This window comes from Salmo salar, chromosome ssa01 (assembly GCF_905237065.1).
Source record: "Salmo salar chromosome ssa01, Ssal_v3.1, whole genome shotgun sequence".
In the NCBI taxonomy this organism is placed as follows: domain Eukaryota; kingdom Metazoa; phylum Chordata; class Actinopteri; order Salmoniformes; family Salmonidae; genus Salmo; species Salmo salar.
The window spans coordinates 5,894,054-6,038,232 of NC_059442.1; the positions used below are offsets into that span (position 1 = coordinate 5,894,054).

At 43.1% G+C, this 144,179-nt stretch overlaps 7 protein-coding genes and 1 long non-coding RNA gene across 18 annotated transcripts in view; 4 read left to right on the plus strand and 4 right to left on the minus strand.

Annotated features, from left to right (window-relative positions):
* Positions 1–10,102, minus strand: part of synj2bp (synaptojanin 2 binding protein) — an 11,350-nt gene extending 1,248 nt beyond the window's left edge. The window contains exons 1-4 of one of the 2 annotated variants that reach the window (XM_014195782.2): positions 9,898–10,102; positions 3,665–3,801; positions 3,075–3,170; positions 1–2,810 (exon numbers count right to left, since the gene is read on the minus strand). The exon at positions 1–2,810 is cut by the window's left edge and continues 1,248 nt beyond it. In XM_014195782.2, the coding sequence (XP_014051257.1) occupies positions 2,658–2,810; positions 3,075–3,170; positions 3,665–3,801; positions 9,898–9,964 (453 nt within the window). In that variant the 5' untranslated portion in view covers positions 9,965–10,102 and the 3' untranslated portion in view covers positions 1–2,657. Of the gene's footprint in view, positions 2,811–3,059; positions 3,171–3,664; positions 3,802–9,897 lie in introns of both variants that reach the window. The other variant, XM_014195700.2, reaches the window with a different exon arrangement.
* A 17,877-nt stretch (positions 10,103–27,979) lies between these two features.
* LOC106602745 (uncharacterized) lies at positions 27,980–30,377 on the minus strand. The gene is made up of 4 exons (XM_014195617.2): positions 30,183–30,377; positions 29,845–29,859; positions 28,865–29,731; positions 27,980–28,414 (listed from the first exon to the last, which is right to left on the minus strand). The coding sequence occupies exons 3-4, from the start codon at positions 29,707–29,709 to the stop codon at positions 28,345–28,347; spliced, it is 915 nt and encodes a 304-aa protein (XP_014051092.2). The 5' UTR covers positions 29,710–29,731; positions 29,845–29,859; positions 30,183–30,377; the 3' UTR covers positions 27,980–28,344.
* Positions 30,378–30,680: 303 nt separating this feature from the next.
* gmfb (glia maturation factor, beta) lies at positions 30,681–36,580 on the plus strand. Its single transcript, NM_001146556.1, is given in 7 exon segments — positions 30,681–30,707; positions 31,817–31,913; positions 33,309–33,358; positions 34,015–34,064; positions 34,843–34,925; positions 35,466–35,539; positions 35,749–36,580. Coding segments are annotated over 7 exon segments (429 nt in total). The 5' UTR covers positions 30,681–30,704; the 3' UTR covers positions 35,821–36,580.
* Positions 36,581–39,516: 2,936 nt separating this feature from the next.
* On the plus strand, positions 39,517–57,133 carry cnih1 (cornichon family member 1). 2 transcript variants are annotated; one of them, XM_014193511.2, is made up of 6 exons: positions 39,517–39,805; positions 42,661–42,729; positions 44,998–45,045; positions 50,501–50,613; positions 52,944–53,087; positions 55,883–57,133. In XM_014193511.2, the coding sequence occupies exons 1-6, from the start codon at positions 39,725–39,727 to the stop codon at positions 55,908–55,910; spliced, it is 483 nt and encodes a 160-aa protein (XP_014048986.1). In that variant the 5' UTR covers positions 39,517–39,724; the 3' UTR covers positions 55,911–57,133.
* LOC123730795 (uncharacterized) lies at positions 42,741–43,160 on the plus strand. Its single transcript, XR_006762225.1, has 3 exons — positions 42,741–43,000; positions 43,033–43,102; positions 43,151–43,160. It is a non-coding gene; the product is annotated as an uncharacterized lncRNA (long non-coding RNA).
* A 556-nt stretch (positions 57,134–57,689) lies between the features above and the next one.
* On the minus strand, positions 57,690–59,931 carry cdkn3 (cyclin dependent kinase inhibitor 3). Of its 4 annotated transcripts, none has more exon segments than NM_001141141.1 (7): positions 57,690–57,897; positions 58,107–58,210; positions 58,306–58,337; positions 58,526–58,748; positions 59,057–59,157; positions 59,298–59,386; positions 59,825–59,898. In NM_001141141.1, coding segments are annotated over 6 exon segments (627 nt in total). In that variant the 5' UTR covers positions 59,378–59,386; positions 59,825–59,898; the 3' UTR covers positions 57,690–57,810.
* A 119-nt stretch (positions 59,932–60,050) lies between these two features.
* Positions 60,051–95,350, plus strand: si:ch211-67f24.7 (uncharacterized). Of its 2 annotated transcripts, XM_014195354.2 has the most exons (15): positions 60,051–60,273; positions 63,631–63,677; positions 64,009–64,059; positions 66,629–66,793; positions 67,469–67,587; positions 70,821–70,960; positions 83,500–83,620; positions 84,571–84,709; positions 85,279–85,383; positions 85,499–85,588; positions 86,250–86,398; positions 87,634–87,747; positions 88,560–89,304; positions 94,585–94,679; positions 94,753–95,350. In XM_014195354.2, exons 1-15 carry the CDS (start codon positions 60,255–60,257, stop codon positions 94,859–94,861), a joined length of 2,208 nt encoding a protein of 735 aa, XP_014050829.1. In that variant the 5' UTR covers positions 60,051–60,254; the 3' UTR covers positions 94,862–95,350. The 2 variants fall into 2 exon arrangements, with proteins under 2 accessions (XP_014050829.1, XP_014050892.1); XM_014195417.2 differs by lacking the exon at positions 64,009–64,059 and having other exon boundaries at positions 60,052–60,273.
* Positions 95,351–100,057: 4,707 nt separating this feature from the next.
* Positions 100,058–144,179, minus strand: part of sos2 (son of sevenless homolog 2 (Drosophila)) — a 97,709-nt gene continuing 53,587 nt past the window's right edge. For all 5 annotated transcript variants that reach the window (XM_045708881.1, XM_045708836.1, XM_045708977.1 and 2 more), the window contains 19 exons: positions 143,421–143,627; positions 138,352–138,495; positions 136,635–136,745; positions 122,341–122,439; positions 120,948–121,075; positions 120,013–120,668; positions 117,415–117,496; positions 115,662–115,784; positions 114,769–114,881; positions 112,074–112,296; positions 111,309–111,428; positions 110,278–110,440; positions 109,419–109,536; positions 108,979–109,151; positions 107,814–107,930; positions 107,285–107,546; positions 106,983–107,024; positions 106,065–106,168; positions 100,058–103,888 (listed from right to left, as the gene is read on the minus strand). In XM_045708881.1, the coding sequence (XP_045564837.1) occupies positions 103,379–103,888; positions 106,065–106,168; positions 106,983–107,024; positions 107,285–107,546; positions 107,814–107,930; positions 108,979–109,151; positions 109,419–109,536; positions 110,278–110,440; positions 111,309–111,428; positions 112,074–112,296; positions 114,769–114,881; positions 115,662–115,784; positions 117,415–117,496; positions 120,013–120,668; positions 120,948–121,075; positions 122,341–122,439; positions 136,635–136,745; positions 138,352–138,495; positions 143,421–143,627 (3,495 nt within the window). In that variant the 3' untranslated portion in view covers positions 100,058–103,378. The remainder of the gene's footprint in view (positions 103,889–106,064; positions 106,169–106,982; positions 107,025–107,284; positions 107,547–107,813; positions 107,931–108,978; positions 109,152–109,418; positions 109,537–110,277; positions 110,441–111,308; positions 111,429–112,073; positions 112,297–114,768; positions 114,882–115,661; positions 115,785–117,414; positions 117,497–120,012; positions 120,669–120,947; positions 121,076–122,340; positions 122,440–136,634; positions 136,746–138,351; positions 138,496–143,420; positions 143,628–144,179) is intronic.

The following is a 144,179-nucleotide window of genomic DNA, read 5'->3' on the forward strand; positions in this document are numbered from 1 at the left end:
TCATGCTGGTGCACGCAAATTCAACATGAATTTAATAGGTGCCCTAACGTCATAAAAAAAAAAAAACACACACACACAGCATTGGCATTGCAGTTATTATCATCGCTGTCCAAGTGACGCAGGCCTACCAGACTACTGTCCTGATCTGGTTCTTCCGTGGCATGTACTTATTGAACTCATTAACTTCCTATAAGTCAGCAGGGTCACACACCTACATACAGGTAAAACCCAATACCACAGGCATTTAGAGCTTCAGGAATTACTGTTTTCGTGAGCGAATTACAACAGACGGTTTCAAAGTAATCGTCTTTCGTGTGTTTTGTTTTCGATCATAGAAAGCTTAGGCTATATCCTGCCTAGTGCAACACGCTGTTGAGTTTTGACCGCACGAGGGAAAGAAATGTGACTGCTCAGCTTCAATGTGGATCCTAAAAAGCTTAAAGAAGTGTTTTTTTTCCCCTTCTAGTGTTACAGTAATTTAGGCCTACTTCTATGCTATAGCCAACGCTATTATATTCGCTTCTTTTACGTTAAATCATTAGGCCTATGTGATATTTCAAGACATAGGCTACACTCAAACAAGGTGAGTCCATTACAAGGGTTTTTAAGGACAGATGTTTTAATAACCCACTAGTTTTCTATCTGTTTTTGTTGGATCTGGCCCGCTCAGCGTTGGACCAGGAATGAACACGCCACCTAACCCGTTCTCAATACACGTCCTATTTTTGCCACTTGTTGCCGCAGTTCGGCAGCACACTAAGCGAGTTGTTTACCTTTAGGCTGGTATACATATTTATTTGGTTTTTCATGAAATTTCAGTGGTAAATAAATATGAAATATTTAGTATGTATCAGATGTAATTTAACAGAAATATTAATTTTTTTACCAGCTACGTGTATTCTCAAATTGAAAAGAGCACTACCTATTGGGTCCTGGTCAAAAGTAATGCACTAGATAGGGAATATGGCGCCATTTAGGACATTACACCCCTTACGACACCTAGTTAGTCCACCGTCTATTACAGTGATTGGATGAGCTGCAGGAATGCTGAACGTTCACTAGGTGGCAGCATCGGGCCTTTATCAGAGAACTGGATCAACAGAATGACTCCCCATGGAGTTCTTTGACCTTTCGTCATTCCTTTGAAAGTCACAATATTTAGTTTTCCTTTGCAAACAAACGAAAGCAATAGATTAAGCGACATATATTTCCCCTTTCCATAAAACATGTAGTCTACGGCCGTTACTGTTTACGTGATGCACACATCTGGATTAGATTAATAGAAAATACTTTAACAATAACCCAAGCCTCAATGTGAACCTGGAAGCATTTAAAATACCATCTCTCTTTCAGAGACATAACACGTGGGAGGTGACATACTCTACAACGTGGCATACACTAAAGAGATGCCTGGTTTCCATCAACCCCAGTCCATTTGTGCCATCATGCTAACTCCTTGTCACGCCAAACTGTTTGGCTACAAGAGGAGACGACAGATCTGGGACCAGGCTACAAGAGGAGACACCAGATCTGGGACCAGGCTACAAGAGGAGACACCAGGTCTGGGACCAGGCTACAAGAGGAGACACCAGGTCTGGGACCAGGCTACAAGAGGAGACACCAGGTCTGGGACCAGGCTACAAGAGGAGACACCAGGTCTGGGACCAGGCTACAAGAGGAGACACCAGGTCTGGGACCAGGCTACAAGAGGAGACACCAGGTCTGGGACCAGGCTACAAGAGGAGACACCAGGTCTGGGACCAGGCTACAAGAGGAGACACCAGGTCTGGGACCAGGCTACAAGAGGAGACACCAGATCTGGGACCAGGCTACAAGAGGAGACACCAGGTCTGGGACCAGGCTACAAGAGGAGACACCAGATCTGGGACCAGGCTACAGGAGGAGACACATTATAAAGACGGTTTTAAGACGGGGGGGGGACACAAAACATTAACAAAAGAAAGATTGAAAACAAAAACACATAGCTAATATGCATCTGTATAAACAGACTAGCTAAATCAAAATACAGTGAGTGAGTTCTCATAGCCAGGCTCCCCCAAAACAGATCAGCCATTCAGTTACAAAGGTCCTCTGAGTGACTGAACACAACATGGCCTTTCCAAAAACCTCCCTGTGAGAACACAAAACTAATGAGCCAGCAGCGTGAGTTAGGGCTCAACCTCTGCCTTGAAACTCCACAAATAAATCTCTCCCCTTCCCGACGGATATAAAACTATATATTTGGAATAAACAACGCTTTTTAACCACCAAGTCCTTCTGTCTGAGGAGCACAGCTCCGCTCAGCAGCAGTAGGAATGCCATGTTTATTATGAAGCCTACATCTCTCTTTGTTATACATCGACAAAGTTAGCCCGTCATGTCATGGGTGTTATCCCTGTGGCAAGAGAACAAAGTACTTTTAGCATTTGGGTTAAGCAACTATGGAAAAAAAAAAATATATAAAAAAATTTCACAAAATACACAGGAGAAAAAAATTAAACTAAATGCATAATTATAATTCTAACCATATAAACAACTATAAACGTGGCTTACTTTTTTTACTAGTTCGTTTCTTCCTCGGTTTTTTTTTTTTGGCCTTCAGCAAAGTCCAGTCCCAGCTTTTGCTCTTAAAAATGCATTGAGGAGAAAGTAGTGTGTTAAAAGTGCCTCCTCAGTTGTGGCTGGAAGCGCATGTAGAGGAAAGTAATGGCTGCAGCAGCTCCCAGGACAGCCACCAGTATTCCCAAGGAGGAAACAGAAGAGTCACCGTCAGGTCTGGAACTGGTAGGAACATTCATGGCCATGGTGGGCTGTGGGGAACAGAGAGAGATCTTCAGGGGTAACAAAATAACACATCTTATACACCATATCTGAGTTGTGTTCAGTGGGCCCCGAACACTACTAAGCTATATCCCTCAGTATATATCTGAATGTGTCCAATAAGAAATTATTTTTGTTATCAGTTGCAAAACACTTTGCTACAATGTGCCCTAATGAACATGACCAGCCCTGCCCAAGACAGTTGATTGAGAAGTCCCAGATGAGTGAAAAGAGCCTACGGTTGTCCCACACACCCTCTGCTGCACGCGTAGCTGCACGTCCTCTCCTGCTGACGTGAACAGCTCCACCGCTGCACTGTGTGACAGGTCCTCCAGCTTGTGGCCATTAATCTACATAACACAGAGGAAATTAACATCATTTACATTTTAGTCATTTAGCAGATGCTCTTATCCAGAGCGACTTACAGTAGTGAATGCATACATTTCATACATTTTTATTTATTTCTCCGTACTGGTCCCCCGTGGGAATTGAACCCACAACCCTGGCGTTGCAAACACCGTGCTCTACTAACTAAGCCACACAGGATCATGGAGCTTGATACATTATGGAGGACTATAATTGACAGTACCATGATCATTTAGGATATCCCTTGCAGTGAAAAGGCTCATGTAATTAAAGCCACAAATCTACAGTAGATAAGCTGGAGTCTCAAGCCTAATACAACATTTCCCAGATAGACGATTGATTGAAACATCCCATTACATTCCCCCTTCTTATCCTCTGCTCCCTAATCTAGTCCACCAGTCGGCTCTCTAGTAATTGAGCCAGTGGGGACTAGGTTATCTTCTCCAAACCTAAAAAAAAAGTGAAAGTCAATGTTTACCACCAATATCTTGTCTCCCTCTTGTAATCTTCCATCCAGCGCTGCAGCGCCATTCTCTTTGATTTTGGCCACATAGATCCCACTGTCATTCAGGACATACTGCTGGTCCAGACCCCCCACGATGTTAAACCCCAGACCTGGAGGGAGGGAGAAAGAGAACAGGAAATGAAAGTGAAAGGTGAGATACTTAGTATTGAGTTCTCATTACATGGACATTTGCTGACTGATAGCCTAGCATCACTACTCTGGACAGTTCTGACTTAAAGTATGCGGACAACTACAAATACACCTAGGTGTTGTTGTAAATAAGAAAGTGTTCTATCTCTATGGGGAAGGCTATGTAACTATGGTAGTGCAGAAAGTATTAGTTGGAGAAAGGTCAGGAGAGGTGTGGACTGAAGGAGAAGTCTGCTGATTAGAATGTTATCCATGTGGGACAAAGTACAAGCAGAACCATTCCAGAAGTTGCCTATAAATTCCCTTCTATGTGGTCAGTCTTGTCATAACATAATATTGCACATGCGGTAGAGCGGTTAACGGAACTCCAAAAATAAAAAAATTATAAAAATGGAAATGCTAGTTCAACTCAACTCGTCCAGCCCCAGATGTCTTGCTCCCAGACAAACTAAACGACTTCTTCGCTCGCTCTGAGGACAATACAGTGCCACTGACACGGCCCACTACCAAAGCCTGCGGGCTCTCCTTCACCATGGCCAACGTGAGTAAAACATTTAAACGTGTTAACCCTCGCAAGGCTGCCGGTCCAGTCCGCATCCTCAGAGCATGCGCAGACCAGCTGGCTGGTGTGTTTACGGACATATTCAATCAATCCCTATCCAAGTCTGCTGTTCCCACATGCTTCAAGAGGGCCACCATTGTTCGTGTTCCCAAGAAAGCTAAAGGTAACTGAACTAGATGACTATCGCCCCGTAGCACTCACTTCTGTCATCATGAAGTGCTTTGAGAGACTAGTCAAGGATCATATCACCTCCACCCTACCTGACACCCTATACCCACTCCAATTTGCTTACCACCCCAATAGGTCCACAGACAACGCAATCACACTGCACACTGCCCTAACCCATCTGGACAAGGAGAATACCTATGTAAGAATGCTCTTCATCGACTACAGCTCCGCATTTAACACCATAGTACCCTCCAAAACCGTCATTAAGCGAGACCCTGGGTCTCGACCCCGCCCTGTGAAACTGGGTACTGGACTTTGACGGGACACCCCCAGGTGGTGAGGGTAGGTAACATCTCTACCCCGCTGATCCTCAACACTGGGGCCCCACAAGGGTGCGTTCTCAGCCCTCTCCTGTACTCCCTGTTCACCCATGACTGCGTGGCCATGCACGCTTCCAACTCAAATCATCAAGTTTGCAGACGACACTACAGTGGTAGGCTTGATTACCAGCAACGACGAGACGGCCTACAGGGAGGAGGTGAGGGCCCTCGGAGTGTGGTGTCAGGAAAATAACCTCTCACGCAATGTCAACAAAACAAAGGAGCTGATCGTGGACTTCAGGAAAGCAGAGGGAACACCCCCCTATACACAGACGCGACAGTAGTGGAGAAGGTGGAAAGTTTTAAGTTCCTCGGGGTACACATCACAGACAAACTGAAATAGTCCACCCACACAGACAGCGTGGTGAAGGCGCAGCAGCGCCTCTTCAACCTCAGGAGGCTGAAGAAATTTGGCTTGTCACCAAAAACACTCAAACCTTTTACAGATGCACAATCGAGAGCATCCTGTCAGGCTGTATCACCGCCTGGTACGGCAACTGCTCCGCCCACAACCGCAGGGCTCTCCAGAGGGTAGTGCGGTCTGCACAACACATCACCAGGGGAAAACTACCTGCCCTCCAGAACACCTACACCACCCGATGTCACAGGAAGGCCAAAAAGATGAAGGACAACAACCACCCGAGCCACTGCCTGTTCACCCCGCTATCATCCAGAAGGCGAGGTCAGTACAGGTGAATCAAAGCTGGGACCGAGAGACTGAAAAACAGCTTCTATCTCAAGGCCATCAGACTGTTAAACAGCCATCACTAACATTGAGTGGCTGCTGCCAACATACAGACTCAAATCTCTAGCCACTTTAATAATAAAAAATTGGATGTAATAAATGTATCAGTCACATTAAACAATGCCACTTTATATAATATTCACATACCCTACACTACTCATCTCATATGTACAGTGCCTTGCGAAAGTATTCGGCCCCCTTGAACTTTGACCTTTTGCCACATTTCAGGCTTCAAACATAAAGATATAAAACTGTAATTTTTTGTGAAGAATCAACAACAAGTGGGACACAATCATGAAGTGGAACGAAATTTATTGGATATTTCAAACTTTTTTAACAAATAAAAAACAGAAAAATTGGCCGTGCAAAATTATTCAGCCCCTTTACTTTCAGTGCAGCAAACTCTCTCCAGAAGTTCAGTGAGGATCTCTGAATGATCCAATGTTGACCTAAATGACTAATGATGATAAATAGAATCCACCTGTGTGTAATCAAGTCTCCGTATAAATGCACCTGCTCTGTGATAGTCTCAGAGGTCCGTTTAAAGCGCAGAGAGCATCATGAAGAACAAGAAACGCACCAGGCAGGTCCGAGATACTGTTGTGGAGAAGTTTAAAGCCGGATTTGGATACAAAAAGATTTCCCAAGTTTAAACATCCCAAGGAGCACTGTGCAAGCGATAATATTGAAATGGAAGGAGTATCAGACCACTGCAAATCTACGAAGACCCGGCCGTCCCTCTAAACTTTCAGCTCATACAAGGAGAAGACTGATCAGAGATGCAGCCAAGAGGCCCATGATCACTCTGGATGAACTGCAGAGATCTACAGCTGAGGTGGGAGACTCTGTCCATAGGACAACAATCAGTCGTATACTGCACAAATCTGGCCTTTATGGAAGAGTGGCAAGAAGAAAGCCATTTCTTAAAGATATCCACAAAAAGTGTCGTTTAAAGTTTGCCACTAGCAACCTGGGAGACACACCAAACATGTGGAAGAAGGTGCTCTGGTCAGATGAAACCAAAATCAAACTTTTTGGCAACAATGCAAAACGTTATGTTTGGCGTAAAAGCAACACAGATCATCACCCTGAACACACCATCCCCACTGTCAAACATGGTGGTGGCAGCATCATGGTTTGGGCCTGCTTTTCTTCAGCAGGGGCAGGGAAGATGGTTAAAATTGATGGGAAGATGGATGGAGCCAAATACAGGACCATTCTGGAAGAAAACCTGATGGAGTCTGCAAAAGACCTGAGACTGGGATGGAGATCTGTCTTCCAACAAGACAATGATCCAAAACATAAAGCAAAATCTACAATGGAATGGTTCACAAATAAACATATCCAGGTGTTAGAATGGCCAAGTCAAAGTCCAGACCTAAATCCAATCGAGAATCTGTGGAAAGAACTGAAAACTGCTGTTCACAAACGCTCTCCATCCAACCTCACTGAGCTCGAGCTGTTTTGCAAGGAGGAATGGGCAAAAATTTCAGTCTCTCGATGTGCAAAACTGATAGAGACATACCCCAAGCGACTTACAGCTGTAATCGCAGCAAAAGGTGGCACTACAAAGTATTAACTTAAGGGGGCTGAATAATTTTGCACGGCCAATTTCAGTTTTTTATTTGTTAAAAAAGTTTGAAATATCCAATAAATTTCGTTCCACTTCATGATTGTGTCCCACTTGTTGTTGATTCTTCACAAAAAAATACAGTTTTATATCTTTATGTTTTTGAAGCCTGAAATGTGGCAAAAGGTCAAAGTTCAAGGGGGCCGAATACTTTCGCAAGGCACTGTATATACTGTACTCTATACCATCTACTGCATCCTGCCTATGCCGTTCAGCCATCGCTCATCCATATATTTATATGTACATATTATTCATTCCTTTACACTTGTGTGTATAAGGTAGATGTTGTGAAATTGTTAGTTTACTTGTTAGATATTACTGCATGGTCGGAACTAGAAGCACAAGCTTTTCGCTACACTCGCATTAACATCTGCATGTGACAAATAACATTTGATTTGATTGAGGCGAGCTAGCTAGCTAGCTACATAAAAGGTATTCTCACTGGAGGTGACTGGCTCGAAAAACCTAATTTGTATTCATCCCATGCTTTGTAAACAACAAGTGTATACTAACCGGCCCTTCCCAACAACGCAGAGAGAAAGAAAATACACAAATAATAGCAAAGTAAAACACGTAACAAATACACAATGAGAAACGATAACTTGGCTATATGCATGGGGTACCGAGCCGATGTGTAGGGGTACGATTTAATTGAGGTAGATATGTACAGTACCAGTCAAAAGTTTGGATACACCTACTCATTCAAGGGTTTTTCTTTATTTCTGCAATTTTCTACATTGTAGAATAATAGTGAAGACATTAAAACTATTAAATAACACATATGGAATCATGTAGTAACCAACAACAACAAAAAGGTAAATCAAAATATATTTTAGATTCTTTAAAGTAGCCACCTTTTGCCTTGACAGCTTTACACACTCTCTCAACCAGCTTCACCTGGAATGCTTTTCCAACAGTCTTGAAGGAATGCCCACATATGCTGAGCACTTGTTGGCTGCTTTTCCTCCACTCTGCGGTCCAACTCATCCTAAACCATCTCAATTGGGTTGAGGTCAGGTGATTGTGGAGGCCAGGTCATCTGATGCAGCACTCAATCACTCTCCTTCTTGGTCAAATAGCCCTTACACAGCCTGGAGGTGTGTTGGGTCATTGTCCAGTTGAAAAACAAATGATAGTGGGACAGGATATCGCTGCAGAATGCTGTGGTAGCCATGCTGGTTAAGTGTGCCTTGAATTCTAAATAAATCACTGACAGTGTCACCAGCAAAGCACCCCAACGCCATCACACCTCTACGCTTTACGGTGGGAACCACACATGCAGAGATCATCCGTTCACCACCTCTGCATCTCGTAAAGACATGGCAGTTGGAACCAAAAATCAAAAATTTGTACTCATCAGACAGATTTCCACCGGTCTAATGTCCATTGCTCATGTTTCTTGGCCCAAGCAAGTCTCTTCTTCTTATTGGAGTCCTTTAGTAGTGGTTTCTTTGCAGCAATTTGACCATGAAGGCCTGATTCACGTAGTCTCCTCTGAACAGTTGATGTTGAGATGTGTCTGTTACTTGAACTCTGAAGCATTTATTTGGGATGCAATTTCTGAGGCTGGAAACTAACGATCTTATCCTTTGCAGCAATGGTAACCCTGGGTTTTCCTTTCCTGTGGCGGTCCTCATGTGAGCCAGTTTCATCATAGGGCTTAATGGTTTTGGTGACTGCACTTGAAGAAACTTTCAAAGTTCTTGAAATGTTCCAGACTGACTGACCATGTCTTAAAGTAAAGATGGACTGTCGTTTCTCTTTGCTTATTTGAGCTGTTCTTGCCATAATATGGACTTGGTCTTTTACCAAATAGGGCTATCTATCTTCTGTATACTACCCCTACCATGTCACAACACAACTGATTGGCTGAAACGCATTAAGAAGGGAAGAAATTCCACAAATTAACAAGGCACACCTGTTAATTGAAATACATTCCAGGTGACTCCCTCATGAAGCTGGTTGAGAGAATGCCAAGCATGTGCAAAGCTATCATCAAGGCAAAGGGTGGCTACTTTGAAAAGTTTCTAATATAAAATATATTTTGATTTGTTTAACACTTTTTTGGGTTACTACATGATTTCATGTCTTATTTCATAGTTTTGATGTCTTCATTATTAGTCTACAATGTAGAAAATACCAAAAAGAAAAGAAAAACCCTGGAATGAGGTGTCCAAACTTTTGACGGGTACTGTGTTCCCAGTCGTGAAATCCATAGATTTGGGTCTAATGAATTTATTTCAATTGACTGGTTTCCTTATATGAACTGTAACTCAGTAAAATCTTCGAAATTGTTTCATGTTGCGTTTATATTTTAGTTCAGTGTAGTTAGCATTGCTAGCTAGATCCTCATTTGGCTCAGTAACAAAAGGTGGAAAACCCGATCTCGTGGCGTTCAAATTGAAGCCTATTTCCAATATCCAGATGAGCTACCAAATTGGCATAAATGAAATAGACAGCCAGCTCGCTAACAACAGTTAACTAGTTAGTTAGCTATCCAGGCCATCCGTTTGCAAGCTTGCCAACTAACAGTAGATTTGTCGGAGTTGCGACTGAAAGCTATTTTCTTACCTTGTGGTCCTCTTTTCAACTTTATATCCAGCACGATAGGCCCAGTATACATTGCTGACCCGTTCATGATGTAAGGAATCCGGAGGACAAGCTAAATAGCTGTTTTTGAGGGTAGTTATAAATGTGAAGGTGAACTCATGCAGGAGTACCGTCTCTATTGCCTGCAGTTTCCTGCTATCCGATGGACTAGAACTCCACTTCCCAGAATGCTCTTCAATCTACCGCTCTACTCGTGACCTTTGATTGAACCACCTGTAACTGTTATTATCGTTCAAGAGAAACAGATGGTTCCTCAATGTGGGGGTACTAGCTGGGTAGTAGTACCCCTAGGGGTGCCTGGCTGTTGTAGCTGTAGAAACCCTATTGATAACCAGTCATAATATATCAGCTCTCTTTATTCTTAGACAACCCTTATTATTAAAACAATACCTTTGTCTTAGACAACCCTTATTATTAAAACAATACCTTTGTCTTAGACAACCCTTATTATTAAAACAATACCTTTGTCTTCAATCCTAGAGGGAGATGCCATCTCCCATGGTGCCGTCCTTCAGGGAGATGGCATCACCTTCTCTTTACACAACCCAATTATCTTCAATGCTTTTCAATAAGTTACATGCGGAATTGGGTTTATTTTCTGAATTGACTAGAATTGAAATGGAATTGACCCCTAACCCCAATCACACCTGTACCTCAAAACATTGTCCTTGAATGAAGGGGAAGCCTCCATCTCTCTCCTCTGGACCCCAACCCCCATCTATGTTGGAGTTACGGACAACCTGCTGCTCATAGAAACGAGGGCTGAGGTGGAACACAACCTCTTCATCGTCCTCCTCGTCCTCCTCTTTTATAAAATCAACATGAAACCTGAAATAAAAAGTTTGTTTCACTCATCACCAGTCTACAGTGCTTTGGACCATAGATAAACATATGGGCTGTGGCTTAGTTTGAATGACTACATACATTTACATTTACGTCATTTAGCAGACGCTCTTATCCAGAGCGACTTACAAATTGGTGCATTCACCTTATGATATCCAGTGGAACAACCACTTTACAATAGTACATCTATATCTTTTTTTGGGGGGGTTAGAAGGATTACTTAATCCTATCCCAGGTATTCCTTAAAGAGGTGGGGTTTCAGGTGTCTCCGGAAGGTGGTGATTGACTCCGCTGTCCTGGCGTCGTGAGGGAGCTTGTTCAACCATTGGGGTGCCAGAGCAGCAAACAGTTTTGACTGGGCTGAGCAGGAACTGTGCTTCCGCAGAGGTAGGGGGGCCAGCAGGCCAGAGGTGGATGAACGCAGTGCCCTTGTTTGGGTGTAGGGCCTGATCAGAGCCTGAATTACATTTACATTTTAGTCATTTAGCAGACGCTCTTATCCAGAGCGACTTACGAATCCATAGCGAATGCATACATACATACATACATTTCATTTCATGCATTTTCTTTTTTTTTTTTGTACTCATCATACTGGTGATGCTTTGTGATGTCCTAGACTAACGGTGTTTTCACACTTGGTCCCTTTCAGACGATTTTTGTGAACTCAGTGCGGTTCGCTTCATTTTTTTTGTGTGTGCAGTATGAACACTCCAAAAGGATCTGAGATCCCTCAAAAGAGGCCACCGAAGCAAAGCAAACTGAAACCATCTTGAGAGGTGATCTGAGTTCGGTTTGCTTGAATTCCAGGGGTCTGATTCCCTGTGAACACAACACCCCCCCCCAAAAAATGTTCGCTTGTCGTTATTCACGCACCAAACACTAGACTACTGCAACACCATTTCCCCTGTCATATCTCCTCACATTGGTGCCACACAAAAGAGATGATATGCAGGTTGGCCGAAAATAAACGCGTGTCGTTTTTTGGGGATATTGATTAGCGATGATCAAGAATGCACAGAAATACCGAAATAAATACCAGAATTTTTAGTTGAGTCTATTTGTTTGCAATAAGAGAACTTCAAATTGTGGGGTTTAAACAGTATGAGAAGGCAACAGCATATTTGATGAGAACCACAACATAGGGTACAAAATCATTTCTAACTCTTAAAGGGCCAGTAGCCTATTCTAGCTCTTAAACGGCCAGTAGCCTATTCTAGCTCTTAAAGGGCCAGTAGCCTATTCTAGCTCTTAAACGGCCAGTAGCCTATTCTAGCTCTTAAAGGGCCAGTAGCCTATTCTAGCTCTTAAAGGGCCAATAGCCTATTCTAGCTCTTAAAGGGCCAGTAGCCTATTCTAGCTCTTAAAGGGCCAGTAGCCTATTCTAGCTCTTAAACGGCCAGTAGCCTATTCTAGCTCTAAAGGGCCAATAGCCTATTCTAGCTCTTAAAGGGCCAATAGTCTATTCTAGCTCTTAAAGGGCCAGTAGCCTATTCTAGCTCTTAAAGGGCCAATAGCCTATTCTAGCTCTTAAAGGGCCAGTAGCCTATTCTAGCTCTTAAAGGGCCAGTAGCCTACATTGGGTGTACAATTTTCAATTAAAGCATAATTTAATCTCCAGTTATTCTTCTGCTATTTATTCTGTCCAACTTTGTGGCAACAGTTTGGGAAAGGCCATTTCCTGTTTCAGCATGACAATGGCCCCTGTGCAGATAGCGAGGCCAATACAGAAATGGTTTGTCCAAATCGGTGCGGAAGAACTTGATTGGCCTGCAGAGCCCTGACTTCAACCCCATCGAATTGGAACACCGACTGCGAGCCAGGCCGAATCACCCAACATCAGTGCCCCGACCTCACTAATGCTCGTGGCTGAATGGAAGCAAGTCCCCCGCAGCAATGCTCCAACATCTAGTGGAAAGCCTTCCCAGAAGAGTGGAGGCTGTTATAGCAGCAAAGGGGGAACCAACTCTATATTAATGACCATGATTTTGGAATGAGATGTTCAACGAGCAGGTGTCCACATACCTTTGGTCATGTAGTGCATGTCTAGCTGTCCGATAACACGTTCTGATGAAATGACTTGTCCTGCACTTTGTAAAAACCCAGAGAGTGCATTGAGTGAATGTTATAAAAAGATGTTGGTTCCTTTCTAAACACACCAATGTGAATGCAAAGAGGCCTCGAACCCACAAAGTAGGTGAAGTGAACTGGCAAAGAGAGTTGAGTCCTCATCCAAAGGGAAGAGCAGTGTGAACACAAAAAACACGGTTATTTCACTCCTTTTAAAAAATATATACACTGCTCAAAAAAATAAAGGGAACACTTAAACAACACAACGTAACTCCAAGTCAATCACACTTCTATGAATTCAAACTGTGCACTTAGGAAGCAACACTGATTGACAATAAATGTCACATGCTGTTGTGCAAATGGAATAGACAACAGGTGGAAATTATAGGCAGTTAGCAAGACACCCCCAATAAAGGAGTGGTTCTGCAGGTGGGGACCACAGACCACTTCTCAGTTCCTATGCTTCCTGGCTGATGTTTTGGTCACTTTTGAATGCTGGCGGTGCTTTCACTCTAGTGGTAGCATGAGACGGAGTCTACAACCCACACAAGTGGCTCAGGTAGTGCAGCTCATCCAGGATGGCACATCAATGCGAGCTGTGGCAAGAAGGTTTGCTGTGTCTGTCAGCGTAGTGTCCAGAGCATGGAGGCGCTACCAGGAGACAGGCCAGTACATCAGGAGACGTGGAGGAGGCCGTGGGAGGGCAACAACCCAGCAGCAGGACCGCTACCTCCACCTTTGTGCAAGGAGGAGCAGGAGAAGCACTGCCAGAGCCCTGCAAAATGACCTCCTGCAGGCCACAAATGTGCATGTGTCTGCTCAAACGGTCAGAAACAGACTCCATGAGGGTGGTATGAGGGCCCGACGTCCACAGGTGGGGGTTGTGCTTACAGCCCAACACCGTGCAGGACGTTTGGCATTTGCCAGAGAACACCAAGATTGGCAAATTCGCCACTGGCGCCCTGTGCTCTTCACAGATGAAAGCAGGTTCACACTGAGCACGTGACAGACGTGACAGAGTCTGGAGACGCCGTGGAGAACGTTCTGCTGCCTGCAACATCCTCCAGCATGACCAGTTTGGCGGTGGGTCAGTCATGGTGTGGGGTGGCATTTCTTTGGGGGGCCGCACAGCCCTCCATGTGCTCGCCAGAGGTAGCCTGACTGCCATTAGGTACCGAGATGAGATCCTCAGACCCGTTATGAGACCATATGCTGGTGCGGTTGGCCCTGGGTTCCTCCTAATGCATGACAATGCTAGACCTCATGTGGCTGGAGTGTGTCAGCAGTTCCTGCAAGAGGAAGGCATTGATGCTATGGACTGGCCCGCCCGTTCCCCAGACCTGAATCCAATTGAGCACATCTGGGACATCATGTCTCGCTCCATCCACCAACGCCACGTTGCACCACAGACTGTCCAGGAGTTGGCGGATGCTTTAGTCCAGGTCTGGGAGGAGATCCCTCAGGAGACCATCCGCCACCTCATCAGGAGCATGCCCAGGCGTTGTAGGGAGGTCATACAGGCACGTGGAGGCCACACACACTACTGAGCCTCATTTTGACTTGTTTTAAGGACATTACGTCAATGTTGGATCAGCCTGTAGTGTTGTTTTCCACTTTAATTTTGAGTGTGACTCCAAATCCAGACCTCCATGGGTTGATAAATTGGATTTCCATTGATTATTTTTGTGTGATTTTGTTGTCAGCACATTCAACTATGTAAAGAAAAAAGTATTTAATAAGATTATTTCTTTCATTCAGATCTAGGATGTGTTGTTTAAGTGTTCCCTTTATTCCCTTTTTTATATATATACTGCTCAAAAAAATAAAGGGAACACTTAAACAACACATCCTAGATCTGAATGAAAGAAATAATCTTATTAACCTGTTGGGGATAGGGAGCAGTATTGACACGGCCGGATAAAAACGTACCCGATTTAATCTGGTTACTACTCATGCCCAGTAACTAGAATATGCATATAATTATTGGCTTTGGATAGAAAACACCCTAAAGTTTCTAAAACTGTTTAAATGGTGAGTATAACAGAACTCATATGGCAGGCAAAAACCTGAGAAGATTCCAAACAGGAAGCGCCCTGTCTGACAAGATCTTGTTCTTCTTGTCTCTGTTTATTGAACTCTGAGGATCTTTGCTGTAACGTGACACTTCCTACGGCTCCCATAGGCTCTCAGAGCCCGGGAAAAAGCTGAATGATATCGAGGCAGCCCCAGGCTGAAACACATTTGCGCGTTTGGCAAGTGGCCGATCAGAGGACAATGGGCTTAGGCGCGTGCCCCAGTCGACCCCATGCTTTATTTTCTTTCGTCTTTTTACCTAAACGCAGATTCCCGGTCGGAATATTATCGCTTTTTTACGAGAAAAATTGCATAAAAATTGATTTTAAACAGCGGTTGACATGCTTCGAAGTACGGTAATGGAATATTTTGAATTTTTTTGTCAAGAAATGCGCCGTGCTCGTCACCCTTCTTTACCATTCGGATAGTGTCTTGAACGCACGAACAAAACGCTGCTATTTGGATATAACTATGGATTACTTGGGACCAAACCAACATTTGTTATTGAAGTAGAAGTCCTGGGAGTGCATTCTGACGAAGAACCCCAAAGGTAATAACATTTTTCTTATAGTAAATCTGATTTTGGTGAGTGCTAAACTTGCTGGGTGTCTAAATAGCTAGCCCTGTGATGCCGGGCTATCTACTGAGAATATTGCAAAATGTGCTTTCACCGAAAAGCTATTTTAAAATCAGACATATCGAGTGCATAGAGGAGTTCTGTATCTATAATTCTTAAAATAATTGTTATGCTTTTTGTGAACGTTTATCGTGAGTAATTTAGTACATTTTTAGTAAATTCACCGGAAGTTTGCGGGGGGTATGCTAGTTCTGAACGTCACATGCTAATGTAAAAAGCTGTTTTTTGATATAAATATGAACTTGATTGAACAAAACATGCATGTATTGTATAACATAATGTCCTAGGTGTGTCATCTGATGAAGATCATCAAAGGTTAGTGCTGCATTTAGCTGTCTTCTGGGTTTTTGTGACATTATATGCTAGCTTGAAAAATGGGTGTCTGATTATTTCTGGCTGGGTACTCTGCTGACATAATCTAATGTTTTGCTTTCGTTGTAAAGCCTTTTTGAAATTGGACAGTGTGGTTAGATTAACGAGAGTCTTGTCTTTAACATGGTGTAAAATAGTCATATGTTTGAGAAATTGAAGTAATAGCATTTCTAAGGTATTTGAATAACGCGCCACGGGATTACACTGGCTGTTACGTAGGTGGGACGATTTCGTCCCGCCGATCCTAGAGAGGCTAAATACTTTCTTCTTTACATAGTTGAATGTACTGACAACAAAATCACACAAAAATAATCAATGGAAATCCAATTTATCAACCCATGAAGGTCTGGATTTGGAGTCACACTCAAAATTAAAGTGGAAAACCACACTAAAGGCTGATCCAACTTTGATGTAATGTCCTTAAAACAAGTCAAAATGAGGCTCAGTAGTGTGTGTGGCCTCCACGTGCCTGTATGACCTCCCTACAACACCTGGGCATGCTCCTGATGAGGTGGCGGATGGTCTCCTGAGGGATCTCCTCCCAGACCTGGACTAAAGCATCCGCCAACTCCTGGACAGTCTGTGGTGCAACGTGGCGTTGGTGGATGGAGCGAGAGATGATGTCCCAGATGTGCTCAATTGGATTCAGGTCTGGGGAACGGGCGGGCCAGTCCATAGCATCAATGCCTTCCTCTTGCAGGAACTGCTGACACACTCCAGCCACATGAGGTCTAGCATTGTCATGCATTAGGAGGAACCCAGGGCCAACCGCACCAGCATATGGTCTCATAACGGGTCTGAGGATCTCATCTCGGTACCTAATGGCAGTCAGGCTACCTCTGGCGAGCACATGGAGGGCTGTGCGGCCCCCCCAAAGAAATGCCACCCCACACCATGACTGACCCACCGCCAAACTGGTCATGCTGGAGGATGTTGCAGGCAGCAGAACGTTCTCCACGGCGTCTCCAGACTCTGTCACGTCTGTCACGTGCTCAGTGTGAACCTGCTTTCATCTGTGAAGAGCACAGGGCGCCAGTGGCGAATTTGCCAATCTTGGTGTTCTCTGGCAAATGCCAAACGTCCTGCACGGTGTTGGGCTGTAAGCACAACCCCCACCTGTGGACGTCGGGCCCTCATACCACCCTCATGGAGTCTGTTTCTGACCGTTTGAGCAGACACATGCACATTTGTGGCCTGCAGGAGGTCATTTTGCAGGGCTCTGGCAGTGCTTCTCCTGCTCCTCCTTGCACAAAGGCGGAGGTAGCGGTCCTGCTGCTGGGTTGTTGCCCTCCTACGGCCTCCTCCACGTCTCCTGATGTACTGGCCTGTCTCCTGGTAGCGCCTCCATGCTCTGGACACTACGCTGACAGACACAGCAAACCTTCTTGCCACAGCTCGCATTGATGTGCCATCCTGGATGAGCTGCACTACCTGAGCCACTTGTGTGGGTTGTAGACTCCGTCTCATGCTACCACTAGAGTGAAAGCACCGCCAGCATTCAAAAGTGACCAAAACATCAGCCAGGAAGCATAGGAACTGAGAAGTGGTCTGTGGACTGTCAGCTGTTTTCGACCTCCTAACTTAGTCAACACTGCTAGCTAGCCAACTAGCCAACACTGCTAGCTAGCCAACTGCTAGCTAGCCAACTAGGCAACTAGCCAACTTCTACCGACTGGCAGCACTGTAGAAACTATTACATTACAACGGAACGACTTGATTAGTGTAGTGCTAGCTAGCTACATAGTTGTTGTCTTTGCTGTCTTTGTATCTAAGATAATTGTGTAGTTTAGAGTAATTATCGAGGTTAGCTAGCCAGCCGCGACGCGATGCCGTTGTCCAGACTCCAGACTTAGTCAACACACCTAGTCATCATCAAACCCACTGCTAGCTAGCCAACCTTTACTGACTAGCAGCACTGTAGAAACTAATACATTAAATCAAATCAAATCAAATTTATTTTTATATAGCCCTTCGTACATCAGCTGATATTCTCAAAGTGCTGTACAGAAACCCAGCCTAAAACCCCAAACAGCAAGCAAAGCATGTGAAAGAAGCACGGTGGCTAGGAAAAACTCCCTAGGAAAAACTCCCTAGAAAGGCCAAAAACCTAGGAAGAAACCTAGAGAGGAACCAGGCTATGAGGGGTGGCCAGTCCTCTTCTGGCTGTGCAGGGTGGATATTAAAACAGAACATGGTCAAAATGTTAAAATGTTAAAATGTTCATAAATGACCAGCATGGTCAAATAATAATAATCATAGTAGTTGTCGAGGGTGCAACAAGCACGTCCGGTGAACAGGTCAGGGTTCCATAGCCGCAGGCAGAACAGTTGAAACTGGAGCAGCAGCACGGCCAGGTGGACTGGGGACAGCAAGGAGTCATCATACCAGGTAGTCCTGAGGCATGGTCCTAGGGCTCAGGTCCTCCGAGAGAAAGACAGAAAGAGAGAAAGAGAGAATTAGAGAGAGCATATTTAAATACACACAGGACACCGGATAAGACAAGAGAAATACTCCAGATGTAACAGACTGACCCTAGCCCCCCGACACATAAACTACTGCAGCATAAATACTGGAGGCTGAGACAGGAGGGATCAGAAGACACTGTGGCCCCATCCGATGATACCCCGGACAGGGCCAAACAGGCAGGATATAACCCCACCCACTTTGCCAAAGCACAGCCCCCACACCACTAGAGGGATGTCTCCAACCACCAACTTACCGTCCTAAGACAAGGCCGAGTATAGCCCACAACGATCTCCGCCATGGCACAACCCAAGGGGGGCGCCAACCCAGACAGGAAGACCACGTCAGTGACTCAACCCACTCAAGTGACGCACCCCTCCCATGGACGGCATGGAAGAACACCAGTAGGCCAGTGACTCAGCCTCTGTAAAAGGGTTAGAGGCAGAGAATCCCAGTGGAAAGAGGGGAACCGGCAAGGCAGAGACAGCAAGGGCGGTTCGTTGCTCCAGCCTTTCCGTTCACCTTCACACTCCTGGGCCAGACTATACTTAATCATAGGACCTACTGAAGAGATAAGTCTTCAGTAAAGACTTAAAGGTTGAGACTGAGTCTGCGTCTCTCACATTGGTAGGCAGACCATTCCATAAAAATGGAGCTCTATAGGAGAAAGCCCTACCTCCAGCCGTTTGCTTAGAAATTCTAGGGACAATTAGGAGGCCTCGTCTTGTGACCGTAGCGTACGTGTAGGTATGTACGGCAGGACCAAATCGGAAAGATAGGTAGGAGCAAGCCCATGTAATGCTTTGTAGGTTAGCAGTAAAACCTTGAAATCAGCCCTTGCCTTAACAGGAAGCCAGTGTAGGGAGGCTAACACTGGAGTAATATGATCAAATTTTTTGGTTCTAGTCAGGATTCTAGCAGCCGTATTTAGCACTAACTGAAGTTTATTTAGTGCTTTATCCGGGTAGCCGGAAAGTAGAGCATTGCAGTAGTCCAGCCTAGAAGTAACAAAAGCATGGATTAATTTTTCTGCGTCATTTTTGGACAGAAAATTTCTGATTTTTGCAATGTTACGTAGATGGAAAAAAGCTGTCCTTGAAACAGTCTTGATATGTTCTTCAAAAGAGAGATCAGGGTCCAGAGTAACGCCGAGGTCCTTCACAGTTTTATTTGAGACGACTGTACAACCATCCAGATTAATTGTCAGATTCAACAGAAGATCTCTTTGTTTCTTGGGACCTAGAACAAGCATCTCTGTTTTGTCCGAGTTTAAAAGTAGAAAGTTTGCAGCCATCCACTTCTTTATGTCTGAAACACAGGCTTCTAGCGAGGGCAATTTTGGGGCTTCACCATGTTTCATTGAAATGTACAGCTGTGTGTCGTCTGCATAGCAGTGAAATTTAACATTATGTTTTCGAATGACATCCCCAAGAGGTAAAATATATAGTGAAAACAATAGTGGTCCTAAAACGGAACCTTGAGGAACACCGAAATTTACAATTGATTTGTCAGAGGACAAACCATTCACAGAGACAAACTGATATCTTTCCGACAGATAAGATCTAAACCAGGCCAGAACTTGTCCATGTAGACCAATTTGGGTTTCCAATCTCTCCAAAAGAATGTGGTGATCGATGGTATCAAAAGCGGCACTAAGATCTAGGAGCACGAGGACAGATGCAGAGCCTCGGTCTGACGTCATTAAAAGGTCATTTACCACCTTCACAAGTGCAGTCTCAGTGCTATGATGGGGTCTAAAACCAGACTGAAGCGTTTCGTATACATTGTTTGTCTTCAGGAAGGCAGTCAGTTGCTGTGCAACAGCTTTTTCTACAATTTTGGAGAGGAATGGAAGATTCGATATAGGCCGATAGTTTTTTATAATTTCTGGATCAAGATTCGGCTTTTTCAAGAGAGGCTTTATTACTGCCACTTTTAGTGAGCTTGGTACACATCCGGTGGATAGAGAGCCGTTTATTATGTTCAACATAGGAGGGCCAAGCACAGGAAGCAGCTCTTTCAGTAGTTTAGTTGGAATAGGGTCCAGTATGCAGCTTGAGGGTTTGGAGGCCATGATTATTTTCATCATTGCGTCAAGAGATATAGTACTAAAACACTTTAGTATCTCCCTTGATCCTAGGTCCTGGCAGAGTTGTGCAGACTCAGGACAATGGAGCTTTGGAGGAATACCCAGATTTAAAGAGGAGTCTGTAATTTGCTTTCTAATGATCATGATCTTTTCCTCAAAGAAGTTCATAAATTTATTACTGCTGAAGTGAAAGCCATCCTCCATTTGCGAAGGCTGCTTTTTAGTTAGCTTTGCGACAGTATCAAAAAGAAATTTCGGATTGTTCTTATTTTCCTCAATTAAGTTGGAAAAATAGGATGATCGAGCAGCAGTAAGGGCTCTTCGATACTGCACGGTACTGTCTTTCCAAGCTAGTCGGAAGACTTCCAGTTTGGTGTGGCGCCATTTCCGTTCCAATTTTCTGGAAGCTTGCTTCAGAGCTCGTGTATTTTCTGTATACCAGGGAGCTAGTTTCTTATGACAGATGTTTTTAGTTTTTAGGGGTGCAACTGCATCTAGGGTATTGCGCAAGGTTAAATTGAGTTCCTCGGTTAGGTGGTTAACTGATTTTTGTCCTCTGACGTCCTTGGGTAGGCAGAGGCAGTCTGGAAGGGCATCAAGGAATCTTTGGGTTGTCTGAGAATTTATAGCACGACTTTTAATGCTCCTTGGTTGGGGTCTGAGCAGATTATTTGTTGCAATTGCAAACGTAATAAAATGGTGGTCCGATAGTCCAGGATTATGAGGAAAAACATTTAGATCCACAACATTTATTCCATGGGACAAAACTAGGTCCAGAGTATGACTGTGGCAGTGAGTAGGTCCAGAGACATGTTGGACAAAACCCACTGAGTCGATGATGGCTCCGAAAGCCTTTTGGAGTGGGTCTGTGGACTTTTCCATGTGAATGTTAAAGTCACCAAAAATTAGAATATTATCTGCTATGACTACAAGATCCGATAGGAATTCAGGGAACTCAGTGAGGAACACTGCATATGGCCCAGGAGGCCTATAAACAGTAGCTATAAAAAGTGAGTGAGTAGGCTGCATAGATTTCATGACTAGAAGCTCAAAAGACGAAAACGTCATTGTTGTTTTTTTTTGTAAATTGAAATTTGCTATCGTAAATGTTAGCAACACCTCCGCCTTTGCCGGATGCACGGGGGGTATGGTCACTAATGTAACCTGGGGTGAGGCCTCATTTAACACAGTAAATTCATCAGGCTTAAGCCATGTTTCAGTCAGGCCAATCACATCAAGATTATTATCAGTGATTAGTTCATTGACTATAACTGCCTTGGAAGTGAGGGATCTAACATTAAGTAACCCAATTTTGAGATGTGAGGTATCACAATCTCTTTCAATAATGGCAGGAATGGAGGAGGTCTTTATACTAGTGAGATTGCTAAAGCGAACACCGCCATTTTTAATTTTGCCCAACCTAGATCGAGGCACAGACACGGTCTCAATGGGGGAAGCTGAGCTGACTACACTGACTGTGCTAGTGGCAGACTCCACTAAGCTGGCAGGCTGGCTAACAGCCTGCTGCCTGGCCTGCACCCTATTTCATTGTGGAGCTAGAGGAGTTAGAGCCCTGTCTATGTTCGTAGATAAGATGAGAGCACCCCTCCAGCTAGGATGGAGTCCGTCACTCCTCAACAGGCCAGGCTTGGTCCTGTTTGTGGGTGAGTCCCAGAAAGAGGGCCAATTATCTACAAATTCTATCTTTTGGGAGGGGCAGAAAACAGTTTTCAACCAGCGATTGAGTTGTGAGACTCTGCTGTAGAGCTCATCACTCCCCCTAACTGGGAGGGGGCCAGAGACAATTAATCGATGCCGACACATCTTTCTAGCTGATTTACACGCTGAAGCTATGTTGCGCTTGGTGACCTCTGACTGTTTCATCCTAACATCGTTGGTGCCGACGTGGATAACAATATCTCTATACTCTCTACACTCGCCAGTTTTAGCTTTAGCCAGCACCGTCTTTAGATTAGCCTTAACGTCGGTAGCCCTGCCCCCTGGTAAACAGTGTATGATCGCTGGATGATTAGTTTTAAGTCTAATACTGCGGGTAATGGAGTCGCCAATGACTAGGGTTTTCAATTTGTCAGAGCTAATGGTGGGAGCCGTCGGCGTCTCAGACCCCACAACGGGAGGAGTAGAGACCAGAGAAGTCTCGGCCTCCGACTCCGACTCGCTTAATGGGGAGAACCGGTTGAAAGTTTCTGTCGGCTGAATAAGCGACACCGGTTGAGCATTCCTACAGCGTTTCCCTCCAGAAGCCATGAGAAAGATGTCCGGCTGCGGGGACCGTGCGAGGGGGTTTATACTAACGTTACTATCTGTACTTACTGGTGGCACAGACGCTGTTTCATCCTTTCCTACACTGAAATTACCCTTGCCTAACGATCGCGTCTGAAGCTGGGCTTGCAGCACAGCTATCCTTGCCGTAAGGCGATCGTTCTCCTGTATATTATAAATACAACGACTGCAATTAGAAGGCATCATGTTAATGTTACTTAGCTTCGGCTGTTTGAAGTCCTGACGAACCATGTCCAGATAAAACCTCCGGGGATGAATGAAAAAAGTTGAGTGAGGAAAAAAGTTGAGTGAGGGAAAAAGTAAAAATATACGGTAATGAAAAAGTAAAAAACCGTCAGGTATCAAAGTAAGATCGGCAACAAAAACGCACAGCAGCGTAAACAAGTCTGCAAGTTGTGACCGGAAACAGGAAGTGTTTGGGTGTTACATTACAACTGAACGATTTGACTAGTGCAGTGTTAGTTGTCTTTGTCATAGTTTGATAATTGTGTAGTTTAGAGTAATTATCAAGGTTAGCTAGCCAGATATTTTCTTCCCCCGCGACGCCATTTTTCCAAACCTAGCCAACTATTACCGACGAGCAGCATTGTAGAAACTAAATACATTACAAAGGAACGTCTTGATTAGTGCTATGTTAGCTAGCTACATAGTTGCTTTTGTATCATGATAAGGTGTAGTACTGAAACTATCGAGGTTACCTAGCCAGCTACACGTTCAAACAAAGTCAACAACGCAGCCACTGCTAGCTAGCCTACTTCACCAGCCAGCTGTACTGTATCATCTTCGTCATTTTAGTCAATACAATTTTTGCAACGTAAGCTTAACTTTCTGAACATTCGAGAAGTGTAGTCCACTTGTCATTCCAATCTCCTTTGCATTAGCGTAGCCTCTTCTGTAGCCTGTCAACTATGTGTCTGTCTATCCCTGTTCTCTCCCCTCTGCACAGACCACACAAACGCTTCACACCGCGTGGCCGCTGCCACTCTAACCTAGTGGTCCCAGCGCGCACGACCCACTTGGAGTTCCAGGTCTCCGGCAGCCTCTGGAACTGCCGGTCTGCGGCCAACAAGGCAGAGTTCATCTCAGCCTATGCTACCCTCCAGCACCTCGACTTCTTGGCACTGACGGAAACATGGATTACCACAGATAACACTGCTACTCCTACTGCTCTCTCCTCGTCTGCCCACGTGTTCTCGCATACCCCGAGAGCATCCGGCCAGCGGGGTGGTGGCACTGGAATCCTCATCTCTCCCAAGTGGACATTCTCTCTTTCTCCCCTGACCCATCTGTCTATCTCCTCATTTGAATTCCATGCTGTCACAGTTACCAGCCCTTTCAAGCTTAACATCCTTATCATTTATTGCCCTCCAGGTTCCCTTGGAGAGTTCATCTTGATAAGTTCCTTTCCTGAGGATGGCTCACCTCTCACAGTTCTGGGTGACTTTAACCTCCCCACGTCTACCTTTGACTCATTCCTCTCTGCCTCCTTCTTTCCACTCCTCTCCTCTTTTGACCTCACCCTCTCACCTTCCCCCCCTACTCACAAGGCAGGCAATACGCTTGACCTCATCTTTACTAGATGCTGTTCTTCCACTAATCTCATTGCAACTCCCCTCCAAGTCTCCGACCACTACCTTGAATCCTTTTCCCTCTCGCTCTCATCCAACACTTCTCACTCTGCCCCTACTCAGATGGTATTGCGCCGTCCCAACCTTCGCTCTCTCTCTCCCGCTACTCTCTCCTCTTCCATCCTATCATCTCTTCCCTCTGCTCAAACCTTCTCCAACCTATCCCCTGATTCTGCCTCCTCAACCCTCCTCTCCTCCCTTTCTGCATCCTTTGATTCTCTATGTCCCCTATCCTCCAGGCCGGCTCGGTCCTCCCCTCCTGCTCCGTGGCTCGACGACTCATTGCGAGCTCACAGAACAGGGCTCCGGGCAGCCGAGCGGAAATGGAGGAAAACTCGCCTCCCTGCGGACCTGGCATCCTTTCACTCCCTCCTCTCTACATTTTCCTCTTCTGTCTCTGCTGCTAAAGCCACTGTCTACCACTCTAAATTCCAAGCATCTGCCTCTAACCCTAGGAAGCTCTTTGCCACCTTCTCCTCCCTCCTGAATCCTCCTCCCTCTCTGCGGATGACTTCGTCAACCATTTTGAAAAGAAGGTCGACGACATCCGATCCTCGTTTGCTAAGTCAAACGACACCGCTGGTCCTGCTCACACCGCCCTACCCTGTGCTTTGACCTCTTTCTCCCCTCTCTCTCCAGATGAAATCTCGCGTCTTGTGACGGCCGGCCGCCCAACAACCTGCCCGCTTGACCCTATCCCCTCCTCTCTTCTCCAGACCATTTCCGGAGACCTTCTCCCTTACCTCACCTCGCTCATCAACTCATCCTTGACCGCTGGCTACGTCCCTTCCGTCTTCAAGAGAGCGAGAGTTGCACCCCTTCTGAAAAAACCTACACTCGATCCCTCCGAAGTCAACAACTACAGACCAGTATCCCTTCTTTCTTTTCTCTCCAAAACTCTTGAACGTGCCGTCCTTGGCCAGCTCTCCTGCTATCTCTCTCAGAATGACCTTCTTGATCCAAATCAGTCAGGTTTCAAGACTGGTCATTCAACTGAGACTGCTCTTCTCTGTGTCACGGAGGCTCTCCGCACTGCTAAAGCTAACTCTCTCTCCTCTGCTCTCATCCTCCTAGACCTATCTGCTGCCTTTGATACGGTGAACCATCAGATCCTCCTCTCCACCCTCTCCGAGTTGGGCATCTCCGGCGCGGCCCACGCTTGGATTGCGTCCTACCTGACAGGTCGCTCCTACCAGGTGGCGTGGCGAGAATCTGTCTCCGCACCACGTGCTCTCACCACTAGTGTCCCCCAGGGCTCAGTTCTAGGCACTCTCCTATTCTCGCTATACACCAAGTCACTTGGCTCTGTCATATCCTCACATGGTCTCTCCTATCATTGCTATGCAGACGACACACAATTAATCTTCTCCTTTCCCCCTTCTGATAACCAGGTGGCGAATCGCATCACTGCATGTCTGGCAGACATATCAGTGTGGATGACGGATCACCACCTCAAGCTGAACCTCGGCAAGACGGAGCTGCTCTTCCTCCCGGGGAAGGACTGCCCGTTCCATGATGTCGCCATCACGGTTGACAACTCCATTGTGTCCTCCTCCCAGAGTGCTAAGAACCTTGGCGTGACCCTGGACAACACCCTGTCGTTCTCTACTAACATCAAGGCGGTGACCCGATCCTGTAGGTTCATGCTCTACAACATTCGTAGAGTACGACCCTGCCTCACACAGGAAGCGGCGCAGGTCCTAATCCAGGCACTTGTCATCTCCCGTCTGGATTACTGCAACTCGCTGTTGGCTGGGCTCCCTGCCTGTGCCATTAAACCCCTACAACTCATCCAGAACGCCGCAGCCCGTCTGGTGTTCAACCTTCCCAAGTTCTCTCACGTCACCCCGCTCCTCCGCTCTCTCCACTGGCTTCCAGTTGAAGCTCGCATCCGCTACAAGACCATGGTGCTTGCCTACGGAGCTGTGAGGGGAACGGCACCTCCGTACCTTCAGGCTCTGATCAGGCCCTACACCCAAACTAGGGCACTGCGTTCATCCACCTCTGGCCTGCTCGCCTCCCTACCTCTGAGGAAGGACAGTTCCCGCTCAGCCCAGTCAAAACTGTTCGCTGCTCTGGCACCCCAATGGTGGAACAATCTCCCTCACGACGCCAGGACAGCGGAGTCAATCACCACCTTCCGGAGACACCTGAAACCCCACCTCTTTAAGGAATACCTAGGATAGGATAAAGTAATCCTTCTAACCCCACCCCCCTAAAAGATTTAGATGCACTATTGCAAAGTGGTCTTTTATATGAGGACAGATCGGATCTTTTATAAGAGGACAGATCGGATCTTTAATAAGAGGACAGATCAGATCTTTAATAAGAGGACAGATCGGATCTTTTATAAGAGGACAGATCGGATCTTTTATAAGAGGACAGATCATATCTTTTATAAGAGGACAGATCGGATCTTTTATAAGAGGACAGATCAGATCTTTTATAAGAGGACAGATCGGATCTTTTATAAGATGACAGATCAAATCTTTTATAAGAGGACAGATCGGATCTTTTATAAGAGGACAGATCGGATCTTTTATAAGAGGACAGATTGGATCTTTTATAAGAGGACAGATCAGATCTTTAATAAGAAGACAGATCAGATATTTTATAAGAGGACAATATGTGAAAACACCCCGTGCCCACATTACTGGAACATATGTATTGAATGGATAAATGAAGGAGCAAATTAACGGATTAATTAATCCTGTAGCCTAGTTTAGTAGTGTGAGTACCTACCGGTCTCCTCCAGGGATGGGTTCCCCTACTATGGTGATCAGTAGCCTGGGCATTATGCCAGTAGGGAGAGGCAGTTCGTAGGGCACTGGCTCAAACAGATGGTACATGAACATTACAGGTCATCAGTCTTAGTGTTTCGTTAAAAAGATGAAACTAATATAAATGACCTTTATCAACAACAGACCCAATAGAAGTACACATTTCAATAAAACATAAGTACACATTTCAATATTAATAAAAGAGGATTGGATAAAGAATTGGTAAGAATATTGAATATATGAGCTTTATTAAGTGACATTGTATCAGGTGTCAAGAGAAAATGACCACTATCCAGTGGTGCCACTAAAACGGTCACTTAGTTGTAATTAAGACATAGTAGATGCATCCTTATTACATCAAGGAAGAAATACAAATCAAACTTCCTGACAAATTCAAAACATTCCCTTATTGATTTTAAAAAAAAATAATCTCTCATGGTAAGTAATGAAATGACTTTGTTGGCTAACTCTGGAGCCTCGCCCTACATTCCAAACGCCACTGGAAAAATGAGTCACCCTCCCCTTAAGAAGAGTCTCCACTACGCCCTACACCAAACAAACCAGATCCTCACACTCTACATGAGCCTAATAGTGCTGAGTCACAACAGGAATAACTGGATGAGTTGAAACGTCATTTCCTTCAACCAGTGGTACCACCTGTATATATATATATATATATATATATATATATCACCTCTTGATTAATTTAATTTAACAGGGCATACATCCCAAACTACTTCTTTAAACACTGCAATGCAAAAAAATAACAATCAGAACACAAGCAAAACACAAGTGATAGTATTCTTTATTTCAAATATTTAACACAATTGGACATTTTATCAACGCTGGCAAACACACGAGTACAGGAGGATTACTACCCAAATGATGTTTGGCTTTTCTAGAAAGTAGCATATAAAATGTTATTATAAAAGATAAGTGTGACTTTAATGAAAGTTTAAGAGTGAAATAATATAAAATGTAAAAATCCGAGGCTATGTATTGCACTTGAATGACAGCAAACATTATTGGGCTCCCTTTCTCCGCCCCCCCAGGTATTAGCTAATAAAAACCTCTTCAACCAAATACAAAATGCTGCTGCTTTCTTGTAGTTCTTAAACCAAACCACAAGGTGACTTTCTGTGGTTGGTGTCCTCATCTGACTGAAAATCTGAAGAGTTCAGTGCTTTCAAAAATGTGGTGGATATGGTATATTATGTCTGGGCTGAAAGACAAGAATACATACGATATTACTGTAAATGATACATTACGATATAACTGTAAATGATACATTACAATATTACTGTAAATGATACAATATGATATTACTGTAAATGTTCTGTTGTTTTGCCTTGCCTTGTCTTTTGCGGTTTGCGCCCTGCAGAAAACACCTCAGACCAGTATAATGTTATTGCAGTGCTGTTTCTTGGAGACAAACACCATTTTTACAGCCCTGCAGCAAATCTCTGATCCACCATCCTGACTGCTGCGCTTAATGTAAGCATGCGAAATCAGGAAGGTAAAACGAGGCAAGGAAACCCCCCCCCCCCAAAAAAAAGAGCCACACCACGTGTACAGAGATCCTCCGGTGAAGACTAGGACAGAAGTGCACCAGGAAGGAAGCAAGCAAGCAAGCAAGCAATGTGTGGTGTTTTAAAAGCATGTGTTTACTCACCAGCATGCCTCCTGGAGCCGCTTGCCCCCCGTATGGTCCCATGGGCCCTGGGTGGCCCGGCTGGGGAGGGAAGCCTCCACCACCTCGAGGACCCCATGATCCAGGGGGGATAGGAGGGAAGCCTCCACCAGAGAAGGTGCCTCCTGCAGGAGAGAAGGCAGCTCCTGGACCTCCAGGCCCATACATCCCACCACCAGGCTGGGCTCCTGGGTAAGGCACGTTAGGGTAGGGTCCTTGGGGTGCTCCGGGGCTAGTTTGGAAGGGTCCAGACGGGTACTGCATGGGGGCTCCAGGGAACTGGCCGGGGGCTCCACCAGCTGGGTACTGTCCTGGTGCTCCAGGTCCAGCTGGGTACTGCCCCGGGGCTCCAGGCCCAGCTGGGTATTGCCCCGGGGCTCCAGGCCCAGCTGGGTACTGTCCCGGTGCTCCAGGCCCAGCTGGGTACTGTCCCGGTGCTCCAGGCCCAGCTGGGTACTGTCCCGGTGCTCCAGGCCCAGCTGGGCACTGACCCGGAGCTCCAGGCCCAGCTGGGTACTGTCCTGGTGCTCCAGGTCCAGCTGGGTACTGTGCCGGTACCCCTGGGCCGGGCGGGAACCCACCAGGGACAGAGGGAGCTCCAGGATACTGCCCTGGTGCTCCGGGACCGGAAGAGAAGGGTCCTTGACTTCCAGGGAACTGCCCTGGGGCCCCTGAACCAGACTGTGGCCCCCCAGGGAATCCCCCAGGAGCAGAGGGCTGTGTGGGGGCTCCGGGGGCCGCACCAGGCCATCCTGGGTTAGTGGGCGGAGGGGCGTTGGAGGCGGCTGGGTTGGGGTTAGCTGCTTTCTCAGCTTGGCCCGGGACATCGTCTGCTATGGCATCTGCCAGCTACATGCAAGAAAAACAGGGAGGTTGCTACCACGATCTTCACCAACACATTTACCATCTTAAAACAGGCATACCTTGATAATAAACGTGATTGATAAAAGTAGCTAACTCACCGAGAAATCCATGTCCTGAAAGGTAATGGGGGGGAATAAATGTGTTAGGTCTGAAGCATAACCTATTATAGCCTATTAGCTACTTTAGTTATAACAGCCGGAAGTAAATAGCAACATAGTTTAGATATCACAAGCTACCTATAAACTTTAAATTAAACTGGATTGCAGGCTGGTTAGTGTTATTCACATGTAGAAAGCTAGCTGGCTCGACGTACAGCTAACGTTATCTAACATTAGCTATCCACCAACTTGATTCTACATATTTATGCTGCTCAACGAAGTACAATACAGAAATGTTTTTTTTTTTTTTTAAAGTATGTTCGGCTTTTCAACATTACCTCGACAAAAGAGGGACGTCTTTAACAAAATTCTAAAGTTAGAAACAACAAGAATTTGCCAGTTGAGAGATAACAACAAAGTAAAAAATCTGACTGTGTAAAAGTCCTGGAATAAAGGAAGTGCAGAGTCTGCCCTCACGCCTAGAATATGACGCGACACTGGGCGGAAGGAAACATGGCTGGAAACTAATGGCTGCGTTCCAGACTCACACACATTTTCTGGGATTGCAGTCGACAAAAAAAATGATTACAACAACAAACAACAACAAACAAAAAAAATCGAAAATGAATAAAAGTATATCTACCCTTTTCTCTTTCAACTTTATATGAGTAAAATTTAACTAGTACAGTACGACATGATACGGAAAAATATTCCCAATAATGATTTTAAATTGGTGTGTGTGGGATGGGGAGCGGATTGGTCATATCAGAGTCATGAGATTATATGTGGGCGAAATAAAAAAATACTGTTCTATACTGCCCTCCTCCGGTCTAGACAGAACAGTCTGCGCTTCAGGGAAAATGGTAAGTTGTTCCAGAGATGGGTTGAAAGAAAACATAAAAAACCTCACTAAATGTATTTTGGCTAGGGATTATTTTCAAGTTTGCAATCCTCTACCTGTATAATCGTCTCTTTAATTCGAGTTTCGCTTGTTTTTTAAATGTTTTTTTTAAATATGCAGTTGTTCCACCCAGCTCAATGTGATCTGCTGCAACATGTCACGATATGGAGCATAGCATAGCATAGCATAGCATAGCAAGCTGGTTAACGGATAAAACCCCCCATGCATTGTCTGAGAAAGTTAGCCACATCAAATTCCCATGTAATTACCCTATAACTACTCGATGGAACTAGCTCATTTCAGATCGTCAAAGTGCCGTGACTATTCTGTCACATTTATATGCGCTTTGTGTATAAAATGCATGTCAGCCAGCCAGCTAGCTAGCTAGATTCGCATTTCCTGTAGTTTGCAAAACCTATCTAGTTAGCTAGCTAGCTAAACTTGGCTTCAAGACAAATTCAACTCGGCATTGTCAGAGATGCGCATCTCTCGTATTTGAGAGGTACTATATATATTTGTATAACCCTGTAGTTGCTAAATCAGTGCACGTCGGTATTTCCTGTTACCTGTCAAATCATATCCAGACTAGGCCATTGAACAAAGGAATTTTAACCCGTCGTGAACAATGATTCTGGGATGTTACATAAACGAAGATCCCTGCTCATTCCAAGACACATCATTTATCAGGTGTGGTCTGTTTATTGATCGCTAAAAATGTCTCACTATTTAATAGAATTTGCAAGTTCAGAGATATATCTATACATATCTCTATCTATCTAAGATATATCTAATGTCCATCTCAATAATTATTCTTTAAGGCTATCATCAAAAGTTCCCAATCGTGTGTTAGAGGGATCTGATCTCCTTTTGAAATGAGACATCATAACAATTCTTATTCCTGGCCCCCATATTCATTAAGCATCTCTGAGTTAGGAGTGCTGACCGAGGATCAGGTCTCCCCTGTCTACATAATGGTATTTTATTATCATCAGCTGTCCGGGTGTCTGGTCCTAGATCAGCACTCCAACTCTGGAGAGGCTTTATGAATCACCTTCTATCTGTTACTTCCAGAGCGAATCACTGGTTGTGTGTGATGTTGACGGAGATCTAGTTAAAAAGCTACGGGAATTCCGCTTCCGGAAGGAGACTAACAATGCTGCTATCATCAGTAAGTATCCTCTTAGTCACAAATCAGGAAGTATCCTCTTAATCACAAATCAGGAAGTATCCTCTTAGTCACAAATCGGTAAGTATCCTCTTAGTCACAAATCGGTAAGTATCCTCTTAGTCACAAATCAGGAAGTATCCTCTAAATCACAAATCGGTAAGTATCCTCTAAATCACAAATCGGTAAGTATCCTCTAAATCACAAATCGGTAAGTATCCTCTAAATCACAAATCGGTAAGTACCCTCTTAGTCACAAATCGGTAAGTATCCTCTTAGTCACAAATCAGTAAGTATCCTCTAAGTCACAAATCGGTAAGTATCCTCTTAGTCACAAATCAGGAAGTATCCTCTTAGTCACAAATCAGGAAGTATCCTCTTAATCACAAATCAGGAAGTATCCTCTTAGTCACAAATCAGGAAGTATCCTCTTAGTCACAAATCGGTAAGTATCCTCTTAGTCACAAATCAGGAAGTATCCTCTAAATCACAAATCGGTAAGTATCCTCTAAATCACAAATCGGTAAGTATCCTCTAAATCACAAATCGGTAAGTATCCTCTAAATCACAAATCGGTAAGTATCCTCTAAATCACAAATCGGTAAGTATCCTCTAAATCACAAATCGGTAAGTATCCTCTTAGTCACAAATCGGTAAGTATCCTCTTAGTCACAAATCGGTAAGTATCCTCTAAATCACAAATCAGGAAGTATCCTCTAAGTCACAAATCAGGAAGTATCCTCTAAATCACAAATCAGGAAGTATCCTCTAAATCGGTAAGTGTCCTTTAATCATAAATCAGTCAGTATCTTTTAATCATAAATCAGTCAGTATCTTTTAATCATAAATCAGTCAGTATCTTTTAATCATAAATCAGTCAGTATCTTTTAATCATAAATCAGTCAGTATCTTTTAATCATAAATCAGTCAGTATCTTTTAATCATAAATCGGATTAATAGTCAGTATCTTTTAATCATAAATCAGTCAGTATCTTTTAATCATAAATCAGTCAGTATCTTTTAATCATAAATCAGTCAGTATCTTTTAATCATAAATCAGTCAGTATCTTTTAATCATAAATCAGTCAGTATCTTTTAATCATAAATCGGTAAGTGTCCTTTAATCATAAATCAGTCAGTATCTTTTAATCATAAATCGGTAAGTGTCCTTTAATCATAAATCAGTCAGTATCTTTTAATCATAAATCAGTCAGTATCTTTTAATCATAAATCAGTCAGTATCCTCCTAATAATAAAGAATCTAAAGTTGACAATGTTATTATTGCTTCTACATACATATTGTGCTTGGGTCAAGTGCTTGGGGAGGACCAACATATTGACTGTTGAGGAATATTTTATCTAAATATTTTTTTTGTGTGTGTGTTTTCTCTTTCTCAGTGAAGATTGACAAGGACAAGCAGCTTGTCATCCTTGATGAAGAACATGAGGTAAGTTGCCAGGTTGGTTATTGTATGATGCCGTCAGTGTTATAAGTGTTTTATCCACACACCCTCTTATATGATGTAGCGTAAACCTACTGTTGTGCAGTACATATTTAACCTTGAATTCTGTCTCTCTCTGTCTCTCTCTGTCTCTCTCTGTGTCTCTCTCTGTGTCTCTCTCTCTGTGTGTCTCTCTCTCTGTGTGTCTCTCTCTCTGTGTGTCTCTCTCTCTGTGTGTCTCTCTCTGTGTCTCTCTCTGTGTGTCTCTCTCTCGTGTGTCTCTCTCTCTGTGTGTCTCTCTCTCGTGTGTCTCTCTCTGTGTGTCTCTCTCTCTGTGTGTCTCTCTCTCTGTGTGTCTCTCTCTCTGTGTGTCTCTCTCTCTCTGTGTGTCTCTCTCCTCGGTCTCTCTCTCTGTGTCTCTCTCTCTCTGTGTCTCTCTCTTCTCTCTCTGTGTGTCTCTGTCTGTGTGTCTCTGTCTGTGTGTCTCTCTCTGTCTCTCTCTGTCTCTCTCTGTCTCTGTGTGTCTCTCTCTCTGTGTGTCTCTCTCTCTGTGTGTCTCTCTCTCTGTGTGTCTCTCTCTCTGTGTGTCTCTCTCTCTGTCTGTCTCTCTCTCTGTCTGTCTCTCTGTCTGTCTCTCTGTCTGTCTCTGTGTCTCATTCTAGGATATTTCTCCTGATGATTTGAAGGATGAGCTGCCTGAAAGACAGCCAAGATATCCTTTCATCTATACTGAACAAAAATATAAAAACAACATTCAACCATTTCAACATTTTTACATGAGTTATAGTTCATATAAGGAAATCAGTCAATTGAAATACATTCATTAGGCCCTAATCTATGGATTAAACATGACTGGGCAGGGGCGTAGCCATGGTTGGACCTAGGAGGGCATTGGCCTACCCACTTGGGATCCAGGCACAGCCAATCAGAATGAGTTTTTCCCCACAAAAGGGCTTCATTACAGACAGAAATACTCGTCAGTTTCATCAGCTGTCCGGGTGTCTGGTCTCAGATTATCCCCCAGGTGAAGAAGCCGGGTGTGGAGGTCCTGGGCTGGCGTGGTTACACGTTGTGAGGCCGGTTGGATGTACTGCCAAATTCTCTAAAACGACGCTGGAGACGGCTTATGGTAGAGAAATGAACATTCAATTCTCTGGCAACAGTTCTGGTGGAAATTCCTGCAATCAGCATGCCAATTGTGCACTCCCTCAAAATGTAGACATCTGTGGCATTGTGTTGTGTGACAACTGCTCATTTAAGAGTGTCCTTTTATTGTCCCCATGTGTAAAAATCATGATTGTTTAAATAGCCTCTTGATATGCTACACCTGTCAGATGGATTGGATTATCTTGGTAAAGGAGAGATGCACACTAACAGGGACGTAAACAAATTCTCCCATTGACATGAATGTGTGATTTTTTTTAAGTGAAAGTGTTGAGCACAGTCAAATCTCTATTTTAATCCTAAAAGTTATCTTTAACCTTCTGCACATTTGTGGTGTATAGCTACAAGTATGAACATGATGACGGGCGAGTTTCTTACCCTCTGTGTTTCATCTTCTCCAGTCCAGTGGGTAAGATAAGATCCGAACCTCAACATCCCTGTAGCTACTATACCTGTAACAACATGTGTTGGCCCATTTTTGTAAAAGAAAGATGAATTCAGTCTGCCATTTTAACCAATGAGGGCATGGTAACTAAGGTTACCTTATTATTATTATTTTTATTATTATTATTATTGGATAGTAAAATATGTTTACTTTAAGTGATTTAATTTTTTTTATTTCACCTTTATTTAACCAGGTAGGCAAGTTGAGAACAAGTTCTCATTTACAATTGCGACCTGGCCAAGATAAAGCAAAGCAGTTTGACACATACAACAACACAGAGTTACACATGGAGTAAAACAAACATACAGTCAATAACACAATAGAAAAAGTCTATATACAGTGTGTACAAATGAGGTAGGATAAGGAAGGTAAAGGCGATTTAAATAGGCCAATACATGCATATAACAGGTTTTAGTTTTACCCGTAGAGAAACATATCATTGAACTTCCTCATTCTATTTCTCTGGTTTTACTACGTCTTTTTATTATTATTATTTTCTCTCAGGATGTAAACCTGAGCAACAGATGATGTACGCCGGAAGCAAAAACAAACTGGTGCAAACTGTCCAGTTGACCAAGGTTAGTGTTTTAACTCTTTTTTTTTTTTTTAAGTTTTTTTTCATCTTTGGAGCTCAATGCTATCTGTATTTAATATATAAACTAGTACTGAAATACAGCTAAATCCATAAATATATTAGTATGTGTTTTACATGAAATTGGCTAAAAGATGTTGACTTATTTCTTGTAAAAAGGGCAATAATCTATCGGCTCTTGCTCATTTCTTCCAGGTGTTTGAGATCAGAAACACGGAGGACCTGACAGAGGAATGGCTTAGAGAGAAGCTGGGCTTCTTCGGTTAAGACGAGGCCATTTTGGGTGATCTAATGGACTGAAGGGTCTACAGGAGGAACAAGACGCTGGGAAGGAAAAGAACACTATTCCGTTACGTTTCCCTCCTCCGATGTACCTATTCCCCATACAATCCCCCCCCCTCAACATGTGCCAGTTTCCTGTGTCCATAATGAAATTAACACTACCACTCCTTCTGAGATGGATAGAGCTCTCCTTGTCCTACACAAGCAAAATTCAAGGGAAATTGAAAGGAATTGTCATGGCGGCAATTTCTTTTGAGTTTTGCTTGTTTAGTAATAATTACATAATTATGACCTGGTAGATTAGATTCTAACCACTTTTTTTTAAATATTTTTTTTATGTAACCAAAAGGATGGTTCTGATATTAAGAGGGGATCTGTGATTTGGGGAGCTGTTTAAAAAAAAAGAAGAAATATGTATCAAGTCATAAATATATGACTTGTGGGAGGATGCTGGCTTGTGAAGATACAGTACTACTTTGATTCTTCTTTATACATTTTCAAGATGGAAGTGCCTCCAGGCTTGAAGCACTTTTGACCTTAAATCACACAAACATAGCCATTCATTTTACATCCAAATTCAATGTATTTTTGACTATGTTGTGTGTGTGTGTGTACTTTCTCCTTGTGCTTGGAAAGGTAGGTCAGTATAAAGTAATACATTCATTTCTTACAACATTCACTCACTGATTTAAGTTTATATGACACCATATGACGACAAAGAATATTAATCCTTATTACAATACTCAAAAAAGACAGCTAAAAATACAATTTACCATCTTGTTTCTAGATCTGTATGTTGTTATTGCAGTTGTTCCCGGGGAAAAGGAAGCATTGCTGCTCTTGGTCGATAAGTAACATTTTAAGAGCCTGCAGCAAACTTCCTTGAGAGTGGCAGACTGTTGGTTATCTCTGTTTCATCTTTGTTTTAGAGTAGAATCATTGTGATTCTTAGTGAGACTTTGCAGTGATGTAATGGTACACTATTCCCTACATAGTGCACTACTTTTGGTCATACGTAGTGCACTATATATGGAATAGGGTGCCATTTGGGACACTATTATTCCATTGAGCTGTGCCCTTCAAAGTGCAGCACCTGTTTTGCTTACAAAGATTTTCATTGATACATTCTTGAAAGAAACCTTGTGTTTGATTTTTTTTTTACCCTGATGAAGACAGCTTGTCTGTCGAAACGTTGGACATAAACATTTTTGCGTCTGAGCTCCTAGAGTGTGTGCAGCTCTCCTTTATATATATTTTTTTAAAGTGTTCCACTCCGCTAGCCAGCACCTCGCCTAAATAGGTGTGCTTTTCTTCTGCGTCTAGAACATTCTTGAAAGAAACCTCGTGTTTGATTTAGGAGCAGTTTGTCAGACATGGATTAAGCCTAGTCCTGAACTAGAAAGCAATTTCAATGGAGACTCAGTTAATGTGTGTCTGGGAAACCTGACTCTTTATATGTATAAACATCAGTCTGAGTCCCAACCTTGGACAGGTGTGAATACACTGGGAGATTAGAGAATCATCTTTTTGCCTTTTAAATCCTTTATTTTAGCAGGCGTTAAAAAAAAAACATGAAGGGCCGGTTTCCTGGGCATAAAGTAAGACTAGTCTTGGACATGAAAAAAGCACTTTCGCCCATTGAACATGCCTGTTAGTCCAGGACTAGTCTTAATATACAGTATGTCTGGGAAACCGACCTAAAAGTATACTGTATTACATTTAGACTGGTAATATTCCTTAAGCCTCTCTCTCTCTTTCCATCAGAGTATTCTTCTGAAGAACAGATTTAAAATGTAAACAAACAATGTGTACATCCCAAGTTACACTCTTTTACCTGTATAGTGCACTATGGGTCCATGGGACTCTGGTCAAAAGAAGTGCATTATAAAAAGGGAATAGGGTGCCATTTGGGATGTACATTATGACATGTCTTCCCATCTGCTGAAACGTGACATTGAAAAGCAAAATAAGACTACAGCTTTAAACATCGCCTCATAGTCCGTATATATGAACTGTACTGGAACATTCCTGTTTTTACTCTGAATTGTGCAATCAGCTGGTGTCAATGTGAACAATGAAAATGCTTAATAATCGGTTCTAAAAAAAAAATTACTTTGATGTGTTAAGCTACTGTGTATATACAAGTGCATGCTTTCGTCAGTGTGTCTTTGTCCGACAGTTTGCATTATAACAACAACAATCCCAAACACAAACCTTCAATAGTGTGTCAGTATGTATTGCATGTTCTTTGTTTTACACAGTGAATGTATCCTCAATAATGAATTTTAAAAAATTGGCATACTTTGGTTGACACAAGCAATAATATAGAGAACATGCATGCAAATGACAATCCAAGGGGGAAGTTGCTGATAGTGTGTTAAGGTTAAACACTACAGTAGTTGGATAATTATCAATTTTTATTTTTTTGAGATAATATGGAATGTATTCCAAATGGCACCCTATTCCCTTTTATAGTGCACTTCTTTTGACCAGAGTCCTATTGGTTTTATAGTGCACTTCTTTTGACCAGAGTCCTATTGGTTTTATAGTGCACTTCTTTTGACCAGAGTCCTATTGGTTTTATAGTGCACTATGAAGGGAATAGGCTGCCATTTGGAACTGATACATGGAGATAATCAGCCTTTGGGATGAATTCTTCAACCTGCATTCATGAATAAGATATAGCTATATCCTTGTGAAAACATGTGGCTTATTAAGTGTCTTGGTCGCTCTGAATTGATGTATTTTTCCTATAATAGTTCTGTACTTTCTCAGATCAACAGCTTTTATTCATTTTTTTCTTAACAAAACAGCATCTCAAACATGTAACATATTCAGCTACCCAGTGGTGTGAGTGAAACATGTAACATATTCAGCTACCCAATGGTGTGAGTGAAACATGTAACATATTCAGCTACCCAATGGTGTGAGTGAAACTTGTGAAATATTAGTATTTTTCCATGCTTTATACACTTGTCCCAATAAAACAAAAATGTTTAATGTTGTTTTATGCATTAATATCCAAAATCACCACGTTGAATCTCTTACGTGTGTCTGTTATAATTTATGTCCGATCATAATATGGAAATTAATTACTTAAAACAATTTTTTTCAAGGTGGGGGGGTCTCAAATGCTTATTTTGTCTTGAAATTCCCGTGTTGCCAAAAATGCGCCTGTCGGGACACTGTTGGAACGCACCCGGAGGAAGGGAAATATGTGTTGATACCCTGTTCCCCTCCCTCCCTCCCTCCCTTCCTACCTCCCTCCCTTCCTCCCTCCCCTACCTCCCTTCCTACCTCCCTCCCTCTGTCCTCCCTTCCTTCCTCCCCCCCTCCCTTCCTCCCCCCTCCCTCCCCTCCCTCCCTCCCTTTCTCCCTCCCACCCTCCCTTCCCTCCCCTCTGTCCTCCCTCCCACCCTCCCTCTGTCCTCCCTCCCTTCCTCCCTTCCCGTCCTCTGTCCCTCCCTTTCTCCCTCCCTCTGTCCTCCCTCCCTCCCTCCCTTCCTTCCTTCCTTCCTCCCCCTCCCTCCCCTTCTCCCTCCCACCCTCCCTTCCCTCCCTCTGTCCTCCCTTCCTTCCTCCCTCCCACCCTCCCTCTGTCCTCCCTCCCTTCCTTCCCCTCCCTTCCTGTCCTCTGTCCCTCCCTTTCTCCCTCCCACCCTCCCTTCCCTCCCTCTGTCCTCCCTTCCTCCCTCCCACCCTCCCTCTGTCCTCCCTACCTCCCTCCCTTCCTCCTCGCCCTCTGTCCTCCCTCCCTCTGTCCTCCCTTCCCTCCCTTCCTCCCTTCCTCCTTCCCTTCCGGTCTGGTTTCTCTGCCATCAATCCATTCTGTAGTTTCTAACCTCTCCTGTGTCTAGCTACATCAGTCAGTAAGCTACACATACAAAAAATGGCGTTCACATTCGCGGCCTTTTGTTACATGCTTGCTCTATTGCTTACGGCTGCTCTTATTTTCTTCGCCATTTGGCATGTGAGTATATTGGTGTCTTAATCAAACAGTACGGTTTGAAAGTAAATGTAGGTATTATTATATAGATTATCCCAATGTTTTTGTTCTAAACTAGTGGCGAAACAGGCTTGTCAACCGTTAGCTAACCAAGAATGAATGGCACACACCAATTCGTGTTGTTGGACCGAAAATACTAAATCGTGTTTATATCCACGACCAGAATATATAGCCTAACTAGTTACCCAGAGACAAATGGGTAGCTATTTATTTTTACTCGAAATTTAAAACATATGATACGTAGCTAGCCACCCGTTAGCATTTAGCTAGCTTTTATACGGTAACGTCAGTTTCTGATTGCTAGTTAACGGTAGCTTCCTAGCTATATGGAGGTATCTAAACGGGTGGACACAGTAACGTCAGTTGGCCAACTAAGATAAGATGGCTAGCTAATATAATAATTAATTAAAGACTGTTGTTGGGATGCTAGTTATTAATCCACATGCCTGCATCATGTTTTAGCCCCTGTGCTGGCTGTACAAGCCGTTGTTGTAGCTAACGTTAGCTAGTACATTGTAAACAAACAGTTGGTTTTCCTCTCACTGAGCGGGCTGCAGGGTAGCCTAGTGGTTAGAGCAGTAACCAGCAGGTAGCCTAGTGGTTAGAGCAGTAACCAGCAGGTAGCCTAGTGGTTAGAGCAGTAACCAGCAGGTAGCCTAGTGGTTAGAGCAGTAACCAGCAGGTAGCCTAGTGGTTAGAGCAGTAACCAGCAGGTAGGCTAGTGGTTAGAGCAGTAACCAGCAGGGTAGCCTAGTGGTTAGAGCAGTAACCAGCAGGGTAGCCTAGTGGTTAGAGCAGTAACCAGCAGGGTAGCCTAGTGGTTAGAGCAGTAACCAGCAGGGTAGCCTAGTGGTTAGAGCAGTAACCAGCAGGGTAGCCTAGTGGTTAGAGCAGTAACCAGCAGGGTAGCCTAGTGGTTAGAGCAGTAACCAGCAGGGTAGCCTAGTGGTTAGAGCAGTAACCAGCAGGGTAGCCTAGTGGTTAGAGCCGTAACCAGCAGGGTAGCCTAGTGGTTAGAGCCGTAACCAGCAGGGTAGCCTAGTGGTTAGAGCAGTAACCAGCAGGGTAGCCTAGTGGTTAGAGCAGTAACCAGCAGGGTAGCCTAGTGGTTAGAGCAGTAACCAGCAGGGTAGCCTAGTGGTTAGAGCAGTAACCAGCAGATAGCCTAGTGGTTAGAGCAGTAACCAGCAGATAGCCTAGTGGTTAGAGCAGTAACCAGCAGATAGCCTAGTGGTTAGAGCAGTAACCAGCAGATAGCCTAGTGGTTAGAGCAGTAACCAGCAGATAGCCTAGTGGTTAGAGCAGCAGTAACCAGCAGGTAGCCTAGTGGTTACAGCAGTAACCAGCAGGTAGCCTAGTGGTTACAGCAGTAACCAGCAGGTAGCCTAGTGGTTAGAGCAGTAACCAGCAGGTAGCCTAGTGGTTAGAGCAGTAACCAGCAGGTAGCCTAGTGGTTAGAGCAGTAACCAGCAGGTAGCCTAGTGGTTAGAGCAGTAACCAGCAGGTAGCCTAGTGGTTAGAGCAGTAACCAGCAGGTAGCCTAGTGGTTAGAGCAGTAACCAGCAGGTAGCCTAGTGGTTAGAGCAGTAACCAGCAGGTAGCCTAGTGGTTAGAGCAGTAACCAGCAGGTAGCCTAGTGGTTAGAGCAGTAACCAGCAGGTAGCCTAGTGGTTAGAGCAGTAACCAGCAGGTAGCCTAGTGGTTAGAGCAGTAACCAGCAGGTAGCCTAGTGGTTAGAGCAGTAACCAGCAGGTAGCCTAGTGGTTAGAGCAGTAACCAGCAGGTAGCCTAGTGGTTAGAGCAGTAACCAGCAGGTAGCCTAGTGGTTAGAGCGTTGGACTAGTAACCGGCAGGTAGCCTAGTGGTTAGAGCGTTGGACTAGTAACCGGCAGGTAGCCTAGTGGTTAGAGCGTTGGACTAGTAACCGGCAGGTAGCCTAGTGGTTAGAGCGTTGGACTAGTAACCGGCAGGTAGCCTAGTGGTTAGTGCGTTGGACTAGTAACCGGCAGGTAGCCTAGTGGTTAGAGCGTTGGACTAGTAACCGGCAGGTAGCCTAGTGGTTAGAGCGTTGGACTAGTAACCGGCAGGTAGCCTAGTGGTTAGAGCGTTGGACTAGTAACCGGCAGGTAGCCTAGTGGTTAGAGCGTTGGACTAGTAACCGGCAGGTAGCCTAGTGGTTAGAGCGTTGGACTAGTAACCGGCAGTTAGCCTAGTGGTTAGTGTGTTGGACTAGTAACCGGCAGGTAGCCTAGTGGTTAGAGCGTTGGACTAGTAACCAGCAGGTAGCCTAGTGGTTAGGGCGTTGGACAAGTAACCTGAAAGGTTGCTGGATCGAATCCCCGAGCTGACAAGGTAAAAATCTGTTGTTCTGCTCCTGAACAAGGCAGTTAACCCACAATAAGAATCTGTTCTTAACTGACTTGCCTCGTTAAATAAAGATAAAATAAAAACTGTTAATGGCCATAGAGCGCCACAGTGGACGTGTCTGAATAACCATAAAACCTAGCGGTCGAACAGGGAAATGATTCCAATCGTTTTTTCCACCATTAATTTTCCCCATAAGGGATTTTAGAAACACTTAAAATAAGGGCTGTGTTTCATGTAGGTTTACCCTGGCGTGACGTTTTGATAACCATGTAAATCTCTCTCGGACAAGGTTGATTTTTTTTTTTACTCTATTAGACTATTTACGCTCAGATTCAAAAATGCCAATCTTGATGATTTGCAATCGTTGTTTTTGATTAATGATGCCGTTGTCTCTGTCATACAAGATGTGGGATGAAGTCATTTACTTAAACATATGTTCTCTTTCTCTACAGATAATTGCATTTGATGAACTGAAGACTGATTACAAGAATCCCATAGATCAATGTAACACATTGAATCCGGTAAGTAAAACATGTATGGTTGCAGGTGATGTCTTACTCCTGGCTTCTTTGACCAAATGCTGATATGCTTTCTATAATGCGTGTAGTAGGATGGATGAGGTTACGGCCTAGTGGTCACACTAAGGAGGGATGAGGTTAAGGATGGATGAGGTTACGGCCTAGTGGTCACACTAAGGATGGATGAGGTTACGGCCTAGTGGTCACACTAAGGAGGGATGAGGTTAAGGATGGATGAGGTTACGGCCTAGTGGTCACACTAAGGAGGGATGAGGTTAAGGATGGATGAGGTTAAGGATGGATGAGGTTACGGCCTAGTGGTCACACTAAGGATGGATGAGGTTACGGCCTAGTGGTCACACTAAGGAGGGATGAGGTTAAGGATGGATGAGGTTAAGGATGGATGAGGTTAAGGATGGATGAGGTTACGGCCTAGTGGTCACACTAAGGAGGGATGAGGTTAAGGATGGATGAGGTTACGGCCTAGTGGTCACACTAAGGAGGGATGAGGTTAAGGATGGATGAGGTTACAGCCTAGTGGTCACACTAAGGATGGATGAGGTTACGGCCTAGTGGTCACACTAAGGATGGATGAGGTTACGGCCTAGTGGTCACACTAAGGAGGGATGAGGTTACGGCCTAGTGGTCACACTAAGGATAGATGAGGTTACGGCCTAGTGGTCACACTAAGGAGGGATGAGGTTACGGCCTAGTGGTCACACTAAGGATGGATGAGGTTACGGCCTAGTGGTCACACTAAGGAGGGATGAGGTTACGGCCTAGTGGTCACACTAAGGAGGGATGAGGTTACGGCCTAGTGGTCACACTAAGGATAGATGAGGTTACGGCCTAGTGGTCACACTAAGGAGGGATGAGGTTACGGCCTAGTGGTCACACTAAGGATGGATGAGGTTACGGCCTAGTGGTCACACTAAGGAGGGATGAGGTTACGGCCTAGTGGTCACACTAAGGAGGGATGAGGTTACGGCCTAGTGGTCACACTAAGGATGGATGAGGTTACGGCCTAGTGGTCACACTAAGGATGGATGAGGTTAAGGATGGATGAGGTTACGGCCTAGTGGTCACACTAAGGAGGGATGAGGTTAAGGATGGATGAGGTTACGGCCTAGTGGTCACACTAAGGATGGATGAGGTTAAGGATGGATGAGGTTACGGCCTAGTGGTCACACTAAGGAGGGATGAGGTTAAGGATGGATGAGGTTACGGCCTAGTGGTCACACTAAGGAGGGATGAGGTTAAGGATGGATGAGGTTACAGCCTAGTGGTCACACTAAGGATGGATGAGGTTACGGCCTAGTGGTCACACTAAGGATGGATGAGGTTACGGCCTAGTGGTCACACTAAGGAGGGATGAGGTTACGGCCTAGTGGTCACACTAAGGATAGATGAGGTTACGGCCTAGTGGTCACACTAAGGAGGGATGAGGTTACGGCCTAGTGGTCACACTAAGGATGGATGAGGTTACGGCCTAGTGGTCACACTAAGGAGGGATGAGGTTACGGCCTAGTGGTCACACTAAGGAGGGATGAGGTTACGGCCTAGTGGTCACACTAAGGATGGATGAGGTTACGGCCTAGTGGTCACACTAAGGAGGGATGAGGTTACGGCCTAGTGGTCACACTAAGGAGGGATGAGGTTACGGCCTAGTGGTCACACTAAGGAGGGATGAGGTTACGGCCTAGTGGTCACACTAAGGAGGGATGAGGTTACGGCCTAGTGGTCACACTAAGGATGGATGAGGTTACGGCCTAGTGGTCACACTAAGGAGGGATGAGGTTACGGCCTAGTGGTCACACTAAGGATGGATGAGGTTACGGCCTAGTGGTCACACTAAGGATGGATGAGGTTACGGCCTAGTGGTCACACTAAGGAGGGATGAGGTTACGGCCTAGTGGTCACACTAAGGATGGATGAGGTTACGGCCTAGTGGTCACACTAAGGAGGGATGAGGTTACGGCCTAGTGGTCACACTAAGGATGGATGAGGTTACGGCCTAGTGGTCACACTAAGGATGGATGAGGTTACGGCCTAGTGGTCACACTAAGGAGGGATGAGGTTACGGCCTAGTGGTCACACTAAGGAGGGATGAGGTTACGGCCTAGTGGTCACACTAAGGATGGATTTCTCTGCTGCACTGTTATGCTTCATTCCAACCTGAGTATTTGACTGTTAATCTACAGTGATCTTGTCAGTTGTCAAACTCCTAACACATTTTTTTTTTTTTTATCTACAATTTTTATCGGCATAAAGACAGTTGAAAAGGTCAAAAAGATTAAAAGAGTCAAAATTGCGTTGAAGGTTTGTACCAATCTTCGATTATAAAATGCCAGTTTCGGTTTCAAGTTCAGTCTCCAGTCTGTCATTCTGCACGGGGGGGAGGAGTGTTTGCAAACGTCTTTTCAGTGAACAATTCTCAGAATAGCTGTCCTCGTTGGACTCATTTACATCAGGGTTATGGATTGAAGTCTCAGCTTTCTGTGCTCATTGATATTACAAAATGTCTTGGCATAGCCAAACCCGGCTCAGTGCCGTTTTATAGGATGTTAGACCTCGACTCGGACTAACAATCCTCAAGAGTTGAGTCCCGTGATGAAGTTTAAACTGTCAGATTTCATTACCACTTCTCCCTTTTTGTTCTTTGTCATGCCTGAGTCAGTAGCATACCAGTCATGTACACATGTTACTACGCTGCATTGCTTCCTGTGTGTGTGTGTGCGCACCTTTTTGTATCACCAAGCCCATTTTCCCCATGAGATATAGATCCTTCACGATTGGAGAGTACAGTAGCTTATAGGATAGACTTACCGTAGTTTCAACCACTTTTACCAGCCTGCTATGTTTCTATGTGTGTAACTGGCTTTTCATTGCTTCAGATTTCATATGTTAAAGCGTAAGGAAAGGGGTGAAAACTGGGATGAAACGTTTTTTGTGTACGCTTTCATTTATAATCATTAAGGAAGTGTATCCCAAACGGCACCCTATTCCCTATTTAGTGCACTACTTTTGACCAAGGCCCCCATAGGGAGCAGGGTGCCATTTGGGACGCACACCAAGAGGGGCCTTGGTCCGTAGGAAGTGTAGTTTATTTGTATTACACTGGAAGAGGGTTCCTCAAAAGCATTGGGATGTGCGGAGACGCATCAATGTAGGTACCAATGTTATTGACTATATAACACTACGTACGTACAGATGTTAACTGAAAAGACTTGCAAATGCTCAGAACATGCATGATTCTATACAACCTACCCTTTTGTTTCCATATAGTGTTGTGATAAGAATACTCTTGTAATATCCCCAATATTAAAATGAACCATTAGACCTATTTATTCACTAGTTGGCCGAGGATTTAATGGGAATACTCTTTATTTCCCAAGGAGAGATTTTAAGTAGGGCCAAGCCTACATTTTAATAGGTTAGGTTATAATTCAATATTTAAAGAAGGAGTACTCTAATTGCCCTGACTGGTCTCCGACAGTTGAACAGGCGTTAGAAAGGATATTTTATGGGATTAAATTAACTGTGGATCTCAGGACTGGTTAATCTGTACTGTATTACTGTGGATCTCAGGACTGGTTAATCTGTACTGTATTACTGTGGATCTCTGGACTGGTTAATCTGTGTTGTATTACTGTGGATCTCAGGACTGGTTAATCTGTGTTGTATTACTGTGGATCTCAGGACTGGTTAATCTGTACTGTATTACTGTGAATCTCAGGACTGGTTAATCTGTACTGTATTACTGTGGATCTCAGGACTGGTTAATCTGTACTGTATTACTGTGGATCTCAGGACTGGTTAATCTGTACTGTATTACTGTGGATCTCAGGACTGGTTAATCTGTGTTGTATTACTGTGGATCTCAGGACTGGTTAATCTGTGTTGTATTACTGTGGATCTCAGGACTGGTTAATCTGTACTGTATTACTGTGGATCTCAGGACTGGTTAATCTGTGTTGTATTACTGTGGATCTCAGGATTGGTTAATCTGTACTGTATTACTGTGGATCTCAGGACTGGTTAATCTGTACTGTATTACTGTGGATCTTAGGACTGGTTAATCTGTACTGTATTACTGTGGATCTCAGGACTGGTTAATCTGTACTGTATTACTGTGGATCTCAGGACTGGTTAATCTGTACTGTATTACTGTGGATCTCAGGACTGGTTAATCTGTACTGTATTACTGTGGATCTCAGGACTGGTTAATCTGTGTTGTATTACTGTGGATCTCAGGATTGGTTAATCTGTACTGTATTACTGTGGATCTCAGGACTGGTTAATCTGTACTGTATTACTGTGGATCTTAGGACTGGTTAATCTGTACTGTATTACTGTGGATCTCAGGACTGGTTAATCTGTACTGTATTACTGTGGATCTCAGGACTGGTTAATCTGTACTGTATTACTGTGGATCTCAGGACTGGTTAATCTGTACTGTATTACTGTGGATCTCAGGACTGGTTAATCTGTACTGTATTACTGTGGATCTCAGGACTGGTTAATCTGTACTGTATTACTGTGGATCTCTGGACTGGTTAATCTGTACTGTATTACTGTGGATCTCTGGACTGGTAAATTTGTACTGTATTACTGTGGATCTCAGGACCGGTTAATCTGTACTGTATTACTGTGGATCTCAGCACTGGTTAATCGGTGCTGTATTATTGTGGATCTCTGGACTGGTTAATCGGTACTGTATTACTGTGGATCTCAGGACTGGTTAATCGGTACTGTATTACTGTGGATCTCTGGACTGGTTAATCTGTACTGTATTACTGTGGATCTCAGGACTGGTTAATCGGTGCTGTATTACTGTGGATCTCAGGACTGGTTAATCTGTGTTGTATTACTGTGGATCTCAGGACTGGTTAATCTGTACTGTATTACTGTGGATCTCAGGACTGGTTAATCTGTGTTGTATTACTGTGGATCTCAGGACTGGTTAATCGGTGCTGTATTACTGTGGATCTCAGGACTGGTTAATCGGTGCTGTATTACTGTGGATCTCTGGACTGGTTAATCGGTGCTGTATTACTGTGGATCTCAGGACTGGTTAATCGGTGCTGTATTACTGTGGATCTCTGGACTGGTTAATCGGTGCTGTATTACTGTGGATCTCAGGACTGGTTAATCGGTGCTGTATTACTGTGGATCTCAGGACTGGTTAATCGGTGCTGTATTACTGTGGATCTCTGGACTGGTTAATCGGTGCTGTATTACTGTGGATCTCTGGACTGGTTAATCGGTGCTGTATTACCCTGGCCTGGATCATTCAGAGTTGTTGTGGTACCACAACACTACTGCCTTTGTATGCCTTAACTAGTCCAAGGTTACCAGTTTTTAAAGCAGCAGCATAAGAATCATTTCTAAGTTGTCAAAATAAAGTAGTCCTGTAAAATGCTGAGAATTTTCATCCCAAATTGCTTGACCGTCATGCTTTCTAGACTAGCGTTTCGGAGTTTAAGAGTTGTTGTGTAAACACAACGACAGTAGATTTGACTAGACTTTGGCTCAAGCCTATATATGGTCACCTCGGGGTTTGGAACAGATGGCTGTAGAATCTTACTTACACCCTCTAGATAAACATTATGTAGGAATCACTGATTGGATAGTAAAGACGGGTAGCGTTACCTTACATAAAACATGAATTCACCTAGGCATAGGGTGAATCTCAAATGGCACCTTACTCCCCATATTAGTGCACCACTTTTGACCATGGCCCTTTAGACCAGAGCCTTATGGGCCCTAGTCAAAAGTAGGGCACTGTGTAGGGAATATAGTGTGAGTTCTAGTTCTGTTCAAGATGGGCGCTGCGTCACAGACCTGCAGATTTGAGTTCACGGGTTTAATCTTGAGTAACCAAATTTGCCCGTAATAGTTCGGTTTTCTCCTATGGGCAACATCGTATAGTCTGTGTCCCAAATGGCACCCTATTCCCTATATAGTGCACTACTTTTGACCATAGTCCCTATAGCAAATAGGGTTCCATTTAGGACGCAGACCCTAAAACCTTCTACTACGTTACGCTCTTGTGTAACATAAAATCTCCTTCCACATGTTTTTTAAATGTAGCAATACAGTGCAGGGATGAAACCCACTGTGTCCTCCATCTCCCCCCCCTCCATCTGTGGGAAGTGGCGGGTCATCCTGAACCACCCCTCATTGGTGAAATGCATGTAGTGATTCCATCTGCCCCTCCTCCTCCTCACAAGCCTGAGCCTACACCAGATGACGTCACAGTAACCCTGTCCTATGGGACAGACAGACGGGAGAGAACTGCGTCCCAAAAGGCACCCTATTCCCTACACGGTGCACTACTTTTGACCAGGCCGGGGCCCATAGAGTAACCATAGGGCTTTGTTCTAAAGTAGTGCACTTTATTTTTTATTTTTATAGGGAATGAGTTGCCATTTGGACGCAGCCTAGCTGTGAGTTGATTCCTCCGGTCTGGTGTCCTCTCTCTGGTCCAAACCTATGATTATGATGCATGTTCCATATCGTATGTCTCTTGGTAGTGCATGAATGGTGAAAGATGCATTCTGTTCTCTGCCCTGCTAACCACCCCCAAGGTCTTGTGCAATGAGCATCTACTGTATGATGTATAGTAATGTAAACGTGTGATCAAATCATTAACAATGTGTGTGTGTGTGCTCGGGGAGGGGGGGGAACTGTCTCTTCAAAATGTTGATAAAATCTGACTGTTAGTTCCAATGTCTACTTAGTTCATGTTCATGGTGTCCTGTGCACTTTATTGCTCTGGTCATATATTTATTAACATCAATTGTAAAGCAATCTGAGAGATTTTGAGATGTCTATTTCCTGATTTATAGGTGTATTCTACAGTCTATTTCAGTTTATAACGAGTCAGTTTAATATCTGAAATCTGTAGACCGGTCTGAGGCAGCCTTCAGAGACTCCTCCTGACTCTAGTCCAATCTGTAGACCGGTCTGAGGCAGCCTACAGAGACTCCTCCTGACTCTAGTCCAATCTGTAGACCGGTCTGAGGCAGCCTACAGAGACTCTTCCTGACTCTAGTCCAATCTGTAGACCGGTCTGAGGCAGCCTTCAGAGACTCCTCCTGACTCTAGTCCAATCTGTAGACCGGTCTGAGGCAGCCTACAGAGACTCCTCCTGACTCTAGTCCAATCTGTAGACCGGTCTGAGGCAGCCTTCAGAGACTCTTCCTGACTCTAGTCCAATCTGTAGACCAGTCTGAGGCAGCCTACAGAGACTCTTCCTGACTCTAGTCCAATCTGTAGACCGGCCTGAGGCAGCCTTCAGAGACTCTTCCTGACTCTAGTCCAATCTGTAGACCAGTCTGAGGCAGCCTACAGAGACTCTTCCTGACTCTAGTCCAATCTGTAGACCGGTCTGAGGCAGCCTTCAGAGACTCCTCCTGACTCTAGTCCAATCTGTAGACCGGTCTGAGGCAGCCTACAGAGACTCCTCCTGACTCTAGTCCAATCTGTAGACCGGTCTGAGGCAGCCTTCAGAGACTCTTCCTGACTCTAGTCCAATCTGTAGACCGGTCTGAGGCAGCCTTCAGAGACTCTTCCTGACTCTAGTCCAATCTGTAGACCGGTCTGAGGCAGCCTACAGAGACTCTTCCTGACTCTAGTCCAATCTGTAGACCGGTCTGAGGCAGCCTACAGAGACTCTTCCTGACTCTAGTCTTGTTCGTATGACTCCCTCAGTATAAGGCTAATAATGTGTTGTTTACTAATGTTGTTGTTGTTTACATGCTCCTCCCAGCTTGTGCTCCCGGAGTATCTCATCCATGTGTTTTTCTGCGTGATGTTCCTGTGTGCTGCTGAGTGGCTCACCCTAGGCCTCAACATGCCACTGCTGGCCTACCACGTCTGGAGGTATGTACACGTCCAGAACAATCTTCACTTTGACCCGGGATTCAATCCTTGGGAGCGCTGTCGACCTATGTGCTTTTTTTAAAGGCAATGTTTCCGCGTCGGCATATATCACATTAATGGAAAAACGCTGCAGATGTCAACATCAATCTGAAATGAACCTTTTTTTTTTTAAATGTCAAGTTGGATCAGATTGAATACAAGCTTTACATTACAACATTCTAACCCTTAGATATTCCCGCTGCAACGTAGACCCTTACAGCTGCTATTGTCATTTTTTCACGATTTGTTGAAAACAACTTGATTTAATCTCGACCTGGGTGACTGATTTTTCTGCTTGGGTTATGCTGCCGTTTTGTGATGCTGCCTTTCAGGGTTTTTAGTTTAGTTTCTACAGAAACCAGTGTAATTGACTTAGAAACCAAGCTGAACACAGCTATTTGTACTGTTTCAATGCTGGTATGCAGAAATACTTCATTTCTTTTCTATAAGTAAATGTGTAATGCGTTCCTTTAGTTATGAGTAAATAGCTGTGTTTGAATACCCATACTAACATACTGTATACTACATACTTAATTAATGAGTATATACTATACTGTAAACAAACGGTATCCTTTCAGTTGAGCGTACTAGCACTAAGTCTGTCTACCGGAAGTTGATGCTGTTGCCATGCAACCTCTTGCTAGCTTTTTAGCATAACAAATGACTAGCTAGATATTTTACGACTTCGGGTGTGTTTGTAAATTCAATCTGAAGTGCCAGTGCGCGCTCAGGGCATTTGTAAATTCAGAGCATGTCCCTCTCGGAGAGAGACTAGCTACTTCCAGACACAAATTACCATTTTACTTTCCCTAGCAGAGCTGGTTAGGCTGTTTTCATGTTATCCAGAGCGTTGGTGACTAACTTAATTATGCTTTTTTTGCCGACGTTTACCGACACCGGCCATTCAACTGGTGTTGCACGTTCGTAAATTCATCAGTTATTCTGAGCTCTGGCACACTAAGACGAAAGTGGTCTGAAATCGGAGTAGATAGCCAGAGGTAATTTATGTCCATTGAGAAGGCACAATGATTTTACCACTTAGCTAAGAATGACTTGAGTAATCAAGTCAATAAACTTTGGGTAGTTAGTTAGGTATCATGTAGTTAATATACTGGCAAGTTCCATCTTTTGGTAGCCAACTAGCGTTAGCTAGCTAGCTAACATACAGGTACATACTGCTGTAATGATATGCTATGTGGTTCGTAAGGCTAGCTAGCTAACATACAGGTACATACCGCTGTAATGATATGCTATGTGGTTCGTAAGGCTAGCTAGCTAACATACAGGTACATACTGCTGTAATGATATGCTATGTGGTTCGTAAGGCTAGCTAGCTAACATACAGGTACATACTGCTGTAATGATATGCTATGTGGTTCGTAAGGCTAGCGTAGCTAACATACGGGAACACCCTGCTGTAATGATATGCTATGTGGTTCGTAAGGCTAGCTAGCTAACATACAGGTACATACTGCTGTAATGATATGCTATGTGGTTCGTAAGGCTAGCTAGCTAACATACAGGTACATACTGCTGTAATGATATGCTATGTGGTTCGTAAGGCTAGCTAGCTAACATACAGGTACATACTGCTGTAATGATATGCTATGCGTAAGGCTAGCTAGTTAACATACAGGTACATACTGCTGTAATGCTATGTGTAAGGCTAGCTAGTTAACATACAGGTACATACTGCTGTAATGCTATGCTATGCGTAAGGATAGCTAGTTAACATACAGGTACATACTGCTGTAATGCTATGCGTAAGGCTAGCTAGTTAACATACAGGTACATACTGCTGTAATGCTATGCGTAAGGATAGCGTAGGCAAAAAAAATTGTCGGCCAACATAACGTGTAGCTTATTTGAAAAGTCACTACTTGATTACACTGCTCAACATTTGTCATTAGTTAAAGCGATGAATTTGTATTCCGCTCTCGTCGGACTTCGGCTTCATATTTTCCGACATTTTCTTCAAATCTGAAAACGTTATTAAGCCACGCCAAATTTTCTGAAGAATTGCATTATGGGCCCTAAAAGCATGGAAATAGTGTCCACTGCTTGTATACTTTGTATTTTGGCGAATGTAGTACGACATCTGGGAACTTTTAGCATACTACCCATCTATACTATGACCAATAAGCATACTACGTACTCAAATTACATCACAAATAGTGCGGTTAGTATGAGTATTCGAACACAGCTAATGTCTCGTGTTTTCATGCAGGTATAAATGTTTCATATGTTTCATAAAGGTATATCATACATTTGTCTCGTGTGTTTTTCTGAAGGTATATGAGCCGGCCGGTGATGAGTGGTCCAGGTCTCTATGATCCAACAACAATCATGAACGCTGACATCCTGGCTTTCTGTCAAAAGGAGGGCTGGTGCAAACTGGCCTTCTACCTCCTCTCCTTCTTCTACTATCTCTATGGGTATGTTATTATCTCTACCTCCTCTACTATCTCTACGGGTATGTTATTATCTCTACCTCCTCTACTATCTCTATGGGTATGTTATTATCTCTACCTCCTCTACTATCTCTACGGGTATGTTATCTCTACCTCCTCTACTATCTCTACGGGTATGTTATTATCTCTACCTCCTCTACTATCTCTTTGGGTATGTTATTATCTCTACCTCTACTATCTCTATGGGTATGTTATTATCTCTACCTCCTCTACTATCTCTATGGCTATGTTATTATCTCTACCTCTACTATCTCTATGGGTATGTTATTATCTCTACCTCCTCTACTATCTCTATGGGTATGTTATTATCTCTACCTCCTCTACTATCTCTACGGGTATGTTATTATCTCTACCTCCTCTACTATCTCTATGGGTATGTTATTATCTCTACCTCCTCTACTATCTCTATGGGTATGTTATTATCTCTACCTCCTCTACTATCTCTATGGGTATGTTATTATCTCTACCTCCTCTACTATCTCTACGGGTATGTTATTATCTCTACCTCCTCTACTATCTCTATGGGTATGTTATTATCTCTACCTCCTCTACTATCTCTATGGGTATGTTATTATCTCTACCTCCTCTACTATCTCTATGGGTATGTTATTATCTCTACCTCCTCTACTATCTCTATGGGTATGTTATTATCTCTACCTCCTCTACTATCTCTATGGGTATGTTATTATCTCTACCTCCTCTACTATCTCTATGGGTATGTTATTATCTCTACCTCCTCTACTATCTCTATGGGTATGTTATTATCTCTACCTCCTCTACTATCTCTACGGGTATGTTATTATCTCTACCTCCTCTACTATCTCTACGGGTATGTTATTATCTCTACCTCCTCTACTATCTCTATGGGTATGTTATTATCTCTACCTCCTCTACTATCTCTACGGGTATGTTATTATCTCTACCTCTACTATCTCTACGGGTATGTTATTATCTCTACCTCCTCTACTATCTCTACGGGTATGTTATTATCTCTACCTCCTCTACTATCTCTACGGGTATGTTATCTCTACCTCCTCTACTATCTCTACGGGTATGTTATTATCTCTACCTCCTCTACTATCTCTATGGGTATGTTATTATCTCTACCTCCTCTACTATCTCTATGGGTATGTTATTATCTCTACCTCCTCACTATCTCTACGGGTATGTTATTATCTCTACCTCCTCTACTATCTCTATGGGTATGTTATTATCTCTACCTCCTCTACTATCTCTATGGGTATGTTATTATCTCTACCTCCTCTACTATCTCTATGGGTATGTTATTATCTCTACCTCTACTATCTCTACGGGTATGTTATTATCTCTACCTCCTCTACTATCTCTATGGGTATGTTATTATCTCTACCTCCTCTACTATCTCTACGGGTATGTTATTATCTCTACCTCCTCTACTATCTCTACGGGTATGTTATTATCTCTACCTCCTCTACTATCTCTATGGGTATGTTATTATCTCTACCTCCTCTACTATCTCTACGGGTATGTTATTATCTCTACCTCCTCTACTATCTCTATGGGTATGTTATTATCTCTACCTCCTCTACTATCTCTACGGGTATGTTATTATCTCTACCTCCTCTACTATCTCTACGGGTATGTTATCTCTACCTCCTCTACTATCTCTACGGGTATGTTATTATCTCTACCTCCTCTACTATCTCTATGGGTATGTTATTATCTCTACCTCCTCTACTATCTCTATGGGTATGTTATTATCTCTACCTCTACTATCTCTACGGGTATGTTATTATCTCTACCTCCTCTACTATCTCTATGGGTATGTTATTATCTCTACCTCCTCTACTATCTCTATGGGTATGTTATTATCTCTACCTCTACTATCTCTACGGGTATGTTATTATCTCTACCTCCTCTACTATCTCTATGGGTATGTTATTATCTCTACCTCCTCTACTATCTCTACGGGTATGTTATTATCTCTACCTCCTCTACTATCTCTACGGGTATGTTATTATCTCTACCTCCTCTACTATCTCTATGGGTATGTTATTATCTCTACCTCTACTATCTCTATGGGTATGTTATTATCTCTACCTCTACGGGTATGTTATTATCTCTACCTCCTCTACTATCTCTACGGGTATGTTATTATCTCTACCTCCTCTACTATCTCTTTGGGTATGTTATTATCTCTACCTCTACTATCTCTACGGGTATGTTATTATCTCTACCTCCTCTACTATCTCTACGGGTATGTTATTATCTCTACCTCCTCTACTATCTCTACGGGTATGTTATTATCTCTACCTCCTCTACTATCTCTACGGGTATGTTATTATCTCTACCTCCTCTACTATCTCTACGGGTATGTTATTATCTCTACCTCCTCTACTATCTCTACGGGTATGTTATTATCTCTACCTCCTCTACTATCTCTACGGGTATGTTATTATCTCTACCTCCTCTACTATCTCTACGGGTATGTTATTATCTCTACCTCCTCTACTATCTCTACGGGTATCTGCCTATTCAAGGCTGTCTGGTTTTCCTTTGTTTTTAAGTGTTACTTGCCCTTTATAGTAAATGCACTGAAAATCTTACAAGAGCTCATCTTCTCTGTTTCAAATAATTATCCTAATGAATATCACACCGTTAAGTCATGTCAGTATTTTTTTTATCCAGTCTTCACTCCAGGCGATACGCCAGAGAATCGATGTAAACATCAACACCTTAAACAATGCTCTTTATTTTCATGATATTTTTTTCTCTAACAGGATGATCTACGTGTTGGTGAGCTCTTAGAGGTCAGAGGAAGGATCTGCATGTACGAGATGAAACACTGTGGTTTTAGTGGAGAAGCTGAAACCGGGACCTGCAGGAAGACTGACCATTTACCACAGAGTGATACAAGATGTCCGCCGTTTCAACCGGATGGACTAAACCCCCCCCCACCCAGCACAGAGCAGAGCGGCCATTACTATACAAAAAATACTTCTCCCTCTTTATTTTTTATCTTCAATTTGGGTCACAGCTTTCCTCTCGTTCATAGTTTTAGTCAGTCCACTGAATGCTGTCTGAGAGGAAGACAGACCGTTGGATTCTTTTCCATTATGTGATTATCTGATGCTTTAAAATTGATTTCAAATAGTTTATCATGTTTTTTTTTGGACACCCTCCCTACTTTTGACTGTTTACAAATTAGAAGAGATTCTGTTATGATCAGCATCGTCAGTTATATTCAGAGCTGTATTGCTGATTTAATAAATGCTGTATTAAGGTATTTTGGATGTGAATTATATGCCAAGCTTGTGAAAATTATTTTGTGTTGGGGTTATCATAATTACATGGTTATTCAATTGTAGAATATTAAATACTTTTCCTGCCCAGACACATTTGAAAACTAGAACTCACCTAAATAGGTGTGTGTGTGTATAAAGGGTTGAGTCTTATCTTGATCACCTGAAGGAGAATGTGTTGCACAGACTGGGACAATCAGAATGGTTGTCTTATATCTTAAACTATTTCATAGATTTTTTTTTTAGGTTTACCATGCTTTCTGAAGACTTATCATTCTACTTTTTGTAGCCCTTGTTATACATACTTGCTTTTAATAAGGGGTGTTTTTGTCTGTAGATGCTAATAGGCTATTTGATGTGACGCTACAGCAATCCCAAGTAGACATTTCTGAAATGTGTGATCATAAAAACGTTCCTGAGGCATATCTGTGTAACCTGTTATATACTCTCAAAACAACCAATTCCATAATGTACCTGTTGATTTGGCTTTACGTTATTGCATTGGCTTAAATGTAGATTTCAATTTTGGCTACCAAAAATATCAATTTATTTATTCGAGAATGTCTTTTGCAGAGTTTTACACTCCTATTATATTGGGACTGGATGTTGCTGGAGCAGTGATGTTTCTCTCAAACTTGCAGATTTCAGGATTTTTAATCAGGTTGTCTTTATTTGATTTCCATTTGCAAGAATGACAACTTTTTAAAAGATAAAGAATATTTATCCCAATGTCTTCTGTAATTGACTATTTTTCCCCCCAACCTGAAAAGTCATCAGGAAGTAAATTTCTTTCCTTCACTTTAATTTCCACATGTTCATACTAGAGTAGCTAATTTCACCAAGGAAAATATTCAAGTCTAAACACGTTTTAAAGGCAATGTTCTGAGAACTGCATATAATCGGCCCCATACGAAAAATGACCTTAGTCTTTAAAGCGGATCCTTCCACAGTACAGATTGAATCTAGACCCAAATCACAACTAGTGAATGACTCCAAATAAGCCTACGCCCAGTACACTGATGTGCACCAGATTGGTTTAATTTCCTGGCTCGATGGACAGAGCTGATCTACCATTATGCTGTACAAACGTGGAGCTCACGCCTCAGACAACAGTCCTGCTTAATAGAAGCCACTATTTGCTCATTTTGATTCAAATAGTTCTTGCAAACCCATATCACAGGCACTCATTCATCAATCACAATGTAAAGCAGATAGAGCACAACACGATAATCCCTAAAACTTTTAGTTTAAGAACAAAAGGGCTTAGAACAAACTACATCCTTTTAAAAAAGTGCTATAAGAGAACACATATCAAACCGTCTGAGAGAGGTTGATATTCATTCAATGCTTTTATTACTCCAAATTAATTTAAAAAGACAGAGCTCAGTTGATGAAGGGGAATAGTATCATCGTGACACCGATCGCTCTGAGACTGCTTTGGTTTCTTGGTAGGCAGAGTATTTTTCCCGGAACTCATGCAGGAAGTTGTATTGCTGATTGGGGAGAGAAAAAAAAGAGGAAATTATAACAGAAAATCTGGACAGACAATACATTAGTGGTTCCAGATCTGTTTCTGCTCTCTTGACAATGAATTTATGGCTCAGCAATGGAGCTGGCAAGAGCACAAACAGATCTGGGACCAGGCTTCAATAAGAGATTATTTTTATTTTTTTATATAGAAAGATTAGAAGTGTCTCCTCACCTTGACTGTCTGAATGGCCCCACCCCCTCTGTGCTCTCTCAGGAGCTCGATGGCTTTGTTGGGAGTCATGGAGACGGACAGCTGAAGCAGCAGACAGGCAGCAACTGTTGAAGACAGATGGACAGAGACACCCGTTCAGAGTCATGTTGATGACGTTGAGGCAAAATGACTGACAAGCAAAAAAAATAATAATTCGTACTTAGTCCAGAGCGACCCAGGCCTCCATAACAACTGGCGAGAGAAGCACAGAATATTAGTAGTTAAACACTTGTTCGTTTTGTGAAGACAGGAACGTGCTACCGGCACTTTAAAAACAAACTAAAATTAATACATCAAGTCAAACAATGAACTTGTGAAAGGTGCATGATTTTATGGCATGACACCGTCTGTAATCCGAATTACTCCTCTTTCCTACTCACTGGATGACAGTCTTCCTGTTGTTGTGTAGGTTGGCTTGCAGTCCCTCCAGTATCTGGCAGCACTGCTGCAGTTCAGGGGTGCCCCCATCAGGGAAGGGCAGGTGGTGCACCACGAGCCCCTGTTGCCTGTAGGTCTCCAGCAAGCTAGGCACACGGTACTTATGGAGCTCTCCTCTGGTACAGAACACAAACACATCCTGCACCCCCTGGTTCTGCAGCTCACCTGGACAAAAAAGATGTGAAGATACTGTAGGCATGTGGACCAAATCCCCCCCCCCCCCCTTATAAAAAAAAAAATTTGTGTTTGGGGACACAATGTCAACAAGCGGATTCAGAACAACACTACAGTCACGTCGGCCTTGACTGCACCAAAAGACAGAGAGAAGATTTCCCCGCCTCCCCTCCCACTGACAATGATTACCCATGATGACAAAGACATAACAGTCCACAACTCATCCAGTCGCACCATAGCCTCTCAGGGGAATTAGCCTACTGTTAGGACACTTGATTCACAGAAATAGGTCAACTTACCAACATCTCTCAGTAAATTTCTTCTGATATCTTTGAATTTGCACCCTGGCAAAGGACATATGCCAAGAAACAGAGAACAGTCCACTATGGACAAGGGCAACCTGTCAGGGAGAATGGTTGATCAATGTTCTACCAGGTCCGTTAAACTATGTATAGATACATGGGTCACCTACTTGATCAGTGACATGTGTAACCAGGACAGTGACCTTTGCCCTGAGTCATGTGTCAGTTAGCAACTTGCCAGGAGATCTGGAAAGGTGTCAGATGCTCTTCACAAACGTCCTCTTCATCAGAGGATGAATCAAACTCACTGGTCCTCATTGTTTCTGTCTGAGGCAGGGTTGGAAGGAAGTTGTCAGTCACACACATTTTTAAAACGACATTAACAGCTAGCTAGCTAGTTACTGTAATGACAGAACAAGTAGGTGCACCGGGCTACTGGCGACCAAACACACAGACATATTCCATGTTTACATGACCGTCTTGGTCAAGTGCTGTTTCAAGTTAACTCCTGTAAGATCTCTCATATCTGTGTTAATGGGGAATCAGTGTTAGACATGAAATTGTTAGGTAGCTAGATAATAATTTGATATGAATGATAAACGAGCTAACGAACATTAGCCGGCTGACCTAGCTATGGAGTTACCATCGTGCTAGCTAGTTAACGCTAATGGAAAGCACATTTATTTTTTTATTTTATTTTTAATGGCACCGTGAGAACATGAGCCTTAAGTTAATCAGACGCTAAAAATTAAAAACTTTTCTTACCAAATACACAATGAATTGACGTCCCAATCAATTTTGACAGATCGTTTTCATGAAAAGCTAGACAGCTACGATTTAAAAACAGACGAGCGTCCCAAGCCAGCCAATCAGATCCACGCTCTACTCGTCCACGCCCCGGAGTGCACTCGATGTACGGCGCGGAGTATCCCGGAGAGTCAAAACAACTCATTCGTTTATATTAAACGCAGGTTGTTCGTTTTGCGTGAACGCACCCAGGAGATACGAACTGTATCAAGGATCCGTCGGTGCATCATCCCCCCCCTTTTTTTTTGCACAAATGCACCTGTTACCAAAGGTTCAGGGCTCCTCCACAAGCGCAGTTCCAAATTCATGAAATGTCATTTTTTTGGCTAAAATAAGTGGATTTGGATGGAGCAAATTTCACGCGATGAGATATTTCTTGATGATCTGAATGGCGGTGGCAAATAACGGTAAGATAACATTTATAGTATCATCAAATTGTTAGTAGAATTTCATTTGAAGATGTTTCATCCTTTTCTATCGGTAGGTTGACTTGATTTTAGACTACATAATTATTATAACTTTTACATGTAACTGTTATTTTTAAAGAACAAAGGTGATACATTGTAATTTCATATTAATGTTTTAAAACAGGATTTCAGATATCACTTTTTCTTTCCAGTGAACCTAATATATTAAAATAGAATAGAGAATAGAATTACTTATCAACTGGTTAACATCTGAAAACTTGTAGGTATTAACTGGTGTATGGGTTGTCTTTATGTTATAATCCTGTATCTGATCTGTCCTTCTGCTGTTAGGCTTAGAAGGAGGTAGTTTGGCCTCTGTCTTTCGCCCCTGCAGTGTAGAGCCGTTTGGCAGGTTAGTCACTTCCCCCTCACCAGGGGAATTGCTGGCAGGGGCAGTTCTAGCTTGGGTACTATAAACAGACACCGTCAGACCACTGACTAGAGTACAATAAGTATACTACATTTATGATTTGGTGCAGGTTTCCTTCTCGAAAAATATTTATCAAGACAGAGAGCAGGAAATAACATTCAGTCAGGTCGGCAGGACTATCAACTCGTTAATGTTGCACTTTGTATTTTATAATGAAATACTAAACTTTTATTCTATGGTTTTTTTTAACATGATTTATTGGGTCAGTCAGTGACTAGGTTAGTCAGGAACATAGAATCTATAGAAAGAGCTTTTAAACCCTGGCAATTTGAGTGATAAACTCATTCTATAGATGATATCTATATGGTTAGGAAGAGGTTACCGTGACTACAGAGAGAGCAGAGCAGACAGAGAGAAAATGAGGTTAAATGCCGGGTCTTTGTCACTGTTGTGTCCCTCCCTGATATCCAATCTGGGTTGGAGGATAGGAAGGATTCATTCCCAGAGGAATTATGGAGCTCTGCTCTCTGTGCTAACCTGTGATCTGAGAGGTAATGCCATGTTGAAGAGGATAAAACCTGTGATATTTATTGCTGGTGTGAATAGGCAAAGACATGGAGATGATTGTACTCCGGGTAGAGGGACACAGGAGAGAGACTGTTCCTCAGTTTACTGATCTTTAATCTTGATGGTAGGTTTAACATAAAGTTCAGGCTTCTGTACCATCGTTAAGCTGCTGTTGTCCAGTGTTGTGTGTGCGTACACTGTGGTCTGAAAGTTAAACGATCAAATAGAATCAATACAATGGTTTGACATCTTAGAATAAAGCACATATTAAGAAGCAAATAGCAAAAGCACTAGAGCTAAACAATTCTCCTCTGCTATGATAATACATATATAACACACACACACACACACACACACACACACACACACACACACACACACACACACACACACACACACACACACACACACACACACACACACACACACACACACACACACACACACATACATACATACATACATATACAGTACCAGTCAAATGTTTGGACACACCTACTCATTCAAGGGTTTTTCTTTATTTTTTATTGTTTTCTACATTGTACAATAATAGTGAAGACATCGAAACTATGAAATAACACATATGGAATCATGTAGTAACCAAAAAAAGTGTTAAACAAATCAAAATATATTTTATATTTGAGATTCTGCAAAGTAGCCACCCTTGATGACAGCTTTGAAAACTCTTGACATTCTCTCAACCAGCTTCATGAGGTAGTCACCTGGAATGCATTTCAATTAACAGGTGTGCCTTGTTAAAAGTTCATTTGTGGAATTTCTTCCCATCTTAATGCGTTTGAGCCAATCAGTTGTGTTGTGACAAGGTAGGGGTGGTATACAGAAGATAGCCCTATTTGGTACAAGACAAAGTCCATACCAGCCTCAGAAATTGCAGCCCAAATAAATGCTTCACAGTGTTCAAGTAAAAGACACATCTCAACATCAACTGTTCAGAGGAGACTGCGTGAATCAGGCCTTCATGGTCGAATTGCTACAAAGAAACCACTACTAAAGGACTCCAATAAGAAGAAGAGACTTGCTTGGACCAAGAAACATGAACAATGGACATTAGACCGGTGGACATCTGTCCTTTGGTCTGATGAGTCCAAATTTTAGATTTTTGGTTCCAACCGCTGTGTCTTTGTGAGATGCAGAGTAGGTGAACGGATGACCTCTGCATGTGTGGTTCCCACTGTGAAGCATGGAGGCGGAGGTGTGATGGTGTTTTGCTGGTGACATTGGCAGTGATTTATTTAGAATTCAAGGCACACTTAACCAGCGTTCTGCAGCGATATGCCATCCCATCTGGTTTGCGCTTAGTGGGACTATCATTTGTTTTTCAACAGGACAATGACCCAAAACACACCTCCAGTCTGTGTAAGGGATATTTGACCAAGAAGGAGAGTGATGGAGTGCTGCATCAAATGACCTGGCCTCCACAATCACCCGACCTCAACCCAATTGAGATGGTTTGGGATGAGTTGGACCACAGAGTGAAGGAAAAGCAGCCAACAGTGCTCAGTATATGTGGGAACTCCTTCTGTTGGACTGAAAAGCATTCCAGGTGAAGCTGGTTGAGAGAATGCCAAGAGTGTGCAAAACTGTCATCAAGGCAAAGGGTGGCTACTTTGAAGAATCTAAAATGTATTTTTATTTGTTTAACATTTTTTTAGTTACTACATGATTCCATAAGTGTTATTTCATAGTTTTGATGCCTTCACAATTATTCTACAATGTAGAAAATAGTAAGAAGAAAGAAAAACCCTTGAATCAGTAGGTGTGTCCAAACTTTTAACTGGTACTGTTTATATATATATATAATGATTCAAAACGAGACACAAAATGGCAACAACTTAGTTAGCTAGCCAGCTAATATGACAGGAAAAGTTAATTAGCAGGCATAAAAACAAGTGCATAAAATACTACATGACAAGAATATGACCAAAATAATGACAACTCCGTCAGAAAACATGAGGAAACAAATACTGTACTCACAGTTGTTACATTCATGCACAGTGAAGGGTATAACAGAAAGAAAACTGATTCCTCTCCACAGCCGCAGCCCTTAAGAAAAAAGATTACAGTTATAGTGTAGTATAACTCCAGTATGCTGTGTCCAAAATATATTTATTTTTTTACTTCAGTAATTTTGCAGTGTAACCGCAGTTAGAGTGCAGTATAACTGCAATTACACTGCAATTATTCTGCAATTACTGCAGTTACTGCACTTTTACTGCAGTTTCAAAACGGCCATCTTGTTTTTGTAAAAGCTGCTGAACTTAGGGATGAATGAACCCTCTGTGAGCCTGTGCTGAGCTGCCAGAGGTTTTGTTTATAAATGTTTGCTCTTCTTCCCACAGAGGTTATGAAGCCTCAGGAGGGAGAGCTTGTCAGTGAAATCTCCAAGGTATACCTGTTTACTCTCTGATTATCCTCCCTCACATATTAACTACCTCTGTGTATTCCCCATGTTTAAAACACACCCAAAGTCTGGGTTTGCATCCCAAACGGCACCCTATTCGCTATATAGTGCACTACTTTTGACCAGGGCTCCTATAGGGACTAGTGCACTATATTGGTAATAGGGAGCCATTTGGGATACTCGCTTCCTTCGGACCCCTGTTACATTATAGACCATCTCTGATACCTCTCATAGTTTCCTCAGCTTCATGTTGTAGCCTACATTGTATTGTGTTTTGTTGTGTTATCTAATTGAACGTTGATCTTTATGTTGACAGGCTGTGGAAACACTTTTCCTTTCTGAGGACAATGGCCACCTACACATCCAGGTTGTACAACTGATGCATAATGTATTTGACACAATAGTTGTAATATTACAACTGGATATATCTTTTTTATGTGAAACAATAGAAAGAGTTTGTCTGCACAATTATCATTTTTTTACGCAACCATTCTGTTATGTCTCCACAACGCTTGTGTAGTTACTTGTGTGCAGTAAAACTCTCCGTTTGTGTCACAACGGTTGTGCCAAATGTGTTCGTAAATCAGTTGTACAACACGAGTGTGTACAGGGCCAATAAAGTATGCATTGAGTTGATACAATGATTATGATTGTGCAATGGAGAGTTTGTCTGTTACACAAATGTTTACACAACCATTGTGTAGCCTACTGTCTCTCTTTATTTATACAGAACAACAAAAATATAAACGCAACATGCAAGAATTGAAAAGATTTTACTGAGTTACAGACAGTTCATATAAGGAAATCAGTCAATTGAAATACATTAATTAGGCCCTAACCTATGGATTAAACATGACTGGGAATCTGTTGGTCACAGATAACGTAAAAAAAAAGTTAGGGGCGTGGATCAGGAAACCAGTCAGTATCTGGTGTGCCCACCATTTGCCTCATGCAGCGTGACACATCTCCTTTACATAGAGTTGATCAGGCTGTTGATTGTGGAATGTTGTCTCAGTCCTCTTCAATGGCTGTGTGAAGTTGCTGGATATTGGCGGGAACTGGAACACGCTGTCGTACACGTCGATCCAGAGCATCCCAAACATGCTCAATGGGTGACATGTCTGGTGAGTTTGCAGGCCATGGAAGAACTGCGACATGTTCAGCTTCCAGGAATTGTGTGCAGATCCTTGTTGACATGGGGGCTGTGCATTATCATGCTGAAACATGAGGTGATGGCGGTGGATGAATGGCACAACAATGGGTATGGCGTTGTGTGGGCGAGCGGTTTGCTGATATCAACGTTGTGAACAGAGTGGTCCATGGTGGAGGTGGGGTTATGGTATGGGGCAGGCATAAGATACGGACAGTGAACACAATTGCATTTTATCGATGGCAATTTGAATGCACAGAGATACCATGACGAGATCATGAAGCCCACGTGGTCTGCGGTTGTGAGACCGGTTGGACGTACTGACAAATTCTCAAAAACAACGCTGGAGGCGGTAAAGAAATGAACATTAATTTAACATGGGGCTCCCGAGTGGCGCAGCGGTCTAAGGCACTGCATCTCAGTGAAAGAGGTGTCACTATAGTACCTGGTTCAAATCCAGGCTGTATCACATCCGGCTGTGATTGGGAGTCCCGTAGGGCGGTGCACAATTGTCCCAGCGTTGTCCGGTTTTGGCCGGAGTCGGCCGTCATTGTAAATAAGAATTTGTTCTTAACTGACTTGCCTGGTTAAATAAAGGTTACACATTGAATTCTCTGGCAACAGCTCTGGTGGACGTTCCTGCAGTCAGCACGCCAATTGCACTGCTCCCTCAAAACTGTAGCATTGTGTTGTATGACAAAAATGCACATTTTAGAGTTGCCTTTTGTTGTCCCCAGCACAAGGTGCACCTGTGTAATGATCATGCTGTTTAATCCGCTTCTTGATATGCCCCACCCGTTAGGTGGATGGATTATCTTGGCAAAGGAGAAATCCTCACTAACAGGGATGTAAACAAATTTGTGCACAAACATTTAGAGAAATAATATTTTTGTGCGTACGGAACATTTCTGGGATCTTTTATTTCAGTTTATGAAACATGGGACCAACACTTTACATGTTGCGTTTATATTTTTGTATGTTATTTTGCCTTTAATTAACCAAGTAAAAATGGGTTTCAATCCGATCGCGCCGACAATGTGGCTTTTAAAGGCAATGTTCCTCGTGCGCGGAGACTGTATTCACGGTAAACACTGTAGATGTCTTCTCAATTAGAAATTAGCCTACATTTAAAAGCCGCATTGTCGCAAACCCACGATCGGATTGAATCCTGGTCGAAGTAATTGAGATCACATGCTCTTTTACTATAACGACCTGACACTATCTATCCATTTCCTGTATCTGTTCATCCATCCATGTATCCATCCATCCATCCATGTATCCATCCATCCATGTATCCATCCATCCATGTATCCATCCATCCATGTATCCATCCATCCATCCATCCATCCATCCATTCATCCATCCATGTATCCATCCATGCATCCATCCATCCATCCATCCATCCATCCATCCATCCATCCATCCATGTATTCATCCATCCATGTATACATCCATCCATCCATCCATGTATCCATCCATCCATGTATCCATCCATCCATGTATCCATCCATGTATTCATTCATCCATCCATCCATGTATCCATCCATCCATGTATCCATCCATCCATGTATCCATCCATCCATCCATCCATCCATCCATCCATCCATCCATCCATCCATCCATGTATTCATCCATCCATGTATCCATCCATCCATCCATCCATGTATTCATCCATCCATGTATCCATCCATCCATCCATCCATCCATCCATCCATCCATCCATCCATGTATCCATCCATCCATCCATCCATGCACCCCCCCTTCCATCTCTCTCTCCCTCCTCCAGCTCCAGGGCCTGGTATCAGAGCTGAAGGTGGGCTTCTCCAGTGCTCTGTATGAGCTGAGTCAGATCCAGCATGGAGACAGTGATATCAGGGAAGAGGTGGGAGAAGCCCGGAGGAGCTGTGAGAGAAAGGCCCTGCGCATGGAGACCCTGGTTGAATCTCTCAGGGTGAGAGATGGAAGGGGGGGGTTAGCAGGTTATGATACCAAGGAGATGGGTCCCCAGGAACATTGCCTTTAAGAGATGGAATTCAAGCAGGTTATGATACCAAGGAGATGGGTCCCCAGGAACATTGCCTTTAAGAGATGGAATTCAAGCAGGTTATGATACCAAGGAGATGGGTCCCCAGGAACATTGCCTTTAAGAGATGGAATTCAAGCAGGTTATGATACCAAAGAGATGGGTCCCCAGGAACATTGCCTTTAAGAGATGGAATTCAAGCAGGTTATGATACCAAAGAGATGGGTCCCCAGGAACATTGCCTTTAAGAGATGGAATTCAAGCAGGTTATGATACCAAAGAGATGGGTCCCCAGGAACATTACCTTTAAGAGATGGAATTCAAGCAGGTTATGATACCAGACGGGTCCCCAGGAACATTGCCTTTAAGAGATTGAGTTCTAGCAGGTTATGATACCAAACAGACGGGTCCCCAGGAACATTGCCTTTAAATGGTTGTCAACGCTCTACAAAGTGTGATTGAATTGAATCTCGGCCGAGGCTTTTATAAGAGCATAGAGACTATGGAACGGGGATCACCATCATGATGTTTTGAATCAATAAGTTGCTAAAACAACAAAGCCAGAGAAGATGAAGTTAACATTGAACTATTGTTATCCCACAGGATGAACTGGGAGAGATGCGTTGCCAGATCCTGCATCTCTGTGGCAGCAACAGGCAGAGGTCTCCTATACAGCAGGAGGTAAAGGTGACACAATCAGCTCTGGCAACCCAGAGAGACAGGTAATCAGTAAACGTCCATACAGACACCACTAAATCATCTGTATAAAGTAATGATTGATTCATGTGCTGAATACATATATTGCATTAGATCAATAGGGTACCAGTCTGTTTCTGCTATCATTCCAAATGTTTGGCTATGGCACGGAGAATAAAGAGAGGAATGGTACAACACATAACAGGTTCTAGATTTCACACTAGCAGCTATCATACTCTAGGAGAATCTGGGCACCAAGACTGATTTCTGATATACCTTTAATTTACTATCTGGCAGTAATACAGGTCTATACTATCTGGTAGTAATACAGGTCTATACTATCTGGTAGTAATACAGGTCTGTACTGTCTGGTAGTAATACAGGTCTGTACTATCTGGTAGTAATACAGGTCTATACTATCTGGTAGTAATACAGGTCTGTACTATCTGGTCTATACTATCTGGTAGTAATACAGGTCTATACTATCTGGTAGTAATACAGGTCTGTACTGTCTGGTAGTAATACAGGTCTATACTATCTGGTAGTAATACAGGTCTATACTATCTGGTAGTAATACAGGTCTGTACTGTCTGGTAGTAATACAGGTCTGTACTATCTGGTAGTAATACAGGTCTGTACTATCTGGTAGTAATACAGGTCTGTACTATCTGGTAGTAATACAGGTCTGTACTATCTGGTAGTAATACAGGTCTGTACTATCTGGTAGTAATACAGGTCTATACTATCTGGTAGTAATACAGGTCTGTACTGTCTGGTAGTAATACAGGTCTGTACTATCTGGTCTATACTATCTGGTAGTAATACAGGTCTGTACTATCTGGTAGTAATACAGGTCTATACTATCTGGTAGTAATACAGGTCTGTACTATCTGGTAGTAATACAGGTCTATACTATCTGGTAGTAATACAGGTCTGTACTGTCTGGTAGTAATACAGGTCTATACTATCTGGTAGTAATACAGGTCTGTACTATCTGGTAGTAATACAGGTCTATACTATCTGGTAGTAATACAGGTCTGTACTATCTGGTAGTAATACAGGTCTATACTATCTGGTAGTAATACAGGTCTATACTATCTGGTAGTAATACAGGTCTGTACTATCTGGTCTATACTATCTGGTAGTAATACAGGTCTATACTATCTGGTAGTAATACAGGTCTGTACTATCTGGTAGTAATACAGGTCTATACTATCTGGTAGGAATACAGGTCTGTACTATCTGGTAGTAATACAGGTCTATACTATCTGGTAGTAATACAGGTCTGTACTATCTGGTAGTAATACTGGTCTATACTATCTGGTAGTAATACAGGTCTATACTATCTGGTAGTAATACAGGTCTGTACTATCTGGTCTATACTATCTGGTAGTAATACAGGTCTGTACTATCTGGTAGTAATACAGGTCTATACTATCTGGTAGTAATACAGGTCTGTACTATCTGGTAGTAATACAGGTCTATACTATCTGGTAGTAATACAGGTCTGTACTGTCTGGTAGTAATACAGGTCTATACTATCTGGTAGTAATACAGGTCTGTACTATCTGGTAGTAATACAGGTCTATACTATCTGGTAGTAATACAGGTCTGTACTATCTGGTAGTAATACAGGTCTATACTATCTGGTAGTAATACAGGTCTATACTATCTGGTAGTAATACAGGTCTGTACTATCTGGTCTATACTATCTGGTAGTAATACAGGTCTATACTATCTGGTAGTAATACAGGTCTGTACTATCTGGTAGTAATACAGGTCTATACTATCTGGTAGTAATACAGGTCTGTACTATCTGGTAGTAATACAGGTCTATACTATCTGGTAGTAATACAGGTCTGTACTATCTGGTAGTAATACTGGTCTATACTATCTGGTAGTAATACAGGTCTATACTATCTGGTAGTAATACAGGTCTGTACTATCTGGTCTATACTATCTGGTAGTAATACAGGTCTGTACTATCTGGTAGTAATACAGGTCTATACTATCTGGTAGTAATACAGGTCTATACTATCTGGTCTATACTATCTGGTAGTAATACAGGTCTGTACTATCTGGTAGTAATACAGGTCTATACTATCTGGTAGTAATACAGGTCTATACTATCTGGTAGTAATACAGGTCTGTACTGTCTGGTAGTAATACAGGTCTGTACTGTCTGGTAGTAATACAGGTCTGTACTATCTGGTAGTAATACAGGTCTATACTATCTGGTAGTAATACAGGTCTATACTATCTGGTCTATACTATCTGGTAGTAATACAGGTCTGTACTATCTGGTAGTAATACAGGTCTGTACTATCTGGTAGTAATACAGGTCTGTACTATCTGGTCTATACTATCTGGTAGTAATACAGGTCTATACTATCTGGTAGTAATACAGGTCTATACTATCTGGTAGTAATACAGGTCTATACTATCTGGTCTATACTATCTGGTAGTAATACAGGTCTATACTATCTGGTAGTAATACAGGTCTGTACTATCTGGTAGTAATACAGGTCTGTACTATCTGGTAGTAATACAGGTATATACTATCTGGTAGTAATACAGGTCTGTACTATCTGGTAGTAATACAGGTCTATACTATCTGGTAGTAATACAGGTCTGTACTATCTGGTCTATACTATCTGGTAGTAATACAGGTCTGTACTATCTGGTAGTAATACAGGTATATACTATCTGGTAGTAATACAGGTCTGTACTATCTGGTAGTAATACAGGTCTATACTATCTGGTAGTAATACAGGTCTATACTATCTGGTAGTAATACAGGTCTATACTATCTGGTATTAATACAGGTCTATACTATCTGGTAGTAATACAGGTCTATACTATCTGGTAGTAATACAGGTCTATACTATCTGGTAGTAATACAGGTCTGTACTATCTGGTAGTAATACAGGTCTGTACTATCTGGTAGTAATACAGGTCTGTACTATCTGGTAGTAATACAGGTATATACTATCTGGTAGTAATACAGGTCTATACTATCTGGTAGTAATACAGGTCTATACTATCTGGTAGTAATACAGGTCTGTACTATCTGGTAGTAATACAGGTCTGTACTATCTGGTAGTAATACAGGTCTGTACTATCTGGTAGTAATACAGGTATATACTATCTGGTAGTAATACAGGTCTATACTATCTGGTAGTAATACAGGTCTGTACTATCTGGTAGTAATACAGGTCTGTACTATCTGGTAGTAATACAGGTCTGTACTATCTGGTAGTAATACAGGTCTTGTGGTGAATGGGAGGAGCCACTGTGAGTGCAGTGCCAGCAGCAGCGCATCGTCGTCATGGAATCGGGGCCGAGTCCTGCTCCACTGCTACCTGCAGGGGCTCAAGGCAGGGATGTGTGAGGGGACAGGTAGGTCCACACTGTACAAATACACTCTGTCTGTAAAGCTTTAAAACTCAACGTTCCCCAAACAAGGGGGTGCCTTAGCTCTACACAGCTGATTTTAAAATAATCAACTCGTCATCAAGCTCTGAGTATTGGAATCAATGCTTTTAGGGCAAAAAAAAACTAAAATGTGCCCTTCTTGGAGTCCCCAGGACTGGGTTTGGGAACCGCACCCTTAACTTGTTTATTCGCGACAGGACAAAAAAAGAAAGGTATTCAAAAAGGATATCAGAGTAGGAGTGCTGTTCTAGGATCAGTTCAGCTTTTTAAATCTTACTGAATAAGATGGAGCTTGATCCTGTATCACCACTCCACTCCTACTCTGAAAACTTTATGAACACGGGCCCAGATTTATATTATCCCAACACTATAACACATTTATATTATCCCAACACTATAACACATTTATATTATCCCAACACTATAACACATTTATATTATCCCAACACTATAACACATTTATATTATCCCAACACTATAACACATTTATATTATCCCAACACTATAACACATTTATATTATCCCAACACTATAACACATTTATATTATCCCAACACTATAACACATTTATATTATCCCAACACTATAACACATTTATATTATCCCAACACTATAACACATTTATATTATCCCAACACTATAACACATTTATATTATCCCAACACTATAACACATTTATATTATCCCAACACTATAACACATTTATATTATCCCAACACTATAACACATTTATATTATCCCAACACTATAACACATTTATATTATCCCAACACTATAACACATTTATATTATCCCAACACTATAACACATTTATATTATCCCAACACTATAACACATTTATATTATCCCAACACTATAACACATTTATATTATCCCAACACTATAACACATTTATATTATCCCAACACTATAACACATTTATATTATCCCAACACTATAACACATTTATATTATCCCAACACTATAACACATTTATATTATCCCAACACTATAACACATTTATATTATCCCAACACTATAACACATTTATATTATCCCAACACTATAACACATTTATATTATCCCAACACTATAACACATTTATATTATCCCAACACTATAACACATTTATATTATCCCAACACTATAACACATTTATATTATCCCAACACTATAACACATTTATATTATCCCAACACTATAACACATTTATATTATCCCAACACTATAACACATTTATATTATCCCAACACTATAACACATTTATATTATCCCAACACTATAACACATTTATATTATCCCAACACTATAACACATTTATATTATCCCAACACTATAACACATTTATATTATCCCAACACTATAACACATTTATATTATCCCAACACTATAACACATTTATATTATCCCAACACTATAACACATTTATATTATCCCAACACTATAACACATTTATATTATCCCAACACTATAACACATTTATATTATCCCAACACTATAACACATTTATATTATCCCAACACTATAACACATTTATATTATCCCAACACTATAACACATTTATATTATCCCAACACTATAACACATTTATATTATCCCAACACTATAACACATTTATATTATCCCAACACTATAACACATTTATATTATCCCAACACTATAACACATTTATATTATCCCAACACTATAACACATTTATATTATCCCAACACTATAACACATTTATATTATCCCAACACTATAACACATTTATATTATCCCAACACTATAACACATTTATATTATCCCAACACTATAACACATTTATATTATCCCAACACTATAACACATTTATATTATCCCAACACTATAACACATTTATATTATCCCAACACTATAACACATTTATATTATCCCAACACTATAACACATTTATATTATCCCAACACTATAACACATTTATATTATCCCAACACTATAACACATTTATATTATCCCAACACTATAACACATTTATATTATCCCAACACTATAACACATTTATATTATCCCAACACTATAACACATTTATATTATCCCAACACTATAACACATTTATATTATCCCAACACTATAACACATTTATATTATCCCAACACTATAACACATTTATATTATCCCAACACTATAACACATTTATATTATCCCAACACTATAACACATTTATATTATCCCAACACTATAACACATTTATATTATCCCAACACTATAACACATTTATATTATCCCAACACTATAACACATTTATATTATCCCAACACTATAACACATTTATATTATCCCAACACTATAACACATTTATATTATCCCAACACTATAACACATTTATATTATCCCAACACTATAACACATTTATATTATCCCAACACTATAACACATTTATATTATCCCAACACTATAACACATTTATATTATCCCAACACTATAACACATTTATATTATCCCAACACTATAACACATTTATATTATCCCAACACTATAACACATTTATATTATCCCAACACTATAACACATTTATATTATCCCAACACTATAACACATTTATATTATCCCAACACTATAACACATTTATATTATCCCAACACTATAACACATTTATATTATCCCAACACTATAACACATTTATATTATCCCAACACTATAACACATTTATATTATCCCAACACTATAACACATTTATATTATCCCAACACTATAACACATTTATATTATCCCAACACTATAACACATTTATATTATCCCAACACTATAACACATTTATATTATCCCAACACTATAACACATTTATATTATCCCAACACTATAACACATTTATATTATCCCAACACTATAACACATTTATATTATCCCAACACTATAACACATTTATATTATCCCAACACTATAACACATTTATATTATCCCAACACTATAACACATTTATATTATCCCAACACTATAACACATTTATATTATCCCAACACTATAACACATTTATATTATCCCAACACTATAACACATTTATATTATCCCAACACTATAACACATTTATATTATCCCAACACTATAACACATTTATATTATCCCAACACTATAACACATTTATATTATCCCAACACTATAACACATTTATATTATCCCAACACTATAACACATTTATATTATCCCAACACTATAACACATTTATATTATCCCAACACTATAACACATTTATATTATCCCAACACTATAACACATTTATATTATCCCAACACTATAACACATTTATATTATCCCAACACTATAACACATTTATATTATCCCAACACTATAACACATTTATATTATCCCAACACTATAACACATTTATATTATCCCAACACTATAACACATTTATATTATCCCAACACTATAACACATTTATATTATCCCAACACTATAACACATTTATATTATCCCAACACTATAACACATTTATATTATCCCAACACTATAACACATTTATATTATCCCAACACTATAACACATTTATATTATCCCAACACTATAACACATTTATATTATCCCAACACTATAACACATTTATATTATCCCAACACTATAACACATTTATATTATCCCAACACTATAACACATTTATATTATCCCAACACTATAACACATTTATATTATCCCAACACTATAACACATTTATATTATCCCAACACTATAACACATTTATATTATCCCAACACTATAACACATTTATATTATCCCAACACTATAACACATTTATATTATCCCAACACTATAACACATTTATATTATCCCAACACTATAACACATTTATATTATCCCAACACTATAACACATTTATATTATCCCAACACTATAACACATTTATATTATCCCAACACTATAACACATTTATATTATCCCAACACTATAACACATTTATATTATCCCAACACTATAACACATTTATATTATCCCAACACTATAACACATTTATATTATCCCAACACTATAACACATTTATATTATCCCAACACTATAACACATTTATATTATCCCAACACTATAACACATTTATATTATCCCAACACTATAACACATTTATATTATCCCAACACTATAACACATTTATATTATCCCAACACTATAACACATTTATATTATCCCAACACTATAACACATTTATATTATCCCAACACTATAACACATTTATATTATCCCAACACTATAACACATTTATATTATCCCAACACTATAACACATTTATATTATCCCAACACTATAACACATTTATATTATCCCAACACTATAACACATTTATATTATCCCAACACTATAACACATTTATATTATCCCAACACTATAACACATTTATATTATCCCAACACTATAACACATTTATATTATCCCAACACTATAACACATTTATATTATCCCAACACTATAACACATTTATATTATCCCAACACTATAACACATTTATATTATCCCAACACTATAACACATTTATATTATCCCAACACTATAACACATTTATATTATCCCAACACTATAACACATTTATATTATCCCAACACTATAACACATTTATATTATCCCAACACTATAACACATTTATATTATCCCAACACTATAACACATTTATATTATCCCAACACTATAACACATTTATATTATCCCAACACTATAACACATTTATATTATCCCAACACTATAACACATTTATATTATCCCAACACTATAACACATTTATATTATCCCAACACTATAACACATTTATATTATCCCAACACTATAACACATTTATATTATCCCAACACTATAACACATTTATATTATCCCAACACTATAACACATTTATATTATCCCAACACTATAACACATTTATATTATCCCAACACTATAACACATTTATATTATCCCAACACTATAACACATTTATATTATCCCAACACTATAACACATTTATATTATCCCAACACTATAACACATTTATATTATCCCAACACTATAACACATTTATATTATCCCAACACTATAACACATTTATATTATCCCAACACTATAACACATTTATATTATCCCAACACTATAACACATTTATATTATCCCAACACTATAACACATTTATATTATCCCAACACTATAACACATTTATATTATCCCAACACTATAACACATTTATATTATCCCAACACTATAACACATTTATATTATCCCAACACTATAACACATTTATATTATCCCAACACTATAACACATTTATATTATCCCAACACTATAACACATTTATATTATCCCAACACTATAACACATTTATATTATCCCAACACTATAACACATTTATATTATCCCAACACTATAACACATTTATATTATCCCAACACTATAACACATTTATATTATCCCAACACTATAACACATTTATATTATCCCAACACTATAACACATTTATATTATCCCAACACTATAACACATTTATATTATCCCAACACTATAACACATTTATATTATCCCGACACTATAACACATTTATATTATCCCAACACTATAACACATTTATATTATCCCAACACTATAACACATTTATATTATCCCAACACTATAACACATTTATATTATCCCAACACTATAACACATTTATATTATCCCAACACTATAACACATTTATATTATCCCAACACTATAACACATTTATATTATCCCAACACTATAACACATTTATATTATCCCAACACTATAACACATTTATATTATCCCAACACTATAACACATTTATATTATCCCAACACTATAACACATTTATATTATCCCAACACTATAACACATTTATATTATCCCAACACTATAACACATTTATATTATCCCAACACTATAACACATTTATATTATCCCAACACTATAACACATTTATATTATCCCAACACTATAACACATTTATATTATCCCAACACTATAACACATTTATATTATCCCAACACTATAACACATTTATATTATCCCAACACTATAACACATTTATATTATCCCAACACTATAACACATTTATATTATCCCAACACTATAACACATTTATATTATCCCAACACTATAACACATTTATATTATCCCAACACTATAACACATTTATATTATCCCAACACTATAACACATTTATATTATCCCAACACTATAACACATTTATATTATCCCAACACTATAACACATTTATATTATCCCAACACTATAACACATTTATATTATCCCAACACTATAACACATTTATATTATCCCAACACTATAACACATTTATATTATCCCAACACTATAACACATTTATATTATCCCAACACTATAACACATTTATATTATCCCAACACTATAACACATTTATATTATCCCAACACTATAACACATTTATATTATCCCAACACTATAACACATTTATATTATCCCAACACTATAACACATTTATATTATCCCAACACTATAACACATTTATATTATCCCAACACTATAACACATTTATATTATCCCAACACTATAACACATTTATATTATCCCAACACTATAACACATTTATATTATCCCAACACTATAACACATTTATATTATCCCAACACTATAACACATTTATATTATCCCAACACTATAACACATTTATATTATCCCAACACTATAACACATTTATATTATCCCAACACTATAACACATTTATATTATCCCAACACTATAACACATTTTATTCTCATACTATTGCTCCTACTTAGAAGTTGATAGTTTGCATCACAGGCTGTTGGAGAAGGTTTGAATCCTAACCTTCACAGACTGTTAGAGAAGGTTTGAATCCTAACCTTCACAGGCTGTTAGAGAAGGTTTGAATCCTAACTGTCACAGGCTGTTAGAGAAGGTTTGAATCCTAGGCAACCTGCCTATACATAGTCTGAAGTACAATACCAACATAGCTTCTGTAGTAGGTCAAAGCTGTGTGCTGGAAAACCTTGGTGGAGCATGGGTGATGTAGACATGGTGTTGCTTTTGAATTTCCTTTATTTTTCAGCTTCAGACCAATGCCTACTTCTCACTTAAAACAGCCTTTTTTTAAATTTTAATTTCCATGTTTTTTACGCTGGCAGGTAATGTTCTGTTAAAGGTGCATCGTACATTTCCACATGCAAAGACAGATTTGTTTTGTTCAACCAAAAGTTTGCTATTGGCAGTGCTATTGTAACCTTTATTTTGGCCTCTGCCAAAAGGTCTGGGCCTTAATGGCACAGGTGGTGTGCTGGCATAACTACAAGGGTTGCTGGTGACTGTTGCCTTCTAACAGCTCAAATCAGTTTTGAACAAACAATTAAAGTATGTTTACAATTTACCATGGATAGTCAAAAGTCATTGTCTGCAGATTTCCGAAGGTAAAGAACTCGTAAAATATGACTAAATTCCCATTGAAAGCAGAGCAAAAGAAAACGGTTTTGTCATTGACTTTTTGAAGGTCGTATAACTCAGCCATAGACATTAAACAAATATATCCCCATATACACTAGAGTGGCATCTTTCTTGTGCCTTCTGCAGCTTGTTTCTAGTCTAAACACTGACAAAAAAAAGATTGCAGTATAACTGCAGTACACTGCTGTATAACTACAGTTAGAGTGCAGTATAATTGCAGTACACTGCTGTATAACTACAGTTAGAGTGCAGTATAACTACAGTACACTGCTGTATAACTACAGTTAGAGTGCAGTATAACTGCAGTACACTGCTGTATAACTACAGTTAGAGTGCAGTATAACTGCAGTACACTGCTGTATAACTACAGTTAGAGTGCAGTATAATTGCAGTACACTGCTGTATAACTACAGTTAGAGTGCAGTATAACTACAGTACACTGCTGTATAACTACAGTTAGAGTGCAGTATAACTACAGTACACTGCTGTATAACTACAGTTAGAGTGCAGTATAACTACAGTATGCTGCAAATACTGCATCCAAAAGAACACTGTTTTTTTTATTTTATTTTTTACTGCAGTAGTTTTGCAGTGTAATTGCAGTTACAGTGCAGTATAACTGCAGTTCAGCTGCATCACACTGCAGTTATTCTGCACTTTTACTGCAGTTTCAAAGTGAAGCGATGCAGAGTTATGCATCCTATACATTTCTATAATCCAGGTTTGGGAGGGTTATTATCTCTCTCCCCTCACCCCTAGCCCCCGCGCCACTGGAATGGCCATTCACAGCTACTGGCATTAGTTAGGCACTGTTGATCAGCACACATTTGAATTAAAATGTCAAGAAGACAGGAGGAGCATACTGGAATTTATTCTAGATGTTTGAAACTGCAGAGTTTTTCTGATGGTAGCGAGTACATATTTGCACAACGGAGGCACTGTTTACATGTTCATTGAGGGGTTTAACACAAGCTATTTTATTTCTCAGCTACACATAGTAGTGTCAAATACTTTTTAATTTTTTATATATATAATTAAACCAAGATAGATCACAGCCTGTCGTTTCAAATGGGAACAAATGAGTCATAGTGGGCAGAACAAGCAAGAAGGTGGGCAGAGCCAAGCACGATCTAGCGAGATCCTATTGGAGCCTTCTAGCATACATCTACATATTTCCGTTAGGGAACGCCTACTCTGTGAAGCCAGGAAGGCAGCAACAATCAATACATTCCAGCCTAAAAAAAGCATTTACACTCCTCTGTAACAGTCTCCCATCAATATTTTAAATGAATTCAGTGGCACTAACATATCTAGATGAAGCATGGATTGTAGACTATTCCATGCCTCTGGTGCACAAGAAGAGAAGGCAGTCTTCCTTAATACTGTGTATGTCCTGGGGACTTTAAGTAGCAACCACCTAGCAGTCCAGGTATTGTAACATAGCAACCACCTAGCAGACCAGGTATGGTAACATAGCAACCACCTAGCAGACCAGGTATGGTAACATAGCAACCACCTAGCAGACCAGGTATGGTAACATAGCAACCACCTAGCAGACCGTGTATGGTAACATAGCAACCACCTAGCAGACCAGGTATGGTAACTGCTAGTGGAGAAGGAGACCAGACTACAGGAGGTAAAGAGGGAGTTTACCCAAAAGGGCTTTGTAGATTAACACATACAAATGTATCTTTCTGCGCATATAAAGTGAGGTCCAACCTACCATTTGGTACAATGTGCAATGGTGGGTGAGTGACTTGGCATTTGTAATGAAGCGCAAGATGTATGATAAACAGAGTCCAGCCTCTCTAAGACAGAGGAGGCTGTATGATAAACAGAGTCCAGTCTCTGGTAGACAGAGGAGGCTGTATGATAAACAGAGTCCATTCTCTATAAGACAGAGGAGGCTGTATGATAAACAGAGTCCATTCTCTATAAGACAGAGGAGGCTGTATGATAAACAGAGTCCAGTCTCTATAAGACAGAGGAGGCTGTATGATAAACAGAGTCCAGTCTCTGGTAGACAGAGGAGGCTGTATGATAAACAGAGTCCAGTCTCTGTAAGACAGAGGAGGCTGTATGATAAACAGAGTCCAGTCTCTGTAAGACAGAGGAGGCTGTATGATAAACAGAGTCCAGTCTCTGTAAGACAGAGGAGGCTGTATGATAAACAGAGTCCAGTCTCTGGTAGACAGAGGAGGCTGTATGATAAACAGAGTCCAGTCTCTGGTAGACAGAGGAGGCTGTATGATAAACAGAGTCCAGTCTCTATAAGACAGAGGAGGCTGTATGATAAACAGAGTCCAGTCTCTGGTAGACAGAGGAGGCTGTATGATAAACAGAGTCCAGTCTCTGGTAGACAGAGGAGGCTGTATGATAAACAGAGTCCAGTCTCTGTAAGACAGAGGAGGCTGTATGATAAACAGAGTCCAGTCTCTGGTAGACAGAGGAGGCTGTATGATAAACAGAGTCCAGTCTCTGTAAGACAGAGGAGGCTGTATGATAAACAGAGTCCAGTCTCTGTAAGACAGAGGAGGCTGTATGATAAACAGAGTCCAGTCTCTGTAAGACAGAGGAGGCTGTATGATACACAGAGTCCAGTCTCTGTAAGACAGAGGAGGCTGTATGATAAACAGAGTCCAGTCTCTGGTAGACAGAGGAGGCTGCATGATAAACAGAGTCCAGTCTATGTAAGACAGAGGAGGCTGTATGATAAACAGAGTCCAGTCTCTATAAGACAGAGGAGGCTACATGCATATACAACAAGTCACCATAATCAATTACAGAGAGAAAAGTGGGCTGAACAAGCTTCTTTCTAGCCATAAGCAGGAAGCAAGCCTTATTACGAAAATAAAAACCCAATTTCAATTTAAGCTTTGTCACAAGATTATCCACATGAACTTTAAAGGACAACTTGTCATCCAACCTAATACCGAGGTATTTGTAGATTACACTTTTTCAATGGATAAGCCACCAGATGTGACAATGCTAACATTCACTGGCAGAGTTCTAGCTCTGGTAAAAGTCCTGAATTTTGTTTTTTGTACATTCAAGACCAGTTTGAGAAATGTTTCATCGATGACAGAATTAGCAGAATGTCAGCCAAAATCCATCTCGTTCCATATTCTCCCACTGCTTCACATTTATACATCCGGTGAAACATCTGTTTCATTGTTCGATCTGTGGTTGTGTCCTGTCTGACAGTGAAATGTGGTTAGCTCTGACCGTAGCTTGGACTATGGCGTAGCTAGCTAGCTAGTGTTGCAAAAGCACATTGCATGCATTGTAAAGTAGCAGCGTGACAATTTCCCCAACGTTTGGTGTTGAACTGATTTTGCTAGCTAGCTGTTTTGTGGAAAAATGTAGGACTGGCATTTGGATGTGAGCTAGCTACTACTAGCTAGCTAGCTACTGTGTTGAGGTTAGCTGTTGTTGTCTGGTTCTAGCTATACCAACTATACAACCAATCAGGCCTTTATGGTGTTCAAATATCCTGACCTAGTGAGATATACATGCCGGAGGCTCAATCAAGCTAGTCGTCTTCAATACTTTCTTATGTCATTCTAGCTGGCACCAAAAGTTTAAAAAGTGTTGAAAGGAGACAGAAAGCGGTCAAATCATGAAATATTGGCATGTACAATGCATTCTGAGAAAATATTCAGACCCCTTCACTTTTCCCACATTTTGTTACAGCCTTATTCTAAAATTTATGAAATAGTTTTTGCCCATCATCAATCTACATACAATACTCCATAATGACATCACAATACCCCATAATGACATCACAATACCCCATAATGACATCACAATACCGCATAATGGAAAAGTGAAAACAGGTTTTTAGACATTTTTGCAACTCTATTTAAAATTAAAACAGAAATATCTTATTTACATAAGTATTCAGACCTATGTGACTTGAAATTAAGCTCTGGTGCATCCTGTTTCCTTTGATCGTCCTTGAGATGTTTCTACAACTTGATTGGAGTCCACCTGTGGCAAATTCAATTGATTGGACATGATTTGGAAAGGCACACACCTGTATATATAAGGTCCCACAGTTGACAGTGCATGTCAGAGCAAAAACCAAGTCATGAGGTCAAAGGAATTGTCCGTAGAGCTCTGAGACAGGATTGTGTTGAGGCACAGTTCTAGGCAAGGGTACCAAAAAATGTCTGCAGCATTGAAGGTCCCCAAGAACACCGTGGCCTCCATCATTCTTAAATGGAGGAAGTTTGGAAGCACCATGATTCTTCCGAGAGCTGGCCACCCGGCCAAACTGAGCAATCAGGGGAGAAGGGCCTTGCTCAGGGAGGTGACCAGGAACCCGATGGTCACTCTGACAGAGCTCCAGAGTTCCTCTGTGGAGATGGGAGAACGTTCCAGAAGGACAACCATCTCGACAGCACTCCACCAATCAGGCCTTTATTGTAGAGTGGCCAGACGGAAGCCACTCCTCACATGACAGTCCACTTGCAGTTTCCCAAAAGGCACCTAAAGGACTCTCAGACCATGAGAAACAAGATTCTCTGTTCTGATGAAACCAAGATTGAACTCTTTGGCCTGAATGCCAAGCGTCACGTCCGGAGGAAACCTGGCACCATCCCTACGGTAAAGCATGGTGGTGGCAGCATCATGCTGTGGGGAAGTTTTTCAGCGCCAGGGACTGGAAGACTAGTCAGGATCAAGGCAAAGATGAACCCCCCCTCCCTTTCAGAGCCCGCCCGCACCTGGGGTCGGAAAGATGCCGTCCTGGGCGGCTGCCCAAGTCACCCGTACCTAAATCCGTTACTGATTTTTGTGTTAGTCTATAAATAAATCTCTTTGCTAAAATTCGTCATCTCTCCCATGTCTTATTGGACTAGTAGTTGTTCTGAAATGTTTATTTCTTGCCTACATTTTACTCCCTCCTCTATGTTTATTATAACACACATACGTTCATTATTAATTCCTATCCCTCCTGACGAAGTTTGTTCTATAGAAAGTATTTGACTCTGATGTGTGTCACAGAAAGTATTTGACTCTAGACAAAAAAATTAAGGAAATTGGTTGGGGGGTTCTGGCGAGGGGGGGGATTTTCGACACAACACCGGCGCGACAATAAATTTACACCAGTTTCTCATCCACAGATGCAAGGCAACAAGTGACGATGCAACTTCTCCACTCAGAATGGGAATACGTGTCGACCTTAAACCAGCTCTACGACAAGTACAGAACACCTCCTGCTCTGCAGAAGGACCTGGAGCCATAGTAAGGACAAACTCAACTAGTACCCTATTTCCTATATATACCCAAAAGTAGAGCGCTGTATAAGGAATAGGGTGCCATTTGGGTCAGAACCAATGCTATCATGCTACCACAGTCCAGTGTGGATTATTATGGGGATTGTAATTAATGGATATTTTTGTAGGCGTTGATACATTTTTCGTAAGGGAAAATAATCCCAAATGGCACCCTATTCACTAGCCCTATGGGCTCTAGCTATAGAAAATAGGGTGCCCGCCTCCCGAGTGGCGCAGCGGTTTAAGGTACTGCATCGCAGTGCTTGAGCCGTCACTACAGACCCGGGTTCGATCCCAAGCTGTGTCACAGCCGGCCGTGACCGGGTAGACCCATGAGGCGGCGCACAATTTGCCCAGTGTAGTCCGGGTTATGGGTGGGTTTGGCTGGCTGGCATTTCCTTGTCCCATCGCTCTCTAGCGACTCCTTCTGGCGGCCGGGAACCTGCAAGATGACTCGGTTGCCAGCTGGACGGTGTTTCCTCCGACACATTGTCGCGGCTGGCTTTCTGGGTTAAGCGAGCAGTGTGTCAAGAATGCAGTGCGGCTTGGCAGGGTCGTGTTTCAGAGAACGCACGGCTCTCGACTTTCACCTCTCCAGGGTCCGTACGGGCAGTTGCAGCGATGAGACAAGACTGTAACTACCAATTGGATATCACAACATTGGGTAGAAAATGGGGTATAAGTACAAAAAAACGAACAAAAACACCCTGGTAATCACCTGTCAATCAATAGTCAGGCCATATTGACAGTACTACATCCCTTAAAAACGAACTCTTCGGGGATTTCCTTGTTTTCTCTCTGTTTTCTCATTGTTCTCCTTGTGTTCTCATTGTTCTCCTTGTGTTCTCATTGTTCTCCTTGTGTTCTCATTGTTCTCCTTGTTTTCTCGTTGTGTTTTCTCTTTGTTTACTCCTGTAGTCAGAATTACCTGAAGTTTGTGGAGGAGTTGCTGCAGCGCCACCTTCTGTTCAGAAACACTCTGGAGCAGAGGTTGTCTGCTCACGACTGGAAAGGCCTTGTGGGAGACATCTTCGTCCAACTCGTAGGCCACAATGATGTAAGTACGGTAGCATACCGAAATCCCATCTTGACTATTGTATTGTTGTCTCTACCTTCTTGCCCTTTGTGCTGTTGTCTGTGCCCAATAATGGTTTGTACAATGTTGTTGTCATGTTGTATTGCTGCCATGCTATGTTGTTGTGTTTAGGTCTCTCTCGTCGTGATGTGTGTGTTTTGTCCTGTAGTTGTATTTTATTTTGTTATTTTTAATCCCAGCCCCCGTCCCCGCAGGAGGCCTTTTGCCTTCTGGTAGGCCATCATTGTAAATAAGAATTTGTTCTTAACTGACTTACCTGGTTAAATAAAGGTTAAAAATAAAAATATATATATATTATTATTTTTTGGTTGTTCTTTCAAACTGTAGAGATTTGAATATATATATATATCTATCTACATCTATATCTATATCTATCTCTCTATATATCTATCTAATCTATATCTATATCTATCTATCTCTCTATATATCTATATCTATCTAATCTACATCCATCTATCTCTCTATATATCTATCTCTATCTAATCTTCATCTATATCCTCCTCACAACTATTCCTGTTTGTCTCCTCAAGTCATCTTTCTTGGACATATACCATGGATACACGACAGCGCTGGCCACGTTTCTTTCTATAGAATTCAACAGAATAATGCTCAATGGGAAAATACAAAACACACAGGTGGGTAAAACCCATAGGTTTTTAACCGGATCTTTAATGTACAGGTCTTATCTTTTCAAAATGGTCGTAGTGAAGTGAGTGATCTGAATATCTCCACGTTCACGTTTGTTTACAGAGCTATACGAAGGAAAGAGAGGAAGTCCAACTGTTTTCTCTGCTGTTGGCACCAGTCTCTCGAATCCACAGTTACCTAACCCTTATTCAGGTTGGTCCACCTCTCCTTCTCCTTCTTCTCCTTCTCCTTCTCCTCCTTCTCCTTCTCCTCCTTCTCCTTCTTCTCCTTCTTCTTCTCCTTCTCCTTCTCCTTCTCCTTCTTCTCCTTCTTCTCCTTCTCCTTCTTCTTCTCCTCCTTCTCCTTCTTCTCCTTCTTCTTCTTCTCCTTCTCCTTCTCCTTCTTCTCCTTCTCCTTCTTCTCCTTCTCCTTCTCCTCCTTCTCCTTCTTCGAGTGTCTCTCTATGATCGCCAATCTAGTGAGGATAATCTCAAATGGACAGGTGACACTAAGCAGAAGTATGACTCAGTTAATTGAACATGGCCCTTGCAACGGGCAGGGTCGCGGGCTCATTTCTTACTGGGGCCAAACATATGAATATGTATATGCACTACTTACTGTAAATCACATTGGATAAAAGCGGCTACTAAATGGAATATATTTTTTTATTATTGCGGTTTTCTGACTGAAACCTGTTCCCCTGTAGAGTCTGTTTGTCTACAGGCAGTGATCACCCAGAATGCAACTCCAGTATATTATATATCAGTTTCTCTGAGTATAATTCCTGTTCCCCTGTAGAGTCTGTTTGTCTACAGGCAGTGATCACCCAGAATGCAACTATAATTTTCTCTGAGTATAATCCTGTTCCCTGTAGAGTCTGTTGCAGTGGACTGACAGCGATCACCCAGACTGCAGCCTCCTCCAGGGGTCAGAGAGGGTCCTGAGGAGCATCCTTTCCCGCTGTCACCTCATCCTGGAGGAAGACGTCCGATGGGGAGACGGAGGAAGAATGGCCGGGCCCAGGTTAGTAAGAGTCACTCCCTGGCCGTGTCCCCAAATGGCACCCTATTCCCTATGTGCTCAACCTTTTAACCAGGGCCCTATGGGTTGGTCTCTGTGGCCCTGGACTAAAGCAGTAAAGCCTACAGTGACCAGGGTTCCATTTCACACAGAACCACAGAATCATTTCAGAACTAAATCACACACCATCCATCTCCTCTCGTCTCCTCCACTACTCTCCTCCTCTCGTCTCCTCCACTACTCTCCTCCTCTCGTCTCCTCTTCCCTCCTCCACTACTCTCCTCCTCTCGTCTCCTCCACTACTCTCCTTCTCTCGTCTCCTCTTCCCTCCTCCACCACTCTCCTCTTCTCGTCTCCTCTTCTCGTCTCCTCTTCCCTCCTCCACTACTCTCCTCTTCTCGTCTCCTCTTCTCGTCTCCTCTTCCCTCCTCCACTACTCTCCTCCTCTCGTCTTCTCCACTACTCTCCTCCTCTCGTCTCCTCCACCACTCTCCTCCTCTCGTCTCCTCTTCCCTCCTCCACTACTCTCCTCCTCTCGTCTCCTCCACCACTCTCCTCCTCTCGTCTCCTCCACCATTCCCCTCCTCTAATCATGTGCACACTGGGCAGCTACTCAATTTGACAGTTAAGTCTGTCACGACAGACCATTCACTGAATAATCATGGAATTCAGTCTTTAGTCGTTTACAAGCCAATAAACAGGCCAAACAAAATAATCAGACACCCATATGAAATGTGTATATATATATATATGTAATGTGTGTGTATATATATATATGTAATGTGTGTATATATATATGTAATGTGTGTATATATATATATATACATGTAATGTGTGTGTATATATATATATACATGTAATGTGTGTATATATATATATATGTAATGTGTGTATATATATATATATATATATATATGTAATGTGTGTGTATATATATATATATGTAATGTGTGTATATATATATATGTAATGTGTGTATATATATATACATGTAATGTGTGTGTATATATATATATATATATGAAATTCAATATAATTCCAAAAATGTTCTCCAAGTCTAAGATCCATCATGGGATCTTGTGGGAGAGATTTCAATCATCATACAGACGGTCACATAGACAGTCGGTCACATAGACAGACGGTCACATAGACAGTCATGCTTATTTTAAGATCTGCCTGAAACACGACATATTGGAGTGTCCAGACCGTCCCCACTCAGCAGTTCCTCTGTGTTTCAGTGGCAGCTGCTCTGCCTGTCCCTGTGCCAAGTCGTGCGATCGCAGAAGCCAGCTCTGCCCTGCCACGGACACACAGAAACACAGACAGGAGTCCCGTGATGCTGCTGGGAAACGGTGAGTGTGTTTCTGTCGCCATCTGGTGGCCTGGGAGAGTAAGCGGCCTCTAGAGGCACAATGCAGAACATACACCAAGGTCATGTTCAGCAGTGAAACGTTGTCAAAAGTCACAGATAGAAAATGCCCCAAATATGTCTGCTAAAATGGCATAGTATGCAACAAAACGTGTGCTGAAATGACATAGTATGCAGCAAAACGTCTGCTGAAATGGCATAGTATGCAACAAAAGGTCTGCTGAAATGGCATAGTATGCAGCAAAACGTCTGCTGAAATGGCATAGTATGCAACAAAACGTCTGCTGAAATGGCATAGTATGCAACAAAATGTGTGCTGAAATGGCATAGTATACAACAGAACGTCTGCTGAAATGGCATAGTATACAACAAAATGTCTGCTGAAATGGCATAGTATACAACAGAACGTCTGCTGAAATGGCATAGTATGCAACAAAATGTGTGCTGAAATGGCATAGTATACAACAGAACGTCTGCTGAAATGGCATAGTATACAACAAAATGTCTGCTGAAATGGCATAGTATACAACAGAACGTCTGCTGAAATGGCATAGTATGCAACAAAATGTGTGCTGAAATGGCATAGTATACAACAGAACGTCTGCTGAAATGGCATAGTATACAACAGAATGTCTGCTGAAATGGCATAGTATGCAACAAAACGTCTGATGAAATGGCATAGTATACAACAGAATGTCTGCATGTACTCTCTGTAGTTACTGGATAACAGTGTCTGCTACCTGTAAGTGGCGTTATAATTGACGTGAAGCTATTTCATGTGATCTCTCTCCCTAGAGAAGAACAACCACTAAGCACACGTCTATCTAACTGTGCCGCTGGCTGCCAGAGCATGCCTGTTGCCTGTTGGCCTACCGGTACTGTACGGAAGAAGAGATGTTACAGAGACAGGACAGGGGGGACCCTTCAGTCTCATCTCCATGACTCCTGTGGCCTGGCTGGACTGGTCTACGGCGGGGACATCAGCGCCTTCCTCCATACGGCACCCCCTGGGTGGGGGGACAGCGACTCTGGACAGGAGTCTCCTAGCCAGGCTACGGGGGTTATGGGACAAGGACATGGACCCCAGACCCCTGGTCCTCACATGGTTCAGAGAAGCACTGATGACTGTGACACGGAGGAGGACGTCGGGGACACCTCCGTGTTCGACTACTCCTCTGTCACCACCTGTAGCCCAGACGGGACCCTGAGGAGGGAGGGGGAAGCGAGTAATACCGAGGAGGAGGAAGAGGACACAGACAGTCAGGTGCCTGTTCTGTTGAAGCCCTCGTACACACAGCAGCAGCTGAGGGATTCACCCAGAGAACGGACGGTATGTCTGAGGTGGCAGATACCCAGGCTGCCATACCCTTCTTCTCGAAGTCCTCGACACCAGGCAGGTCCAGCGGGCCCGGAGGGACAGGGTCAGGCACCAGGGCCAGCGGGACCCTATGGGAACAGAGTCATCAGCGTGACTAAGGGACCACCTCCTCTCCTCCCTACCAGTGTCTTCAGACCCATCTGGGATGAACCACCGAAACAGGTCTTTATCCATCTTTATGCAACCCTGGCTGTGTTCAATCAATGATGCAGCCCTGGCTGTGTTCAATCAATGATGCAGCCCTGGCTGTGTTCAATCAATGATGCAACCCTGGCTGTGTTCAATCAATGATGCAGCCCTGGCTGTGTTCAATCAATGATGCAACCCTGGCTGTGTTCAATCAATGATGCAACCCTGGCTGTGTTCAATCAATGATGCAGCCCTGGCTGTGTTCAATCAATGATGCAGCCCTGGCTGTGTTCAATCAATGATGCAACCCTGGCTGTGTTCAATCAATGATGCAGCCCTGGCTGTGTTCAATCAATGATGCAACCCTGGCTGTGTTCAATCAATGATGCAGCCCTGGCTGTGTTCAATCAATGATGCAACCCTGGCTGTGTTCAATCAATGATGCAACCCTGGCTGTGTTCAATCAATGATGCAACCCTGGCTGTGTTCAATCAATGATGCAGCCCTGGCTGTGTTCAATCAATGATGCAACCCTGGCTGTGTTCAATCAATGATGCAACCCTGGCTGTGTTCAATCAATGATGCAACCCTGGCTGTGTTCAATCAATGATGCAACCCTGGCTGTGTTCAATCAATGATGCAACCCTGGCTGTGTTCAATCAATGATGCAACCCTGGCTGTGTTCAATCAATGGCACGTTGTCGTCAGGCGCAATGCGCTCTCGATCCACAACACGTCTTTTAAAAGCTCCCAGAGATCGAACTCATGGTGAACGCCTAAAGATGTCGGCCCAAGCGTAAATTACGTTTAAAAAGTCGAAGTGCTGTGGTTATCGACACTGACCTTTGACTTGAACTCTGGCCCTTGTCTAGTAATGTATGCACACATGACTCTACGTCCCTTTGGATGAAAACATCTGCTAACTGGCAGATATTACATCAATATATAAACACATACAGTACCATAATATAAATATATAAACACATATAGTACCATTATATCAATATATAAACACATACAGTACCATTATATCAATATATACAGTACCATTATATCAATATATAAACACATATAGTACCATTATATCAATATATAAACACATACAGTACCATTATATCAATATATAAACACATACAGTACCATTATATCAATATATACAGTACCATTATATCAATATATAAACACATATAGTACCATTATATCAATATATAAACACATATTATATCAATATATACAGTACCATTACATCCATATATACAGTACCATTATATCAATATATAAACACATATAGTACCATTATATCAATATATAAACACATATTATATCAATATATACAGTACCATTACATCAATATATACAGTACCATTATATCAATATATAAACACATATTATATCAATATATACAGTACCATTACATCAATATATACAGTACCATTATATCAATATATACAGTACCATTATATCAATATATAAACACATATAGTACCATTATATCAATATATAAACACATATATCAATATATACAGTACCATTACATCCATATATACAGTACCATTATATCAATATATACAGTACCATTATATCAATATATACAGTACCATTATATCAATATATACAGTACCATTATATCAATATATACAGTACCATTATATCAATACATAAACACATACAGTACCATTATATCAATACATACAGTACCATTATATCAATATATAAACACATACAGTACCATTATATCAATATATAAACACATATAGTACCATTATATCAATATATACAGTACCATTATATCAATATACAGTTGAAGTCGGAAGTTTACATACACCATAGCCAAATACATTTAAACTTAGTTTCACAATTCCTGACATTTAATCCTAGTAAAAATTCCCTGTCTTAGGTCAGTTAGGATCACCACTTTATTTTAAGAATGTGAAATGTCAGAATAATAGTAGAGAGAATGATTTATTTCAGCTTTTATTTCTTTCATCACATTCCCAGTGGGTCAGAAGTTTACATACACACAATTAGTATTTGGTAGCATTGCCTTTAAATTGTTTAACTTGGGTCAAATATTTCGGGGAGCCTTCCACAAGCTTCTCACAATAAGTTAGGTGAATTTTGGCCCATTCCTCCTGACAGCTGGAGTAACTGAGTTGGGTTTCAGGCCTCTTTGCTCGCACACACTTTCAGTTCTGCCCACAAATTTTCTATAGGATTGAGGTCAGGGCTTTGTGATGGCCACTCCAATACCTTGACTTTGTTGTCCTTAAGCCATTTTGTCACAACTTTGGAAGTATGCTTGGGGTCATTGTCCATTTGGAAGACCCATTTGCGACCAAGCTTTAACTTCCTGACTGATGTCTTGAGATGTTGCTTCAATATATGCACATAATTTTCCATCCTCATGATGCCATCTATTTTGTGAAGTGCACCAGTCCCTCCTGCAGCAAAGCACCCCCACAACATGATGCCGCCACCCCCGTGCTTCACGGTTGGGATGGTGTTCTTCGGCTTGAAAACCTCCCCCTTTTTCCTCCAAACATAACGACGGTTATTATGGCCAAATAGTGGACCTTTCTCCAAAAAGTACAATCTTTGTCCCCATGTGCAGTTGCAAACCGTAGTCTGACTTTTTATGGCGGTTTTGGAGCAGTGGCTTCTTCATTGCAGAGCAGCCTTTCAGGTTATGTCGATATAGGACTAGTTTTACTGTGGATACTTTTGTACCTGTTTCCTCCAGCATCTTCACAAGGTCCTTTGCTGTTGTTCTGGGATTGATTTGCACTTTTCACACCAAAGTACGTTCATCTCTAGGAGACAGAATGCGTCTCCTTCCTGAGCGGTATGACGGCTGTGTGGTCCCATGGTGTTAATACTTGCGTACTATTGCGTGTACAGATGAACGTGGTACCTTCAGACTAAGGTGTATGTAAACTTCCAACTTCAACTGTATATACAGTACCATTATATCACTATATACAGTACCATTATATCACTATATACAGTACCATTATATCACTATATACAGTACCATTATATCAATATATAAACACATACAGTACCATTATATCAATATATACAGTACCATTACATCAATATATACAGTACCATTACATCAATATATACAGTACCATTATATCAATATTTACAGTACCATTATATCAATATATACAGTACCATTATATCAATATATACAGTACCAGTCAAAAGTTAAAACACAACAACTCATTCAATGGTTTTTCTTTATTTTTACTAATTTCTACATTATAGAATAATAGTGAAGACATCTAGTGAAGACATCAAAACTATGAAATAACACATGGAATCATGTAGTAACCAAAAAAGTGTTAAACAAATCAAAATATTTTTTTAATCTAAGATTCTTCAAAGTAGCAACCCTTTACCTTGATGACTGCTTTGCACACTCTTGGCATTCTCTCAACCAGCTTCATGAGGTAGTCACCTGGAATGCATTTCAATTAACAGGGTGTGCCTTGTTAAAGGTTAATTTGAGAAATGTTTGTCTTTCTTAATGCGTTTGAGCCAATCAGTTGTGTTGTGACAAGGTAGGGGTGGTATACAGAAGATAGTCCTATTTGGTAAAAGACCAAGTCCGTATTATGGCAAGAACAGCTCAAATAAGCAAAGAGAAATGACAGTCCATCAGTCCATCATCATTTAAGACGGTCAGTCAATACAGAACATTTCAAGAACTTTGAAAGTTTATTCAAGTGCAGTCGCAAAAACCATCAAACGCTATGATGAAACTGGCTCTCATGAGGACCGCTACAGGAAAGGAAGACCCAGAATTACCTCTGCTGCAGAGGATAAGTTCATTAGAGTTAACTGCACCTCAGATTGCAGCCCAAATAAATGCTTCACAGAGTTCAAGTTACAGACACATCTCAACATCAACTGTTCAGAGGAGGCTGTGTGAATCAGGCCTTCATGGTGGAATTGCTGCAAAGAAACCACTACTAAAGGACACCAATAATAAGAAGAGACTTTCTTGGGCCAAGAATTATGAGCCATGGACATTAGACTGGTGGAAATCTGTCCTTTGGTCTGGAGTCCAAATTTGAGATTTTTGGTTCCAACCGCCGTGTCTTCGTGAGATGCAGAGTAGGTGAACGGATGATCTCCGCATGTGTGGTTCCCACCGTGAAGCATGGAGGAGGTGGTGTGATGGTGTGGGGGTGCTTTGCTGGTGACACTGTCTGTGATTTATTTACAATTCAAGGCACACTTAACCAGCATGGCTACCACAGCATTCTGCAGCGATACGCCATCCCATCTGGTTTGTGCTTAGTGGGACTATCATTTGTTTTTCAACAGGGCAATGACCCAAAACACGCCTCCAGGCTGTGAAAGGGCTATTTGACCAAGAAGGAGAGTGATGGAGTGCTGCATCAGATGACCTGGCCTCCACAATCACCTGACCTCAACCCAATTGAGATGGTTTGGGATGAGTTGGACCACAGAGTGAAGAAACAGTAGCCAACAGTGCTCAGTATAGGTGGGAACTCCTTCAAGACTGTTGGAAAAGCATTCCAGGTGAAGCAGGTTGAGAGAATTCCAATAATGTGCAAAGCTGTCATCAAGGCAAAGGGTGGCTACTTGTCTTGTCATTGCAAAAAGAATAGGGACCAGGCTAGGATCTGGCCAGGACAGATATGATCTCTGCTACAATGTTCTCTACAGTATCTACATCTAATCTTATTCCCTTATCACGATGTGAACTAGGGAGATATCTAATCCTGTTCCTTTATCACGATGTGAACTAGAGAGTTATCTAATCCTGTTCCTTTATCACGATGTGAATTAGGGAGATATCTAATCCTGTTCCTTTATCACGATGTGAATTAGGGAGATATCTAATCCTGTTCCTTTATCACGATGTGAACTAGGGAGATATCTAATCCTGTTCCTTTATCACGATGTGAACTGGGGAGATATCTAATCCTGTTCCTTTATCACGATGTGAACTAGGGAGATATCTAATCCTGTTCCTTTATCACGATGTGAACTAGGGAGATATCTAATCCTGTTCCTTTATCACGATGTGAACTAGGGAGATATCTAATCCTGTTCCTTTATCACGATGTGAACTAGAGAGATATCTAATCCTGTTCCTTTATCACGATGTGAACTAGGGAGATATCTAATCCTGTTCCCGCGTCACTGTGTGAACTGCAGACATCTAATCCTGTTCCTTTATCACGATGTGAACTAGGGAGATATCTAATCCTGTTCCCGCGTCACTGTGTGAACTGCAGACATCTAATCCTGTTCCCTTATCCCGGTGTGAACTAGGAAGATGCAGCGCCAGTAAAGGAGAATACACCTCAAGGCTTCAGACCGGTTCAAGCCACTGAGAGGCAGACATTTCCTAACTTCAAAAAGCTAAGGTAAGGAGTACTGGTTCCTTCTACATTATAATACAGGTTGATGAAGGGTCTCGTCTCATTCCCCGTCTTCTAGGTTCCAAACCCAGCCGAGAGTTGGCCACGTCCAGGCAGGAGCCATGGGAGGTGTTGCAGTGTGGGATGAGAGCGAGGAGGACAGTGAGGGGCCCTGCAGCACTGTATGAGAGAGGGAAACTGTCTGTGAGACCAACCTAGAAGTCTGCAGCACTATTTGAGAGATCAACCGACAAAGACTACAGCACTGTGTGAGATATAGACCATCTGAAAGACTGTCTGACAGACTGACCCAGAGGACTACAGCACTGTGGGACACCATCCGAGCAATCAGCACAGCAACCAAATCTCTTGCATTCTGGCTACTTGATTAGCATCTATGGTCTGTCACGAGACCAACCCAGAGGACCAACAGCACTGTGGGAGAGAAACCAGCATTTCAGAAACCAACCCATGAGGTCTGCAGTACTGTGTGAGAGAGAAAGAGAGAGACTTTGTACTGCGTGTGTGTGTGTGTGAGAGAGAGGTACTCTGTTCTGTGTGAGAGAGAGAAAGAGAGAGACTCTGTACTGTGTGAGAGAGAAAGAGAGACTGTACTGTGTGTGTGATAGAGAGAATGTGTACTGTGTGTGTGATAGAGAGACTGTACTGTGTGTGTGATAGAGAGAATGTGTACTGTGTGTGTGATAGAGAGACTGTACTGTGTGTGTGAGAGAGAGACTGTACTGTGTGTGAGAGAGAGACTGTACTGTGAGAGAGAGACTGTACTGTGTGTGAGAGAGAGAGACTGTACTGTGAGAGATAGACTGTACTGTGTGTGAGAGAGAGAGACTGTACTGTGTGTGTGAGAGAGAGACTGTACTGTGAGAGATAGACTGTACTGTGTGTGAGAGAGAGAGACTGTACTGTGTGTGTGAGAGAGAGACTGTACTGTGTGTGTGAGAGAGAGACTGTACTGTGTGTGTGAGAGAGAGACTGTACTGTGTGTGTGATAGAGAGACTGTACTGTGTGTGTGAGAGAGACTGTACTGTGTGTGTGAGAGAGAGACTGTACTGTGTGTGTGATAGAGAGACTGTACTGTGTGTGTGATAGAGAGACTGTACTGTGTGTGTGAGAGAGAGACTGTACTGTGAGAGATAGACTGTACTGTGTGTGTGATAGAGAGACTGTACTGTGTGTGTGAGAGAGAGACTGTACTGTGTGTGTGATAGAGAGACTGTACTGTGTGTGTGAGAGACTGTACTGATCACAGTCTAAGGTCTGCAACAAAAACAATAACAATGGTGGTGAGGCAGCCAGTGGCACCGTTTCCCTCAACTGCTGATTCCATCTTTAAGGTTTGCACTGCAGCATCATCCTGAAAGATTGACCAGCCTGCATGACTAGCATTACACACTAGACATCCCTGTAACAGCACAGTGCTACCGTACAAGGGCCCCTAAAGACAATAAGGTGGATACGAATGATCCTGAAACAAGAACACTTGAAAATCAGAAGCGATTTCGGCTCATCCCAGATCAGTCGCTCTGACCAACACGCAGGTCCTGAAAAAAAGGACATACCGTGTCCCAAATGGCACCCAATTCTCTGTTTACAGGAAATTGTAATTTACAGGAAATTGTAATAACACATTCTAACGTCACATTTTATCACATAGTTGAATAAAGTTCAGCGTTTTGGAGGATTTCCACACATGGGGACATTTTTATAAACACATTTAATTCAAATCTACGTTATTTAGGTCTACATGAAAGGAGACGTGATCAGAATCTTTTTTTCTTTTTAATTGATCTGTCTGTTAGAGCGTTGGACTAGTAACCGAAAGGTTGCTGGATCGAATCCCCGAGCTGACAAGGTAAAAATCTGTCGTTCTGGGACATGAACAAGGCAGTTAACCCACTGTAGGCTGGGCGCTGAAAACGTGGATGTCGATTAAGGCAGCCCCCCCCCACACCTCTCTGATTCAGAGGGGTTGTGTTAAATATGGAAGATACACTTCAGCTGAAGGCATTCTGTTGTACCACTGACTAGGAATCCCCCTTTCCCCTGTCAAACAGATGAATAAAAACATCTTGACATGTGCCAGGGCCAATAAAAAGAAGGGATTGTACAATATTAGGAGGAAATATATATATTATAGGCTACCGTAGACTACTAAATCAACTTTCCAGGAGCACTGACTCAGCCGATGATAAAGATAGCATGAATATGCGTAGCCTAGCATTTTCACTGGTGATGGTCCCAAAATAGGCTCGAGTTACTTTGGGAAAACAGTGCTGTTCGTCACTGTTGATATAGAAAATTTTAGCCATTTACGGACAGATTAAATCTTCTCTTTTCAGCAATTGCTTTCCAAACATATTTCCTCACAATTGTATTTTGAAACTTGCAAAAGGCCGATTAGCCATTCACTGACAGGACAAAGACAAATAGAACTAAAGTGACTATTCAAATCAGGACTGGCAGCCATTTTGAGTTTACCAGTGAAAAGTTCCAAATCCCTTCTATGGATTATATTTCTATGGCCACAACACAACAAGTCAGTTGATACTTTACTTGATGTACGCGCATTCAGTCAGTGTTCAGATGTAATTATATAAAGAGTAGTTATATCATTATTCTGTTTTAGCTAAAAGTTTTCCATTTATCAGGGGGTACGCAGAAGATACACCCCTACTTACCTTGGTTATGTGCGATACCGTTCTTCCACGAGAAATTCCATTATTGTGCGTTTTGTTGATGGTGGTGGAAAACGCTGCCGCTCAGGTGCCGCTCCAGAATCTCCCAGAAGTGTTACATTTGGTTGAGATCTGGTGACTGAGACGGCCATGGCATATTGTGAAACATCAGCAAGTTGAGCAGTCTGTCACTGAAGCACCTGGCAAACGTGTCCCAACAAATCACTCCTCTCAAAGTCACTGTGATTTCTTCTAGCCAGGGTAGCCAAAATAATGGCCAACATGGCCTGCCCAGCATTTTTATACATGACCCTAAGAATGACAGGATGTTAATTCCACACCTGTGGGGAAGTACCTGCTTACAATATCCCTAATTTCCTCAAGCGTTTCCTTTATTTTGTCAGTTACCTGTAGGGCACCAGCCCAGGCTCTGGTCTAAACTAGGGCACTAGCCCAGGCTCTGGTCTAAACTAGGGCACCAACCCAGGCTCTGGTCTAAACTAGGGCACCAGCCCAGGCTCTGGTCTAAACTAGGGCACTAGCCCAGGCTCTGGTCTAAACTAGGGCACCAGCCCAGGCTCTGGTCTAAACTAGGGCACTAGCCCAGGCTCTGGTCTAAACTAGGGCACTACATAAGGAATAGGGTTCCATGTGAGATGTAACGTAAGATAGCAGAATGTGATTAAGACTGTGTGATGTATTAAATTAATCTCATCAAGACCATTAATAATACAAAACCACAGTTATAAAAGTCCACACACACCATCAAGTAAACCAAATCAACCCACAGCTGGATCAAGCTATTAAAAGCACTTCTACAGAAGGAGCTAAACCAGGGTCCTGTTCCTCAGGGCACACCGTAGCAAAAACCTTTTTTTTGCAATGGAAAACACAAAACACGTGTTTCTTACTGGATTGAAAAGAAAAGTCTATAAATAAACATCCACACTACAGACTGACTCAATGGAAACCATGTTGAACAGGGGAACAGTGGCGCTGTGAGCATTTAAAGGCAGGATGTGACATCACAGAGGACGATGTCAGAGTTCCGTAAGGCTAGATTCCGTTGTGTCCGTGGTCATATGTGAAAAGAGGTCAAGGGTCAGCAGAGAGGCTGCTGGTCAGATGGTTCCTATGGCTACGTGTGTTCGGTGGGAAGGCGCTTGGAGATGTTGTCGGGGAAAGGTGAAGTGGTACTAGTAGCCTTTTCCTACTACTGAGCCACACCAAGCCAAGCTCTACAGGGGCTGGTTACACATCCAGTATCCACCATAGTTGCTTGAACCACACACTGGAAAAGGACAATGTGAAAAGATAATATCCAGTCCAGTATTGCTCGGGTTGGCCCTGTAGTGTGAATCGGTCATAACGTCAGGGTTGGGGTCAATTCCATTTCAATTCAGAAAGTAAAACCTAATTCCAAATTGTCATCATTGAAAAGCACAAGAATTGTAATTTCAGTGTATTTCCTGAATTGTCTGGAATTCAGCCTAACCCTGGTTTCTTTAGTCCTGATGGGGAAAGTGAGTTTAATAAACAGACAATACCTCTTTAACAGTCTCCATTATACCTCATGGCATTAACAGACAAGACCCATCTCACTGACACCTCTTTAACAGGACAGCCTGAAGTGCACAAATGGCGTGTTCTGTTTTTCTCACTCAGAAAAATGTCTTAATGCAACAATTCCAACCTTGGTTTTAATAATAAGAGTAATTAGCGTTTGAAAGTATTTTCAAAACCAGACCCCATCCTATCAGAAGGCATCATTAGTTAGGAGGCGGTACTACAAAGGAAGCAGACCTATCAGAAGGCATCATTAGTTAGGAGGCGGTACTACAAAGGAAGCAGACCTATCAGAAGGCATCATTAGTTAGGAGGCGGTACTTCTAAGTCAGTAAGTGCTCTGCATGATGTTTAACTGTACATTTTCTTAGGGTACATCCAAAATGGCACCATATTCCCTACATAGTGCACTACTTTTTTTTTTTTACCAGGACCCTCTGTTCAAAAGTAGTGCACTATGTAGGGAATATGGTGCCATTTGGAACGCATTATTTTACACTGGCTTGGAGGAGAGAGAAATGAACCCGAGTCCCACACCTGTTTGTACTGTATTTCCAACTCCTATGGTCATCGTCACACGTGTCGTGACAACAACATACAGTACAATGCCACAATAACCCATGACTTGTGGTCAGTGATGTTAGTGGTAGAATAAAAAGAAATAGGTGGGTAAACTCTGATCGCCTGTTGTGATGGAAAAAGTAACACTGCCAATAATGAGTGAATTTTTCTGTAAAACTGTGGATAAAACTGTGGGTAGACGGTGGGTAAACGGTGGGTAAACGGTGGGTAAACTGTGGGTAAACTGTTAGGCAGCAAAAAAGGAAAGTAAAGTGTGTTTCCCTCCACTACCACCAGCGGTGTGACAACATAACAGTTGGCAAGACAACACAAGTAAATCTGGAACTCAGCTTAGGGACACGTCTTTCTTCCGTTTAACTCCCAGGGTCGACATTCTACGTCTGCTGGGGGGAGATTGTCTGTAAACTAAAAAAAGTAGGCGACACAATGACCCGTTTTATCTGACTGTAGCAACATTGGATTGATAGGCAACGTTTGACCAAAGGGGTGCAGTGGAGGGGAAGTGGTATATATATATATATATATAAAATATAATACAATGAGAATGAGAAATCACTTTATACAAATTATTTAGTTAGTGTATACATGTTATATGCACAGTATCCACAAACCTTTTGTAGTGTACATATTTTTGTTCTAAGCATTACATAGCCAACCATATTTATTTATCGGATGAGTTTTTTTTTAATAGCATTTAAAGACACCTTTCGCTTACTCTGTAAAGAAAACGAAATAAAAAAAGGCACATCTGAGCATGACCCATGTTATTTCAGTATTTTAAAATGAAATGGCATTTTTTTTTGAGAGGAGAGAGAGAAGGACAGTGACACCTGGTTAATAGAGTCCAGGTATCTGAAACAACCCCTTGTTCCCAGTTTGTCCACTCAGGGGGAGCTGTTTGTCCTCCTGTCCACTAGGGGCGCTGTGGCGCAGTCCCCAGTTTGTCCACTCAGGGGGGGGGCTGTTTGTCCTCCTGTCCACTAGGGGCGCTGTGGAGCAGTCCCCAGTTTGTCCACTCAGGGGGAGCCGTTTGTCCTCCTGTCCACTAGGGGCGCTGTGGAGCAGTCCCCAGTTTGTCCACTAGAGGAGCCAACTGTTCATTTGTTCCAGGCTTTGGTGGGGTTGATGCGTATGAGGTGGGGATGATGGTAAAAGAGCTGCAGATAGTGTTGGACAGACAGACAGCAGCACAAACCTTTAGGGGCACTTAGTTTGAGTTAAGACATCATCTTGGCTTTTCAGCTAGCCTGGCTGCCAGTCTGTTCTTGCCAACACCATATGGAATTGTCATGACAAATGACTATAAGAGAACAGAGTAGGCCAAAAGGCCAAACAGATCTGGGACCAGGTTAGCTTTAAAAAAAGAGCATGCTAGTAGATACCCATAGACTTCCAGTCATTGCGCTAACGCTAGTTAGCATTGGCTCACGAAACTACCTCTAACCTCCTTCACTCTGGACACAGAGATGTAAAAAAATGGTATACACAAATTAATCTGACTCTGGGGAAGTACACTGGGGCAAAATCCCAAAGTATCCCTTCAAGGAGCTGGAGAAAGAAAAGTCTGGCTGCTAATAACCTCCCTGGCCAGAGAAAGAGATATCTCAATGTTGTTGTCACTCATCCTACTCTTCTTCTTAAATCTGGGCTTTGTCCAGGCATAAGAGATAGATAGAGGACTCATTTATATCTGTGCCATTATAGCGTCTGACAGCATGGGCAGCTCCATAGAGATAGATAGAGGACTCATTTATGTCTGTGACAGCGTGGGCAGCTCCATAGAGATAGATAGAGGACTCATTTATATCTGTGCCATTATAGCGTCTGACAGCATGGGCAGCTCCATAGAGATAGATAGAGAACTAATTTATGTCTGTGACAGCATGGGCAGCTCCATAGAGATAGATAGAGAACTCATTTATGTCTGTGACAGCGTGGGCAGCTCCATAGAGATAGAGGACTCATTTATATCTGTGCCATTATAGCGTCTGACAGCATGGGCAGCTCCATAGAGAACTCATTTATGTCTGTGACAGCATGGGCAGCTCCATAGAGATAGATAGAGGACTCATTTATATCTGTGCCATTATAGCGTCTGACAGAATGGGCCGCTCCATAGAGATAGATAGAGAACTAATTTATGTCTGTGACAGCATGGGCAGCTCCATAGAGATAGATAGAGGACTCATTTATATCTGTGCCATTATAGCGTCTGACAGCATGGGCAGCTCCATAGAGATAGAGAACTCATTCATGTCTGTGACAGCATGGGCAGCTCCATAGAGATAGATAGAGGACTCATTTATATCACAGCCCCATAGAGATGGATAGAGGACTCATATTTATATCAGCGCCATTATAGCGTCTGTGACAGCACGGGCAGCGCCACTGAGGCTACAACTCACAGGAATCCCCACCCAGTTGCCAATCTTGACTACTTTAAAATGGCGGAAGCCCTCAATGGCGCTGCCCATGCTAATATAGCCTTTTGACCACTAGAGGCCTCTTATCGTTTTCTATAGTCCAGACACAGACAGACTTCTCCATCACATGACTGACGAGGGTAGACAACGAGACGTCCCTGCTGCCCTGCCCCAGCTAAATGTGCAAGTGGATCCTACCCTACACACTCACCGTCCATCTGTCCATCCCATCTGTCCATCCGTCTGTCTCTCTCCCTCATTCTGAATGGCTCCCTGCCTCAGGTTATAGGTCAGTGCTGTGGGATTAAAGGCTAACATCTGAAGTAGAGGGTGCAGCTACGACCAGCAGGGTGTTTATTCATTAGTCGCACACCGTAGCAAAAAACTATTTTTTTGTTTTTTTTGCTAAACGCTTTTCAGTCAGTTCTGAATGAATGAAAATATAATTTGCATCCCATTTTTAGTTTGTCTTATCATTCCTCCCAAAAAAAAAAATTTTTTATCCCTTAGTTATCCCCCTGAATCAAATAAAACCTTTGGCTACTAAATTAAGAGTTTAGTAGAGAACAACAGAACACAATGGGAAGAGTTGAGAGGACTCAGAGGATTCTGAAAACACTCTGCTCATGCTTGCTCCAGACAGAACCGCAGTACAGAGCAATTGATAAGTTTGATCATAAAAGAGCAGTGAGGTCCGAACAGGTCCAGTGACTGTCTGTCTGTCAGTGAGCCACAAGACAGGACTGACTGACGTCCTGGGTGAGTGAGTGAGTGAATGCTGCTCCTAGCACTACAGTGTGCCAATGGAACAACGGAAACACAGAGGATGGGGTTACCGCACTGGACCAGGACGGGCTGGACAGCCCGGGGTAAAAACATAAAACTACTTGTCAGGATAGGAGGAGGGCAACTGCCAGAGCATAGCTTGTTGTCCTGTCCACTCGAGCACAGAGTGGGATGTCTGTACCAAGAAAGAAACACAGTGACGTGTGTGTTGTGCTGTGTACAGGTATGTGACACTCGCACACACACACAGAGAGAGGAGGAGTTTGAATCAGTGTCTTGAGGCTACTTGTTCATTGGCTGGCACACTGTGGTGTATTTTCTATTGGCATGAAGGTGGAGCTACTGATTCCTGAGAGGCGTGGCAGGAGATGAGTGGGCGGGGTTGGAAACTAAGTCTTCTTTACGATCAGTAGCTTTAAAATCACGATTAGTTTGTTTGTTTTTATCCGCTCCAGGTCATCAAGTAGGACATAGTTTGATGTAGGACATAGTTTGATGTAGGACATAGTTTGATGTAGGACATAGTTTGATGTAGGACATAGTTTGATGTAGGACATAGTTTGTTTGCAGTTTGTATTGTGTGGAGCAACTCAAAGGCTTCCATGTTGACAACAAAAAACAATAGCAACAACAAAAGAAGCAGATGGCTCCTCATTGGCTAGTGTCCGTGTTCTCCACCAATGAGAGGCTCTGTAATGGGGGCGGCAACAGCTCCCTCTTGTAGGTCTTTGGGGGGAGTTTGGGGAGCTGGGGGGAGGAGTTGGAGTTGTGGCGAGGGGGCACGGGGGGCGCCATGATGGGCAGCGGGAGCGGGCAGAGACTGTTCTGACTGGCGCTGAGTGGGCAGCTCCGTCGGGGGACGCGGGGAGACGGGGTGCCCGGGGGCGTGCCGGGGGACGACGGGGAGCTGCAAAAGTCCCAGTGGAAGCGTCCGACAGGGGAGGGTTGAAGGTTCAAGGGGTAGTTGATGAAGATCTCTGGGGGTCTCTGGGGGACGGGTGGAGGGGTGTCTGGCTGGGGGTCCCGGGGAGGTGGTAGTGGGGGGCTGGAGAGGGGGCCGTCGCTGGGGCCGTTGTAGACCGGGACGCGGGGCTGGATCCTGGGGAGAGGAGGGGGTAGCCTGGGGGGGATGGCTGGAGGACTATCAGACCTGGAACTCAACTAGAACACACAGTGGTCACAGTTAGATAAACTAACAAAGAAACATATACCTGAATGAAAAAACACAAACAGGATTCAAAACAGTCATTGTTAATAAGCAGTCAGATTAAACTCACAGAAAAACATATTTCAAAAGAATTCAACACCAATATTTCACAACAATAAACGGCGTACTCTACACTATGTTACCAAGAGCATCCTATTTCACAAGAACACACAAACTTGAAATGCAACAAGCACTAAGGAGGACATTGTATTCACGTGAGTATCAGGGTTTCCTCTAGCTGGTAATAGCCGGCTTTTAGCCCCCCAAAAAATAAGAAAAGCCGATAAATAAATTGTCCGGGGGGGAAGAGAGAAAAAATAAATAATAGCCTCCACATTGACTCTGTACCGTAACACCCTGTATATAGCCTCCACATTGACTCTGTACCGTAACACCCTGTATATAGCCTCCACATTGACTCTGTACCGTAACACCCTGTATATAGCCTCCACATTGACTCTGTACCGTAATACCCTGTATATAGCCTCCACATTGACTCTGTACCGTAACACCCTGTATATAGCCTCCACATTGACTCTGTACCGTAACACCCTGTATATAGCCTCCACATTGACTCTGTACCGTAACACCCTGTATATATCCTCCACATTGACTCTGTACCGTAACACCCTGTATATAGCCTCCACATTGTTATTTTATTGTTGCGCTCTTATCTTAATTCTTATTTTTAACTCTTAAAACCGCATTGTTGGTTAAGGGCTTGTGAGTAAGCATTTCACGGTAAGGTCAACACCTGTTGTATTCGGCGCATGTGACAAATAAAATGTGATTTGATTTTGATTTAATTTAGAGTAGGCTATATCAGATAGCCCACATTTCCTCTCCTTTCTTTGCACAGGAAAATGTTGGCCTTTCAAAAAAACAAAAAACACATTTCATGCAATTCTACTACACTTTATATGACTGGAGGAGCTGATAAGCAGAATATTTTTTTTTGAATACAACAAATGACAGGGTAGCCTTCACTGCTGACACTGACAAACAGATCAATAAAAACGACTGTGTCACATAAAGGCCTACGACAAGGTGAAGACACTAATAGAATATGACGTCCATCTTACCTGGAGGAGGAAATTATTGTTTCAAAAACTAACTTAAGTGTCACTGACCCAACGATAAAGACAGTGACTATGCACACTCCCCCTGTGGGATAGGGCCAATGTTCTTCCCTGGTGCCAATAAGACTTTTCACTCAATAAAGTTAAGAATTTTGATAAGTAAAAAGACAGATTGGAGTCTTGGTCATTGTCTCATCTTTACAACAATAGCCATTTGTTTTCCAAACTGTTTTTCCACGATTGTATTGTATATATTTTAAATATTGCGATATGCCTGGCTGGGTCTCTCTGCTTTTCACTGACAGTAACAACTCCACCGTCATCTATTGGTCATCTGCTGCGCTCGCGGCCCAAACTGCGGGCCCTTCTTGGGCCCAAACTGCGGGCCCTTCTTGGGCCTAAACTGCGGGCCCTTCTTGGGCCCAAACTGCGGGCCCTTCTTGGGCCCAAACTGCGGGACCTTCTTGAATTCCCGAGTGTTGCAGCGGTTCAAGGCACTGCATCTCAGTGCTAGAGGCGTCACTACAGACCTTGGTTCGATTCCATCTTTTTGGTGTAGTAGCCTATTTTGAATAATTTTATTTATTTATGTACAGACAAGAAAGAGTAAGCCAATTAGGCTATATCATTTTTGGAAATGTCATTAAAATGTACTTTAGGGAAATCTTCTCCTAGCATTATGGACTCGCGCCACCTATCTATTCCGACATCTTCAAATTGCTCATCGGAATTCGTTGCATCCGAATTCCATTTTCTGTTAAGATAAATTACCATAATCTAAATGTGATTTCTGTCATTCTGAGCACTGTGTGTGAACGCTCTAATCAGGTTACACAACCAAATGCATACGGGACCGGTACATTTCTTAAATGTCTGGTAAATTAAAATTCTGCCGTTCAAATGTCCCGTGCCATATTTTCCTAACAAAAACAGTGGTGTGTGTGTGTGTGTGTGTGTGTGTGTGTGTGTGTGTGTGTGTGTGTGTGTGTGTGTGTGTGTGTGTGTGTGTGTGTGTGTGTGTGTGTGTGTGTGTGTGTGTGTGTGTTTTAACCTTGGTCTCAGAGAAAGCATCCTTCCTGCGTGGGGGAAGTGGAGGAGGTTTGAGTAAGTCCTCTCCTAGCTGGTGAAGGCTTCCACAAGATACTGACTGGACCTCTACACATAGCAGGGTACAAGAGATCAATCAATCAATCAAATGTATTTATAAATCCCTTTTAACAGCAACAGTTGTCATACAGTAGACTGAGGGGGGCCTGGACACAGCAGGGGGGGGGGGCTCGACACAGCAGGGGGGACCACACGGGGACTCAGGGGGGCTCGACACGCAGGGGGACTCACAGCAGGGGGGACTCGAAGGCTCGACACAGCAGGGGCTCGACACAGCAGGGGGACTCGACACAGCAGGGGGGACTCGACACAGCAGGGGGGGACTCGACACAGCAGGGGGGACTCGACACAGCAGGGGGGGACTCAACAGCAGGGCTCGACACAGCAGGGGGACGACACAGCAGGGGGGGACTCGACACAGCAGGGGGGGACTCGACACAGCAGGGGGGGACTCGACACAGCAGGGGGGGACTCGACACAGCAGGGGGGGGACTCGACACAGCAGGGGGGGACTCGACACAGCAGGGGGAATGACCATAGGGGTTGGCAAGACAGCACAAACAGATCTGGGACCCAGGCTACTTGTCAATGAGACACAGGCACATATATACACACACAGAGCCCAGTCTATCAGCATCCTCCATGGGAGGGCCGTGTTCTTGTTCATCAAGCTAAGGAGCTCTGTTTCCTAACAACAGACAGACAGACAGACAGACAGACAGACAGACAGACAGACAGACAGACAGACAGGACAGACAGGACAGACAGACAGGACAGACAGACGGGACAGACAGACAGACAGACAGACAGACAGACGGGACAGACCAGACACCACATCATACAGAACATCAGTAACACTCACTTGAGGGTGGGAGGAGAACATTAGCGAATATGGAGTTTCCACCTGTAAAATTAAGACAGATGTTGAAATACAGCGATACTGTTCACAGTGTTTCAGCAGATATACTGTTCACAGTGTTTCAGCAGATATACTGTTCACAGTGTTTCAGCAGATATACTGTTCACAGTGTTTCACCAGATATACTGTTCACCAGATATACTGTTCACAGTGTTTCACCAGCGATAAGTGTGTGTGCATGTGTGTGTATTCATGTACAACTGTGTGTGTGTGTGTTTATGTGCATCTATGTGCCCCAGCCTCACCGTAGGAGTTGCAGAGGTCTTGCTCCATGAAGACAGAGATGAGGTCTGAGGTTGCAGACTGCGGGGGTGTGGGGGTGTTCGGTGAGGTGGGGACCGAGGCTGTGGAAGAGATCTCATGCTCCGTCTCAGCGATGCTCCTGAAGGTGATCTTGTGGGGGGGCTCTCTCTCCAGGGGTACGGGGTGACCCTTCAGGGTCCCTGACGTAGAGGTACGCACCGGCCGGATCCCCGGGGACTTCAGTGTGTACATGGTCTTCCTGGGCTGGAAGAGAGGGTAGAAGAGGAGGTTTGAGGACCTGGTAACTGTTAAGCACTTTGTTAAAAGACAGATGAATATATGAAAAAGTATTTTCTGCACAGGGACTGGAGTTTAGAGTGAGGGTTTGATTCCATGTCAATTCAGGAAGTAATCTGAAATTCCAATTTAAAAATGTTTCTGATTGCTGTTCATCTTCCTGATCCATTTTTTTTTTTTGTGTGATATAGAACTAATCACCCTGAGGGACGATACATAAAAATGAAATCTTACGAATCGTGGCGGCTGCTTGCAGTTGCGAGGCTCAATCTCCTGAGACTTGTTGAACAGATAGTCCGAGAACTCCTTCTCACCCAGACTGCCCATCGGGTTCAGGTTCTCAAAAAACCTCTGAGACAAAAACACAGACACAATGCAGGCCGTCAGATGAATAATACTCCTTAGAGTGGATAATGGCAAGGAGAACGCTGTCGTTCTGGTGCAGAAGAGGGAGAGGCCGAGATAAAAGGGAGGAGGGAGAGGAAGCGAGAGAAAGAGGGAGAGGAGGGAGAGAGAGATGGAAAGTAAATAAATAGGGGTTTATGAATACACTGACAGACCAACCAACAGACAGACTGATTGCTGGACCTTGAGACATTTTTACATTTTACATTTTAGTCATTTTAGCAGACGCTCTTATCCAGAGCGACTTACAGTAGTGAATACATACATTTCATTTTCATTTCATGCATTTTTTTTGTTTGTTTTTGTACTGGCCCCCCCGTGGGAATCAAACCCACAACCCTGGCATTGCACACACCATGCTGGCGTTGCAAACACCATGCTCTACCAACTGAGCCACAGGGAAGGCGAGACAGTAAGGCTGGTTGATCGCACTACCTTGGTATGCTGTTGGACCTTGAAACAGTAAGGCTGGCTGATCGCACTACCTTGGTGTCCTGTTGGACCTTGAAACAGTAAGGCTGGTTGATCGCACTACCTTGGTGTCCTGTTGGACCTTGAAACAGTACGGCTGGTTGATCGCACTACCTTGGTATCCTGTTGGACCTTGAAACAGTACGGCTGGTTGATCGCACTACCTTGGTATCCTGTTGGACCTTGAAACAGTAAGGCTGGCTGATTCGCACTACCTTGGTATCCTGCTGGACCTTGAAACAGTACGGCTGGTTGATCGCACTACCTTGGTGTCCTGTTGGACCTTGAAACAGTAAGGCTGGCTGATACGCCCTACCTTGGTGTCCTGCTGGACCTTGAAACAGTAAGGCCGGTTTTGATTGGCCTACCCTGGTATCCTGCTGGACCTTGAAACAGTAACGCTGGTTGATTCGCCCTACCTTGGTGTCCTGCTGGACCTTGAAACAGTAAGGCCGGTTTTGATTGGCCTACCTTGGTGTCCTGTTGGACCTTGAAACAGTAAGGCCGGTTTTGATTGGCCTACCTTGATGTCCTGCTGGACCTTGAGACAGTAAGGCTGGTTCTGGTACTGCTGTATCTCTCCTGTGATTTCTGCTACTTTCCTCCTCTTACTGAAGTTGATCAGCTCTTTGCCGTGTCTCTTCAGGAAGTCGGGGTTCCCCTCCTCTGTCTTCAGGATGTTGGTCAAGTAGATACCTGGGGACAGGGAGGAGAGCGACAAGTGTCAGAGTAGTCCTACCTAAATACATCCCTCAGTCAACCTAATATTTCCAACGGCTCAGTGGGTTGAAGCATGATGCTAGCACCAACAGGGTTGAGGGCTTCCGTTCCCGCGTAGGCCACATATATACCGAATCCATGTGTCACAGTCAACGCTGACAGTTCTGTCAGTTTGCTTTCGATAAATGTGTCTGTTTAAAAAAAACAAAATGACGATAAAACACTCTGTCATATAGGTCTTACCGAAGAAAGGCACACAGGGTGGGTTAATGGACTTGAGCTTGGCCAGGTACTTCTTGAAATGGTCCTGGCTCAGTTCCACTGCTTCCTCTAGGATCCTCTTTTTCCTCTCGGGGACCGCCTGAAAGAAAATAACAATATGAACATCTTTCATTAACTTGTTGTTCAGTAAAACCATAGAAATAGTACATATAGAACAGATCTGCCACTTATTAGACTTGTTTTCAATGCGAGTGACAGATCTATAAATAACATTTCTATGTGCATTTCATCGGGTCGCCCACAAAGCTACATACTGGACCTTGCTGCTCAGTAAAATCTCTGGTCTTAGTGCCCAAGAAGTAAAATAATAATAATAATAATAATAATAATATATACCATTTAGCAGATGCTTTTATCCAAAGCTACCAAGCTTTTATCCAAAGCTTGGTAGCTCCCAAGCTAAAGCTAGCTAGCTGCCGCAGAAGTTGCTAATAACATCTGTATCAAAGATATTTGCAAACATTTTTAATCCTGCTCGTTTAATCCTGATCTTATTTCAAATGCTCACACAGATGTTTTCCCATTCGGTCAAACAAATAACGCCTTATTACCAACGCGGTATTGTAAACACATCGTTCGTGGCCGGTGTGTGCTTGTTTACAGACTATTATTTTTTGTACAGTTTTGTGACAGTGCTACTGATCGTCGTGGTGGAGCTTGGCTTGCACGTACAAATCCAGCACACACAACATTCTAAAATAGAATTGTGTTTTTTTGACATGTCAAATTAAAAGCTTATTTGACGCGTATTGTTTTTTTTTTTTTTACACGCAAAGACCCAAACGGCATTCTGATAGCGAAGGTGTATGTGTGTGTTCACCTCGAAGGTGTGATCTAGCCGGTAGACGGGGACAGAGTTGATGGCAGAGACCACCTCCAGAACACCGTTGAAGTTGTTGAGCTCCTGAAACACCTGAAGGATCTCAATGACCCGTGTGAACACTGCTACCCTCTCATCCAGGTTCTCTGCTTCCACAATACACCTGACAGAGAGAGAGAGAGACAGGGAGAGACAGAGAGAGAGAGAGACAGAGAGAGAGAGAGAGAGAGAGAGAGAGAGACAGAGAGAGAGACAGAGACAGAGAGAGAGACAGAGACAGAGACAGAGAGAGACAGAGAGAGAGAGAGACAGAGTGAGAGACAGAGTGAGAGACAGAGTGAGAGACAGAGTGAGAGACAGAGTGAGAGACAGAGTGAGAGACAGAGTGAGAGAGAGTGAGAGACAGAGTGAGAGACAGAGTGAGAGACAGAGTGAGAGACAGAGTGAGAGACAGAGTGAGAGACAGAGTGAGAGACAGAGTGAGAGACAGAGTGAGAGACAGAGTGAGAGACAGAGTGAGAGACAGAGTGTGAGACACAGAGTGTGAGACAGAGTGAGGCAGAGAGAGAAAGACAGAGTGAGGCAGAGAGAGAGAGAGGCAGAGAGAGGCAGAGAGAGGCAGAGAGAGGCAGAGACAGGCAGAGACAGAGAGAGAGACAGAGAGAGAGACAGAGAGAGAGACAGAGAGAGAGACAGAGAGAGAGGCAGAGAGAGAGGCAGAGAGAGAGGCAGAGAGAGAGGCAGAGTGAGGCAGAGTGAGGCAGAGTGAGGCAGAGTGAGGCAGAGTGAGGCAGAGAGAGAGACAGAGTGAGGCAGAGAGAGAGACAGAGTGAGGCAGAGAGAGAGAGACAGAGTGAGGCAGAGAGAGAGACAGAGTGAGGCAGAGAGAGGCAGTATTACAGTTACTGACTGAGTTCACAGCAGGGAGATGTTCAGTAGGGCACACAGTAGGAAAACATTTGTTATTGGACAAGTTCATGTTTGACTCGGTTTCATAACATATTCCACCTACTACCACCACCACTACTCACTTCTCAAACCACAGTGTGAGGTTGGTGGTGTGACGGATCATCCTCAGCAGGTTGGGAGAGTTATTCTCCTTGTCCTCTTTGGTCCAGACACTCCCCACCAGCTCAGATGGCCTCACAGCCCTGAGGAGAGAAGGGAGACAGTAACACACTTCAATAAGGCAGTAACACACTTCAATAAGGCAGTAACACACTTCAATAAGGCAGTAACACACTCCAATAAGGCAGTAACACACTGCCCACCAGCTCAGATGGCCTCACAGCCCTGAGGAGAGAAGGGAGACAGTAACACACTTCAATAAGGCAGTAACACACTCCAATAAGGCAGTAACTCACTTCTTCAATAAGGCAGTAACACACTCCAATAAGGCAGTAACTCACTTCAATAAGGCAGTAACACACTTCAATAAGGCAGTAACACACTTCAATAAGGCAGTAACACACTTCAATAAGGCAATAACACACTTCAATAAGGCAGTAACACACTTCAATAAGGCAGTAACACACTGCCCACCAGCTCAGATGGCCTCACAGCCCTGTAGCACGTCTCTTGTCACCTCTAAGAGGAAAAGCTGTGAAAGGCTGTTTTACGATCCATAGTCCCTGTGTTCAACACATTACATTGAAAACAACATATTTCCACAGTCCTATGGACAGTACATGGTCTGCCAGCTTCAGTTGGCTGGCAGGTTAAAACCATGTTTTGGTCAGATCAGTAAAATGGAGGTGTCACTGATCACCATAGTAACCAGCAGGTGTCAGTCTCACCTGTATAGCTCTGACTCCAACAGGGTGAGCTGGCGGGCGATCTCTATGGGGTGAAGGGTCATGAGGTCAAAGGTGTCAGTCTGGCCCAGGCGGCTGATGTGCCACTCGATGGGCGGGGGCGGGCTCTCGAAGGTGATGTTGTGGCTGACCCCGTTAGACTGAGTCTGCATCTTCCTCTTGATTATCTTGTTGATAGACTCCACCCACTTCCTCATAGACTTGCCTGAGGAAGGGACATGTGACAAGGACTTGTTTTTATGTTTTCTTTAATTTATTTTTTTATCATTCATGACAATTAAGCTAAATTAAACTTCACTAAAGTAAAACATGACCATTGTCCAGTCCCTATCTAAATCACCGTCAGAGGATAGAAGTAAACGTTTGAGACTTTGTAACAACTTGATGTTTTATTGTGACAGTTCTGGTGGACACCAATGCATTCATTTCACATAGCAACTAAACTTAAAACTTGATTACATTTTCTGCACAATAACATAAGTGACTAGTAAATAATACAAAAGTAGCAAACACTGAAAAATGTGTCCCTGTGAATTAACATATTGGTATTGTAGTAAGAAATACTGTAGTAGTATTGAGGTAGCCCTGTAGTAGTATTTAGGTAGTAGTACTGAGGTAGTAGTATTGAGGTAGTCCTGTAGTAGTATTGAGGTAGTAGTATTGAGGTAGTCCTGTAGTAGTATTGAGGTAGTAGTATTGAGGTAGTCCTGTAGTATTATTGCGGTAGTAGTATTGAGGTAGTCCTGTAGTATTATTGAGGTAGTAGTATTGAGGTAGTAGTATTGAGGTAGTAGTATTGAGGTAGTCCTGTAGTAGTATTGAGGTAGTAGTATTGAGGTAGTCCTGTAGTATTATTGAGGTAGCAGTATTGAGGTCGTCCTGTAGTAGTATTGAGGTCGTCCTGTAGTAGTATTGAGGTAGTCCTGTAGTAGAATTGAGGTAGTCCTGTAGTAGAATTGAGGTAGTCCTGTAGTAGTATTGAGGTAGTAGTATTGAGGTAGTCCTGTAGTAGTATTGAGGTAGTAGTATTGAGGTAGTAGTATTGAGGTAGTCCTGTAGTAGTATTGAGGTCGTCCTGTAGTAGTATTGAGGTAGTAGTATTGAGGTCGTCCTGTAGTAGTATTGAGGTCATCCTGTAGTAGTATTGAGGTCATCCTGTAGTAGTATCGAGGTAGTAGTATTGAGGTAGTCCTGTAGTAGTATTGAGGTCATCCTGTAGTAGTATTGAGGTAGTAGTATTGAGGTAGTCCTGTAGTAGTATTGAGGTAGTCCTGTAGTAGTATTGAGGTAGTAGTATTGAGGTAGTCCTGTAGTAGTATTGAGGTCGTCCTGTAGTAGTATTGAGGTAGTAGTATTGAGGTAGTCCTGTAGTAGTATTGAGGTAGTAGTATTGAGGTAGTAGTATTGAGGTAGTCCTGTAGTAGTATTGAGGTCATCCTGTAGTAGTATTGAGGTAGTAGTATTGAGGTAGTAGTGTAGTATTCAATGGTTGGAATCTAAATTATTTTCCAATCGTTTAGTTCTGAACAGAACCCCACATTTGTCCGTTATATTCCACTGTTCCAACCAGCAAAATAAAGTTGTGAACCGTTTCTAACTGAAAAAATAATAAAACATAACGGTTTATATTGTTCCTATCTGTTCCGTTTTTAACCTGTGCCAAAAATAAATACAAATCATTCAGCTCATTAAATTACTTCACCAATCAGTTTCGGATAGCACAGGCAAGCTAGTTGTTTACATGCGTGATCGACAGACAAGTGTAGCCTGTGGCGCGATACGTAACAGAAATTTTATGGGTGGGGAGAGAGCGAGAGAGGGTTGAGGGGGGGGGGGGCTTGACACGCTGGGCATTATCTGAATTATACCTACGGAGTAGTGGCTTCTATGGAGGAACTTTGAATGTCCTTTGAGCTAGCTAGCTAACAAGTTTGTGTGTGTAAAGCGGCACCAGCATTAAAAACACTTCTTACCTTTTTGTAGTTAATAAATCCAACGTGAAACGTTATAACTAGGCCTATAGTATCCTTAACGACAAACTATAAAGTTAATCCACTCCTCTCTAGCTAATAAAACATCTCTCCCCCCCCCCCCCCATCTTCTGAATCATGCTTGGAATGGCCTGGTGTGTAACTTTCTGTACAGTAGCCTGTTCTTCTTAGGGGGGAGGGGCAGGTAGCCAAAAAACGCACGCACACACACACACACACACACACACACACACACACACACGCAAAGATTTTCATCTTACAGGCAGAAACTGGAATAAGTTTCTAAGTGACAGAGTGAGGGATTGCATAAGCATTCTGTTGCGCATTTTTGTGGGAGTAGAAAAAAAAATGCCTGGAACATAAAATAACGTTATTAACAGGTTCCCGTGCTTTTAAAATAACGGTTCTGTTCCGGAACAGTATGGATCACTTTCATTCCTTTTCCCGTTTCTGTTCCTTGAACATTTATTTTCGGTTCTGTTCCCTGAATAGTTCCAACCCCTGGTAGTAGTACTATAGTAGTATTGTAGTAGTACTACTGTAGTAGTGGTATTGTAGTGGTACTGTAGTAGTGGTATTGAGGTAGTACTGTAGTGGTACTGTAGTAGTATTGAGGTAGTACTGTAGTGGTACTGTAATATTGGAGGTAGTACTGTAGTAGTACTGTAGTAGTATTGAGGTAGTACCTCGTAGCTGTATAATGCTGCTGATGTACTCCTCCAGTCTGCCTCGTAGCTCAGGGTCGTTCTCAAAGTCATAGAAATGATGTTCCACCCATTGACGGAACACATTCAGGACCCTGAGAGACACACGAAGGTGAATGATCAGTCAAATTCATTTATAAAGCACTTTTTATATCAATAGTTATCACTGTGCTTTAAAAAGAAAAACTATTTTGAGAGATGCCACAGTAGAAAGTCGTAAGGCTAGGGCCACAGGAATGGTGATGATGGACCGCCCCCATCAAGGAGGGATGGATGAGTCTGATTGGACAGTGGGAAGGAGTCTGATTGGACAGTGGGAAGGAGTCTGATTGGACAGTGGGAAGGAGTCTGATTGGACAGTGGGAAGGAGTCTGATTGGACAGTGGGATGGAGTCTGATTGGACAGTGGGATGGAGTCTGATTGGACAGTGGGATGGAGTCTGATTGGACAGTGGGATGGAGTCTGATTGGACAGTGGGATGGAGTCTGATTGGACAGTGGGGATGGAGTCTGATTGGACAGTGGGGATGGAGTCTGATTGGACAGTGGGATGGAGTCTGATTGGACAGTGGGAAGGAGTCTGATTGGACAGTGGGAAGGAGTCTGATTGGACAGTGGGAAGGAGTCTGATTGGACAGTGGGAAGGAGTCTGATTGGACAGTGGGAAGGAGTCTGATTGGACAGTGGGAAGGAGTCTGATTGGACAGTGGGAAGGAGTCTGATTGGACAGTGGGAAGGAGTCTGATTGGACAGTGGGGATGGAGTCTGATTGGACAGTGGGATGGAGTCTGATTGGACAGTGGGATGGAGTCTGATTGGACAGTGGGAAGGAGTCTGATTGGAGAGTGGGAAGGAGTCTGATTGGACAGTGGTACCTGAGTTGGACTGGTTGGACGTACTCCCTCCGGAACCTCTGCAGCTCTGCAGCCATTGGCTGATCTCCGTTCCATAGAGCCTGCTTGTCTGCCTCAGTGGGCTCCGGCTCTGGGATCTCAATCCTGTGTGTCAAAAATAATAATCATTCATTTACTTTGTAAAGCAGGCAAAAAATAAATAAATATATATAAAAATATATTATAAACAATCCAAACCACAGAACAGAGGACACAGACAACCAAAGCGTTATACAGGTGTCATCAGATCTGGAGGACAAAACAGAACTAGCAGACTTTTTATTTAAACCTTTTTATTTAACCAGGCAAGTCAGTTAAGAACAAATTCTTATTTACAATCATGGCCGACACCGGCCAACGCTGGGCCAATTGTGCGCCACCCTATGGTACTCCCAATCACGGCCGGCTGTGATACAGCCCGGATTCGAACCAGGGTGTCTTTAGTGACGCTTCTTGCACTGAGATGCAGTGCCTTAGACCGCTGCACCACTCGGGAGCCCAGACAACACAGCATATTACCATCAACAGGTTAGGAGCCCAGACAACACAGCATATTACCATCAACAGGTTAGGAGCTCAGACAACACAGCATATTACCATCAACAGGTTAGGAGCCCAGACAACACAGCATATTACCATCAACAGGTTAGGAGCCCAGACAACACAGCATATTACCATCAACAGGTTAGGAGCCCAGACAACACAGCATATTACCATCAACAGGTTAGGAGCCCAGACAACACAGCATATTACCATCAACAGGTTAGGAGCTCAGACAACACAGCATATTACCATCAACAGGTTAGGAGCCCAGACAACACAGCATATTACCATCAACAGGTTAGGAGCCCAGACAACACAGCATATTACCATCAACAGGTTAGGAGCCCAGACAACACAGCATATTACCATCAACAGGTTAGGAGCCCAGACAACACAGCATATTACCATCAACAGGTTAGGAGCCCAGACAACACAGCATATTACCATCAACAGGTTAGGAGCCCAGACAACACAGCATATTACCATCAACAGGTTAGGAGCCCAGACAACACAGCATATTACCATCAACAGGTTAGGAGCCCAGACAACACAGCATATTACCATCAACAGGTTAGGAGCCCAGACAACACAGCATATTACCATCAACAGGTTAGGAGCCCAGACAACACAGCATATTACCATCAACAGGTTAGGAGCGAGGACACAGTCATAGGTTGAGTGACAAATGGCACCCTATATAGGGCTCTACTTCAGACCGGGGGTCCATGGGGCTCTACTTCAGACCAGGGTTCCATAGGGCTCTACTTCAGACCAGGGTCCATAGGGCTCTACTTCAGACCAGGGGTCCATAGGGCTCTACTTCAGACCAGGGGTCCCTAGGGCTCTACTTCAGACCAGGGGTCCACGGGGCTCTACTTCAGACCAGGGGTCCATGGGGCTCTACTCCAGACCAGGGGTCCATGGGGCTCTACTCCAGACCAGGGGTCCATGGGTGCCATTTAGGACACATGTTAGAACTCTATTATCCTTCCAGGGATATAAACGGGAAATCATTCACTTCCTGTGTGTTGTTGTTGTTCTGCTTTATACTACTGATATTGATTATTGAATTGTTGGGAAAGAGCTGGCAAGAAAGGCCTTTTCACTGTACTTGTGCACGTGACAATAAAACGTGAAAAATGTCTTGGCCCCCTGCACAAACACAACACACTGGTAAGCAGGTCCGACCTACCTGTCTATCAAGAGGCCGAGGAGCTCCTGGGGCTTGCAAAAGGACCGGTAGGTGGTCAGAAAAGTGCGCACAAAGTTGGGATCTAAAGGAAAGCAGAAAAATTATTGAATATAACACTTGCGTCATAAATAATCAAATTTCTTTGTATTTGTAATAACATCAAATTGATCAGAAATACAGTGTAGTCATTGTTAATGTTGTAAATGACTATTGTAGCTGGAATTTTTTTTAATGGAATATCTACATAGGCGTACAGAGGCCCATTATCAGCAACCATCACTCCTGTGTTTTAATGGCACGTTGTGTTAGCTAATCCAAGTTAATCATTTTAAAAGGCTAATTGATCATTAGAAAATTCTTATGCAATTATGTTAGAACAACAGTTTTCAGCTGTGCTAAGTAAAGAAGCAATAAAACTGGCCTTCTTTACACTAGTTGAGTATCTGGAGCATCAGCATTTGTGGGTTCGATTACAGGCTCATAATGGCCAGAAACAAATAACTTTCTTCTGAAACTCATCAGTCTATTCTTGTTCTGAGAAATGAAGGCTATTCCATGCGGGAAATTGCCAAGAAACTAACCGGAAAAGAAAGAGGGGTGGGAGGCCCCGGTGCACAACTGAGCGTTTCCAGCTACAATGGTCATTTACAACATTAACAATGTCTACACTGTATTTCTGATCAATTTTATTTTAACGGACAAAAAAATTAGCTTTCCTTTCAAAAACAAGGACATTTCTAAGTGACCCCAAGCTTTTGAACGGTAGTGTGTGTGTGTGACACACACACACACACACACACACACACACATATATATATAAACTCAGCAAAAAAAGAAACGTCCCTTTTTCAGGACCCTGTCTTTCAAAGATAATTCGTAAAAATCCAAGTAACTTCACAGATCTTCATTGTAAAGGGTTTAAACACTGTTTCCCATGCTTGTTCAATGAACCATAAACAATTAATGAACGTGCACCTGTGGAACGGTCATTAAGACACTAACAGCTTACAGACGTTAGGCAATTCAGGTCACAGTTATGAAAACTTAGGACACTAAAGAGGCCTTTCTACTGACTCTGAAAAACACCAAAGTAAGATGCCCAGGGTCCCTGCTCATCTGCGTGAACGTGCCTTAGGCATGCTGCAAGGAGGCCTGAGGACTGCAGATGTGGCCAGGGCAATAAATTGCAATGTCCGTACTGTGAGATGCTTAAGACAGCGCTACAGGGAGACAGGACGGACAACTGATCGTCCTCGCAGTTGCAGACCATGGGTAACAACACCTGCACAGGATTGGTACATCCGAATATCACACCTGCGGGACAGGTACAGGATGGCAACAACAACTGCCCGAGTTACATCAGGAACGCACAATCCCTCCATCAGTGCTCAGACTGTCCGCAATAGGCTGAGAGAGGCTGGACTGAAGGCGCCTGTTACATTTTTACATTTTAGTCATTTAGCAGACGCTCTTATCCAGAGCGACTTACAGTAGTGAATGCATACATTTCATAAATTTTTTCCGTACTGGTCCCCCGTGGGAATCGAACCCACAACCCTGGCGTTGCAAACACCATGCTCTACCAACTGAGCCACACAGGTCCTCACCAGACATCACTGGCAACAACGTCGCCTATGGGCACAAACCCACCGTCGCTGGACCAGACAGGACTGGCAAAAAGTGCTCTTCACTGACGAGTTGCGGTTTTGCTCACCAGGGGTGATGGTCGGATTCGCGTTTATCGTCGAAGGAATGAGCGTTACACCGAAGCCTGTACTCTGGAGCGGGATCGATTTGGAGGTGGAGGGTCCGTCATGGTCTAGGGCGGTGTGTCACAGCATCATCGGACTGAGCTTGTTGTCATTGCAGGCAATCTCAACGCTGTGCGTTACAGGGAAGACATCCTCCTCCCTCATGTGGTACCCTTCCTGCAGGCTCCTCCTGACATGACCCTCCAGCATGACAATGCCACCAGCCATACTGCTCGTTCTGTGCGTGATTTCCTGCCAGACAGGGATGTCAGTGTTCTGCCATGGCCAGCGAAGAGCCCGGATCTCAATCCCATTGAGTACGTCTGGGACCTGTTGGATTGGAGGGTGAGGGCTAGGACTATTCCCCCCAGAAATGTCTGAGAACTTGCAGGTGCCTTGGTGGAAGAGTGGGGTAACATCTCACAGCAAGAACTGGCAAATCTGGTGCAGTCCATGCAGTACTTAATGCAGCTGGTGGCCACAGCAGATACTGACTGTTACTTTTGATTTTGACCCCCCCTTTGTTCAGGGACACATTATTCCATTTCTGTTAGTCACATGTCTGTGGAACTTGTTCAGTTTATGTCTCAGTTGTTGAATCTTGTTATGTTCATACAAATATTTACACATGTGAAGTTTGCTGAAAATAAAACGCAGTTGACAGTGAGAGGACGTTTCTTTTTTTGCTGAGTTTATACATACATACATACATACATACATACATAGTACTTTCCGTCCCCCCGACACAACTTTTCCGGCAGCTGAATCTTGTTGCCTACCCCTGGCCTACTCTAGAGTACACTACTCTTAAAACAGACAACACGGTAGGGGTATCAGCCCGGCTTACCAGCATACATGTGGTAGGTGAGCCTCTCTATAAGCTTGACCACCGTGCCAGCTTTAATAATGGGTATCCCCGTCTTGCTCTGGACGCGATCTTCAAACACGATGTTCTCCTCTGAGTCATGCACAGCGAAGCGGTATAGCTCTGGCGAGGGCAGTCGTAGGGGCTGGGCCTGCTCCTCGTGTTGCAGAACCGTGTCCAACATACGGTCCAGCGTGGAGCGGTACTGCAGGGTCACCAGCGCCGCCATCCACGCCCCCTTCTCCTCCGCCGAGCGGGCGCAGAACACCACACAGTTCTCGTCTTTACCGGCGAGTTCGAAGGCGTGTTTGAACTCCGCCGAGTCCTCGCGGTCCACGATGCGGACTTTCCGCAGGACGAACTTCTCCTTGAGACGGAACTCCGCCCCGCTTCCAGAACCGGGGAGTCGGGAGCTCTGATTGGCCTTGCAGCTGATCATGAGGCCGTCGAACAGGAAGTTGTGTCGCTCGTGTTTGGCGCCGGCGCGGAGGAGCGCCCCCTCCAGGATAAACTCGGAACAGCACTGGCCGATGTCCTTGCCCTCCCAGCCGTCGATGCTCTTCTGGATCTCGTTCATCCGCTTGATGGCCAGCTGCTTGCTGCGCACCTGACGGCTGTACAGACGGTACATGGGCTCTCTGGAGGAGTATGAGAGAGAGAGAGAGAGAGAGAGAGAGAGAGAGAGAGAGAGAGAGAGAGAGAGAGAGAGAGAGAGAGAGAGAGACAGACAGACAGAGACAGAGACAGAGACAGAGACAGAGGTCAGGAAACTGAAGAATCAAATCAAAACCTTTATTTAACTAGAATAATTGTTGAGAACACAATTTGTTTACATGAACAACTTGAGAACGAATCACATTTAAGTGTGTAGTGTGTATCTGCAGGGTGTACTGTAGCGTGGAGGCGCAGCTACGTACCCAGGTTTGCGTCGAGGCAGGTGTTTGGTGTAGATGCGTTCCACGCTACACTGGAGGTTGAGCAGAGCTGTGATGGCCTGCTTCAAACACTCCCTGTCATCCTGCTCCTCGCTGTGCTCCTGCAGCTGCTGCTCACAAAACACAAGGTGACAGGCATTAGGCATTGGTGCACGTTTTAACGTATGCACAGAGCAACATTGATGTATATGTTTTAAGGTATGCTCAGAGCAACATTGACGCATGTTTTAAGGTATGCACAGAGCAAAGTTGATGTATACGTTTTAACGTATGCACAGAGCAACATAGATGCATGTTTTAAGGTATGCACAGAGCAACATTGATGTATATGTTTTAACGTATGCACAGAGCAACACTGACGTATGTGTTTTAACGTATGCACAGAGCAACATTGATGCATGTTTTAACGTATGCACAGAGCAACATTGATGTATATGTTTTAATGTATGCACAGAGCAACATTGATGTATATATGTTTTAATGTATGCACAGAGCAACATTGATGTATATGTTTTAATGTATGCACAGAGCAACATTGATGTATATATGTTTTAATGTATGCACAGAGCAACATTGATGTATATATGTTTTAATGTATGCACAGAGCAACATTGATGTATATATGTTTTAACGTATGCACAGAGCAACATTGATGTATATGTTTTAACGTATGCACACAGAAAACCCCGTCCCTCATTACAGGAAGATATAAAAGTACTTTTTGGAACGCGCACGGACACTTTCCGTGGAGGTGGTCGATGCCACAACAAGCAGCAGAGATGCAGATGGTCCGCTGGCAGATGACCACTAAAGGTTTAACTGACTGACTAGCTCATGGTTTACAAGACTGAAAGCGGAAATCTGTAAAAAGGGGGATAAAAATAAACATCTGTCTATCGTTATTGTTTTTTTGTTTTGTTTTTGTTGATGACACGGAGGAGAGGAGCATTGCGGTTTAAAAAGAAAAAGTCTCAGGACATGTCCTGCTGTTCTATTAAGTACGCACTGATGTCCCATTGTCTTTGCTGTTGTAATAACGCAAAACAGACGTGGCAGTTTCACCAACTACGGATTTCAGATATAATAACTAACTATACTAAGTTAAAACCAATCTAAGGTCAACTGACCGGAATCAGGAGCTCTCAGATCCTGAACAGAGAGCTCGACCCCATTTTCATATTTAACCACAAGATGGCAACTCATAGGGAATGACCAAAACACTGGTCTCGATAAGTTCTCGAAAGCTCTAAGTCGAAACACTGGTCAACCTCACTGTGAGAAGGACATGCCTGGACTGTGTGTGTGTGTGTGTGTGTGTGTGTGTGTGCGTGCGTGCGCGTGCGTGCGTGCGTGCGTGCGTGTGTTACACACTCACCTGCAGTAGTTCAAAGTAGTGCAAACAGTGGTATACAGGAACCATCATAAGCTGTGGCAGGACGTACTGAACCGCCTCCTTGAAACCTTCAGCTATGGACTGGACAGACAACAACATTACATATTACTGTAGAGACAGACAACATTACATATTACTGTAGAGACAGACAACATTACATATTACTGTAGAGACAGACAACACCATTACATATTACTGTAGAGACAACATTACATATTACTGTAGAGACAGACAACAACATTACATATTACTGTAGAGACAGACAACATTACATATTACTGTAGAGACAGACAACAACATTACATATTACTGTAGAGACAGACAACAACAACATTACATATTACTGTAGAGACAGACAACATTACATATTACTGTAGAGACAGACAACATTACATATTACTGTAGAGACAGACAACATTACATATTACTGTAGAGACAGACAACATTACATATTACTGTAGAGACAGACAACATTACATATTACTGTAGAGACAACATTACATATTACTGTAGAGACAACATTACATATTACTGTAGAGACAACATTACATATTACTGTAGAGACAACATTACATATTACTGTAGAGACAACATTACATATTACTGTAGAGACAGACAACAACAACATTACATATTACTGTAGAGACAGACAACAACATTACATATTACTGTAGAGACAACAACAACATTACATATTACTGTAGAGACAACAACAACATTACATATTACTGTAGAGACAACAACAACATTACATATTACTGTAGAGACAGACAACAACAACATTACATATTACTGTAGAGACAGACAACAACAACATTACATATTACTGTAGAGACAGACAACAACATTACATATTACTGTAGAGACAGACAACATTACATATTACTGTAGAGACAGACAACATTACATATTACTGTAGAGACAACAACAACATTACATATTACTGTAGAGACAACAACAACATTACATATTACTGTAGAGACAACAACAACATTACATATTACTGTAGAGACAACAACAACATTACATATTACTGTAGAGACAACAACAACATTACATATTACTGTAGAGACAACAACAACATTACATATTACTGTAGAGACAGACAACAACATTACATATTACTGTAGAGACAGACAACAACATTACATATTACTGTAGAGACAGACAACAACATTACATATTACTGTAGAGACAGACAACAACATTACATATTACTGTAGAGACAGACAACAACATTACATATTACTGTAGAGACAGACAACAACATTACATATTACTGTAGAGACAGACAACAACAACATTACATATTACTGTAGAGACAGACAACGACAACATTACATATTACTGTAGAGACAACATTACATATTACTGTAGAGACAACATTACATATTACTGTAGAGACAACATTACATATTACTGTAGAGACAACATTACATATTACTGTAGAGACAGACAACAACATTACATATTACTGTAGAGACAGACAACAACATTACATATTACTGTAGAGACAGACAACAACATTACATATTACTGTAGAGACAGACAACAACAACATTACATATTACTGTAGAGACAGACAACAACAACATTACATATTACTGTAGAGACAGACAACAACAACATTACATATTACTGTAGAGACAGACAACAACATTACATATTACTGTAGAGACAGACAACAACATTACATATTACTGTAGAGACAGACAACATTACATATTACTGTAGAGACAGACAACAACAACATTACATATTACTGTAGAGACAGACAACAACAACATTACATATTACTGTAGAGACAACAACATTACATATTACTGTAGAGACAGACAACAACATTACTGTAGAGACAGACAACCTAGAGACAGAGAGAACAGGAGAGACGGGGTCCCTCTGCTATGGACTGAAGAGAATATAAAAACCATGGATGACAGAGAGAGAGCGAGAGAGCGAGAGAGAGAGCGAGAGAGAGAGCGAGAGCGAGCGAGAGGAATGAACAGATGACCATCAGGAGAGGAGTGGTGGAGGACAGAAAAAAGATGAAGGGATGACCAGAAGTGGTGAGAGGGAAGGAGGAGAGACAGGGTAACTGGAGTATATTGTTGTTATATAGTATCCTCCCTCCTGCTCCCTAGTAGGGGTTGTTATATAGTATCCTCCCTCCTGCTCCCTAGTAGGGGTTGTTATATAGTATCCTCCCTCCTGCTCCCTAGTAGGGGTTGTTATATAGTATCCTCCCTCCTGCTCCCTAGTAGGGGTTGTTATAATAGGATCCTCCCTCCTGCTCCCTAGTAGGGGTTGTTATAATAGGATCCTCCCTCCTGCTCCCCTAGTAGGGGTTGTTATATAGTATCCTCCCTCCTGCCCCCTAGTAGGGGTTGTTATATAGTATCCTCCCTCCTGCTCCCTAGTAGGGGTTGTTATATAGTATCCTCCCTCCTGCTCCCTAGTAGGGGTTGTTATAATAGGATCCTCCCTCCTGCTCCCTAGTAGGGGTTGTTATAATAGGATCCTCCCTCCTGCTCCCTAGTAGGGGTTGTTATATAGTATCCTCCCTCCTGCCCCCTAGTAGGGGTTGTTATATAGTATCCTCCCTCCTGCTCCCTAGTAGGGGTTGTTATATAGTATCCTCCCTCCTGCTCCCTAGTAGGGGTTGTTATAATAGGATCCTCCCTCCTGCTCCCTAGTAGGGGTTGTTATATAGTATCCTCCCTCCTGCCCCCTAGTAGGGGTTGTTATATAGTATCCTCCCTCCTGCTCCCTAGTAGGGGTTGTTATAATAGGATCCTCCCTCCTGCTCCCTAGTAGGGGTTGTTATATAGTATCCTCCCTCCTGCTCCCTAGTAGGGGTTGTTATATAGTATCCTCCCTCCTGCTCCCTAGTAGGGGTTGTTATAATAGGATCCTCCCTCCTGCTCCCTAGTAGGGGTTGTTATATAGTATCCTCCCTCCTGCTCCCTAGTAGGGGTTGTTATATAGTATCCTCCCTCCTGCTCCCTAGTAGGGGTTGTTATATAGTATCCTCCCTCCTGCTCCCTAGTAGGGGTTGTTATATAGTATCCTCCCTCCTGCTCCCTAGTAGGGGTTGTTATAATAGGATCCTCCCTCCTGCTCCCTAGTAGGGGTTGTTATATAGTATCCTCCCTCCTGCTCCCTAGTAGGGGTTGTTATATAGTATCCTCCCTCCTGCTCCCTAGTAGGGGTTGTTATATAGTATCCTCCCTCCTGCTCCCTAGTAGGGGTTGTTATATAGTATCCTCCCTCCTGCTCCCTAGTAGGGGTTGTTATATAGTATCCTCCCTCCTGCTCCCTAGTAGGGGTTGTTATATAGGATCCTCCCTCCTGCTCCCTAGTAGGGGTTGTTATAAAGGATCCTCCCTCCTGCTCCCTAGTAGGGGTTGTTATATAGTATCCTCCCTCCTGCTCCCTAGTAGGGGTTGTTATATAGTATCCTCCCTCCTACTCCCTAGTAGGGGTTGTTATATAGGATCCTCCCTCCTGCTCCCTAGTAGGGGTTGTTATATAGTATCCTCCCTCCTACTCCCTAGTAGGGGTTGTTATATAGGATCCTCCCTCCTGCTCCCTAGTAGGGGTTGTTATATAGGATCCTCCCTCCTGCTCCCTAGTAGGGGTTGTTATATAGTATCCTCCCTCCTACTCCCTAGTAGGGGTTGTTATATATCCTAGATAGATGATCCTAAATCAATACTCTACTATTTAGACTCCACACTACAGCCTCCTCTGGTGCTCTCTCTCTCTGTCTGTGTGGAGAGACACTCACACTACAGACTAAATGGCCTGCCTGCCCTAGTCTGTCTGTCTGTCTGTCTGTCTGTCTGTCTGTCTGTCTGTCTGTCTGTCTGTGTGTGTGTCTGTCTGTGTGTGTGTGTGTGTGTCTGTCTGTCTGTCTGTCTGTCTGTCTGTCTGTCTGTCTGTCTGTCTGTCTGTCTGTCTGTCTGTCTGTCTGTCTGTCTGTCTGTCTGTCTGTCTGTCTGTCTGTCTGTCTGTCTGTCTGTCTGTCTGTCTGTCTGTCTGTCTGTGTGTGTGTGTGTGTGTGTGTGTGTGTGTGTGTGTGTGTGGGGAGAGATGGTGAGTTCTGTAAACACACAAACAGAGATATAAGAATGGAGCTCTGGCAAATGACAAAACAACAACTATTACAACAATGTAACCCTCTCTCAGTTTCACCCCAACATCACCCCTAGTTCATTAAAATAGAAAGGAACAACACAGTGAAGCACCACCATGGGAATCACACACACAGCAGTGCAACAAGCACAGCATGTACCCTTTCAGATCAGAGGCAGCCCCCCCTCTCCTCTTTTATACCTTCCTTCCCTCCCTTCCCCTTTCCCTCACCATGGGAATCACACACACAGCAGTGCAACAAGCACAGCATGTACCCTTTCAGATCAGAGGCAGCCCCCCCTCTCCTCTTTTATACCTTCCTTCCCTCCCTTCCCCTTTCCCTCTCCTCCCTCACCTCCTTCCCTCCCCTCCCTCACCCCTCCTTCCCAGCCCTCTCCCTGCCCTCTACCCTTCCCACCCCTCTCCTTCCTTCCCCCCTCTCTCCCCTCCTCTCCTTCATCTGCTCTCCTCCAGGAGAGACTGTACACATTCCAAATGGTGTCCTATTCCCTATGCAGTGCACTACTTTTGACCAGAGCCCAGGGCCCTATATAGGGAATAGGGTGCCATTTGGGACTCAGCAGGGACTGGGCTATTTTTAAAGGCCATGTAATTTAGCCACAATACCAGACGCTGCAGAGTGCAGTGGCTGAGTGCTCCACAGACACATCTCTCTAACAGAGAGCAGGGGAGGAAAGGAGAGGAGGAGGAGAAGGAAAGGAGGGGTGAAGGGGAGAAGAGGAGAGAGAGTGAGATGATGGGAGAATACAAAATCAGAAAGTAGCAAATGAAAGCGAGAGAGAGCGCGAGAGAGTGAGAAAGAGAGAGAGAAAGAGAGTGCGAGAGAGAAAGAGAGAGAGTGCGAGAGAGAAAGAGAGTGCGAGAGAGAAAGAGAGTGCGAGAGAGAAAGAGAGCGAGAGAGAAAGAGAGAACGAGAGAGAAAGAGAGCGAGAGAGAAAGAGAGCGAGAGAGAGCGAGCGACTACTGAGGATACACTCCCTGACAGGCTTCTAAATAAACAGCACCTCTAAGCAGTCAGTCCTGAGAGCAACTGGTGTTTATGTGTCATTATACAACAGGTGGAACTAAACCTGAATGCTGATTGGTTAAAACCGCATTCCAGCCAGTGTCTATTCCACAAGTTAACGCCGGCTAAATCTATGACATTAAAATGCCTATTTACTGTGTTCCATCTTACTGCGCAATCCACTGTCTCATCAGCCCAGCCAGGCAATTTATAAACTTGATCTCCACTATAAAAAGCATCTAGACATTATCTCACATTTCTTTTAGATTAACATTTAGGTTTCAACAGCGGTGATTTGTATAAACCTTCCTGTCCGTCTCGCCAACATTTGCAACATTGTTTCAATATTCAAATTAAATCTCCAGCTGTCCCGTAGTAATGAGCATGCTGGGAGTCGGGATGAGACAAACAGGCAGGCAGGCAGCGTTTCTCAGCCAGTCGAAATCATGAATTATATGGCATAATTTTCTTCCTGCTTCTCGGGCATTATCACTTAAGAGCATTATCACCCGACGACCGGGCAGACAGCCCCGACGACCGGGCAGACAGCCCCGACGACCAGGCATGACACTACACTAAACATGTATATGTGACAAATAAAATCGGATTTGATTTGAAAGATCATTACTTGGGAAATACATTAGAGCAGCCATGCATTAGCCGCTATGTCAATGTCCAGTATCTGTGTGCAGTGATCAAATCAAATAAATTTTTATTAGCCACATGAGCCAAATACAACAGGTGTAGAGCTTACAGTGAAATGCTTACTTACGAGACCCAAACCAACAATGCAGTTTAAAAATAAATACAAATACAATACAAATAAGAAATAAAAGTAACAAGTAATTTAAAAAGCAGCAGTAAAATAACAATGTGGAGGCTATATACCGGGTGTTACGGTAGAGAGTCAATGTGGAGGCTATATACAGGGGGTACCGGTACAGAGTCAATGTGGAGGCTATATACAGGGTGTTACGGTACAGAGTCAATGTGGAGGCTATATACAGGGTGTTACGGTACAGAGTCAATGTGGAGGCTATATACAGGGTGTTACGGTACAGAGTCAATGTGGAGGCTATATACAGGGTGTTACGGTAGAGAGTCAATGTGGAGGCTATATACAGGGTGTTACGGTACAGAGTCAATGTGGAGGCTATATACAGGGGGTACCGGGACAGAGTCAATGTGTGGGGCACTGGTTAGTTGAGGTAATATGTACATGTAGGTAGAGTTATTAAAGTGACTATGCATAGATGATAACAGAGAGTAGCAGCGGTGTAAAGGGGGGAGGGCATGCAAATAGTCTGGGTAGCCATTTGATTAGGTGTTCATTAGTCTTATGGCTTGGAGGTAGAAGCTGTTTAGAAGCCTCTTGGACCTAGACTTGGCGCTCCGGTACCGCTTGCCGTGCGGTAGCAGAGAGAACAGTCTATGACTGGGGTGGCTGGAGTCTTGACAATTTTTAGGGCCTTCCTCTGACACCGCCTGGTATAGAGGTCCTGGATGGCAGGAAGCTTGGCCCCGGTGATGTACTGGGCCGTACGCACTACCCTCTGTAGTGCCTTGTGGTCGGAGGCCGAGCAGTTGCCATACCAGGCAGTGATGCAACCCGTCAGGATGCTCTCAATGGTGCAGTTGTAGAACCTTTTCAGGATCTGAGGACCCATACCAAATCTTTTCAGTCTCCTGCGGGGGAATAGGTTTTGTCGTGCCCTCTTTACGACTGTCTTGGTGTGCTTGGACCATGATAGTTCGTTGGTGATGTGGACACCAAGGAACTTGAAGCTCTCAGCCTGCTCCACTGCAGCCCCGTCGATGAGAATGGGGGCGTGCTCGGTCCTCTTTTTCCTGTAGTCCACAATCATCTCCTTTGTCTTGATTAAGTTGAGGGAGGGGTTGTTGTCCTGACACCACACGGCCAGGTCTCTGACCTCTTCCCTATAGGCTGTCTCGTCGTTGTCGGTGATCAGGCCTACCACTGTTTTGCCATCGGCAGGGACCGAAATTAACACACGCCAAATGCGGGTAGATTTTCCATTTTGCGAGTAAATCTCAGAAAGCTATGCGCCACACTGGCGGATAAAATGTTTGTACCAAAATAGTAATGTAATAAAATATCTGGCATGACGGCTCGGAGGAAATGACTCATTTTTGCCAGCCACAGACCGTCTCATAGTGCTCCTAGTTCCGCGACACTGTTTACCGTAACAGGACATCAGCTAATCCTCATTGCTCACTTGCCACGGGTCTGCTGCTAGCTACCGTTCATTAAATAGCTGTTACGTGGCGACATTTACCTGGAGTAAAAGCCAACCTTTGAAACGAAAACCCACTGACGAAAAGGAGGACAAATCACATTTTAAAAAAAAATTATGTTTTGTGAGAAATGGAGGTTTAGAGATGAATGAGTTTCAAGAGGCTGGCTACAGTATGATGCCGAGGCTGTGGTGATGAATTTGTTCTGTGTGTCGCCAATATGTCAAAAGATAAAAGCAGAAACAACTCATTTGTCATCGGAAAATAAAACGATGAAGCTGGAGAACATTTCGTGACCATGAACGCAGCAAGTGTCACATTGCCTGCGAGTCTCTGTGTCCCGGGCTCAATCGGAGCCTCTCCTCTTGACACCCTCTGTGACGGCGCGAATGGAAACGTCAGAGCAGACCAGCACGGAGATGAAGATCCTGTTTAGGACTGTACGCGCCACTGGCAAGAAGGCCAGAACACTTTCTGACTTGGAGTGGATGTGCGAGTAAGTGAAAATATTGTTACACTTGTAGCGTGTTTTTACAAGTCTATTTAGAAGACGTGGTCCAGTATCGGAGGTTATTTCTCAGCTCTTGATAAGCTTTGGTTTACCTCCAAATAGTGTATAAATACCATAACATTACAGGCCTACTGATGCTGGCATGGATCTCCATGCTTTCCTATGGCTCCCTAACATTCTATTTTAATGTTTGTCTCCAGATTCTGTTTACATTTTAAAGCATTGTGACACAATTTACTTTACCAGCCTTATTATAGTATTGCTCCTTAAGTAAACAAAAAGGCAGAAGGCTAATTTAGTACAGTCAACTGCCAGCTATATTGGATAACATGATTGTATATTACATTATTATTATTGAATTAAATTCTAATGTTTGATTTTTTTCGCAGTTTGGATGACAGAAAAAGGAATCGCTGTGGCCTCAACATATAGAAATGAGAAGCAGGCCAAAGAGTTTATGCACCATATTGCAGAGGTGGAGAGAAACAATATCAGAGAGAATCTGAAAAAAACCCCACATCTCTCCATCATGACAGATGGCTCCACAGACAATTCTGTGAAAGAGTTAATTAGTTTATGTCAGATTCTGTCACAAGGGCAAGATCGGAGTCGAAGTTTTGTTGGCATCAAGTCGGTGAGAAGGCAGACGCGACATAAGCAACACCACCAGTACCATCATGGAGGGATGAGTGGGGGAGGAAGTTGGTCGCTCTGGGAACAGATGGAGCTGCTGTGATGACCGGAGCCAAGAACGGTGTGGGTCAGCCGGCTGAACGGAGACGGGGCCTACATCATCGGCATCCACTGTATGGCACATCGCCTTCAACTGACCTTTTCTGATTGCCATCTGGTCCAACGTGATGTTTCAGAAAAGTAGAAGACCTCCTCAGTGGGCTCTACACCTTCTACCACACCAGTCCACTGAACAGGGCAAACCTGGTAAACAGCTTCCAGGCTCTTGGACACACACCACTGGTGACCACCAGAATTTGGCGGGACACGATGGGTAGGACACCTATTGCGTACACTGGATCACTTCCTGCGAGGTTACCAGGGGCGTGTCTAGATTGCTATGCTAAGTACTCCAAAATCCATCATCAATACGTAATGTCCAGTAAATAACAACAAATCGGTAAAATCATGTTTCAATGCACTGATAAAATCTGTCATATCTAATATAGTTGTTTTTTTTTGGACAACAATTAATTGTCTATTTGTATGTCTTTGTTCTTTATATATTTCAGATTCAATCTGCTGATGGCCAAAATGTCCCAGGTGTCCAGCAGGCCAAGGCCAGGAAATACTACAGTACAGCGAGGGAGGATGTTGTTCTCTGCTTCTGTGGCTTCCTGCATGATGACACACTAACACACCTGAGCAACCTGTCCACCTGTCTGCAGAGGTCCACCATCACCATAGCAGAAGCCCACAGCTCCTTGTGATCAACACAGGCAGTACTTAATAAGAAGTACCAAAAAAAACAGGTATGTTTATTTAAGCTGCAATAAGAAATAGTTACCTTAAGAGAATTAGGAGAAAGGATAACGTCAATAAGAGAAGGAGAGTGTGTTGTAAAGGAAAGTTCTGAAAGGATGGTTAAAATGGGCCTTTTTTTTTTTTATCATCAGAGAAGGGCCTATGATGAAGGCCACAATGGCCAACTGATATGAGGGAATTTCACTGACCAGAGGTGACAGCAAGACCCTCGTCACCTCACAGGACAAAATGCTTGACAGGCTAGTTGAGAGTATGACTGACAGGTTCCAGGATGCCAGTGTAGGGGTTCTGTGTTCCACCAAGCTGGTCAGCTTCACCAACTGGCCAGAGTCAGGAAATGCAGCAGCAGGTTGCTTTATGTTTTGTATTACAGGGCAGTTAGGTTCAGGTTCAGATTCATAATCATATTTTTATAGGTTTGAGAATTAAAACTGCATGATGTAATGTATACAATTATTCTAGATTTTGGTGACACTGAACTGGAAACCCTGGTGGACCACTTCCTGTCCTGGAGACAACTGGCATCCATGTTGAAAGGGTCGCTAACCAGTGGACTGTCCTGAAGACCTCTGGCATCCATGTTGAAAGGTCCTAATCCAGGCACTTGTCATCTCCCGTCTGGATTACTGCAACTCGCTGTTGGCTGGGCTCCCTGCCTGTGCCATTAAACCCCTACAACTCATCCAGAACGCCGCAGCCCGTCTGGTGTTCAACCTTCCCAAGTTCTCTCACGTCACCCCGCTCCTCCGCTCTCTCCACTGGCTTCCAGTTGAAGCTCGCATCCGCTACAAGACCATGGTGATTGCCTACGGAGCTGTGAAGGGAACGGCACCTCCATACCTTCAGGCTCTGATCAGGCCCTACACCCAAACAAGGGCACTGCGTTCATCCACCTCTGGCCTGCTGGCCCCCCTACCTCTGAGGAAGCACAGTTCCCGCTCAGCCCAGTCAAAACTGTTCGCTGCTCTGGCACCCCAATGGTGGAACAAGCTCCCTCACGACGCCAGGACAGCGGAGTCAATCACCACCTTCCGGAGACACCTGAAACCCCACCTCTTTAAGGAATACCTAGGATAGGATAAAGTAATCCTTCTAACCCCCCCCTTAAAAGATTTAGATGCACTATTGTAAAGTGGTTGTTCCACTGGATATCATTAGGTGAATGCACCAGTTTGTAAGTCGCTCTGGATAAGAGTGTCTGCTAAATGACTTAAATGTAAATGTAAATGAAAGGGTCGCTAACCAGTGGACTGTCCTGAAGACCTCTGGCATCCATGTTGAAAGGGTCGCTAACCAGTGGACTGTCCTGAAGACCTCTGGCATCCATGTTGAAAGGGTCGCTAACCAGTGGACTGTCCTGAAGACCTCTGGCATCCATGTTGAAAGGGTCGCTAACCAGTGGACTGTCCTGAAGGTGCTGATGTACCAAGAGCCCCAGTCCCTGCAGAAGATGTCCTGGTTCCGTGTCAACAGGAGCCATCAGCATTCCTGCCCTGATTTGCTGGCATTGGTTAACCTGCTCCTGTCCTTCCCTGCCTCCACAGCTGAATGTGAAAGAGGTTTGAATACCATGAAACAGGTGAAAACAGATTGGCAGTCCAACCTAAAGTCTGATACACTGTCAGATCTCCTTATGGTCCAGCTGTCCTCTCCAGAGATCAGGGAGTATGATCTGATAAAAGCTGTGATGCTGTGACACCAGGACTAAGTCAGGAGCAGGAAGCCAGACTTCATGGACCGTGCAAAGAGGGTGATTGCGGTAGAGAGTGACAAGTCTGATGAGGAGGTTTAAGTTGATTAAAATGATTAAGCATCTGATAGGTTTATAAAAACCTTCAAATGTACTTTTATGTTTGATCCTTAAGTACATTTACTATGAAATACTTCAGTAGAATTTTGAGTTCAAAACTTCTTCAGTTGTATTCAGGCTTGGAAACTAAATCTAGCCACAGCCAAAATTAACCAGCATCTGATAAGTCTCTATTTTACCTGTCTTTTATCAGGGTATTTCGACTCAAAGTAAAGGATTTGTAAAACCTGCTTCTCCTGTTTCCCTTTTATAATCAGGAGAGCACCAGTTCTATATCCGCTGCTCTTCTCATAATAGTATCTTAACATTGTTGTTGCCCTGTTTTGACTTCTAAGTACTCTTATTCATTGTATCTGATATGTTTTGGTTTATTTCATTGTGTGCCCACTGTTTGGCGTGTTTTCACTCTGTACAGCACGTTCGGGTCAACTACAGTTGTTTCTAAAATGTGCTCTACAAATAAACTTGATTTGATTTAACCGTTGATCAATATATTAAAATAATTTTGTTTCAAATTTGTTTGTATTCAACATAATACCTTATTATCTCAATGAAATGTACTGAAATGTACAGGAGGGGACTGAGCACGCACCCCTGGGGAGCCCCTGCGTTGAGGATTTTTTTATTTGACCTTTATTTAACTAGGCAAGTCAGTTCAGCACAAATGCTTATTTTCAATGACGGCCTAGGAACAGTGGGTTAACTGTCTTGTTCAGGGGAAGAAAGATACATTTTTATCTTGTCAGCTCATGGATTCGATCTTGCAACTTTTCGGTTACAAGTCCAACGCTCTAAGCACTAGGCTACCTGCCGCCCCAGGATCAGCGTGGCGGATGTGTTGTTACCTACCCTTACCACCTGGGGGGCGGCCCGTCAGGAAGTCCAGGATCCAGTTGCAGAGGAAGGTGTTTAGTCCCAGGGTCCTTAGCTTGGTGATGAGCTTTGAGAGCACTATAGTGTTGAATGCTGAGCTGTTGTTAATGAATAGCATTCTCACATAGCTGTTCCTTTTGTCCAGGTGGGAAATGGCAGTGTGGAGTGCAATAGAGATTGCATCATCTGTGGATCTGTTATGCAAATTGGAGTGGGTCTAGGGTTTCTGGGATAATGGGATTGATGTGAACCATGACCAGCCTTTCAAAGCACTTCATGGCTACAGACTTGAGTGCTACGGGTCGGTAGTCATTTAGGCAGGTTACCTTAGTGTTCTTGGGCAAAGGCACTATGGTGGTCTGCTTGAAACATGCTGGTAATACAGACTTGCCAGTTGGTCAGCGCATGCTTGTAGTACACGTCCTGGTAATCCGTCTGGCCCTGCAGCCTTGTGAATGTCGACTTGTTTAAAGGTCTTACTCACATCAGCTGCGGAGAGCGTGATCACACAGTCTTCCAGAACAGCTGGTGCTCTCATGCATGTTTCAGTGTTATTTGCCTCGAAGCGAGCATAGAAGTAGTTTAGCTCGTCTGGTAGGCTCGTGTCACTGGGCAGCTCTCGGCTGTGCTTCCCTTTGTAGTCTGTAATGGTTTGCAAGCCCTGCCACATCTGACGAACGTCAGAATTGGTGTAGTACGATTCGATCTTAGTCCTGTATTGATGCTTTGCCTGTTTGATGGTTCATCGGAGGGCATAGCGGGATTTCTTATAAGCTTCCGGGTTAGAGTCCTGCTCCTTGAAAGTGGCAGCTCTAGCCTTTAACTCAGTGCGGATGTTGCCTGTAATCCATGGCTTCTGGTTGGGGAATGTATGTACGGTCACTGTGGGGACGACGTCATCGACAATGTTATTGATGAAGCCAATGACTGATGTGGTGTACTCCTCAACGCCATCGGAGGAATCCCAGAACATATTCCAGGCTGTGCTACCAAAACAGTCCTGTAGCTTAGCATCTGCTTAATCTGAGCACTTTTTTAATGATCGAGTCACTGGTGCTTCCTGCTTTAATTTTAGCTTGTAAGCAGGAATCAGGAGGATAGAATTATGGTCAGATTTTCCATATTTGTATGCGTCTCTGTGTGTGGAGTAAAGGTGGTCTAGAGTTCTTTTCCCTCTGGTTGCACATTTAACATGCTGATAGAAATTTGGTAAGACGGATTTAAGTTTCTCTGCATTAAAGTCCCCGGCTAATAGGAGCGCCGCCTCTGGGTGAGCAGTTTCCTGTTTGCTTATGGCGGAATACAGCTTATTCAGTGCGGCCTTAGTGCCAGCATTGGTCTGTGGTGGTATGTAGACAGCTACGAAAAATACTGATTTACTCTCTAGGTAGATAGTGTGGTCTACAGCTTATCATGAGATACTCTACCTCAGGCAAAACCTCCAGACTTCCTTAGATATCGTGCACCAGCTGTTATTTACAAAAACACATAGTCCACCGCCCCTTGTCTTACCAGACACCGCTGTTCTATCCTGCCGGTACAGCGTATAACCAACCAGCTGTATGTTGATAGTGTCGTCGTTCAGCCACGACTCCGATAAACGTAAGATATATTACAGTTTTGAATGTCCCGTTGGCAGTTTAATCTTCCGCGTAGGTCATTGATTTTAATTCTCCAAAGATTGCACGTTTGCTAGCAGAATGGAAGGAAGTGGGGGTTTATTCGATCACCTACGAATTCTCAGAAGGCAGCCCGCCCTTTTGGCCCCTTTTTCTTCGCCTTCTCTTCACGCAAATGACGGGGATGTGGGCCTGTTCCTGGGAAAGCAGTATGTCATTCATGTCGGGCATGAAGGATATACTGTCATTTATTTATTATTTTTTGCATGTCATTTAAAGGAAAAAAAGGATTCTACCAGTCCGTTGTGAGTAATCACAGTTCTGATGTCCAAAAGTTATTTTTCGGTCATAAGAGACGGTATCAGCAACATTATGTACAAAATAAGTACAAAAAATAAGTTACAAACAACGCAAAGAAACGAAAAATAAATAAACACAATTGGTTAGGAATACGTAAAACGTCAGCCTTGTTCTCCAGCGCCATCTTTAAAAAACTGATGAATTACAACCCAGATCTGTGTGCACAAGTGAGGTGAACCTTATTCTTACCTGGAAGTATAGTCCTACAGTAGGCCGGGCCATGAGGCTGCTGAAGTGCTCGCGGAACTGCCTGGACAGGATATCCTGAGACAGGGTCTCGTACGGATCAAACGCCTGTTCCTGGAGTTGAAAGAGACCGTTAACGGAAGAGTTAAAAAAGCTGACTACTATGTCTTACTGGGGGGGGTGGTACATAGAGGGGGGGTGGTACATAGAGGGGGTGGTGCATAGAGGGGGTGGTGCATAGAGGGGGGGGTGGTGCATAGAGGGGGGTGGTGCATAGAGGGGGGTGGTGCATAGAGGGGGGTGCATAGAGGGGGGTGGTGCATAGAGGGGGGTGCATAGAGGGGGGCTGCATAGAGGGGGGGTACATAGAGGGGGTGGTGCATAGAGGGGGGTGGTGCATAGAGGGGGTGGTGCATAGAGGGGGGTGGTACATAGAGGGGGTGGTGCATAGAGGGGGTGCATAGAGGGGGGTGGTGCATAGAGGGGGATGGTGCATAGAGGGGGTGGTGCATAGAGGGGGTGGTACATAGAGGGGGTGGTACATAGAGGGGGTGGTACATAGAGGGGGTGGTACATAGAGGGGGGTGGTACATAGAGGGGGGTGGTGCATAGAGGGGGTGGTCATAGAGGGGGTGGTGCATAGAGGGGTTGGTACATAGAGGGGGGTGGTGCATAGAGGGGGGGTACATAGAGGCGGGTACATAGAGGGGGCGGTACATAGAGGGGGTGGTGCATAGAGGGGGTGGTACATAGAGGGGGGTGGTACATAGAGGGGGTGGTGCATAGAGGGGGTGGTGCATAGGGGGGTACATAGAGGGGGGTACATAGAGGGGGGTACATAGAGGGGGTACATATAGGGGGTGGTACATAGAGGGGTGTGTGTGTGTGTGTGTGTGTGTGTGGTGCATAGAGGGGGTGGTGCATAGAGGGGGGTACATAGAGGGGGTGGTACATAGAGGGGGGATGGTGCATAGAGGGGGTACATAGAGGGGGATGGTGCATAGAGGGGGGGTACATAGAGGGGGGGTGGTACATGGGGGTACATAGAGGGGGGTGGTACATGGGGGTACATAGAGGGGGGTGGTACATGGGGGGTACATAGAGGGGGGGTGGTACATGGGGGGTACATAGAGGGGGGTACATAGAGGGGGGTACATAGAGGGGGGTACATAGAGGGGGGTACATAGAGGGGGGTGGTACATGGGGGTACATAGAGGGGTCTGGGGGGTACATAGAGGGGGTACATAGAGGGGGTGGTACATGGGGGTACATAGAGGGGGTGGTACATGGGGGGTACATAGAGGGGGGTACATAGAGGGGGTACATGGGGGGGTACATAGAGGGGGGTACATAGAGGGGGTGGTACATGGGGGTACATAGAGGGGGGTACATAGAGGCATACAATCAACTGAAGGCCTTCTAGCAGAGATGTGAAGGACAGCCTGGTAAAAAGAGTTTTTTTTTTCTTTCTACATGAAGACTTCATAGGGCAGAGGGCTTTGGGATCAGTTATGACAGAATAGAGGTAAAGGTAGGACTGTGTTATTGGGCCGTAAGGTTTCTGACAGGACATAGGAGACAGGTGATCATACAATACCTCTCTCTCTGCCTCGAAGTCTCTACCCACTAAAGGATGAGGACTCATGGCAGCAGCAGCAGGCGTAGGTGTGTGTGTGTGTGTGTGTGTGTGTGTGTGTGTGTGTGTGTGTCTATGTCCTACCTCTGCCAGGTCCTCGAAGCAGCTGCCCACCAAAGGATGTGGACTACCGTCAGCGGTCATCTCCACCGCATCTTCGATCAGGCCCAGCAGCTTGACCGTCAACTCATGGATGTCCAAGATGTTACTGAAAATCACCTCCACATCCTGCAAACAGAGAGGGAGAGATGTGACTTACAAGGGGGGGTGGCGGAGCAATACTTCACTTACACATTTCACACATTTTAGTAATTTAACAGATTTGATACATTTTAGTCCTTTGAGTCCTTTAGCAGAGTTGATTCATTTTAGTCCTTTAGCAGAGTTGATTCATTTGAGTCCTTTAGCAGATTTGATTCATTTGAGTCCTTTAGCAGATTTGATTCATTTGAGTCCTTTAGCAGATTTGATTCATTTGAGTCCTTTAGCAGATTTGATTCATTTTAGTCCTTTAGCAGAGTTGATTCATTTTAGTCCTTTAGCAGATTTGATTCATTTGAGTCCTTTAGCAGATTTGATTCATTTGAGTCCTTTAGCAGATTTGATTCATTTTAGTCCTTTAGCAGAGTTGATTCATTTTAGTCCTTTAGCAGAGTTGATTCATTTTAGTCCTTTAGCAGATTTGATTCATTTTACTCGTTTAACGGATTTGATTCATTTTAGTCATTTAACCGATTTGATTCATTTTAGCAGATTTTTTAGTCCTTTAACCGATTTGATTCATTTTAGTCATTTAACAGATTTGATTCATTTTAGCAGATTTAATACATTTTAGTCCTTTAACAGATTTGATTCATTTTAGTCCTTTAACAGATTTGATTCATTTTAGTCCTTTAGCAGATGTTTTAATTCAGAGCGATTTAAAACAATACGTCTTCAGTGACACAAACCACCCCAAAAAAATTGTGCTGAAGATGAGAACAACCACTGTGAGACCAGTCCAGGAGCTGCCTTCACTGGCCAGAGAACAAAGGAAGATGGAGGGCCACTCACGACAAACTCCCACCTCTAGTCTAGATCAAAAAGTTCCTCCCATCACAAAGCTCCTCCCCATCAGCTCAAGGGCAGCCAGTTTAACCAAAATGGCGGTTAGATGAATCACGCTTCACAATCTGGCAGTCTGACGGACGAATCTGGGTTTGGCGGGTGCCAGGAGAACGCTACCTGCCCCAATGCATAGTGCCAACTGTAAAGTTTGGTGGAGGAGGAATAATGGTCTGGGGCTGTTTTCATGGTTCGGGCCCCTTAGTTCCAGTGAAGGGAAATCTTAACGCTACAGCATACAATGACATTCTAGAGGATTCTGTGCTTCCAACTTTTTGGCAACAGTTTGGGGATGGCCCTTTCTTGTTTCAGCATGACAATGTCCCCGTGCACAAAGCAAGGTCCATACAGAAATGGTTTGTTGAGATCAGTGTGAAAGACTTGACTGGCCTGCACAGAGCCCTGACCTCAACCCCATTTAACACCTTTGGGATGAATTGGAACACCGACTGCTAGCCAGGCCTAATCGCCCAACATCAGTGCCCGACCTCACTAATGCTCTTGTGGCTGAATGGAAGCAAGTCCCTGCAGCAATGTTCCAACATCTAGTGGAAAGTCTTCCCAGAAGAGTGGAGGCTGTTATAGCAGCAAAGGGGGGAACCAACTACATATTAATGCCCATGATTTTAGAATGAGATGTTCGACGAACAGGTGTCCACATACACTAAATGACCAAAAGTATATTTTCCCAGATGTTAGCATATAACTTGTAGGTTATCGGTTACTTTTATTATTACTATATATACACACACACTACCGGTCAAAGTTTGGGGTCACTTAGAAATGTCTTTGCTTTTAAAAGAAAAGCAAAAATTTTTGTCCATTAAAATAATATCAAATTGATCAGAAATACAGTGTAGACATTGGTAATGTTGTAAATGACCATTGTAGCTGGAAACGGCAGATTTTTTATGGCATATCTACATAGGCGTACAGAGGCCCATTATCAGCAACCATCACTCCTGTGTTCCAATGGCACGTTGTGTTAGCTAATCCAAGTTTATCATTTTAAAAGGCTAATTGATCATTAGAAAACCCTTTTGCAATTATGTTACAGTAGCACAGTTGAAAACTGTTGTTCTAATTAAAGAAGCAATAAAACTGGCCTTCTTTAGACTAGTTGAGTATCTGGAGCATCAGCATTTGTGGGTTCGATTACAGGCTCAAAATGGCCAGAAACAAATAACTTTCTACTGAAACTCGTCAGTCTATTCTTGTTCTGAGAAATGAAGGCTATTCCATGCGGGAAATTGCCAAGAAACTGAAGATCTCGTACAACGCTGTGTACTACCCCTTCACAGAACAGCGCAAACTGGCTCTAATCAGAATAGAAAGAGGAGTGGGAGGCCCCGGTGCACAACTGAGCAAGAGGACAAAGTACATTAGAGCGTCTAGCTTGAGAAACAGACGCCTCACAATTCCTCAACTGGCAGCTTCATTAAATAGTACCCGCAAAACACCAGTCTCAACGTCAACAGTGAAGAGGCGACTCCGGGATGCTGGCCTTCTAAGCAGAGTTCCTCTGTCCAGTGTCTGTGTTCTTTGGCCCATCTTAATATTTTATTTTTATTGGCCAGTCTGAGATATGGCTTTTTCTTTGCAAATCTGCCTAGAAGGTCAGCATCCCGGAGTCGCCTCTTCACTGTTGACGTTGAGACTGGACAGAGGAACTCTGCCTAGAAGGCCAGCATCCCGGAGTCGTCTCTCACTGTTGACGTTGAGACTGGACAGAGGAACTCTGCCTAGAAGGCGTAGCATCCCGGAGTCGCCTCTTCACTGTTGACGTTGAGACTGTTGTTTTGATGGATTTGTTTTTCTCCTCCAAAAACAACGACATTTCTAAGTGACCCCGAACTTTTGAACCGTAGTGTATATATATATTTTTGTTTGGGTGTGAGTACTACTTCACTGTATTTGTCCTTGGGATATCGCCTTTCAACAGTAAAAGTAAAAAAAAATAAATTTTAAAAAAAAAATCACTGGAGAACGTTTAAGTTTGGTTTAGTAGTGTGTTCTCTCATTATTTGCCCCATACCACTTTCTTTCTGGACATCTCAAAGCCATTTCCCAGGAGATGTTGGTAGCCAGCTGTACAGTTATTTTGTCAAGAGTAACATATGTTTTTTTCCTATTAGACTTTAATTATGAGTTGTACATACCACAGGACCCAGTGCGTCCCAAATCGCACCCTATTCCTTATATAGCGCACTACTTTTAGGGACTAGAGTGCCATTTGGGACGTAGCCTAGTCCACCTCACCCAAATAATACCACCAGCCACCGTGTCTGTCCCCACCAAACCCCAATACCACCGTGTCTGTCTCCACCAAACCCCAATACCACCAGCCACTGTGTCTGTCTCCACCAAACCCCAATACCACCGTATCTGTCCCCACCAAACCCCAATACCACCAGCCACTGTGTCTGTCCCCACCAAACCCCAATACCACCGTGTCTGTCCCCACCAAACCCCAATACCACCAGCCACCGTATCTGTCTCCACCAAACCCCAATACCACCGTGTCTGTCTCCACCAAACCCCAATACCACCAGCCACCGTGTCTGTCTCCACCAAACCCCAATACCACCAGCCACCGTGTCTGTCTCCACCAAACCCCAATACCACCGTGTCTGTCTCCACCAAACCCCAATACCACCAGCCACCGTGTCTGTCTCCACCAAACCCCAATACCACCGTGTCTGTCCCCACCAAACCCCAATACCACCAGCCACCGTATCTGTCTCCACCAAACCCCAATACCACCGTGTCTGTCTCCACCAAACCCCAATACCACCAGCCACCGTGTCTGTCCCCACCAAACCCCAATACCACCAGACCCGTGTCTGTCTCCACCAAACCCCAATACCACCGTGTCTGTCCCCACCAAACCCCAATACCACCGTGTCTGTCCCCACCAAACCCCAATACCACCGTGTCTGTCCCCACCAAACCCCAATACCACCAGCCACTGTGTCTGTCCCCACCAAACCCCAATACCACCAGCCACCGTATCTGTCTCCACCAAACCCCAATACCACCGTGTCTGTCTCCACCAAACCCCAATACCACCAGCCACCGTGTCTGTCTCCACCAAACCCCAATACCACCAGCCACCGTGTCTGTCCCCACCAAACCCCAATACCACCGTGTCTGTCCCCACCAAACCCCAATACCACCAGCCACTGTGTCTGTCTCCACCAAACCCCAATACCACCGTGTCTGTCGTCATGTCGGCTTATGAAGTCAGCCAAAGCGTTTTCACAGCACACTACAACTGCAGGGCAGATGAGCTAGTTAGCTGACTACAGCTGTTCAGTTCTAATGGTCTGTTACAGGTTTCGGTTTTTCCATTTATGTTTTGAGGTTGGACTTTAGCGCGCATGGCTCGTTAGCATGTAGAGCGCTCCGATTGGCATCACCTCGTTAGTCAGTATGTATTATAGCTGTATTGGTTGCCATCTCGTTAGTGGGAAGGTGTTTCACCTGTGCTGGTCCAGGTGCTATTTAAGAGCAGCTGGCCCAGTGCTCCAGGGGTCTTGATATCTGTGGAGGGTCAACACCATTAGTTGACTCTCCCTATTTTGATTTCTAGACAAACAATCCTTTATCTGATCTTCCCCGTTTCTGTTTTGCTCCACCTTTTTGGTTTGCTTCGCTTCCTGTCTTTAAGTTTGGTGTTTCTTTTGTTTACTTCTTCTTGGGCAGATTTAGTGGGCGCTCACGGGGGGGTGTCTTGGACAGCCCCCCCCCCCCATGAGTGTCTTTCAGAACCCCTCTTAAAAAATAAAAACACCGGTTTCGTTTTGGTTGTTGGTCAGTTGGTCCAACAAACAGTCCCTTCTGTTTGAGTCACATGGGGGAACGTAACATGATCTTACACTGCAAATGGCTGCTTTGCTATGTGGTCAAACAAACTGTTTGGTAAGCTGTTGGGGAAGCTGTTGGGGAAGCTGTTGGGGAAGCTGTGTTATATTGGCTACTGTGTAAGATGACTGCCGTTTTATAAACTGTTCATAAAAGGTGTTCATAACCTGTTTTACTGTCCTCACCTGAGGCGTAAAGATCTTGTTGTTGAACAGGAAGTGATGTCGGAACACCTTGATGATGAGGTCGAGCTCCCGCAGGTACTGGCGCTCCTCTGCGATCTCCAAGCGCACCAGGTCGTCGTAGGTCAGCTCCCCCGACGACGACGGCTCCTCCGTACACTGAGAAACCAGACCGATGTCCTCGTCCTGGTCAAACATGTCCATTAGGACCTGAGATAGAGACATCATTGGTCAAACACGTCCATAAAGATCTGGTACGGACACACAGAGACAGGTTACCAAGTCAACCAGCTTACAGTGCCTTCAGAAAGTATTCACACCCCTTGGCTTCATCCACATTTTGTTGTGTTACAGGCAGAATTCAAAAATAGATTAAATAAAAATCACCCATCACACAATACCCCATAATGACAAAGCGAATACACGTTTTAGAAGATTTATTGAATATGAAATACAGAAATATCTAATTACCATAAGAATTCACACCCAAGTCAATACATGTTAGAGTCCCCTTTAACAGTGATTACAGCTGTGACTCTTTCTGAGTAAAGGTCTGAGTAAGGTCTGAGTAAAGGTCTGAGTAAAGGTCTGAGTGAGGTCTGAGTGAGGTCTGAGTAAAGGTCTGAGTAAGGTCTGAGTAAAGGTCTGAGTAAGGTTTGAGTAAGGTCTGAGTAAAGGTCTGAGTAAAGGTCTGAGTAAAGGTCTGAGTAAAGGTCTGAGTGAGGTCTGAGTGAGGTCTGAGTAAGGTCTGAGTAAGGTCTG

What these genes read in the sequence shown, in the direction of transcription:
- cnih1 (XM_014193511.2), top strand. Translation starts at nt 39,725, where the DNA reads ATGGCGTTCACATTCGCGGCCTTTTGTTACATGCTTGCTCTATTGCTT. An exon ending in TTTTCTTCGCCATTTGGCAT is followed by an intron (nt 39,806 to 42,660) that starts GTGAGTATATTG and finishes CTTTCTCTACAG; the next exon opens with ATAATTGCATTTGATGAACT. An exon ending in AATGTAACACATTGAATCCG is followed by an intron (nt 42,730 to 44,997) that starts GTAAGTAAAACA and finishes ATCGGCATAAAG; the next exon opens with ACAGTTGAAAAGGTCAAAAA.
- si:ch211-67f24.7 (XM_014195354.2), top strand. An exon ending in CCCTGGTTGAATCTCTCAGG is followed by an intron (nt 66,794 to 67,468) that starts GTGAGAGATGGA and finishes GTTATCCCACAG; the next exon opens with GATGAACTGGGAGAGATGCG. An exon ending in AGGGATGTGTGAGGGGACAG is followed by an intron (nt 70,961 to 83,499) that starts GTAGGTCCACAC and finishes TCTCATCCACAG; the next exon opens with ATGCAAGGCAACAAGTGACG.
- LOC106602745 (XM_014195617.2), bottom strand. Translation starts at nt 29,709, where the DNA reads ATGTCCCGGGCCAAGCTGAGAAAGCAGCTAACCCCAACCCAGCCGCCT. An exon ending in CGGCTCCAGGAGGCATGCTG is followed by an intron (nt 28,415 to 28,864) that starts GTGAGTAAACAC and finishes CTTGTCTTTCAG; the next exon opens with CCCAGACATAATATACCATA.
- cdkn3 (XM_014193228.2), bottom strand. Translation starts at nt 59,377, where the DNA reads ATGAGGACCAGTGAGTTTGATTCATCCTCTGATGAAGAGGACGTTTGT. An exon ending in ACACCTTTCCAGATCTCCTG is followed by an intron (nt 59,158 to 59,297) that starts GCAAGTTGCTAA and finishes TCTCCCTGACAG; the next exon opens with GTTGCCCTTGTCCATAGTGG. An exon ending in GGGCCATTCAGACAGTCAAG is followed by an intron (nt 57,898 to 58,106) that starts GTGAGGAGACAC and finishes CTCCCCAATCAG; the next exon opens with CAATACAACTTCCTGCATGA.